A 110,508-nucleotide genomic window follows, 5' to 3' on the forward strand; every position below is an offset into this window, starting at 1 on the left:
TCCCACAGTGAGAAAGAATAAACAAAAATAGTCGATTTCGTTCGATGATCAAATTGCAATACTCCTTGGAGTCTTTTCTGTTGAGCTCGATTTTATTATTCATTGCATTATTACAGACTGTTACAGGCAACTGTTATAGCGCTACAAAACGCAATTCCAGCAAAAAAAAATTGCAGTTACAGGGTGTCTCTATACAATTATCAGATGGCATTCAAATCCATGGGACTTAACAAAATAATCTGTAGTCTATACAAATCGGACAGGTTAGGAATGTTGGTTCCAGTTGGGATGAAGTATATAACGTGTTAATTTAAAAGAATAAATTTCAAAGCTGAAAGGGATAAGGTTTTCATTAGTCTCTACCACAATAGATCGTTAGCAACGAATTAAATCCCGTATTAATTGTTCGTTTTCCTAGCAGAAAACGATGAACTTCGTTTTTTATTTATCACTAAAAATTAGTTCCTTTCGCAGATCAAACGGTAGGCTTGCTGGCGGCTCCATTGTTTCCAATATCCAATCCAAATAAGCATCAGTGTTTGTATAAACTACAGGATAATAAGTACTGAAAGTCCCTGGTTTAATTATAACAAATCCACGCAGAAAGTGTTTTTCACTCGATTCATGCGTCTGCAGTGAGTGAAGCGAGAAGCCGGGCTGTACATCAAACAACTCATCTTCCTCCGTTCGTTTTGGAATCACGCAATGTTTCATGCTATCGATAGTAAATTTCACCTTCAAGCCTTCCCACCGTTCACGACATTCGAGCGGGTTGATGTATCTGTCCTTCACGTCCAGCGTTTTGATGTCAGCAAACGAGGTGCCTATAACATCCATAACCAAGCTTGAAGTATAATAACTTCGAACCGTATCGATGAACGGCAAACAGATGGGCTTTACATTCGGTAATGATGTAACCACAGGAGTTGCAAGCTGAATCAGTGCAATGCCGTTAGCATGATTAGTGCTATTGTACATCGGATGAACGAAAAACTTCTGAACTCGTCTTTTCTGCGAAGGAAGTGAGCATAATGCAAAATCATTAAGCGTAGAACACTCTTTCCAAAGAGCTTGAAAGTTAGGGTATCCAAGCGTCATTTCGTATCTGAAATCAAAATTTTATTTTGTTAAGTTCGATCACATCATATCTAGACGAATCACGCAGCCATACTTACTCTGCACTAACATCATCCACATAATGAGCGGGACCAACAGCGAAACGGTCGCTTATTAGTATTGCGAAACTTTTGGTTACATTATTAGATGAGACAAATCCCATCCATGGCATTGGAAAGCTGCTGGATGATTCCCCACAGGTGCCAAAGTTAAACAAAGCCCCCTTGGAAGCATGCTGAACAGGCCTCAAAGTAATGCGTTCATTCTTCGTAGTGCTGATGGATGAAGTTTGTCGCTCGTTTTCCCGCATACTCTCCACAATCCAGTCAAGATCTCCCCTTTCAATCGTTCCAAACATGTATGGTCCATGGATCAAGTCTTTGAATATATGCTCCACGTTACCATCAGTCCCGTACAGAAAGTAGCGCTTGCGTCCTCCGTACCACACCGCTGACTGTAACGGACTGCCCAGGTGAGAGGATAACGGTGTTTGTCTAAAGTTTTCCGCCTCGATTGCACACGGAAAGTTCTCGGTGAAAGTGACAAAGTGACCTTCGAGTAGTAAATTTTGCTGACAATTCAAGACGTCGATCATTTTTAACTTTTTGCTTTCGATGGCAAACGAATTTTCGCGTGTAGAAGAAATTATCACTTCGGTGGGTTTGTACTGGTGCAGCTGGTCCATGAAGGGCAAACAAATTGGTCTGATGTAGGGAATCTTTAGATTAGCGGGCTCGAGCAGCTCTATCAGTGCAAACATCTGCTGGTTGGCCGGAGGAAGGATAACGTTTTTGATTTCTACCAGCTGGTGTGTTACTTCGCATGTGCCATTGTAGCAGTTGGTATTATTATCTGGATTATACCGACCCAGGAGTAAAAATCGCCTGCAACGATAGACAGAATCATCATTGAATGTGGAACACTCAAACTGCGCAACAAAGGAACTCACCAAGTTACATCGTCATTTATAGTACGATTCGGGATCAATGCATACCATTCACTAATAAGAACAGCTAAACTCTTTATTGAAGACACCTTGTCTGTAACATTTTGTACCGCTCCAAAGAGCCCAACCCATGGCATGCTAAACTCTCCTAAAGACTGATCGTGCGTGCTGGGTAAGCCACAGGTATCCATATCGAAAAGATGCAAATTTTCGTTTCCAGGCTGCCGCTGCAACATGCTCCACTCCGTCTCGAGTGTTTGTTGAGTTGTGTTAACAGTTGAATTATCATCCGCAACTTCCAGAGTACTGTATCTCATGTTGTACAGTATCCAATCGATATATGTTTCAATATTGTTGTAAATTGGCGACGCAAATGCACCACATGCTTGCCCAAGAAGCTCGAATCCACGCAGAAAATATTGTTCCTGACCATGATATATTCTCATCTCTTGGAGCGGCGATCCCGCTATTAGTGTCTGGCAGTTTTGTTTGTCCTTGTTTGCTATTTCTGCACAGAGTCGTTTACCTTCCAGGTTCAACGTAATGTTCTTTTCGGTGTACTCTTTCATACACTCGGCGGGCTCTAGATAGCGGACAGGAGTATTTTTGTAGGAATTGTTTTCCTTTGAAACCGTTGCTACGTGTAAGTTTGTCATTGCTTTCGTTCTAAGCTCGGGCGTTACCGACAGGCAGATAGGCTTCACGTGCGGCTGGCTGGTGTCTGCTGGGCGCTGCAGCTCTATCAGTGCAATGTTGTCTGCAGAATTGTTCGGGCCAAACTTTGGATGCATAATGATTTTTTGAATGTTTCGCTCTTGTGCAGGATGAGTGCATACTGTAGATTCATAAGATCGTAAGCATTGCGATGTCTGATCAACAAGGAAGCCTAGCAAAACGTATGCACTTTAGATGAAAAAAAAAAAACAAAAAATGGTCAATAACGTGTCCATTCGTAATCATACAAAAAACTTACTCAGAACTGTCTCTTTGGAAACAATGAGCTGGTCCTACCGCATACCATTCGCTTATGAGAGTAACAACGCATCTAGATTTAGTTTCATTTGGTGACCTGACAAACCCAATCCAGGGTATCGACGATCTTGATACACCGTCAGTATCAACAATCATTTGTTTTACGCCACAAGTTTTAAAGTTGAACAGCCGTAGCTTTGCCTCGTAATCTATGTCCAGCACATCGCTTTCGTAGGATAGCACTCGATGATCAATGTATTGTTTAATCCATTCTAGGTACTTGGCCACATCGGTATAGGCAGTATACTTAAGCGGATCACACAGACCGGTATTTCCACGCAGGGGAGTGAACGATACCAAGCCTCTCACGAACCATTTGCCACCGACTTCGAAGAACATGCCACCACCGCTATCTCCGTTGCATGCTCCCACACCTGTCCGTCCTTTCCCACAGAACATTTCCGACGTCAGCACTGGTCCAAATGCAGCACGATCACTTTTAATGCACGTCAATGCATCCACCACACCCACCAAGGCTTGTTTGAGCTGATCCGACACAACATCATGCTCGTTCAAACCGAATCCAACTATCGTTCCGTTTTTACCCACGATCATCTCTTGGTTGCTGTCCATGGTCCACAGACAGACTGGTTGGACGTACTTAGTCATTGTGATGTTGGTGCTCAGCTTGAGCAGAGCAATATCGTTGTTGAAGCTGTTACTGTTAAACTCTGGATGAAGTATTATATCCTGGACACCGTGTATCTGCGTGTATTCGCTTGTCTCCTTCAGATGAATTTGTCCCACATGTACTGACACGCGAGCGGCAGAGATCACACTTTTATGTGTATACACGCAATGGGATGCTTGTAAAAAAATTACACAATATCAGTTATCAAGTAGAGTTCGTTACATTACGTCATACCTGTGAGAATGGTATTCTGATCCAGGATTGATCCACCGCATTGATATTCTTCTTGCCGCCCATTTCCATGAAAGATTGCTGCATGCCACGGCCAGTGACCGGCCTTGGCGTCCACACCATTGTGGATAAGGAAAACTGACTGCACCTTACGTCTACCGCACGTTAAATAATTCTCTTCTTGTCCACATGCACGCGACATGAAATACAGAAATCCAAATAATAAGAGAACCCGTTTCAGTGAACAACACATTATTACGCAGCAAACCACATAAATTTGACACAAAAACTGGAGCGTAACGCAAGAAAAGACAGACACTCGAACCGCACTGTACCGTGGCAAGGAAGTTAGTGATCGGCTTTTGCCACGGTTGCTGGAGATGTTGAGAGAATAAAGCATTTGCTCATTCTAATGAACTGCGGATGTTGAATTTTGGATAAACCCAAAACTAGTTTCAACTCGAAACATAAAATTCAGGTTTGTGAATCTTCATCGCGCACAGTAAAATCAATGTTCGGTTATGCAAATATAGAACCTTCCGAATGATTAGCGAACAAAACCGGTTCGGTTGCAAGTGGTTGATAGCGCGTAAGCAATATCGTTGGTTAGACAACATATTAAACCCTTCACACCGTCTCTTCGCTATCAAAAAATGGAACAAAAGTTTGTCACCCTTTATGATTTCTGTTTTCGAGTTAAATTAACACTTTCACTGCCAACCTGTATCTCAGTGTTACGAGTGGGCATGTAGCACGATGTCAAGAGGGTGATGAGCGATGACAATTTCTCGAGCGATTGTTATCATTCTTTAGTTTCATTACAATAAGCGGCGTAGCGCATATCGTTCTCGTTCTTAAATTCCTCGTTCATTTGTTTTAAAGAGAATTATTAAATTACCAGATTCAAAGTCCCTAAACAAATTTCGAAATTTTGATCTAATATTTATTTAATTTCATCTAATAATAATTTTGACGACTTAATAAAACATGCCCATTATGGGTACAAGCTTCCAATGGACCGTGCTCCCATTCGACTATTCTGGTAAACTTAATAAGCCACTCAAAGCTAGGCCCATTAGTGGTAGTACAGAGTCGCATGCCTTTGCCCGACAACGGCTGTAGTATCAAAGAAAAAGGAGCGCTAACCAGATTGGTATATTGATCAGTAGATTTATTCCTGTCCTAAATTCAAATGTCCGCTTGCAAAAAAAACGTTCTCTCTACAGAAGTTATAGCAAGGCACCTTTGGTTTTTGGAAAATAATTGTAATACCAACCATTCATTAACAAAAGCTCAAAGAGACTCATGAGTTCCTGAACGAAACAAAATTTCAAAAAAATGGAACGTAACTCGGCTTAGAATTGATGTATGTGTCTTAAGGCGGGACTAAAACTCAATCTTCATTATGAAATTGTGTTGTCGTTCCTTATCGCTGACGTATCAACAGGCGTCATCCAAACAAAACAGGCAGACATTACATAATTTCGATCCTCCTATCGATTTCACACGGGATTGCATTCCGTCACCCAAGGTAGCGTCATTCTCCAACACACATAGCCATGCGTCGTACTGTTAGTCTGCATCGCTCGCAAAAACGTTGACTAAGTACAGCAGAAAACAGACTGTATGTGAGCTCACAACTGGCATACTCTTACGGGCAGAAATTGTAATGATTATGCGGACGACAGCATTAGCTTATCATCACACCATTCATGCTGAACGATCGTAGAAAACCTTTGACACGAGACTGGTGATAAGAGGCTCGGGCGTCTCCACCAAGTCGCATCATTATCGCGGATGATTCCTGGATCGTAGGGATTTCTAGCTAGATCATTCTTCTCAGCCAGCCAGTCTGCCAGTCTGTTCTTGCGTTCGGTTCGGTTCGGTTCGTGATCTTGCTCCAGCAGTGACCGGTGTCTGTGGTACTTTCCCTACTAGTGATATTAAGTGTTAATGGTGAGTTGAATAGTTACATTTATTGTTAGTGAAGTAGTGCCAATAGCCTTAATGTTCCTTTAACAACCTTTGATGGTGATTAATTGGGGAAGTAATGGAAAATCAGCTCGTAAGTTATACGAAGGCTTTCGAGGAGCTACTGATTGCGTAATGTAACCCACCACGAAACACGTGTTTAATTGGTTACTTTTAAGATTGGTTGAACGTTAGAATGTGGAGAAACATGTTAGAAAGTGATTTTCCGGCACATTGGTGTAGTGCAAAATAGTGAACATGGTAATTAGTGATCAAGGAAAAATGCTTGAAATCTTCGGTGATCATTGGATCCAGCTTCCACGTTGGCACAGTCAATGAAACTTCAACATCCTCTCCCGTTATCAGGAAAGCCAGTGAATCAATGGAGTGTTGAGTTTTAAAAATATGAGTTGGCAGGAAGAAGAATGAGATTAAGCGACACAGTGAAAATAACCCAGCAATCGTTGTGATGTGTGATTTTCGCAGTTCGCCACCATAGTTCAAGTATACATTGATTGTGGCAATCGCTGTCAGTGATTTAGCTGCATTTATTTTGGCCGGATGGGCAGTGAAGGTCCTGCCATCAGGCGGCAGTGTATTCGAATTTGGGACGTGATCGTGGTTTGTTTGTTTTGTATACAAGTGATAAGATTATAGCAAACAAATACATACTTGCCAGCTCTCGGGTATTGTGTTTGTTCACATACGGTTTTGGTGCCGCATCTGAATCGACAGAATTGTTAGGGAGATATAGGAAGTGAAAAGGGTGATTGATAACGCCAGAAAGCATAACTGAAAATCATTTACGTGCAAATGGGGGGTAGCTGATGTGAAATTTGGTGTTTTGTGAATTACCGTAGTGTGGTATTAATTTGAATTTAAAATGTGTTTTTCAGATAATCTGTTCAGAGTAAAAGTTTAACACAGTGCCCGTTGGAAATGATTATTTTGTGAGTGGTCAGATATGTAATTGCAAATCATAGACCGAAATGCGCGAGTCTTAACATGGAGAATCATAAAAGTGTAGCTAATGGATTAGTATTCATTCTCATGGTGGTTCTCGCCGTCGAGGGATATAAGAGAAGTAAGTACATCAATTCTTATATGGAATAATGTTTTTGTTCAATGACGGTAGTGATAGTTTCGATCAAATCGGGTCGCAATGCCTATTCGTTGTTAAGTATTCTAAGTTGTTAAAGTGCTCTTTAATGCTTTAACAAAGTTATCCAAGAAGTATCAGCTTTACAAGCAGGAAATAGATATTTTACAGCGATTGAAAAATAACAAATCGTAGCTCTAGTATTCCTCTAGCTTTAGTATTCAATTGAACTTTATGTTGCTTTCCGATCATCACAGATCCATTGCGAGATCCTCAAATTTGTGGACGGCCTGTTTGTTACAATTCAACTAAGTTCAACTACAATGTCGGCCACTTGTACAAGTACGACCATTCCATGTACGTAAAAACCGCTGTGGTTGGGAGCAGCGATAACACATCCGAGCTGCACATATCGTCCATCGTGGAGGTAGATTTCCATGCGCCCTGCCAAGGTATCTTACGATTGCACTCGATCGAGGTACGGGAACGAGCAGAGCGTCCGGTTGAGGAAGTAGAATTCGAGTATGGAGAGGAACCGGAAGACACTCAGCCTCAAGCTGTGGATGAGCAGAATGGTATGCATCCGAAGAGTGATGTCATCGCAGAGGAGCTGATGCGTTTTGAACTTCGCTTTGACTTTCACGATGGAATGATCGGCGAGCTCTGCCATGAGCACGATGAGCCAGTGTGGACGTTGAACCTGAAGCGTGGAATCTTGTCAGCGCTGCAGAATACTATGCCCCGATTAGACATCGATTACGATACGACGGAAACAGATGTGTCCGGTATATGCGATGTGCAGTACAAGACAAATGGTCGTAACGGTACCGGGCTGTTGTTCCGCAAGACGAAGGATCTAGCTTCGTGTAGACGCCGGCATAAAACCAAATCGTTCATTCAAACAGTTCCGTATGATTTCCGAACGGTAAGCATGTTGTGTTAATGCTACGATAATTACAGAAATTCTTATTGATAGAGTACTTCATTTTTAGAATAACGTGGTCTGGCCAATACTCAAATCTGAAAGCTATTGTGATGTAAGTATTTAAAACATCCTTTGACATATTTTTAATGCAACAAGTATGTATGTTCTTTTTTTATTATTCCAGATAATGATCGATAATTCGATCTACAAAAGTGTTGCCTGCTATGAACGCCATCAGCTTGTGCCGTTTTCAAATGGGCTAGCCGGTGCTGTAACTGAAACTTACAATAGGCTGGAGCTCACAGATGAAGAAACGTACAGTCAGGAAAGCAATAACGAGATTGATATCCAGCGCCGTTCCTCGTTACTGTACGATCACACGCCTTCTGTGCACGAAACTCATGATGAGATCAAAGCATCCCGAGAATTGCTGATAGAGCTTTGCGTTCATGGATTCCCAAACATAAAGCGTGAATTTCCGACTGTATTTCTTAAATTTCTGACCACGGCACGAGCACTATCTTCTAATGCACTGAAACAATTGCTAATGCGCTCTAGATCCATTTGTGATAATGGACAAAAACATATTCTAGAAAGCTTACCCTATATTGGCTCGGCCGCCTCAGTTACGCTCATGAAGGATAAAATTGTCGAAAACAATGTAGAACCAGCGCTTGCAAACAAATGGATGGAATCATTTGCTTTCCTAACCCGCCCGAACGAAGAGGTGTTGGAGGCAATGCTGGAGCTGATGAAGCATGGCAAGGAATCCGGTGATCAAACGTACCTTTTGTCGGCCACAACTGTAGTGAACACCTTCTGTAAAATACACTTCGATTGTGACGAAAGTGAGGAAGTACAGGCGATCGTACAATATCTAGAAGAGGAGCTACTCGACACTATTGAGGGTGTTGAAATAATGGCCGAGAATGATCGTCAAAAGCGTCAACGCGTCATTGTGCTTTTAATGTCCTTAGGTAACATGGGTGTGATAAACAAGCGCTTAAATTTTGAGCTACGTGGCATCATTGAGAGTGAGCGATACCCGATCGAAATTCGAGTAGAGGCGGTGAACGTGTTTCGCCGTAGTGATTGTACCCGCACGAAGGATTACTTCTTGAAGCTGTACTCCACGTTCCTACTAGACGTGGAGATACGTATTGCCGCATACTTGCAAGCAATGCGATGTCCGGATCATTTGTCGGTAAGACTGATCAAGAATGTGCTGAAAACGGAAGAAGTGAAACAGGTCGGATCTTTCGTTTGGTCTCATCTGACGAATCTCGCCAAAAGTGCATCTCCCGTGCGAGTTCAGGCACAGGGTCTACTCGCAGAGAACGATCTGGACAGCAAGTTCAATCTTGACATACGCAAGTTTTCTCGCAACTACGAACAGACGCTGTTTTTCGATGAGTACAACTTCGGTATGACGGTAGATAGCAATGTGATCTTCAGCACTGAGTCGTATGTACCGCGATCGGTACGACTGAACTTGACGACGGATTTGTTCGGAGAGTCAATAAACTTCCTGGAGCTAAATGTACGTCTTGAGGGCTTGGAGCAGTCGGTACATCATTTGTTCGGTCCAAATGGTACGTACAGCGCCAAGCAGGTTGGAGAGCGAGTCGACACTTACATGAAGTTCCTTCGTCAGTACGTTCCTTCGAAGGTGTTGGAGTTGTTTGATGGTGAGTCTTCATGGCGTGATTACTTGCAAGATCCTGATGAAAGTGGTCGACAAAAACGAGCTGCTGTAGAACGATTGCCACAGGTAATTGCACGTCAAATACAAGAGGACGTGGATCGTCTCGGATTCCAGCTGAAGGGTAACTTCGACAAACCTCAGGTCACGATTGGTGTTAAGATTTTTGGCAACGATCTGCACTACTACTCAAACGGATTGGAGCTGTTCAAAATATCGGATGAGCGCAAAAAACTGGCGAATTTATTCAGTGGAAAAGAGTCGTCGTACACGAAATCGTCCGTATTTTTGGACACATCATACGATGTTCCTCTTAGTTCTGGGACGCCCTTGGCTTTGGGTCTTGTAGGTGCATCGTCTCTTGATCTTCACTCAATGGGTAATATTAAAGCATTCGATTTTGCCCGCTGGTTGATTGATATTGAGGGAAAACTGAAGCCAAGTATCACGATGGATATAACGGCGTCAATGAGGAGTGATCTAATGCATGCCAGCACGGCTATAATAGTAAAGACCAACCTTTACTCTAGCTCAACCTTGGCGGCTCATCTCAAGCTGCGTGGAACCGATCAAGCATTATTGCAGGTCAGCTTGCCCCAGGAACGGAACGATATCTTCAGCATTCGTTCGGAGATGTTTGTACTGACGGAAAGACGCGAACTACAGCAAGCCGGCATCGAGCGTCGCTACTCTAACTCGACCTGCACTTGGCCATACATTAATCAGGCGATTGGGTTGAAAATGTGTACCAACTATAGCTTACCGGATGTGAGTAACACCGGCAAAGATGTGAAGGTACCGAGCCTTATCCTCAGCGGACCGGTCAATTTTGATGTCAGCCTGGAGAAAGCAGATCCAACGGCCAAGATGTTTGTGCTCAAGTACAGCTGGGCTGAACGGCAGAATCAAACGATCGTGGGTGTAGTGTTTGAAACGCCAAACTCTCAAATCCCGCGTATATTCCGTGCGAATATCACGAACGAAGTGCAACGTAAAACGGCAAGCATGTCGTTCGTCAACGGCAACATATCCCATAAGGCGATCGGGCTGTACATCAATAATCCAAACCAACTGCAGGTGGAAATGTCGCTGAACGTGAATGATCGTAAATATCTGGCATTTGAACTGCATCTTAATAAGACCGACACACGGAATGGGCGCATGTACTATCCGTCCTTTTATCTTTCGGTAAATCACGAACGAATCGCGGGTTTGGGTGGTCAAATAAAGTACACAGAAAGGAAAAACATCTCGCAGTGGGAGTACATCGTCATGATTGAAACGCGACGAGTTCGTGCAACGGCTACCGGATTTGTATCTGTTTCGCACAACATGACGTACATGATTCATAACACAGTGGAGTATCGGGTACGTTGATGGGTATTGATTTAGCAGGTATCTCATATATTTGCCAAAACTTAAATTTTCAAATGTTGTACCCAGTTTTCAGGAAGTAATCCAGAACAATTAGTGATCAATGCATTAGCAGAAATAGTGCAGCAGGAGGCTCTTACATATAGGGCTAACTTTGACCTGCGATCAAGCGCCTATCCACACTTTGACGTCGCACTGAATGCATCTTTGTTGGATAGAATGGGTCTCCTAGACTTCACACTGCTGCACAACAATGCACCAGATTTAAGAGACGAGAAGTTCCGGACAACATTGAATGTGATATTTGCTCGAGAAGGCCCCTACCAAGGTCAGCAGTTAATCGGTGGATCGACGGTACAGACCGACCAGACAGAGCGGGCTACCGTGTCGGTCGAGCTTACTAGACCTCGCGCAAATATCGATGTGAAGGCAATGGTTGTGTGAGTTAAAAGGATGCATACGTCGATAATCCTGTAGAACAACTTACAACGACTATTTTATTATTTTAGTTACGACAATATGCCCCGAAAGGGAGTGTATCGCACAGTACGCATGCTCCTACGTTATGCGGCTGCAAAAGAGATAGTTGGAATTTTTTCAATTGTCATGCCCCGATCACAACGGTTTTGGCTGGAGAGCGTGTTTAATATGACCGTACCAGGCGTTCATCCATGTATGGCAACTATAAGATTAATAGAAACATCTACTAAAGAGCATCGTGTAAGTTGTAGTTTTAATTGGTGGTATAAAAAATGCTATGCTATGCTAAAATTGTTCGTTTCTGTTTTTATGTGTGCATTTTGAATAGTTTGATTTCCAAGGCATATGGTTTACGGAGCATGCGGCAAATATTACCGGTTTGTACAAGGATCGTAGCTCTAGCGCTAAATTCCACCATCATGCGAAATTGGCGGCACAATTTGGACGCCCCAACAGCATCCGAGAGTTTTTTGGTGATATGAAGTACGTCCAAGATGAGTTTGATCATCGTTTAAGCATCAACGCGATGTTCGAGAAGAAACCGTACAGCATTATCCTACAACATACGCAGCAGATAGCGAACGGTACTAAGAGCTACGCAATGGTGCAATGGAAAGATGAACGGTACTGGTTTTCGGCACTCATGAAATCGGCTCCGATTAAGCAGCTGGATCTGGAGCTACACATTGATAAGTGAGTGTAAATAAAAGAGGTTTAAAATGGTTGGAACTGCATTAATCATTCAATGTTTTATAGGATTCGTGATATCAGCGCCACACTGCGAGGCTATAAGACGCCGTTGAAACGTGAAGTCGGTGTAGAGTTCAAGTGGGATGCGAATCGTGACCCGACGCAACGAATTGCGTTGACGGGAGAATTAAACACTCCTACGGATCATATCTACGATGGACTGTTCTTACTGTCGTATCCCAATCGTACGTTCAGCGGGACGTTCGATTTGAAGGCAATCCATCCAAGATACTTGGCGAACGCGCGCATTTCATGGAACACTACGGAAGCGATCGTGATACATTTTGATGCCGGTACGCACGAGGAGATGTTAAGCAAGATGTGGTTACTACTTCACTTGAACACAACTTTCCCCGGCTGGCGTCGAAATGCGCTGAACGGAGCGTTTTCCTTCAAGGATAACGTGCTGTATACAGACCTTATTGCAAATTGGGCCGAGGATCAGCGTCTGGGAGTTGAGTTGAATGGGACGTACCGGTCAAATAAGGAGATATTTAACTGTGAGCTAGGCGCACAGTTGAAAAGCTCCCTCCGGAATATACCTGCAGTAACGATGTACTTTAACCAGACATTAGTAACCGATCGGGTCGAGACGACTGTCCTCCTAAACTACGAAACTACCGATCAGCCTGTGCAAGAGTTTTCGGTTCGCTCCAACTGGCAGCACAAAGCGGATAAGCGGCACAGCAATATAACAGGATCACTTCGATTGATAAGCCCATATGAGAACTATCGAATGGGGGCGCTTGTCGCGAAGGTATCCGTGAGCGAAAATCGTACCATCACAGGAGCCGCCGATCTGCAGCTGGATGATAATACGTACGATTTACTGCTCGAGGGACACATACGCAATCTGGTGGACTGTATGTTGACGGCAAACATAACCTCGTCGAACATCAACTATCGCAGCATAAATGGACGGTTCGGAATTAGTGAGAAGAATCGTCACCTGGTAGCAGAAATAATTACACCGAAGACGGAACTCGGTATAGAGCTGCTGTATGCGGTCGTGTCTCCACAAAACTTTGACGTAAAGTTCCACCTCGCCACACCATTGAAAGAGCTGGATAAAGTGATTCTACGTGCAAAGCTGCAAAAAGACAACGTAGATTTCCGAGCCGGTATGAACAATATGGTTTTGGGTTGTACTGGCGTGTGGAGGAAGGCTCACCTGAAGGACTTTGAGTATTCTTATCGCATCTACACTCCACTGCAAAAGTTTGAAGAGAGTGCGCTGATAGTGAAGGTGGTGATCAACAGTGAGCGAGCGCAATATGTTGATGTGGAGCTTTCGGGTAAGTTCTCAGAATACAAACTGGGAGTGAAAGCGATGTCGAAGCCGAAACCGGACATCAAGCGTGTGATGCTGCCACAAACAGCGTCCACATTGGTTGAGGAAAACCTGTGGAATAACGAAGTTGACGATGAGCAAGATGATGAGGACTACGATGAAGAAGAGGATGAGGAGAACTTATTGAATTTTATTGGGGAAATTGAGCTGTACACGATCGTTATGCCTACGATCGAGGGCACGCTCGAGTTGACGGAACAAAACTCCCAATATCGAGCGATCGGTAAGCTGAAAGTACCACAAGGTGACATCGATTTCCGCGATCGATTCTATTTGAGAGATTTGTTGAACATGCATAACAGCTTGCAGTTGAAGACTCCGTTCCCAGTAGCACAGCAAATCACATCGGAGTTTGTGATGAAATTCTCTCACGATATTACCGTTGGCATGAATGTAAAATTCAACAACCGTTCGGAGTGGGTCAATACTGGATTTCATGTGAACTATAAGAAGAGCGTGGATGAGGCTGAAGTGCACAAACATCAGGCGCTGGTTGATCTGATGACTCCGATGAAGAATTTGCAAAAAGTATTCCTGAACGGAACGTTAGAGCTGGAAGATCATAGCTACAAGGGTAACTTGACGGCAAAAACGATGACCACGGATGCATCTTTGGCATTGTCTTTTGAGGTAAGAAGATCGCATGTAAATGTGTTGGTGTGAGTGTTTGTTATATCAATTCCTTCTGTGCAGGCTGAGGATCAATTCATTGATACGTTTATGAGTGTTTGGGTACGGGCGCCCCTGATGCCCTACTATGCGTGTCGTGTGTTCTACAAGCAGGACTTCTCCAGAACGGAAAACTCGATGGACTTGGGTTTCACAGTAAACGATGGTGATTTGTATAGCAATGTAAGTTGGAAGCTGATGAAGGTGTTGGTTGCGTTCTTTTATCTAAATCGATGTTTCCTGTTCATGTTACAGTTCCGCATGGACGGTGCCTGGTCCTTTGCTAAGCCTCACTACATTAAGGGCGCCGGGAAATACCAATCAAACTTCCTGCCGATCAATTTAATCAACACCGACTTTTTGATCACTCGATCGCCCCTACCCAGAGCTCACTGCAATGTGAAATTCCACGACAAGAACGGTGTGGTGGAGGAGATCAAGGCCAGGGCGGAGCGGAACCGCGAATTGTTCATGGTAGATCTGAGCGTACCGATGGAGGATTACAGAAACTTTTCCATCCACGGACGTCTGCAGCATCGGCAGGGCAGTGAGTACGCCGTGTCTGGACAGCTGTATCGCAATGAACACATATTCCAGGTGGAGGGTAGCGCAACGATCGCAGAAGACATTCCATACCGAGCCGAGCTGGCATTCCAACCGCTTACGCCGGAAGGGTCGATAGGATCGATTCGATATGATTGTAGAAACTCATCCACATCGACTGAGTTTAACCTGGAGGTAGAAAGTGGTAACAAGGTAGCCAAGCTGGACGGTAGCTTCAAGTTGTTGGCAATGTCCGATTGGTTCTTGAAGTTGGGACTGGAGTCATCCGAGCCCGGTCTGAAAAGCGTTGACTTTTATATGGGTATAAACCCAGAAGCGAATGGAAAAGCTCTTGGCAAGTTTAATCTCCATTCGCCCTGGGTCCAGTATGGTATTGATCAGGCGGATGTTGAGATGATGTTCGATGTGCAGCCAATTTCGGGATCTGTAATGGCTCGATACGGCATCAGAGATGTATCGGGCAATGCCAGTTGTCTGTGGAACTGGGCGTTGAAGTCGAATACGCAGTTTGCGTTGGAGAATCGGGTGCTAAGAAACTCGGTTGAACGTTACTTCCGTACGGGTGTGCGGTATGTGAGTCCAGATTTGGAAAACAACCACAATCTTACTTTTGGTGGTGACTTGAACTTGAATAACATTTGGATGTAAGTATGATGATCGATGTGCTGGGATGTTTGTCTCGTAGAAGCCATGAGGAGGTAGAGTGAATGATTCTGATCCTGTTTCTTGTACGTATAGATTCAGTGCGAATTCGTCGGTAGACTTTATTTCCATACGTGATATGTCGGCCGTGCTGAAGGTACTGCTACCGAAGCCGGTCGGAGATGTGCACACCTTAGCTCTTGCTATGAACGGAAATCTTCCGTTCCTGGAACCAGTAAAATTGTTCAACATGGAAACATCGTATGAAACAGACGAAAGTCGTAAAAGATACGCCTATCATTCGGAGTACAGCGGCATCGGAGATATTCGTGCATTGGTACGGTTCGATTGGGGCCCCGATGTACGTAAGGAAAGGATTCAGTCGATCCTGAACGTGTTCCGAATCGGTGATCGCCAAGAGTTGATGGTGACGTTGCGGGGACCATGGTATTTGGAAGATGCTTTTGTAACCCACGGAACGTACGATACAATAGAAAATTTGTATCTCGTGAGGTAAGTGCAAAGTATAGTTAAATTGATACAAAGAGGAGAGAACAGTAGTTTTCATCATATTTTCTTCTCACCCTTTGTGAAGTGGAAACATTTCCATGCCGGCCTCAACTAAAGTGATGAGCGCTAACGTTGAGTTCAACAATCTCTCAAACATGAAGGCCGACGTCAACTGTACGACACCATTCCTAAACGTATCTTGGATCCATGGACAGCTTGAGTTTATTGAGTCTCCGATCGAATCTATACGATATGTGAAGGGATCATGGCCTGAGTCGAGTGCGATATTCGATGCAAAGGCAACCTATCGCAATAACAATCAGGATCGAGAACAGCAAGGAACGGTAAAGATGGAAGTTCCACTGCAAACGAGACACTTTGCGGAGATCAAGTATGGCTTATCGGAGAGACCAGCGATTACGACGGGCTATGCAGAGGTAGAGTACAATAGTAAGAACGTGCTTAGCGGACAGTATACCTCCAAGGAGGAATCAAGGTAAGATACTAAGGCATTGTGTTGCCCAACTGTGAGTACTGCAATTGTGACTGATTATCTGGAGTTGTGGTTTACAGACCTGGCTTTGACAAGGAAACGATAGAAGTGATGTTGAAGAATGAATACAAGCCGATTGGAGTACATTACGTACACTCAGTGAACAAGCAAGATCCTACAGTGGAATCGCTGGTAAGTTATCGCTAGGAAGTCAATTAAAATTTGACAAAATGTGTGGTAATTGATATACATTTATCGTATAGGATTTCAAGCGGGCAGAGATATTCGAGTTGGACAACAAGGAGGACAACAAGTTCAATGTTACCGGAGAGCTGCATGTGCTGAGCAAGGAAAAGGGGCGTGAATATATTGTGCGGGCTATTCAAACGAACCGAACGGTGGAGCTAACGGCCAACATTGAGGAGGATAATATTGTAAGCAAGAAGCAATCTAGACTGCAGCTAGCACCCACCGTATGGATTGCATATGACTTTGAGCGAACCAATCGTTCGCGGGACGATGTAGAGGCACAGAACTTTACGCTAAAGATATCGTACCCGAATCGTAACATATCGGCCGATGGATGGTACTCGTACACATCGAGTGCATTTGATTCTGACATCACACTCTCGTACAGTCCAAACCGTACCAACGCAGAGGACGAAAGCGAAATGCCAAAGCAACGCACTGTTCGAGGTGGTGTTGAATGGCGCGATCTTGCCAACAGCAGCACTGATGGACAGCAGATTCGCGTGTTCTTAGGACATCCAAGTTTCCAAAGAGATGTGACGGTAGACGCACGATACTTTACGGATCCGAAGCATTGGTTCAGCTCGAAGGCGGAACTGCGGTACAATGACGACAATGAGCATCTGTTGGCGATGGGTCTCGACCTAAACGACATGCAACCGATCGTTGGGTTCTGGAACTATTCGTACCATCTGTTTAGCACACACGAGGCATCCGATCTGGATCTGGATTCGATTGGATCGATCGGGTTGAGACCAGGACTGTGGGGTGTGAGCTCAAATTCGCATTACAAACGAGCTTATTTGTCGCAGATGCATGGACATGTGTTGGGATGGATGAACCTACACCAGCAGGAGATGCACTATGAGGTTAGTTGTAAAAATTATCATTTGTGTAAGAAAGCATGATCATGGATCGTTGTACCATTAACTTTCTTGCAGCGAATAACTTCCCAGAGCAAGTACCGGATTTGGACAAAAGCAACCGGAGCGTATCCAGTGTACCTTATCAACGGAACCCTTTTGGATGGTCCAGAGCTGGATGCTACTGGATTCTTTTATCTGAACATCGACGACAAAATGGTGCAAATGAAGATCAACATGACACCAGACGGTTCGGAGAATGTGTACATGTACGGTATCATCCCAGACTCGCGCAGTGCTTATTTCGATTTATGGCGAGATTATGATAAGGCACGTGAAGTGGATGTAACGTACTATTTGAAGATGAACCATTCTCGGCTGATTACGGGTCATCTGCTATGGCGCCCGGAAATCAAATCGGATGTACAGAAGTTGGTACGCGATTACGTGAATCAAATGCATCAATCGTTTATGGAGTCCATCGAGTTTTGGATAAAACAAGTGTATCTGGAGACAAAGGACTCCACAATGAGTATTTACGAGGCAGCAGTACCGTACATAGAAGAATTTTTAGAAGATGCTAACGGATTGAGTATATTGCAGCATGATTTGGAAGAATTGCTTCAATTCTTTAACGCGTCGTATTACGTAGATGATTTTTACATTCGTTCCATTGCTAACATTACCATGACGATGTTGAACGAGCTGGCATTAAAAAATAAGGAAACATCATATCCAAACATACTGGCGGAGCTTTTACAGGTGATGGGAGAATCTGGAAAATCATTGGGAAAATCGGTCATATTGGCGCTGGAGCAGGTGAAGCAATCGTATCAGAAGTTTATGCATATGATTTTTAGTAGTTTTGACGGTAGCGCCGTGCAGTACTTGTCATATTTAGTAGAAGACTCGATCAAACAGTTTGATAAATTCGTGAAGGAAGCACATGTTGAGTTTGTAAAGGTAAATTTTAGGCAACAAACCTATCGTTATCTGTTTGAGTTGATTTGTTAACGTTATTATCATCCCTCGTCTATAGCAAACAGATAGTCTTTGGGAAAGGACCGTTATAATGACGAAAACATTGTGGAAAGGTTTGCTACAGAACATAGAACCCACAATTGTTCAACTCTTAAACTATGGTGAATCACTAGACTGGTTTGCTGGAAATGAACTATTGAGTAAGTAACTATTTGACAGCTGTATTATGAGCAAGGATTATCGATTCTAATTATTTTACTCTACTCGGTAGCATTTTTGCATAACACAACACAGGAAATAGCCGAATCACCACACTTCAACACCATAATTAACTTCACCAATGACGTCGAGCTACTGTACAGGGATCTGACAACGAACGATTTGTGGACGAATTTGCAGAAATACTCTTCGGTCTTGTGGGAATTCCTGCACCAGAAGTACTTCCAATTGATACCATTCGCAGAGGATCTACATCTGACATGGATCAAGCTGCTGGAAGAGGTGAAACAACTGCGCAAGATTGACTTTGTACACTACTTCATACAACGCTACGAAGAGGTGCAAGCGTATGCTATACGATTAGCCGAGGAGTTCGAGCACAGGTATCATTTGACGCAAGTTTTTAGATTGATAGGTCGAAAGCTACTATACCTCGAACAGACAGCATTGGAGGCAGAAGATCACTACCGCAAGGCAAAGACAAAGTTCATATTCGATCCCGATCGTGGCGTGATCGAGTTGGAACAGAAGCTTCCCATGTCGTGGCATGCGTTTAACGAAACGCCCAAGTTTGAGGAGATACCGGAGTTTAAGTACATCAGCAAAATACAGGACCTCTTTGCCGGTAGCAATACAACGATCTGGACAGTGTACAACGATATCTGTCCGTACGTGGATCTGGAGGTGTGGCTTCCGCCCTTTAAGAGCACCGCACTACTGATCGGCTCGAGGCACTACATGTCGTTTGATAAACGATTTATTTCGTTGGATCTGAGTGATTTGAACCGCTGCCAGTATCTGTTGGCGCATGATTACTACAATCGAACGATAACGCTGTTGTTGGAATCATCGGTAAGATTAGTAGATCTTTGGAGGTACTGGAACTCATCAAATTATTGTCTATTTTCGAACCTTTTCAGGATCTGAAGTACGGCCAAACTTCCAGACAAATTACACTCATTATCGATGACAATACGCTTGCGATCGACGTGTTCAACATTGTACGTATATAACTAGATACATGATCGTGTCAACTTGATATTAATTTGAATTTCGTTGCTCCTCCTCCTGCATAGTCTGTGAAAATCAACAACAAGGCGACTGCACTGCCCGCAATGATCGGTACGCAGACGGTGGTTTTCCAGCAATCGGATCAACTGTGGATACAATCGCAACGTGGCTTTCTGGTTGGTTGCAGCTTGCGCTACCATATCTGCTGGCTGGAACTGAGTGGATGGTACTTTGGCAAGATGGCGGGACTGCTTGGAACGATGAACAACGAAATGTTTGACGATCGTATCACTTCCACCAATCGATATAACGAAACAGAAGAACAGTTCCTCAACAGTTGGGCGTTGCCGGGCTGTAGCTCGACGGTTCCTGCGACGAACCATACCAGCAACTTTTACAGTGCCTCGAACGAGCTAAGTCAGTTGTGTGACAGTTTCTTCCACCAGAAGCTGTCGTATCTGGCAACATGTTTCTCCGTAGTGGATGTAACTCCGTTCTACGAGATGTGTATGGACCTGGGGCATAATCTAATGCCGGATCGGGGCGCATGTACGGCTGCGATTGCATACATTCAGGCATGTGGCCTGGAGCGAACACCTTTGCGAGTTCCGAATAATTGCATCAGGTTGGTACTGAATATGAGCCAAAAAGTGTCATTATCTAATCGGGTTTTCGCTTTTCGACTTTCAGCTGTTTGTTAATGAACGGAAGCTACGTTCCGGAGGGTAGCTTTGTGCCGCTGCGTAATGAAGAAGTTCCGAAGGCGGCCGATGTGGTGTTTATCATTGAAGCAAAGCCCTGCAACGAACGGTTTGTGGAGACGAAGAGCATCAACCTGCTAGTGAGCGGAATCGCCCGGGAGCTGCAAGACTTGGGCATCGATGACACGCTGTTCGGTGTGGTGACATTCGGTGGCTCGGCTCCGTTTGATCGTGCTCACAGTGTGGTGGTTGGAAACTCCGTATTCGAAATGCACAATGGAACGCAACCGTTCTTCGATCACGTCAAGATCGGCAACGGTACGAACGAAGACATCTTCGACGCCATCACAATGGCCTCAAACCTGGTGTTCCGACCGGGTGCATCGAAAACGTTCGTACTGCTGCCGTGTTCACGGTGTGTCGCGTCCAAGATGAAGCTTGACTTTTCGTCGATCGTACAGCTGCTCGTCGAGAATGACATTAAGCTGCACATTCTGGCGGACCAGGAGCTATCATTCCAGAAGTCACGCGTGTCCCGCCTGTTCTACGGAATGGATAGCCAGATGGTTTACACGAAGAAGGACGTGAAGGAGCTAATCGGCGATGCTGAACTGCGGCGCCAAATTCAACTGCCCAAGGCAACGCTCGGCGAGTGTATTGCACTGGCGATGGAAACGAACGGATCGATATTTGGTGGGCACAAGCTGCGCCAGGATCGTTCGAATACAGCAAATACGAAGAAGTTTATCAAGGTGTTTGCAAAGCGTATCGCAGCGTCAGCGCTTCCGAACAGCTGCCAAACGTGCGAGTGCACCGGACACAATACCGGAGTGGCGTATATGCAATGTACGCCGTGCAACTATCCTTCACCATTCTCGATGGAAGACGGCAGCATGACGGACGATATGCTCCTATCCGTCATGCAGCCGGATGGTGAATGGGACGACGGATTTTGATGACAAAAAATTATTATTAGTTTGTACGATTTGCCCGGAACATTGACCGAAGTTGTTGTTTAGCTTAGGACAAATAAAAACACTTTGCACGTAGGAAAGATTATCTCATTTTTATTACTATCAGTTTTGGTTACATGTAATTGGTTTCATCCACTTGCACCTTACCTTACCTTTTTCTTTTGCTTCGTTTTGTATGTAATGTTTGTTTTTCTCATCTTAAAACCTATTAGAATCAAATTTTAAAGTTTTGTTTTCTAGTTTTGCATTCATTTTCTTTTTCTGCTTCTTCTACTGCTGCTGCTGCTGTCACTACGGCCTTCTCAACCATCTTCACCAACCAATAGCCCAGGAACACGCCCAAGGATACTAATGTACTATACGTCTGTTTCCAGAGCACTTTGTTTATGCGTTCATATTAAAGTTTGTTTTCTCCAAATTGTGAAAAGTTTTATTTCCCTTCCGCACGTAACGTTCCTATCTTTCTCTCTCTAGCACAGTGAACGGTTCTATTCATTTCTATCCTCGCTTATCGCTATAGGGAACATGAGAATCGTTGGAAAGTGTGATACTATACTTTCACCAAAGCCTGTGTACTTAGTGTTGGATGTGCTTGGCCGTATGCTTTGCAGCACGTTGCACGTTACAGTGACCCATCAATTGGGCCTGATTTGATGTATACAGGAAATGATCTTTATGTGATGTGTTGCAAGAAATCATTCTACCATAGAAAGCTTATGGTAGGGAAAATATTACTAAATGATCATGATTTAGAAATAAGAAATTACTATGAATGGTTTTATTTGGGAGTATTATCGGCAAGTTACACGCAAGATGGAATAAGACTAGCGTGTGCACTAAATTAATGCTATAAGAAAACAACTGGAAACCAAGAAGAAATCATGATACTCAAAAAAGCGACAGCTTACTATGCCCGGGCTAGCGTACAGAACCTGACTAATGTTGTGGTTGCATTACACATTCCTTTCTATAAAGCATCAAACCGGGAGAGTTTAGGAACTCGGTGATCACTTCATCCAGATCGCAATGTTGCTAGCTGTATCAGTATGTGTTTAGTTTTCCTTTTTGTAGCTTTTAAATATTTTCTAAGTCTATTTTCTCCATTCTGATATGTTCTACTGCTGCTGCTGCTGCTAGTACTACTACGGTTTGCATAAATCCAGCTAGTCGGTGGCATCTTGTGGGGTGTGTTTTCAAAGCAACTCAAAAGCAAAAATGTTCAAAACGAAACGATAATGATTGTCACTAGTTGGGGGTTGGGTTTTATGTTTTGTTCGTGATCGTGTTTCCGTGTTCAAAAATCGATCTTCTAAGCAACAAATACCGTAATTTATCATAAAATAACAAGCGAATCGCTATGTAAACAAGATAACTATAACCATTTTTTTCAATATAAAACGTAAACTAATGATCATACAGGTGAGTTTCAAAAGCCGTTGGAGCCGTACCGTTTCTGACATCCTTCCACGCATCGTTCAATTGGAAAATGTAATGGACGTATCGCTGATAAATTGCGCTTTCTTGTTACTTGTTCAGTTTGCCACACTGCAGTGCATTCTTTCTGTTACCATTTTCGGTAGTGAGGCTTTGTCTCGCTAATTACGCGCACAAATTACCCTAGCTAAAGAGTTTACTGAAATTGCTTTTAAAACTGCAGCTATTCGAGTTGCGAGGCACCTCGCTCGACAATGCATCGCACCCTTTTGTTTGTGTGTGTGTGTGCGATGTAGCAAATAAGGCAAGCAATTTGTTGTTTTCGTGTTTCTGTGGTGTGTCCTTTTTGTGAGCTTGTGTGTATTATTAAAATGCAGTTCGCTACAAGATCCCGACACTCGATCATGCTATCCTTCAACAAATTGTATCTCTCTTTCTTCCTTACTCTACCAATTTTAAACCGTATTTTGTCCCTTTTTAAGTAAGGGTTTTTTTATTGCTCCTGCTTGTGTCCCCTTGTTTGTGTTACGCCCTTTTCCGGAAAGCATTTGGCTTGCCTATAAAGGCGAAAAACAAACCAAACCACAAAAAATGGAGACATACAGCGTTAAAGCAGGAGCTCGTTCCGATGGAAACATTTCGCTTCATCCGTTCTAATAATTAATTTCTATTGCAAGATCGTTCGCCGTTCTACCAAGCAATAGCAATTGTTAGATTTAAACAGATCTTATCTTATCGCCTCTTGGCCTCTTGTGTTTTCGCGTTCCTTATCTCTCGCACATGCTGCCTGCTGTACCATTTAGAATCGCTGCAGAAGCATCATTATCTGAACTATCCTACATTTCTACACAACTTGTTGTGTGGCTAATACTTGTTTGTTTAATCCCAATTTACCAGAAGCATTAATTGTTCTTCAATGCTATTTTCATTTCTAGAAGCATCATATCGCAAAGTTGAATTTATCAATCTTATATTCTTCTCTTTTATATTTCTACAATCATAAGCGAACCTTATCTCTGTCTCATTTTCTTTCGATCGCTAGTAATTCACTTCACTAAGGAGAAGGTAACTTTCAGCCCACTGCGATCAGTTGATCGAAGTGATGGTTTATAGATCATATATAATCTTGTCTTTTAATCCATTTCACGCTTAGGTATTAGTTGATCAGTTTTGTTTTCTTTTTTTTACCATTATCGTTTTGTATTTTTATCTTTTTAAGTGTAATGGTTACTCTTTTGTTTCGTGTTTAAGTATTTGGCGATTTTCTTGCTCGTCTTCCTGTTATTTGGTTTCTTCAACTACAATCTCTTTGCTTTCTTCAACTACAATTTGCCTTTCCTAATGAATCTATCATCTTTTGTTTGTCGTACAGCTTTGCAAAAGCTAGATAAAATTGTTACTTCGTTTCGCAATACCATTTCGAGTCCTTTCCTTGTTCGCAAAAATCAGCTTGTCCCACACAAATCGTAAGTTAGATTTGTTAGTTTATATCGTTCTGGCGTTCCCATTCTTTCTACGCTAATCGCTTACAGGGATGAACTCATTTATCAGCCATGCTTGCCGTCACAAATCAAAAGCGGTCCCTCTTTACACGCGCGTCAAACAACAGGAATGGTGGTCCCAGAAACATAGAGGTACGATTGATCAAAGGTAGAGAGTGCGTCGCTTGTTTAACGCAGTACTAAGCTGAAGAAAAACAACTACAGAAAACGCTAAAGCTGCAACCGTGTTTGACCGTGCTGCATTGCTAAATACTTTCAGTTTGTTTTTCTTTCTTCTTTTGGCAAAAAGCGTGTGTTGTAGCACAAAATTTAACATAGTTTCTATACACAAAAAAAGAATGTGTTATGCGGTACGTTAAAAAAGAAAACTTCTGCCCTAAGACAAACAAATACTGCTGCTTTATACTACTGCGGTATAAGATAACAAGGTACAATACAATTGCACATTAGTTATAGCTGTGCGGTTGGTTAAAACTGAGGCTGCACTCTCCTCCCTTACTAAAGTCTAATACTGCAGCTGCTGTAACAGAAGTTACGCGACAAAGAGAGTAATACGAGACGGACTGGAGTCGGTTGGTTCGTTGTTGACAAATTTCAATTGTTTTTTGTTGTTGTTTTAGAATTGTTTTTTGTTTTGTTAATACCGTCCTTTGTTTTTGGTGGAATACTTTGACGGTTTGCTAATAATACAAAGCAGCTAAAAAGCTCCCCTAATCCCCTTAAAAAGCTTCTACCCCGTTAACGGAATACTGTGGCTGTGCCTGTTGCGCAATAGAAAAGCGGCAAAGCGGTGCACGACAACTGAAACATTGACGATCGATTGATCTTGTCGTTTTTTTAGAGGTAACGAATACTGTTAATATGATACAAAGTACTAAACAGTTTTAACATATTTAAACTAATTTTGCATTTCTTCCTCTCTCTCTCTCCGTCTCCCCTAAATGCTACAATCCAGCACCTTACATGGCCCTTGCCGTGGGCAGGGTAAGTGTGAGTGAGATGGGCGTCTCATTGCTGCTACCCCCGGTATCGCGCTCCCGAAAGTACTCCGGCGGCTGGTAGTAGCTGGACCAGCCGTCCACGGTCCGGCCACAACCAGTCCGCCCGCCATCCCCGGCACACGAAGTGGAAGCGTCCGTGCGTCCGGTCAGAATGAATCAAAATATGGCACCGAACTTTTTCGCCAGAAACTCCTTCAGCGGCTGGTAGTACTGGTAGCGCAGGCAGATCATCTCCGGCCAGTTGCGCAGCGGGGCGAACAGCTCGGTGTCCGTCTCGAGGATGTAGATCGCGGACACGATCAGCACGACCACCACGAACAGGAACGACGGGACGAACGCTTGCAGTAGCGAGAACTTTTTCGCATTCTTCGCACTGTTGCTGGCGTTCTGCTGCTGGATGATGCTGGCCGCATGGTTGGTGACGCTGTGGTGCATCGCCAGCGCCGGGATGTTGTCCGTCGTGTACGCCTGCCGGTGGTGATGGTGCAGATGGTGCGGATGGTGCGTGCGATGGTGCGGATGGTGATGGTGGTCGCCGAGCGGGTTCGCCGCACTGTTCGCCGCCGCCGTGAAGCCGGACTCGGACGACGAGTGGTCGAACGAGTCGCGGAAGTAGTAGTCGGACAGGTGGTCGTTGCTTTCGCCGTTCGTTTTGCGCGCCTCCTCCGAGACCGTCTCGAGCGTGGGCAGTGGATTGTCGGTGCAGTACACGGACGAGGCCAGATGGTCGCCGCAGCCACCGAGCGGCTCCGACATGGTCGATCGTGGAAGGCTACTGTATCCTGCAGGTGGAAAAGTAAATGGGGCACAGGGGCAAGTGGAAAGCCGGGTTGTGATACACGGTAAGCGACAATTGACAATGTAAGCATGCAAACACACAAACACAAACGCATATGATAGTGGAAATGCAAAGGGAGGGAAGCATGGAAGCAACCGGGAGAGGGAGCGAATAAAACGGGGAAACACATTAGTGAACTAGCCGGACGCGGCCGTGACTTACGGGACTTACGGATTTCTGCCAGATCGCCCTGCGGGCTCGACGGTGTCGCCGGAACGCTCTGCGCTTTCCTCTTGCTCGGGCTGGTGTTGTTGAGCTTCTGCTGGCGCAGCGCCTGCAGCGCCTCGGACATCAGCTCGCGCTCGGTCCGGCCCGAGTAGCGGAATTTGGTACCCCAGGAGAAAAATCCACCCCCGGAAACAACGGAAGCGTGTTGGCTGGTTGGAAGACTGCGAAAGAGCTTTCATTATTTGCCATTGCCTTCCGAGAGTGTCACACCGCTCACAACACTTACGTAAAGAACAGCATCTGCTCGATGGAACATCGCCACACGTACCGGCAGGCCGCACCCGACGGACACTTGAATCCTACGGTGTGCTTTTTCTGCAAGACAGAGACATCCATTAGACGGTTGCAGATATGATCTTCCGCAACGCAATGCAACGCAACGTACCACTTCCCTCCGATCCTCCGAGTACGCCAGATGGATGATGAACATCTTGCCCTCGAAGTTGATCTTGTGCACCTCGGGCCAGCGGAAGTGTTGCGTACGGCGGCCCGCCGCAAACGTGCTGATGCCGGAGAAGTTAATGCCCAGGTAAAGCTGTGTACCGCGGTGATCCTTCACCGGATGCGGGTCGATCCCGTACGTTTCGAGGCTGCGCGCGATCCCGACGAACTCGTCGTACACGGCGACCGCTTCCTGGCCCGGGTCGCGCTTCTGGTGCAGCTCCATCGCCTTCTTCTCCAGCTGGTCCGACTGGCGCAGGGCGATCTTGAGCGACGACACGTACTCGCCGGTGTGCGCTTCCGCATCGTAATCGCCGAGCTCGTCTGGGCCAGTGACAGATAAGGATCGCATTCATTAGTCGTGTAATTTAATTAAGCGCGAGTTTAATGTTTTGGTAAATTTATATTTTTGTTGCGAAGTTTTTGTGATGGAAACGCTTAAAACCCGCCAGCGGAGTGAGGGAATTTTCCAGTAAAGAGAAACGATTTGGAACATGCAGAACAAACTGTTCTCCGTTTCGGTGATCGCACTGGGCTTGCTGGGTTGGTATGTGACCGTATCCAGCCAGGCGCAGACGTTCAAGTACTTCAAGATGGATCGCATCGCAAACTGTGAGCCGATGGATCAATTCCCCGTCGTAATGCTGCCGAACTTCACGGTCAGTGTTAATCCCAATGAGAACTATTTCACCTGCACGCTTCACATCAAGGAAGAAATCGAGGGTCCTCTGCAGGTAAGCCTTTCCACACAATTTAAGGAAATATTTTTTACATAACTTGCTTCTAAATTTCCACACACACACAGTACAAGGCTAGCATTAAGCGCTGTGAGATGGACCTGTCCAAGTGTGAATACTTCAACACGATTGAGACGAACGAACTGTGCGATCAGTTTGAGGATGAAGGATTTAAGGACCGATTTCTGAACAGCATCTCGCAGCCCCTGTCATGCCCGACCAAGCCGGGATATTATCAGTTCACCAACACAAAGTGGGACCTCTCGCCGGTCGTGAATCTGCCGGGCACTGCGTACCGCTGGAATATTGCCACGCACGTGACGCAGCTAGCGACGGGACGCCTTATTTACTGCCAGGAAATTATGGCACGCATTGTGGTGATTCGTAAGAAGAGCAACAGAGTTAAGCAGTAGAGTGTTTTGATTTGTATCATTTTTGTATCAGTAGTTATTATGCACACAAATAAACAAAAAACGGGAATTACTAATCGCAATCATTTGAAAAGATCCTATTGGATCCCTAGAGGTAATATAGATAGTATAGTAGAGGTTTTTAAGATCACTACAATACATTGTGAAGAATGTGTGATCTATTATGATTTATCCACCAAATTATGTTTTATAAGGCTGAACTGAACACAAGAAAACCTGTAAACAGTGGGATTCTATGTGTGTTGGGGAAGTCTCCAATCTAGGTCATATTGAGTGACTCGAACGTACGACGTAATGATGCACCAGGTACTGAGCTTCTACACGACACCACAGGATTGCTGTTGAACATCACTGCCATAGATCAATTTAAAGAATAACATGTCTGAGGCTTGATATCATTGCTACATGTTTGTATCTCTTTCTGAAATTCGCTCCATATTCCCTTTTTCCAAACATGTTTGTGATTGCAACCCTCACGCCATCAATGTTAAAAAGTACCATACCTCAAAAATATTCGTTTTGACCTCGGATTCCATAACTTTGCAGCAGATTTGCTTGTTTACTGGCTATCACACAACGAATGCTCCTGTTCTAGAAATTTGGCTTATCAGAATCGTTCTATCATACCCGAATTTGCGTGCAATTAATTACGCACTGAATCGTGATGCAGCACGATAGTTTGTTTATTTTACCGACACAGCTCACTGGAGCATGTAATTGAATATCAGTGCCATGGTAATATAAATAGCATGATACAGATATCAATTCGCTCATTGTGCTACCACAGTGCGGTTTGGATATTGTTTTGAACGCTTCTTCCAGGTGTCGCAATGGGTCACCTATACGGATTCGGTTTAGTAGTATCTGTGGTGCTTGTACAGATGCTAGTCTTTCCCTCGGCAACGATGGCTAAGGTAATGGATTTGCTAGAATTGTGCAGAACATGGCAGCGTTATTAGTTTGCAATTTTTCACCACCAGTACTACAATGTCGTCACGTACGACAATTGCAAACACATGGACAATCCGGCCGCCACGCTAAGCAACGTGAAAGTGGCCGGCAAGCCGAACGCGATCGAGCTGAGCGCTACCCTGGACGTGACGCGGGAAATCGAGCCACCCGTTCACATGCAGCTGTCCGTGAAGCGGTGCAATCTGCAGAAGGAGGGCTGCGAAACGTACGAACACATCTCGATGGAGGACATCTGCTCGAAGATCGAGAGCAATCCGATACTGCACAAGTACATGGATGTGTTTAATCCACCGCTTAGCTGTCCGTTGAAAAAGGTACATTCTGTAGTGTCCTTTACATTATGAAACATTGTTTTAAAAAATGCGTCACCGTAGGGTCGTTACGTGGCGGAAAAATCCGAGCTGAAGCTGCACATGCTGGAGATGTTCCCGATCGAGAACGCGTTCTGGCAGATGGAGTTCCGCTTCATGAACAAACACAACCAAACGATGCAGTGCGATTTCGTTGAGATTGCTGTGACGGATAAGGAATGATCGCCCGGGTGGGGAGGCCAACTCCACTTACCTTGCACTATTAGCGCTCCCAGGGCTGCTGCCTCACCGGCGGAACAATACAGCCGACCATGCCGAAGATCACGTTTTAATTGCTGGTATAGCATCAGCTTCCCATTGTTCGTTAGCCGTAGGGGATCGGCTGGGTAAAATTTGACACGAAACGAAAGCACGAGTGGATCCACATCTGGTTGGAATGAGAACAAAAATGCAATTAAGTACAACCAAGTATTTGTTGATGTAATCTGAAAATAATGTAACATGCTACATTACTAAAAATCGTACAAAAAATTAAGCAAAACAGAATAAAATGCACTCGAACAATTGTAACAGAACAATAGCAAACAATTGTAAAAATATGTAATAATATTGGAAATGGTATTAACTGAGCTATAATTAAGTTGCATTTAATTTATTTAAAAACGTCAAAATGCCCCAAACTATATCAATTATATGGGGTTCTTTTTGAGTTTAAAAGGTATGTATTTAATTGATCTGCAAGCATGTTAACAAGGATTCATTATTCTCCCATTATAGGGTTGCTCAACTCAACTCAATCTTGGTAAGGCTAATCCATAAATATAAACTCATTTAAACTTAGTAAAAGGTGAGCATTTTAACTGAGTGTAATCCAAAAAATCTTGGTTAGATCATGTTGTTTCCTTTGAAAAAATTAAAATGCATTGACTGGTTTAAGATTGTGAACTCGAGAATGAGCTGGCTTGAGAAACACTGAACGAATTTCATATCATTCTAGTCCTAAAACCATAAGAAATTGTTTAAAATTAATTGCAATTATGTATGATCGTATGAATGTTTACGAATATATACAATGTAACCCAAATACATAAAGCAATGGTACATCATAATACAAAAAATATCATCGAATAATATAAACCGTGAACAAACAAATAAAGAATGTCTAAAAAGAACTCAAATAATCAATTATTAAAAACAGATATCACACGCTACCTTTGACTTGCTTGATTATAGTTTTTGCCAGATCCAGCCAGTGCTGTTTGAATTCGGAGTATGCATTGGGAATAATTTACAAAACAGTTATTATAAGTGTGCTAAAAATGCGATCTGTACGAGGATCTGCTGCTCTTTTTTTCACAATTCTTGTTAATGTCTCCTACCAAAAATGAGTACAGACTTATTGGAATATTTAATCTAAACTATTAAATTGAATGCAGAGATTGGTGTAGAGATTGGAATTAAGCAGTTGCGATTTATAAACTCCAAATTACTAGCAACGAGTTTTAAAACAAGTTACTGTTTAGTTTTAAAAATGACAAATTCCTCTGTACGATACAGCTGCGGTGATGTGATCGGTCTTGTACCACATTTGTTATTCGTGTACTGCATTGCCTCACACTAGTAAATAGATTAGCCAAGTACCCCAAACATACTTGATCAAATAGTTCCCCCTTTCTCCCCACTCTCCCCGTTTTCTAGTTCGCTTACCCTCTGCTTGGCGGAGTCGACAAATCGGAGCCCAAAATAATCCTTTTCGGTGATTTCCAGCTGCTCGCAGACGTAGTCCAGGAGAAAACAACCCTTATGGTGTGGCTAAAAATAGAGGACATTCAACATTAAAAAAAAACAGAGCGGTTATGTCCGTACGTTGTTGCGGGAGTGTGGAAAGGAAGCGTAAAAGGAACCGGTACATTTGCTGACCGAACGTGTGTGTGTGTGTGTGTATGTACGTATTTTGGAACATGCCGGCTAAATCGTACGATAGAATAGAAGAGGCTAGGCAGGAAGGCGACATGAGTGCGTCAGATCGTGTTTGTGTGGGTTGTGGTTAGAAATCAGTGGGTGATGCCGGGGGAATGGAATTAATATAACTAATGTATAATTAATGTAAAGTTTACGATAGCCGCCCGACGTAGGGGGTATTTTTAGACATCCCAGTCACTTTTATCGACACCGGTGGACCGGGTCGTTCTGTGCGTCTATCGTTCATCGACCAGCACACCGCGGAAGTAATACGGCGTACGGGAAAAGGTAAGGATCGGCGGCACCCACGAATGACACCCATGTATGTGTGTGTGTGTGTGTGTGTGTGTGTGTGTGTGTGTGTGTGTGTGTAAAAGAAGGGGCTTCTTGCTTGCTTGGTATATAAAACCTCCAACCATCACTCAGGGGAATAGTGCCGTATCCTCAAAAGTCATAAGTCATGCCACTGCCGCTTACTTTGCCATGCCATGACTTCTACATCCTCGAGACCACACACCGCAGGTGCAAGACACACACACACACATGCGGAACACGCCAGGACGAGTAGCGACAACAAAAAAGGCAACCATCCAACACATGCAATCAGATATACAGCGACACTGTACGGGAATGTTGCCGGCATACAAAATTGGCACACTTGACTAGATGCGCTTCGTGACCGACACTGTATGTGACGTCCCGCGGGGTTGGGAGCGGATTTTTCTAAACGCCTGGAGACGGAGTACCAAGGGGAGAAGGGGGGGGGGGGAGAGCTCAGATTGCACACGATGATACACACACACACACCGCAGCTTTTGTTGCATTGGCCATATCCTAGCTGTTAGGCACGAACTCCCCGCATCTATGCAAAACCATTAGCTCCACCGAGTGAGTGAGTGTGCTACTGTATACTGCAGGGGATTGGGTGGACCTGGTGTTGGTGGTCAAGAAGCGACCGTTTAGTCCTTGAACCAGTTGAAATAGATGTGAATAGTAGTCCTTGACATTTTTGGCTCAGCTCAGAGGGGAAAGAGATTAAGAGAGGGAGAGAGTGCTTAAAAGGCAAGATAAAAGGGAAGTAGATTCAGGGGCTTTTGTTTGTTCCGTGTGCAACCGAGCAAAGCCTTGCCTTCCGGAATCTTACCTGAAATTCGCACTCCAGGACATCGAGATCTTCCAGCAGCCGTACGGTACACTTGTAAACAACATTGCCCTCGCTTCGGCTCTTGAACATAGTAGCCCGCTCTTGCCCGGAACCGGAATCAAGCGCTGAGTGTGGTGCTGCTGGATGGATTCGCCCCTGCTGATGCTGTTGTTGTTGGGAGTCGCCCTTCCTTCGCTACACGCAATCAGCCGGTATGGGCCCGCGGGCATACGCCAAGCACTGTGTCTACCGTCGAACGCACGCACACACCATCCGTGGGGAGGTGGATGGATTTCTTCTTTCTCTTACGAGCTTCTCATTCACCTTTTTTTTAATCGTGCCGAACGCACACGGAAGTGGCTCTCGGAATCCCGTTGGCTGGGAAACGAAGCTAATTGACACAATAGGAGGAATGGTGGGGTTTGTGGGGGAAAGGTATATTCTATTACAGGAACAGCTCCGTACGTAGAACTGTGCCAGCAATCCTTCCAGCAGCAATTGAATGACTCTTTTCTAACCTATCCGGACACTCTGTGACACTGTGACACTGGCTACTGCGAGGTTGTTGATTCAGTGAACGAGACAACTGTGGCACAGAATTTGTTGAGGTCGTCGTTTGCTGGTTGATAATACATTCACGGTATACGAACAGACAGGATCTTCAGGAACACTAGTGCAACACACTTTGGAGCAAAACTCCTTTTTTTGCACGAACAAAGTTACCACAGTTTCTGCTCCGTGCCAAGTTGCTCTGTTGGAGAAGTAAAGGGGGAAGAATTCTGCTTACACTTGCATTAGGGCGTTTGCAACACACGCAGCAATCCTTCACAACATCCCTTGGCCAAACCACCGTGGAACTTTTGCACGACGGCACAATTCTGTAATCCCTCTCGGGTCGGGGGACGTATTTTTCGCTGCTCGCCTGTGTACGGAGCTTGTGTGTGTGTGCGCGCGTTCACGTCCGTGGTGTGCGTACGGGGTTCCGTTCTAGGTGCGTTTGTGGGCCAGTGCAAGCGACTGCTCGAGAGAGAAGCTGTCAAATGTCCAACGGCACGTGGATGTGTGCGTGCAAGGACGAGGCGCGTGTTGATATCCTGACGTAAGGATTCGCTGTCCCTATCGGGGAGGTAGCGCCATGTTGGACGTTTGTTTGGTGAAGTTTTCTCGCGAATATCCTTGTAGTTGTAATGTATTTGATAGCTTTCAAAACTAATGTCGATTTACTTCTTACTTCAGCAGCCTCTTTTTCATTCTCGTTTACAACATATATTGTTTGTAAATAGAACTAGCTATCCTCATAACAATGGTAAACAAAACGTCTGAAACGTTAATGTAATTTCTTTTGTACACCCTGTGGTTTTGTGTACCCGTGTCCTTCGTCCTGTTAAACATTTCAGTTTGCCGTGAAATATTTCATCCTGTTGCGCATAGGTGAGCTACAAATTGAGCTACTGTTTAAACAATTCAGCGCAACGTTTTCAATAAACGTATTTCCTGCATTTTCAAATACATAGCCTTGTACTACATATTACGTGACGTTTTACCTTTTAATTAATAGTAATTGATTATTGGTTGTTTAATTTAAACATAATAGAATAATATTATAAAATATCTTACAGTGTTTAGGGTTAGCTTAGCCCCCGAACGTTTAGGGAATTATGTGGGCAAATATTCTTCTTTTCCATGTGTCGAACCTTTTGCTGAGTATTAGTATAATTTATTATTTTTCATCATCCACCTCACGTTTCGCCAATTCTAAAATTAATTTTAACACATGACCCACCCTCGTGATACTTTTTTCATATGAATTTACTTCCTTTTTTTGCTACTAAGTAACCGCAAACTTACACCGCTTTTGCCATTCCTGCCGAACGGTTGAGAAATATGATTATGGTTTCGACAGTAAAAATACTTTCACTTTGATTACAGTGCTAATCCGATCTTGACATAAATTATACCATCCGATTGCAACAAACAAAAAGGCTGAAGAATGTATCCTTCTAGCTTGAGAGCGCACATGAAATCTGATAATCTGGTCCCATGACACACACACACACGCACACAGACACACAGAAGGTCGTTATCAAATGCCTCTAATCTTGAGTCTTTCGATGGTTGGTGCGTAAAAAGAACTAGGCGCATGGTAGGAGATGCATTGAAAATAGCGAAAACTCACCCCGGCGGTAGAAGACGCACCGCAAAGCAAGCAAAGCGCTTAGTTTATCAACAACAGTCGCTACAGTTTATATCTGCAGTTTTGTCGCAAAGCAAACGCTCAAGAGAGTACGAAGAAATGAGAAAATAAATAATGAAAAAAAAAAAAAAACAAACGATAGCATCTAGAAAGCAAGGACGTTGACCTGCGGGTGCGTGAATTTAGAAACATTCACAAGACTAGGCGTACGTATTTTGTTTTGTGTTCGTCCCCGAAGGGGATTGTGTTGTGCATTTTTCACATCACTTTTGCATTTTGTTGGTCGGTTTTGTTCAAGCCACTAGCAAAATAATGTTTTCCATTGATAAATGGGTCAAAATTCAAACCGTCAATTTTATTCACATGTTAACAAAGGTATTTGAGTTTGGTTTGTTAGTTTGTAGCCTGATGATTTGTAGAAAAAAAAATCTGTGTTCTTCCATTGTGTTATTATTTTTATATTGATGGTAATATTTTTAAAACAAAAAAAAAATATTACAAAAAGTAAAGCACCCCCCGGCAAGAAACACGATTGGACAAGTGGCAGTGCCAAAGACAAAAAAAAAACAAGTAGGAAGAACATTGTAATGAAGTGTGCTGCGGGAAAGTTCGCACTCGCATCGAATAAATTGCACGATCGTTCTAAAACACCCACCAAGTAACCCCACCCGAAAAACGGGTGCGGGTGTTTCGATTCTTTCCTACAACACATAAATCTTTTACCCTTGCAAACACACTCATACACTCACAGACACACATATACATACACAAAAAAACATATGAGTACGCATGCATTCAGTTTAGTTTGAGGATCGCTTCCGATCTTCAACCATCAGGGGTTTATTCATAAATTACGTAACGCAGCATCCTTCCTCATTTGAATAAAAACAGATTGAAAATTCCTTTTTCTCTTGATCTAATAAGCTCTGGATTTCATAGGTTTCATTGGTTATTTTTGTTTTTCAATTAGAAATTAGTTTTGAGATTAAAATTAAACTAAATTCTATCTATCATTTCATTATTCGGACCCCAAAATGCCAAGTAACAGTCAGGATTTTTTAAAGCATATATCCATATCTTCTTTTTGTTCTTCCTCTTCATCCGCTTCTTTATTGCAATAATGATCTCAGCCTTCTTGCCAGCCAACACAGGCTTTAGAGACTTATTAAGTACCACGTGACCGGACGGTCAGTCATGTAATGTAATGTAATGTAATCAATAACGGTCGATATGAGGCTTGAACCCACGACGTAGGTAATTTATTTTAAATTCCTGTGATATATGAAAAATGTCACCATCATCACGTGTTTCACACGAGATTGATAAAATGGTATACGCTATATGTAATTTTAAAAGGTTTTCGTTTTAATTTAATGTGATGTAACGTAATCTAACGATACTACCCTCTCCGAGTGGTTGGTTTTTCCTAGTCTTCTTTTGCGCGATTTAGTTACATTTCGGTGGCGGTCTAGAAGCGAGAATCATCAATTAATTGCACGCGGTGCGCGTTCGCGCAAAAAAACGCTTTTTCTGTTTTACGGTGCTAGAGGTGAGGGTAAGAAAAAAAGAAGGAAGAGTGAAATAGATTGGCTAGCGTATGTTTTTTTCTCGTTTTTTGTGAGTTTTTTTTTCAGTTCAGTTGAAACGGAAGATAATTTTCATCCACCGAAGGTCATCAAATAGCTCCATCTCTAGTCAGCCGGACGGTGGCGTGCGTTCGTGCGGCCCGTTGAACGACCTGCTTGGATAATAAATATATGTTTCACCCGAGTGAAGGAGAGGCAAACCCATCCACAACCGCCAACCACAAGCGGGGCGCGAAGCGGTGTAAAGAAGGCGGAAGATAGAGGAAGGATGCACGCACGCAGAATGCGCGACAGCATCCATTTCGCGCATCGTGTTGCGCACCGTCGATTGCAAAGGTGTCCAACACATGGCACAACTAAACGTGGGCAGACAGTCTAACTGGTGTACACCAGCGATCATCGCGAGCAGGTGGTCGGGCATGGCGAGGGGAGTTTTGGGTGGTAACGGCGCAGACTTGGATGCGCAAACGCAAAACACGGTGCGCCAGTTTGACTGCTTAGACGCACGATGCGCGTAGGAGCAGAAGGGCAGTAGGCAATAAAAGAAAAACAACGAATCCTGCACCTTTTCATTGGCGAGGGTTGTAGTGGTGGTGTACGTTCGAGTAAACTGAAAACAGTGGACCGAAGTTTTCACTTTCGCAACTAATACACCAAACAGCGGCACCGAACTGCGTTCGTTTGCGTGTGGCGGCGATTTCGGTAGCAAAGTTTTCCAACTGGCCAAAAATATCACACTCGTCACACCCCGCCGCAGTCGCAGAAGGCACACGAAGCACCAACAAAAAAAAAAGGTTTTCCTTTATACTCCTTTCACCCTTCCGCTTCACACACTCGGGAGGGCTGCTACAAAACCGTTCTCCGTGAGCGTATCTGAATCTGGTTCTAAAATAGGATCAATGCCAAAAAACTGAACCATACCACCGTACCCAGCCGTGCGCGATCGTGTGCGGCGTCCGCGGATCGTCATGGTGAGCTTTTCCTCTGGGCGCTTCCTTCCCCGATCCTATCCGCCCAAACTACGCACTACGCGAAGGGTGTTGGGCCTGTGTCAATGTACGGCTGTAGCAAAGGGACAAACACGATGCTACACGGTGCCAAGCAAAGGTCGGTCGAATGGGACGGTTTTGAGGGGAAAACCTTCACCCGATGTACCGGGAAAGGGGTGGGATGTAGGGGCTGGGAGGAGTGGACATGTTAACCGTTGACAAGGGGCCCATCCTTTGCGGCAGCCGGAGCATTGCGAGCGCCGCAAGGTGATGTGTAAAATTGGGAAAACACCCAAACCCATGTAACGCAGAATCGTAGTGTTAGTGTAGCAGCAGAGCAGTTAGTAGTAGTAGTATACTGTGGCCAAGAACGAGCCGAACGCGGAGGAGACCGGAGCAGCACGGACCGAAAAGGGAAAACCCACGATTTCCGAGCGCCGATCGACGGTCGCGCACTCGGGAAAACTGGCCAGTGTGAGTTGGACGATGGAACGCGTAACGTCTAAGCTCTGTGACTGATAGAACGACCCCTTTGGTACTTAGTAGCTCACTCTCTAGAAGCTCCGTCGCTCTTCTAAGTAGGCGCTTAAGTACTCCGAATAAAGTTCCCAGAAAAAGTGAGCAGGAACTGCTAACGGGAAGCAAGTTATTTTCAGATAGTTTCGTGATTGTGTGTGTGTGTCGGTGGGGGCACGGTGTATTATAATTTATTCTCATTTAAACTAAGTGTTTGCTACCGCTTAGGTTTGACGGCTCTCTTAGAGTAGCGTTGTAAATTAATTGTGCAATAGTAGTGAGGCTTTTAGAGTGATCGATGACATCACAAGGAAGGAGATAGAGGGAAGGAAGCTACCCTAAGATCAGAAGAGCATCAGGATCCATCTCATCCGAACGGCAAGAGTAAGCAACATCTATTAGCTTAAGTAACAGTTACTAAGTCGAAAAGTCGAAATCGAAACGTAATTAGCTACCTGTGTGGAAATCGAAGTTGACGCCGGCACCGAAGTAAGAAAAAGAGTGATTACACTGTGAACGTGCGCGGGTTGGTTGAAGAATACCCGGCTACTTTGATCAGATCGTTAGTAACTACGGTTAGTTAAATTGGATGGTGCAACTGGATGATCACTGACAGTGCTGTGTGTTTGTGTGTGCCTGTGTCTATGAGTGTATATAAGGGAGAAGGTGCGTGAGTGTTTGTGTGTTTAAGTCAACGGCTAGTACGTGTGTCCTTTGAGAAGGATCTCAACTAGAAGTAGCTGTAGAAGCGAACTCCTGTCAGCAGCAGCGGATACATCAACGACAACAGCACCATGGACAGATCAAGGTTTGTAGGAATACTATTGAGATTGAATGGCTAGGTTAGATAAGTGAGAGCGTTTAAACGCATGCACGGCCTCAAATGTCGCAACATCATCCTTCGTGTCCAACTTCCTCCCAACGGGTACGCCTTTGGCACGAAGCCTTTTAATGCCAAGGTTGACACAGCCGGTACTGCACTGCACCGGTGTTCGTTCGCACGGTTCTACCTACCTTCGTGCTGTTTTGGCCCAATATATCGAACCATTCAATCCACATCGGTGTTGTGCGTACCGGTAAAGATTGACCATCATTTTTGGGTTTGGTTTTCGGCGAAAAGATCTGCGTCTTCTTCAACAATGTGTGGTGTAGAACACTTACATCGCACCTTAGCATGCACGATAGAACAGTGGTTGATTTTCTTGCATTTCGGACAAAAAAGCCAAAATGTCAGGCCTGAAAAAAAGCCGAGCACGGGTGTTGGATATGGCAAAACATGCGATTATCATGAACACACTATACCCACACACAGGCAAACGCCCCATCAGTGGTGTTCTAGTGAGGGGAATAGTAGTCAAGCAGACAAGTGTCGAAGTGTTTGTCGGGGTGCGCTATATTTAGCACTTTCCTTCGTGGATCACAAGATGTCTTCTACACAGAGCGGATTCGAAGCGCGCGTACGAATCTTGCCATGTCTCTTTTTTTATTTGTCAACCGGGCCGCGATCGCTTGGGGGGGTTTTTGTGCGCCCCGGTTGATTTAGTTGGCCGTAAAAAAATATACGAAAGCTAGAGGAAACCATGAGAAAATAATAAAATTAATAATTTGTAAAGGAAAATCCATTAATCCTTTAGCTAAGCAAACGCGAGATTGGTCGGTATTCTTGTTGAGAAGGAATGGAAAAGTTAACTTCCGGACATGATGGATGTAGGTAAAATCTTATGAAAAGCAAAAGAAATGACTCAATATTTGTGTATTCTGGAGACTTCTCGAACGAAGTGTTTATTTTGAAACAGTCGAGACAGCCTTGCCAAAGAAAGCAAAGAAAAGTTTTGTCTTGATGTAGTATAATCAATATTTACCCAAAGTTCAAGGGTATGTAGGAAACTTAACGACAAAACGGACGATACATTTTGTCTGTATGTATGTTGTTCTAAACAGTTTGTACCGTGTCTGAAATCGATAGAATCAAAGATTTTGAATTGATCAAATCTTCTTCAAAGATCAAAATTTCATGAAGTGACAAAACCCTTGTAAGATCATAACTGTGTTCCTCTAAACGATCTTACACTGGACTACAGAATTTATGTGTAACCAATACTCTGGATAGTATAGTCAAATCCTTGCTCTAGGTGAGAACTGATCGAGATCTAGAAGTTTAATATTCAATAGATTGGTCCAACATTAAACAAGATCGCAGTTATAAAATGATCTTCAAATGAAATGAACTCCACATGAAACAACCCACATGAAATAATCAAATGATTCAAAATTAGTTTGCATATAACCAACCATAAAAGTTTACAACTTCAGTGCTCTTACCTAAGCTACAGAAATCACCTTTCACGATAAGAACTCACTATTATCTTACCTCCAACACCTCATCAACAGCCTCTCCCTATTTAGCAGAGATGCCTCAGTATGCATAAGGCGATAGTTTCGTTTGTTCCTTTCCTTAGATAAGTGTGATCTTGTTTGTTATGAAAGGTGATCTGGCATATGTGTAACGTGTGGGACAGGCAGATAGTACACACAAGAAACGGACAGACAGCTGGTATTTACTGTTCTTCCTGGGCCCCAACAGACCATGCATTCTGCGTCGCAACTGCGAGCTGACTTGCGCGGAATGTTTTCGATAGTTTCAGGTGGTCTGCTGTCCGACTCAAACGATTGTCACGCATAGCTAACAAGGGAGACGAAAGGAAAAAAAGACGGTCAGTGGCCCTTTCATTGTTAGATTCTGCCCGGTCCCGTGTGTATTATGGCGTAGTGCATTCCACCAGATAATTCATTCTGACCTCGCGCACCGTGTGTTTACTCTATTTGTCATCTTCAAACAACAAGCACCGAAAAGGAGCACCACACGTTCCAAAGCAGTTGATTCAGCCAGTTGACAGTAAAATTTATTCCTCACATGTAAAATGTTTCTTTGTGCGCTATAAATGCATCGATGAATCAGTGCGCTTTTAATAACCGAATCCAACCGAATCCGATCCAATTTTATCCACCAGAGAACAAAGTGCAAAATGCGTTGGTGACGATGATGTGTGTTGCCTTTTGGACATATGTTCGTTAATAGGCACAAACGTGTGTACTGGTGCCGTCACCGCAGCAGCGGCATACTAGATTTCGCCTTAAGTAGTCTTTCGCCCACCTGTGCGTGTTGCGAGATGGAACGCACGTGGTAGGAAACGGTGCGATCACCGTGTGACATATGCAATTAGGTGCACAAATTGAACGGTTACAGGGCGCTTGCTGGCAACGGATAGATGTTATTAGGCGCAATGTAGCTGGTGCACGCAAACGGATATGATTTATTTCCGAGTGCAAATGAGTGGGCAGGAAGTGTTGGAATTACAGTAACGTCTTTCTAAGATAAATGCTCACTTTAAACATTTCTCTCTCAGATAAGGTGAATTTCTTTAAATAGTTTATGAGATGTGGGCTTTAGAGCTTAATCATAAAATATCAGTTCACGGAAAGGTTGTGGATTGATTAAACATAAGAATTATTGGATACTCCATGGCCACACGATCAGTTAGTTTTCTCCCCCTGGATAGATATTTCTTGAAGGTGTACATAGATCCTTTCAACCTTCACCGTGAAGAGACTTCACTGTACTTAAAGTGCGTTGTGTCCCGTGATTAGAACATGAAGCTCTTATTCAGCAAAAGTTTCGTAGTTCAGTACAACTCAACCTAAACACACAACAACAAACGCTCATTCAAACAAGATCCAACGCTGTAAACATCAAGAAATCACGAGATCAGTGACATCTTCCTAACGCACTTCCTTCCCTAACTTCTTCCCTACCGTACATCGACTGTAGGGCCTCGACCATGGCAAGGTGGCGTTTTTGATGTGGCAACGCACTCGGTAGGGATTAAAAATAAGCACCATCTTTCTTTCTACACCCCTCTAAAAAAACACGCACTGTCCACACACATACAGAACGCCAGCTAACTTGCGTTCGGCTAGGCGTTCGATGTCCAATTCGGAAGATTGATGGTACCAACAGGTTTTGGCAGATTTTCTCAAGCTATACTTTTTTTGTTAAATGTGCTCTCTCACCGTGCGTCTGGTTTGACTATCATCTACGCGGCTGTGCGACCGCGAGTTCGGAAAATTTTGGTTAGATCTGACTTTTAATACTACCGCGCCACGATCCGGCAAGATTTACCGCACGGACAGCCGTGCAGATCATTCTGATGATGTGTGTGAGTGTGTGCAATGCTCAAAGGCAGCTCTTTCTTTTTACTCAAATCTTAACATCTGCGAGGGGTTGTCTTTTTGTTGATAACTTTCATCACTCCTCAAAAGTGTGCATGATCGAAAATAGCCATGATTCAATCGCGTCATCTTCCGCCTTCCATCTGTGCCGGGTGCTAGCGTACTCGGCGCTAACATGCTGGCCGCACGGCCCTGCCAAAACCAGCTGACACTTTCGATTTTCCCGGAAGTTGTTGGGACAACTGTGGCGAAGACTGTGACCGTTTCGGCACGGTAAAGCTTGAGCTTGAGCAATAAACAATATTCGCCCGTCCCGTCCGTGACCGCCAAGCCCAAGGGTGAGCGCTGTTACGCGCACGTAACCGTTTTCCGCTAGCTTACAAACCGGTGTCACCGTCGGTGTTCCGAAGGTGTCGAAGATCTTGGGAAGATGTCGTTAAGCAGTGCTTACACCATCCGTCTATCCACCACTAGCAACCTTTTCCGCTTGGGGTGGGTTCGTGCGCGCTTAGGCGAAGGTGTGGTCACGAGTCGTTCCGAAGAGGTGGTGGGAAGGGTTACGAAGAAGAGTTTTCCTCACCCATGTTGTTTTCTTTCGCACATATAAAAAAAAACCTGGCGAATTCATGCGCAAAACAGGCTCTCGGACGTACGCACGCACGCACGGACGGACGGACGGGACAGATAGGGACTGAAAGCTGACTTGTGGATAGATTTTCCATACGCACGCAGGTGCTGCGCCTGTTGTTGAGTGCCCGGTTGGGCAGGTTTTATGGTGTTTTAGTCGTCTGGTCGGTCGTGATCGTGCTTTTTGCTATGTGCATTACGGTCAGTTCCGGTGTACGACTGGGTATTGCTGAATCAGGAAGTTCCACATCAACCTGATCCTCTCGCAAAACGCCTTATGGGAAACACCAGGAACGGTTCCCTGCGGGCGTTTCGTAGTCAGAGAGCTTTCTTTTCAGGGTGGAAATTAATGGATTTCAAATTATATGATAACTTCAATTTATGATTGTTGATTAATCGGCATAACGTCGTAGGTCTTGGGATGATAGACTCTTTCATAACGATTTGCTGTTAACATTGCTTTGCCAGATTGTGAAGATGAATGCTATTATATGCATTTTTTAACGACGAAAACAAGCTATAAGCTGTCAATTGAACATGAAAGAGTCTATAAATGGAAAGTCTGTCTATGCTGTATGAACATTGGTCCCGATGGAAATCAAAATCTAGTGTTGAGCGACTCTTGCTCTAACAAAAGTTGGCAAATCTGAATAAGATATTTTAGATATTTATCTTTTAAGACGTTCCATAGTAAGTTAAATTTACTATTTTAAGTAACATGACCATTATTTATAGAATTGAAAATGCTTCTCATATATTGTTGCATTTTTTATGTTATATATGAATTTAAGGCAATTCAATTACCATTACATTTGTCACTAAAAGCAATGAGAATACTGAAACGTTGTATTGCATCCTAAAAGAAAAAATATTGAATTCGTCAACTATTTAAACGAATGTAGTATGAGTATTAATAGTACCAACATTAAAATTATCTTTTCATTCGATCCACCGCATTTGGCAACATAAGCTTTAAGCAATTTTGAAAGACGACAATCTAAAATTTATCATTTACCATTTATAGTATTTTATTTTGTAGAAAAGCGTTGAAAACGAGTTGGAGGGTAGAATATCCTTTCATTTCGTATCAAAGCTTAATATTTTGATAAGTATATTGTATAAAAAAATCAAGAGTAAACGAAAAGCTATACATAAGCCTCCAATCGATCAACAATTGGATCAATGGATCATTTGATTCTTATCTGGAGATTTTAAGCTTTATTTTAAGATTTTTTTCTAAGACAAGTAACTTTATTGTCCAAAACTCATTTAAATTTGTGTGAATTCTAACATATTCTTTTAACATCACGTGGTATATTGACTTCTACAGCACCGTATATGGCTCAATTTCCATCCGAACTGAGTTGCAGAAATGAGTGGTCTTCCACAACTAAATATTACTCACATAAAGTCTTCAGCCCTTTCTAAAGGGTTTGGTTAACTTTCGAACCAATTACGGTTGATGTACGAAAAGCAGAAGAAGTAGTGTAACTCAATTGTTTATGTTTCTTAAGCAATATAATTTACGATCAGTTCTTTATTGCTGTTACCTTTCTTGATTTCCTTTCGCTTGCGCGTACAAAACACTACTCCCGCTTGCTACAAGTGAACGTTACTGCGTCGTGTGTTAGATAAGTAGAAGATCGGCGTTTTAAATAACATTTATTTCTAACGATGCCTAATCAAACGACAGCAGCAAGCAGCGACGAGCTGCTCTTTCGTAACGTGTCGACTCTATGGGCCAGTGTTATACTCACCTTACGAGACACACTTTATGGTGGACGAGCATCCCATCTTTAGCGTTTTGTAACACGCACTGCACTTGGCTTGCAGGTACCGGTATACCATTTTGCCTGGCCCATCTGCCACCCCGGGTTTCCGTATCGGCGGTGGAGCCTAACATGACCCGAGCGATCTCCTTTTACTTGACCACTCCACCCCACGCATGCAGCTTCAATTGCATCTCGGCCGCCAGACCCCCGGGTCCGGTTTATGACTCTCGGGCGCACTTAACGTTTATCACTTTCTTCGGTGTTTCGGTGTTTGTGGCTGCATTTCCCCGCCAGCCCCCGTCAGCGAGCTCTGTAAGAGGGCAGGGAAAGAGGGTTTGCTGGTGAAACAACCGTTTACGAGGTCTACAGTGGGGATGGTAGAAATTAATCGATCTCGCCCAGTTCTCCCTTGCGTGCCCAGTGGGTGCAGAAGGCTTCGGTAGCCCGCTGCCTTGCGTTACATCTTAAGGTCAGGCACCAGCGAGAGAGCGAGCCTTTGCAAACCAGTTCTCAAGAGAGAGAAAGAGAGAGAGAGAGTGGGAGCTTGACTTCGGAAGAAGCCGGCAAAACGGAGATCAACTAACAACGGGCAGCAGCAACAGCAGCGAAAACAAAAATGCATCTCAGCAAATGTCTTCCCTTCCAGTGTGCAGCACAACGACGCACAGCCCTATTCGGTGTCTCAGGACAGATCGCAACTCACAGTCGTCCGGAACGAGTCGTCCCAGGCAGACGTCAAGCACGGAGAGGTTTTTTTTTACTTCGTATCGCACGCAAAGCTTAGGTCCTGCAGTCAGTTGAAGTTGTCAAACGGCAGAGATTGTGTTCTCCCTAATTTGTTTGCTAACGACAGTGTGACGCAAATTATCAGCGTGTTATGCGTGAAAGTGCTGCCAGACATTCGGAGCGTTCCTGGTGTGTTCTGCAACGCGTTTCTTGAACTCTCCCCTACACGAGGGTGGGTTCGGGGTCATTAGTTGCCGTGTGCATGTTCCTATATGTGTGCTTGTGTGCGTGTGTGTGTTCTTCTGTGTCCTGATGTCATTCACCACGATTCGATCCCTTTCGCCGCACGATATCAATCGACAAACGTGTTGACGCAACCACGAACGCCTGGGATCTGCTGAGACTCTGGGACGTTTTGTTGCCCACGCGAAGCTCGGTGCTGTGTGCTGTTTTGTTTGTGTTTGTAAAGGTGTCTGCGCAGAACTAGCCCGTGCGTGCCGTGCTCTGCAGCCAGCCGTAATGGCAACGATTACAACAATTACGAAAAGTGGTCCCGGTCCGGCACCGGCCGTTCCCACGACGCCACAGTTCAAGAGCCATGTGTACTCGAAGTATCGCGAGCTGCTCGGCTCGTACAATGGCAAGGCGAACGAAATACTGCAGACGTATCCGGCGTACCGCGTCCGGGAGGATACGGGATTTGGCCTCGGTGGGGAAAAGTGAGTAATTCGATTTCAGCCTGCCTGGGTCGGGGTTGGTGAGATGACCCTCGGGTGTGGTGTCGTATTTTTATTGTACACTTAAGAAACCATTAAGATCGATGACTGGCTGACGTTTACCGACGATCACGATCGAGCGTTGTGAATGGGAGTTATGGAGTTTCTAGTAGTTAGGTGGTCGAGAGTAAAGTGTGATCATTCAACCTTAAATGTTAAATATTTCAAGATTCTTTGTGGTCAAAAGACTATTAGCATGGTAACCAATGTATCAAGAAGACAATAATTGTGTATAAAAGACAGTTGACCTCTTGCCAATCCAGATGTGTTATGATTCAGTGTCTGTGGAATTTCCTGCATTGCGTCGTTGGCTCCAAAACCAAACCTTGCAAACCATGTTTACATAACGAATTTTGAAGCGAAAAAAAGGAAGAGCTTTAAATCAACAATCTCCCCGAAGGCTACCGGCTGCCACAATTTGTGCGATCGTTCCAGCAGCAAATCATCAACAACAACGATCGTTCATTGTATACACTCCAACACGAATCGAGACGAGACACGATCGAGATAAAACTAACCTCCATAAAACCCACATTTCTCACTTCGCCTGAATCTCCCGGGCAAATGTTTTGAAGCTTTAGATACCATTAGAAGCATCATTTTTTGGAGTCACATTTGAATTTATGTGTTGTTCCGGGTCCCCCGGTTAGGTGTGCGCGCGTGCGCCCGCTGTCGTACGCACGCACGCAGTTTCCGCCATATGTTTTTGAAGGTTCACGCGGGAACCAGTACGAGAATAATCAGCTAAAGGGTGACCACAAATTGCGGCCACGTTTCATTGACAGTTCCATTTACGGCGTCGAGAGCCGTCGAGTGACAGCGGCGATCAAAGGGTACAGGCAGGCGTCTAGGCCTCCGCTGACGCCGTTTGCTAAAAACAGCGTCGGAGCGTCATCGATAGTGGCGCCAGCCGATCTCCGGCACCGACGTGAGCTATATGAGCGTTTTGCCTAAGTGTCGCGCGCGCTCTGGTGTGCTCGTTCCAAGCGTGATGGCGTCAGGGCCACGAGTTTGCTTATGGATTTACTTCCTCCAATGCTGGTCATTGCCAGAGTCGGCTCGGAAGATCGGCAGAGTAGGTGCTGCAGCTGGGGAAGTGGCCGGAGGGGGAGATTATGATGATGAATTACACAAATCACAAGCTGGCAGTAACATTTAGCACAACAGCTGGTGGTGTAAATGTGTGCGCACGAGAGGTTAGTGGTTATTGGTGCAGTTTTGCAAAACGTTGCGTGCAACCATACTGCAACAAAGTCATCTTCACACTTGCTCGCTTTGAGGCACGAGATTGCGGCCCCAGTCTTGGCTTACTTTCACAGCACACACAGCTGGAAGTGGGACGGAAATGTCGTCGGTTCTCCTCGCGAGAGATCGCGCAGTAAGCAGCTTACTTTTCGCTGGATAGGCTTAGGCTGAGAACTTGTTTGAGGTTGGGCCCGGTTTTGGGACCGGTTGAAATTGGCCGCGCTGACTGAGCAGACTGGCCATTTCTTTATCCTGATTTGTGTGAGTGTGTGTGTGTGTCTGTGTTTATGTTTGCCGTATCAAACGGCACGCAAGGAGACGATCACGCGCCTTGAAGCCTACCTCCGTGTTGATCGTGTCTTTCGCGTTCAAAGCGGTCAGAAAACGGCCGGAAGCGTAGGTGTACAACGCTGGTGGACATTGAATTGAAACCTCTGCTCTGGCTTGTAAGGGAACGGTCTAGAGAAAAGTGTGGTTAGAGGAACCACTTTCGGTGATGTATTTTTAAAACTCATGAGTTTTCCCCCCAAACTTTTCCTTAAGGTTGTACATGTACAGCGAGGGCGACACACGCTTCTTGGGGACACCGGACACCGGTCGTCCTGTGAGGGTGTGGAGACGACCCGGTAAATGGCGACCCGCGAATGCTTAGATTTCAAGGTTAATCGCAGATTGTTTATACTACTTTGCGAGAGATTGTCATGTCACTTGCCCTGCTGCTGCTAATGGTACGCGGAAGCCCTGGGGCGGATGGTAGAATAAAGGGAGATGCTATGGGTGCGGATTGTGTTACGGGGCCCAGCGGGGACGAACGTGTTGAACTTGAACGGAACGGGGCCAGGAATTTGCCATCGGATAGCCGGGATCGGGGCGACCCGCTAACAGGGCAACATAAATAGTGTCACACGGGTCTAAACGAGTGTAAACATTGATGATGGACGATGGTTTTGTGCCGTTGCCTTTGAGTATGGATGGTTAGGGGTGTTTTTTATCTCTTGTTTAAACGACCGCGTACAGTTTTGTGTGTATGTGTCATATGAATAATTGGTCACAAATGCATTGCTCTCGATGTTTATTTACAGACAAGTGTGCAGCCGATATGAGTTGAAGGAGTCAATTTAAATGTTTATTTAAAATTTTAGTGTGTTTTTAGGACACTGTTACATATTGTACTCTAGTATGGATTGAAATTCCTCGAGCAGAAGACTTACTTTTCCTGTTATAAGCTACCTCGCGTTCGTGATCGCGACTTTCCCTTAGGACCTGTTTAAGTTGCAATTTAAGGCTTGTTCATCTTTGATCTTGATTTGATCAATCCATTGAAACGTAGTTGATGTAGCGTATTAATGTGTAAGAGCGTTTTTAATTTTTCTCGTCATATTATGCGATTAATCAGTGAAATGACATGACAGTTACGGTTAAAATTTATATGATTTAGCTCTATTTAGATCAATTTGTCTCCTTGTTTTGGTGTTAAAATACTGCAATTAATTATATCAACTGCCCTTTTCCATGTCCATGAATGATTTCTTCTATTTATGATTTTTTCGTTTTGCTTTTTTTTCATTGTTATTATTCTTGTTTTGTCTTTTTCCTATTACATGTGTTATCTTTCTCTTTTTCAATGTTATTTGTGATGTTTTCATTTTATCATTTTTAATTTAATACATTTTTAATTTGCTCTTTGATTTCTTCATTTTCTGGGTTTTCGCAATTTGGCTTAAAACCAAAGAACTTGTTTGACAATTTAATCCGGTTAAATATAATAGAAAATTATTCATTGTTCTAGGAAAACGAGTCAGAATGGAATTGAACCTTGCGCGGCATACGCTGTTGCTTGTTTCAAAAATTATTTAATTTAATTCCTTCTCGCTAAAAAGAAAATATAATTTATGGCCACATTTTTAACGCTCCGCTGTTTCGCAACTGAATCGCATCAACTTCAGAACACCTTTTTCCGAACAATGGGTCCCTTGTTGCAGGCGCTATTCTCACACCTTAAAATTCTTTCACTCGCCACCGCCAGTCTCCCATGCTGCTGCTCCCCGGAACAACAGCAACGCCAACAGCCCCACTCGCCACTTGGGAGCAATCTTTTGGCGAAGAAGAGGAAAGGCATTTAAATCGTCCCAAATTAGTTACACCGGGTCCGTCCGCCGTGACGCTCTTTGCCACACAAACACACACTCTGGGAAACCGACAAGAACGATTGCAACGTATAAGGGAATTAAATGCATTCCCATACTGGGCCCCGCGGCATGAGTCATGGTTTAAATATTGAACCTGTTTTTCTTCGGCCCCGCTAGGGTTTATGTGCTGCCGCCCCCAACCCGGGGTTCGTTCGCGGTTCGGTTTTACACCGTGGTGGTGTGCAGTTGCTCGTTGCAGCTAAACTAATTTGGCCGTTGGACGTTTTTTTTCGGACCAGACAACAGTCGAGGAATGGTGGCCAGGGGCGGAAGTATATTTACACGTATTTGTATATTGCATCCGTGACTAGAATAGTTTGCTTCGTTACCGGACCGACTAGCTTGCTTTAGGCAGCCGCTCATTTTACTGCCCATTAGTCATCCCACGCCGGTTCAAAAGGTCACGGGGCGTATGAAAGCGTTGCTTGCGCTGGATTGGAGCAGTTTCGCTACTTTCTCTAGTGCACACCGGGACGTCAATCATCACCCGGCCAGTTAATGATATCCTTAGGCCGGTCTAACGAGGAAGTAAAAGGGAAGCTTCAAAAGCCGACAGGTCGCTCTGTGTTGGTAGCAATTGATGAGTTTAGAGAAAATTTCACTTTTTCTTAACACTACAACTCCATTGAAAGCAATGGCAAAACGATAAAAGAAAAACAACTCCTAAACCGTACCACTCGATCGCGCCACAAAGTAGTGCAGCCGACGGGCGGACCACACACTCTAAAACGGCCCCCTATAACGTTTGGCGGCTCCGTACGCAGGCGCACAAAGGCGCCCTGTGCACCCCTTTTCCGAAGCACGAGTGAAATGAATTAACGATCGACAGGGCCGCTATTTGACACCGTTTTGGTATGCACCGTCTTCTCCCCGGTTCCCGGTTTTTTGCTCGATCATTTATTTGTTATTTTGCAGTCAGCCAAACCAATCGGGGTGGAATGCAATCGGAGCATTGGCGGGTACGGGAATGAAAAAGGGATCGGTCTATTTATAAACCGGTGGCCCTCACCGTCCTGGCGCGTTACTCATGGTCTAAACATTTCGCACGCCGTTAAGGATCGGGGGGCCGCCACAGTGGGCGGGGGTAGAAAAGGGAAACCCAGTGGCGTGCTGGTTCGTTCAATCGGGAAAAGGGTGCCCGCCGTTCGATTTGCGTGGGGACTTGGGGGTTTGGGAAGGAAGGTATGGGAATGGAAAGTTTTCCATGGAAAATGAACTTGAACTCGTGGAAAGTTCGAAGCGCGCGTTGGGGTGTGTGTTAGTTTTGGTTTGTTTGGTGGATGTTGTTGTTTTGCCCAGCTCGCGGTTACTTAAATAGAACTGTTTTCCTGCTGGCACCTGATGGTGATGATGATGATGATGGTCGACCCACGATCGTTAGAATGCTTGCGCTGTGTTATTTACGCTCCAGTAAATGTGTGGTAAACATGTGTATGTGTGTGTGCAGATATATTTTGAATGTCTGTACCAGTCTGTAGCAAGAGGAAATGATTTGTTTGGTGATTTTTTTTTATATAAATAAATTTCTTCAGTTAAGATAGCACGTTGAATATATATTTTTTTCAAAAATTCCATATAATCTTGCAATAATTTGCGGAGAGGATGATTTAGTTATGGTTGTAGTTAGTTACACATTGATTAGTTTCATTGAAATCAACAGAACTACGGCTTCAGTCTTATTTCATTAAACATCATTTAGTGAGACCTAATAATTGAAGGTTTAGCATACACAACATGCTTTTGCTTTGGGTCTAACGTATACTTTTCATTTTATTGACCAAATGTTGAAAAGACAGTTAATGATACATTTCCAATTGGAATTGGATAGTAATAAATTTATTTATTTTATCATTGTATCCGCAATTGATGGAAGCCATATGTAGCCTGAGCTGTGAGCGTTGTTAAATAATAAAATGAAAGAATGATCACGACTTACTAATTGACATTCCATTTGAATGCGGCCTAGCCGTTCTTTTTGAATAAAAAGAAGGCATGTTTTATTTTTAACATTCGTCGAGAGTTTGTGCAACATAACGACAATCATAATCCAGCTTGGAGTTGTTATAAATATTCATTTTCTTATCAATACGTTGTGTTCAAATTAGTTCAGGAAAGTAATACAAATTTTACCCCTACTTGTTATTTCATATCATATTTTACAAGGATTTAAGAACTAAATAGTATTTAGATGTGAATAAGTAGCCTAGGATGTGTTTGGTAGTACGATAAACACTCCAAAGAACAAGTCGATACCAAGAAAAGCCACATGATGCCTATTCCAACAGAGCAATATTTAGAGATGACTAAGGACCTAGATGGTGATAAAATAGCGATTTTTTGCAAAGTTAGTCACTGACATCTGAAGTATAAAGCATCAATCGATACGTAATGTTACAACAAGCAACAAGTCAAATGAAACATTTAGAATTAACGAGATAGCTATTTTCAAACTATTGTACACTAGTGTCTGAAGAAATGACGTGATTCGAATGTAAATTTACTGAAAAAGCTTCAGTTTGCTATACATTACGGTACACCATTGGGTATTACTTAACATTTATTCTTTTTACACCTTACAATACATAACAAACACGCTTAAAAGTTCAGCTTTACGTGACCTATAATAATTGAATTACTTGCATATCAGGATCAACAACAACAAGCACAACGAATTGTTTTAAAATTGAATCGTAGTTCCTTCGGTGGCGTTTTCTAATCATGTCATTTTACATTTCTTATTTTTACACTATTAAACTTAACATTAAAACCGCAAAGTGCATTTTTATGAGATCATTTAACACTCCATGCAAATTACTGTCCTAATAAAAAGGCTTAATGACAAATGGCGCCCACTTTTTATCTCGCCAACACTCCATCGGTACTTGTGGTTTCAATAAAGCTAAGTAATTTCGCTGTTTCAAGAGCGAAAGCCAATTAACCCAATTATACTCGATCCCGCTGGGACATGCTAACTTGATTCTCCCAAGTCTCCAATGCAATTTCATTCAACAAAGTGAAATGCATTAACGTATAATACGTAGAGTACGCAAAAAATAAATAAAAAGACAACTCGGAACAAAACAATCGTTAGCTTAATTTTAGCATGATGCGATAAATTCTCCCCCGCTCCACGACAACGGGACACTTCCCGTCGAGGGGCAGAGATGCAATCAGGAAGATCTTCCCCACGTTAAGCGAATACTTTTCGCCACGTTTTAGTGCATCATAAATTACGAACCAGTTCAAACGGGGCATGTGATCCGCGCTGCATTACCCTTGTCGCGTTCACAAGGTGCCGAGACATACCGTCGCGAAGCTACCAACGATAAAAGCCTATCCTACTTTTGTCACGCTTCTTCCGAGTTTTCCTAACATTTCCTGACGTCGGGAGGTGGTGTGACGTGCTAAAGTGACAAGAAACAAACAAAAAAAATGCATAATTAGAAACCAAAATTATCGCACCATACGCAGATGCACTCGAGCGGCCGACCCAATCGGTTCCTGAAGCAACTCGGAAATGGTTGATCGGGTCAGGCGCAAAATTGCACTACAAGAAAATGGCTATTTTTGTGTTGCTTTCATCCCGAGCGGCAGACTAATGGCGCCCCGGTGTGAATGTCGGTTCAGTAATTTGAGTAGGAAAGGCGCCCTCTCCTAGCACGTGTTGAGTGGTGTTCCGCTAGTGTCAGGCAGGTTCCGCTCAGAAGGAAGATCCGGCGGCAAGTTGACAGCGATGCAGTGTCATACAGTGTCAGAATGACCTACCAACATTCTGGTCGAGAGGACATTTGAGTAGGTTTGTGTTCCTTTGCGTAAAACACAAAAACGTAAACCATCCTCGCCCGCCCGACACCCAAAATCCCAGATGGACGTGCAAATGTCGGATGTTTTTTTTTGTTCGTTTTCGCACCGATGATGATGTACGCAACACCGATGACCGATATTTCTGTTCGGTCACGCACCGCACGCGCATCGCGGAACCACTTAACCTAATTGTTGCGATCGAGTCGATGATAGCTACAAGGTAACGCCGATCCGCACCCGGGCGAAAGACGGGCCGTGGGTGCTTTGCAACTGGCTATGATGGATGATCGTGGCGGAGGGTTTTTTTGTTGGTTTTTTGTCCCAAACGGAGATCTGTTCAAATCCTGGGTGACAAAAATTAATGCAATCTTCAACAACACCAGAAAAAACATGTCAGCGGGTCGATTTGAGGGAGCGACTAAACTTTACGCCTACCACAAAACAGCAGCAGGGCCGTACGAAAACGGGCGGTAGAACACTGTTACTGTGTGGTCTGAAAGCATGAAAATTGGGTCAAATTTTAATGTACACCAGATGGTTTGGGGTCCAGATTTGAATGAACATAAATTAGGGTAATTTTAAATTGATTTTGTATGTGTTGTTAGATTTTAACGTTAATTATTCAACACAGTGAAGGCTCTTTAAGGAGAGTCTCGAATGAATCTGTAGCTTGGAGAGATATTCTTAGCTATTGAGGTTCGATATCGAGTCGATTTGATACGAAGATCTCTCTAGGGATTCTAAACGAAATAGCGTTTGGTTTGGCGCTTCAAATATTATTTGCTTTAGATTACATCAAAATAAGTACCCTTATTTTAGTTCTTAATTCATTTCCGAAAAGTTCCTGTGGTTATCATGCGATTTCTGTATCTTCTTCTACTATTTGGCGTAACGTCCTACGCGGACACGCTGACCTATACAGGCTTTCGAAAAATGTGTGGTTAGTAATTGAATTAATCAACAAAAGCGACAAAACTGTATGTAGAATGATGCAATACTTGTTGAAGATACTGTACAAAACAGAGACTTCACTGTGTATTAATCAACAGAGCTCTATTTCTAATGACAAGTGACTCCAAAACGACTCACACACACCGCAATTTCCACACAACTCGTCGCTCGTCTTTGTTAGATTTATAAATAGCTCCCTGTTCCACCAGCGCTGACCAACACGAATGGTTGATTTTCCATTTTTCATCCTTAAATTTCTGGCCAACAGAAAACCCTCCTGGCCGTGCTAAATGGGTCAATGCAAAGTGTCTGTTTTTCCATTCATTTTCTGAGAATTTTCAAAAAACCACACTGCCCGAAAACAGATCGAACGCCGCGATGCCAGGAGGCGTTTTCGCGTTGCTGTGTTGGTTTATGCGTTTGTGGCACAGCGCGCACATGCGGCGTATAAATAAACGAACCGCTGTTTATGTTGATCTCATCTTCCCTTTTTTCAAATGCGTGTGCTTGCCATTTTTTAAAACATTATTTTCTACTGTTTTCTTTATCTTTTTATTTTTTTTTCATTGAAACAGCTACGGTGGACCCCCGCAGTCGACGATCGGCAACTCGGCCCGCCGGATACAGGCACAGCTGCCGGCGGAACCGCCGGCCTGCGTACAGAATGCGATGATGCGGCGGGACAAGCAGCCGTTCACCTACACACCGGGCGGCATCGATCTGTCCCAGATCAAATCGCCCCGCATGGCGAAGCGGATATCGCGCAACGCCAACTCGGAAGGTGTCACCGGTCAGCCCAAAGTGTCGCCATTGGCACAGGTAATGGATGGTCGTCTGCGGAATGTCTGCAGAATAATCATGTAACGCGTCCGCCTTCCCACAGAACAATGGCTCCAGCTACAGCAGCAATGGCACTAGCAGCAGCAACGGCAACACCAGCTCCGTCTCACCGGCGGCAACGCTCGGTGCGGCGGCCATGGGTATGCCGTTCCAGGTATTTCCTACAGGACCACCGGCACCACCGCCACCGCCACCGCCAACCGCGGGCCGCGTACTGCCATCGAACGGTGGCAATCGATCGATCCCGCCACCACCACCGCCGCCCGGTCCGGCCCAGCCCACCGCCAGCAGCTCGGACGCTCGCAAATCCCCCCGACCACAGAGCTTCGAGCCGCCGCCGATGGGCATGCGGCCGGAAATTAAGATCCCCCCGAACCCGATGGCCGCGTTGCGCAAAGCGCCACGACCGCAGCCGAAGAATGACTTCTGGATCGAGGAGTACCGGCGGGAGAAGCAGCAGGACGAGCGGCCGCAACAGATTCCACGGCCCGTTCCGCCCAGCTACAGCTACACCAACCGAGATCTGGACGACGAAGGTAAACGGCACGCGATCCTCGCTCATGATCTTTAACTTTTCCTTCTCCAAGTAGAAAGCATCACTTTGAGTGTTTTTGTTACTAACCGGTTTGTTTTTTGCTGCACCATTCTTTGGTTGCGCCATTTTGTACAATCGCTATCATTCCAGTTGCTAAAAACACATTCAATCGCACCGACGAGCTCACGGTCCGCGGGGACCACCCATTGGCACAGCACCACCACCGCTCACCCAGCCCATCCAATCTAACTGTACCGCACGAGAGCGGGTCGCGCGGCTCATCGTCGATCAAAACGCCGCCCGTGTACGGGCAGAGTCCGGTGCCGGCCAACCTTCCACCACCGATCACCCCGACCAAAGTGTCCGCCCATCCGCCCGCCACCAAAGACTCGCCACCACCACCACCACCACCCGTTCGCCCCAAACCATCCCTTTCGCCTGTGTCCACGAGTAATCAGTACAGTGGCAGTACCACACCAACACCACTACACCAGCCGGGGGGCGGCAGCGCTGGCAAGGAACAGACGGCAGGCGTCAAGGCCGCAGCTGCGCCTCCACCGCCGCCACCACCACCACATGCATCATCCTCATCATCGTCACACAAAGACACAGCTCAGTCGTCCGGTGTGTCCCCATCCGTGTCATCCGCCTCATCCCCCGGCTCCCCTAATCAGTCCCCATCATCGGCCAAACCGACTAGCACGCAGCGGCCGGCGGCACAGGCCCTTGGCTCGCTGTACATACCGCCCATACACGAGGTATTTGCCAATAGTAAGCAAAGTCTCTTAACCCAAGCGAGTCCGCCATGGATGTCGTCCCGGCACAATAGCCTCAAGGAGCAGCCCGAATGGGTGCACAAGGACGAGCAGGACTCGACCACCAACACGAACGCCACACAGTCACCGGAACAGTCGGTCGAACAGGAGCAGTCATCGAAACCACCGGCCTCATCTGCATCCGGGTCGCCGCGAGCGCCCAGTGTCGCGAAGGAGAGTGTCGCCGCCACTAGTAAACCGGTTGATTCTATCGTCACAGCACCGACCGCGGTGTCGGCTAGGCAGGCCGTACCGTCGCAACCGCTCACACCGAACAGCAACCGCTCGGCAGCACCGGCGGCCGATGTGTCCAACCCGGTCCAGCACCAGCAGACTGGTACGGCGTCGGCGCAGCAGCAGCAGCAGTACGGAAGCCAGCAGCAGCAGCAGCAAGCGGGTCGGGCCACCGGGGGCCTCCCAGCAGCGGGTACCGTGTCCAGCACGGTTACCATGCCCGTGAACCGTGGCTATCCACAGCAAGCACCAGTGTACGCGCAGGCACAACCCGTTTACTCCACTCAGTCGCCGGCAGGAACGCAAAAGGTAGGTGAAGATATTCAATTTAGGGAAAATTGCAATAAAGCTGTTAAGGAAAGAGTTACAATATGCACAAGAGCCGTCCGAAACATACGATTTGATCATATTGGACCCCTTTCAAGGATTTTGGATAAATTTTAGTCTTGTCTATCCTTACATACTGCATGGGAATATCTACCCAAATACCAGTTTTATGGAGTCAATGAAAGAGTGGGCAATACCACTTGCTAAAAGAACTGGCTAAGACTTAGTAATAAATTGAATCTTTGTTTAAACCTCCCAATTCAACCTGATTCATGGTTGTGGGACACTTCCTTGACTCTTTCTTATGGGAAGTGAACTTATGATATATGTCATATATCATATGACATATGATGGAAATTGAACTCAATGGCACCCTGCATTAACAGGCTTCTTGGAAATTCCTATTGGATTTGTCCAACAAGTGTGCTGCATAGTACAATTTCCATTTCATTAAGTTCATTTCATGTAAGAAGGAGTCAATAACGTGTCCCACAGCTATGAGAACTCATGTAAAACCCTGTATTCCTGTTTTGAACAAGAATATTCCGCAAATCGGAAACCTGGAGAGATAGACGCAATAAGGGTAGTGATGGGTACAATTGGCAAAAATCCGTACTCAATTCCGATCCGACTCCAACGATTTCGGAACCGACTCCAGAATGTAGGACCGAACTCCATTACCCGGAGCTGTCCGAAGTTGTCCGAGGTCGAAGTTAGAATCGGAGTTGGAGTCATCCAGAGTCGGCGTCGGTCGGAATCGGAGTTCAACTGAGTCGACTGGAATCGGAATCTATACAACTCCGACTCCAGACAGCTCCGACTCCGTCATGCATAGCTAAATTTTTTCGGTCCCATTGTACAGTCGTCAACCCGCACGACTTAATCCCGTAGCAAGAATCGACTCTTCGGCTTTTTGGTAATGCATACAGGCTCGAAAGCCTGTATACACTTACATGACCCCCTAGTACGTTTATGCCAAATAGAAGAAGAAGTTAAATTTCGACTGGATGAATATATAACTATGTGTGTGTCTGTATTACGTTAAATTGAGTAAAACTGTATAGCTCTCAGTGGCAGCATCTTCTATTAGATGTAAGTCAGCATCTGAAGGATGATCTAGATATGATTCGAATTACATTTGGTCTTCAAGAAGTCTACCAAATTACCATTACATCACTAAAACTTTCCTACAAAGTACTTCTAGAACACGATTTATTCTATGAACCTTCATTGTTCTTCTTCCCCGCAGGAACGTATCATACCGATACAGATCGAAAAGTCTCCGGTACAGGCGCCCGTCACTGCTCCGACGTTTGCACCGCCGCCCTACTACAGCCCCAGCGCTCAGTACGGTCCGGCCAGCGCGCAGAGCAGCATGCAGTCCCCGATCGCGGTCGGATTTGCGACCCCGCACAGTGGTAACGACAGTGACGATTGATTCGCCTTCTCGCTCTCCTACTCGTACGCTAACTCGACCCCTTTTGATTCCGATTTTCACGCAGGATTCACAACACCAACCGCCATGTTTACCAATCCGAACCATTTCGTGAACCAAGGCTACAACAACATCAGCTACCCGCCGACGCCGACCGGGCAGCCTCATCCGCACTACCAGCACCATCAGCACTATGCGCCACCACAAACGCCACCGATGCATCATCCGATGCATCCGCAGGCCCAGCAGCAGCGCATGCAGCAGTCCACACCGACCCAGCAGGGCCAGCAGGTGACAAATGTGCGCATCGTACCGATCAAGGTGGAGAGCGGTAGCGACCATACCACTGTCCGGGGACCACTGTCTAACACGCCGGCCATCATTCAAAGGTAATTAGCCGGTACACTTCCTCCTAGTAGCGGTCGTGTTGCAGGGAACATACTGGCAAATTCTAAATAACCAACGGCAAGCGTGTTTTATGCAAATTACTCTCTATCTCTCTCGCTCTCTTCTACTACTAAAATAAGTCTTTTGATTCCTCTTCTTCTTTGTCTTTCTATTCCTTTTGTTTTTTTCTACGGCGTGTGCAAATTTCTATTCCCCAAAATGTGATTATTTCTTGCGTGTGTATTTGCGTATGATTTTGTAACCTACCGTATGCCGTACGCATAAACTTCTGCTCACTGCACCGGCAAATGCGCAACAACAACGACCACAACAACCACCACCACCACCACCAAAAACCTCTCAATAAAACGACCCCTAATCCGAGTGCTGCCCTTCGTCTACCAAAAACCGCCCTCCGCTCTCCCCCTCTTCCCCTCCGCGTGCTGTTCGGGCGTGATGCTGCTCAATGGTGCAATGCAGTGGCGATCGTAGCTACGTCATTCACGATATCCCGCTAGAGGCTAAGCTTCGCTTTCTTAAAAATAGACTCAGGTACAGGAGCACGGCACGCACCAGCGTGATTCGAATGCATGGCAAAGAAGCGCGCCCGCCAATGTTGGCCGTCATAAAGCGTGTGTGTTTGCAATTTTCGCAATTTTACGTGACGGTGTGGCAGCGGCTGCGGCACCGGCTGCATACGCGGCGCAAACGTTTTGCAAAGCGAGTGTGAAACATCGTTACTTGTTTCTAAATCCGTTTTGCAGAAAAAAAACACACCTTTTTCACAGTTCTGCAAAACTGTTTCCCCCTTCATCTTTGCTATGCTGGTTTGGTTTATTGTTTTCGTTTTAAACATTGTTCCATTTTTGTTTTCGCTCGATTGTGTTTCCTGTTGTGTGTTTTGTAATATTTCGGATTTACTTGTTGCATGCGCTAAGAAGCATGGCTCAAACAGTTCCAGTTGGCATGGAGGAATTGTTACATTGAATGTGTTACGTTTGGCCTTAGTCCTTGGACTAATACAAGGCTTTTCACTGTTTATCACAAAAGCAGGATTAAAAAAACGGTGTAATCACATTGAGTCCTTATTTATTTGACCAATTTCATTCGTCTGACCCTCATCGTAATAACATCTCACAGTCAATGTTGTCTCCCAGCTGCTCAACCATTATATAATTGAAGGCAGCGCTAAAACCACTGGGAAATACAGATGAAAAATGACGGAAAACCCCGCCAACCATATCAAATGACGGCACATGGTGGTTACTCAGAAAGGATGGGAAATAGACGCCATTAAACCTGTTACCTAACCTCTCGCCCGTGGGGAAGTGTTTTATTTATATGTAAATGTGCATTATGTGTTTTGTTTTTACTGTTTCGTCGGTTATTTAATGATTTTAATTTGACCAGACACTTCGTCTCCGTACTGAGCTGTTTACAATCGACGATTGTTTCGATGTAGGTCTTTGTGATTATTTTGAGAATATTCTTTATGTGTCATCGGAGAATCATTACAAATGATAAGTCCAATAATGCACATTTTTCAGTTTTTTAATATTTGTGGTTCTTTGAACAGTTTTGAATCACAATAGATGTCATATTAAACGATGTAGAGGAGTCATGATCATCGTATTCTAATATCAGAAGACTAATTGTAAGGATTCGTTCCATAAGTGATACAACTAGGTCCATTAACCAGGCTCGTTGTGACGTGATGTCTTAATTTGTAGTTCATAAAGTTCAAGACAGAAAATTAAAATAGTATGTCAATTGTATTCCTTGTCTAGGAGATAATCCCTGAAGGCTTTAAGAACACATTAATCGTCGTTAAACGTTCTTAGTTGTTTGTTTTGCTCTCGTTTTTCACAATCAATGTTGAAACGGTTTTGTTCATTATATTTCTGTTTTTGCGTTATACTATCACTCGTTTGCGCCTGACAAATTACTTCAATTACGTTTGCTTATCGTTCATTTTACATACTATTTTTAAATGTGTTCGTCTCTAACACCATCACTCTTTGCTCTCCTTCCAGCGATCCTCGAAGCAGCAGCAACGCTCAGTCATGGAATGGCAACAATGCACCGAACCAGTCGCGTTCGTTCCGGGTGCTGCAGCAAATCACGGACACGCTGGACGAAGCCGAGGCCGAAAAGAATGCCAAGGAACAGTCTAATAATCAGAGCGATCAAGCCGACGGTGCCAAGCAGCAGTACAGTCGCTCGACCGCTCAACAGCAAGATGCAGCCGAAGGACAGCTGCGTCGATTACAGCTCAGCTACGAAGATAAAGCGTTGATGAATAGAGTAAAAAATCAAGGTAAGTACAGCTGCGGGAGCACACGCGTCCCGCGGTGCCGTCGATGCTAACCACCACGTTGTGGCGATGTTATAACATTTCGTGTACTTTCATTTATGATTTCGTCGTGTCGTGTATGGCTGTGTGTTGCACTTTCCTGTGTCTTGCTCGCTCTACCTCTCTCCACCAGTCGACGGAGAGGTGTATCTCCATAACGAAGAAGATCCACGCTATCGCGGTGCCGCCATACCGTCCAAAGCGTTCAGGTATCTGCAGAACATGACCGACAGTGGTCAGGCTGCGAACCAAAGCAACAACGGTACGGATGAGATGTGTCCTCCTTGTTTTTGTTTGTTTGTTTGTACATTGTAGTTTATTTGATGCGCATTGGCGAATGTTTTGTTTAGCTTTTGTGCAAGTGCGCTTAAGTAGAGCTGGTTTATGTTGTTTAGTTTTCTGTGTTTCCTTTTTTGTTTTGTTTACCGTTTATTGTAGGTTTATGTTTGTAGATATTTTATTGTTATTCCTTTTTATTTATATTTTGTAAATATTTTATTGGTTATTGGAGTTTTAAATTTAAATTACGCTATTTTATTTACTCTTATTTACTCATCTGCTCGTGTTATTTGGTATCCATGCTAATTGAAATCCGTTTGTCTGCAGGCTCTGGAAATCGTGCGCAACAGATGTTCAACAAAGCAAACTATAGCGATTCAGGTAAGATTAACTGAAACAACAGCATATGTGTCTCTCTTGTAACACTATCTCACTTGCAATGAATTTCTACAGATGGAGATACGCAACAATCGCAGCAGTACGTGCCGCCGAGCGAACAGAAGGTGGAGGAACCAAAGAAGTACACCGGCGGTTCCATCCCGAGCCGCTCGTTCAAGATGCTCCAGGCAATGACGGACGCACCAGGTAAGTGATACCAGTTCTTGCGATACTTTTACTACTATTTCATATACTGAGTAAAATATGAGGCTTTGGAACGCAAGTGTGTGTGTGTGTGTCCCTGCCAAACTCCAAAATGGTCCAATCTCGTGCCCGGTTCCGGTCTACATCAAGGGATCACACGCGCACGACACACACTGCATAGCCATCTTCAATAGGAATAATCCCATCTCCACGGAACTTTAATCTGACATAACTGTTTTTTTTTCTTTAATTCAACTTCATTAACTTGGTGTGGCCTCTTTTTTCTCTATAAACAAAACAAACACCTCCCAGACCCATCTTTCTATTCGGTGTTGTTTGATCATTAAATTGCAAAGAACCCCGCCATGCTCTTCTCAACCAATTCTCAAAACTTACACACAGTAACCAAGCGCACGTCCTTCCGGGAGTGTGCATTTTCGTTCTTCATCTTGCTCGTGGTTAGGTCTTGACTGAGACATTTCGGCATGTTGCAAGAGACGATTCCTTTGCCCCCTTTTTTTTCTTTATTTCGATCTCTGATCTTCCGTACCAAGTTCGATCCTCTTCCACCCTTCCCTGATCCACCCCATCGATGATGATTGATCAATTTAGCATTTAGGCTTGTGTTGAAACTAGTGACGATTGCGACTGTTGTTGTGCTTGGCGGCCGTCCCAGATGCCGAAGATCTCGAAATTTACATTGGAGATAAACCGCATTTTGAATGATCTACTCAAAACTGTACCCATGAACGAGATCGTTTGGGCTTGATGGAATGTCGAGTCACCGCAGGCACCAACAAGTCGTCCTGCTCGGGGAAGTAGTCTGATGTGATGTGTTTGAATTTCTGAAGAAGAGATCTACAGTGAAGTTGTGTGTTGGGTCGTGATCACAGTGCAAGGTATAGACTATTCTATTCCTGGATTGGATTCAGACCGAAAAAAGTCCCGAAGCGCATTGCTCAATGCATTCACAATTCATTCATCATAATGTTCTGTCTCTCTTTCTCTCTCTCTTCTCTCTCTCTCTTTTCTTTCTTTCATTTTGCCAATTTTTCCAACAGCCGATCCAAATTCCTCCGACAGTGAGGGCTGCCCTAGTGTAAAGCTGCCGCACGGCAGTGGCACAGACATTCGATACTCTCCCTATCCCTATCCTCCGCAACCCTACTACTGCTGTCCTAATCCCAATTGGCATTACTACGATCCCACCACTAACCCCCAGTACTATCCCCCGCATCATCCACCACCACATCCACCCCCGCATGCCCCCGGGTACTACTACCCCCCTTTACCACCGCCCCCGCCCGGTCATTACGATCGGGGCGGCGGCTTTTACGGTGGATACATGTCACCGCACCACTTTTACTACGCACCGGAGCCCTGTTCTCCGTGCACACCGCCCCCGTACTATCAGCTTGGCCAGCCGCAGACCGCGTACTGTGAGCCACTGCCAAGCGAGGCGATCCACACGTACGTGATCACGACGCCACCGCCGCGTATCGTTGTCACGCCAACGCCGGACGACTCCTGTTCGGACAGCGAGCTCCAGGCGATCAAGGAGCAGCTGGGCGAGCTGCGCGATGTACCGAGCGAGTTCGGCGAAGTCGAACCGGCCGATTACGGTGGCCCCATTTCGTTGGTTCGCTCGCAGTCCAGCCTGAAGCGGCTGTCGGAGCGGTTGAACAATTTTAACAACGGCGACGGCCAGGACGGTGGCTCCGCGAAATCTTCTGTGCGCTGTTCGCCCTGTAGCCCGTTGAATGAGCGGTACCGTACGTACGAGGAGAGCACCTCCTCGGTGCCTTCGTCTCAGTCTGAGGCTTCAGACTCGGAGGACGAAGGTGCGCCGCGGTCGAAGACGGTGGGCTCAAGGACGCCAGTGCACGGTAGTGGCCGTGTGAAGGACGTGAAGGAGTCAGTTCGCGGGGAGAAAACACCCGAAAAGAAGGGACAGGAAGAGAAGGAAGAAGAGAAAGAGGAGGATGATGAAGAAGAGGAAGATGATGAGGAGGATGAAGAAGAAAGTGAAGACGAAGAAACGGTTGGGTACGAGCGGCAGAACGGTGATCCACAACCGGTCGAGGAACACTTGCCACATCAGCTGAGCGTGATCTTCGAGGAGGAAAGTGTATACGGTCAGTCAACGGTAGCGAGCCGCCGAACGAGCGTTTGTAGCAACAGCTCCACTCTCAGTGATTGTTCCTCCACACTGGCTAACGAGTTGGATGATGATAGGGACGAAAACGGACAGCCGAGTGGTAATCGTACGGACGACGATATTGATCGGCTCGACGACACGGACATGGTGGACAAGTCGCTAGTTTCAGTACGTCTACCGCTGAAGCTGTCATTTAGCAAGTCACCCAACAATGAGGATATTGCAACGCTAGTCGTTGGGGAAAGCGAAATTACCGACACGAAGGAGAAACTTGGAGGAAGTAAACGATCGGAACAAGCGCAGGAGGAAGATAGTGGCGAAGAGAGCGATACGGAGGAGGAGGAAGACTCCGAAGAAGAGAGTGAAGAAAGCTCGGAAGAAGAAACGGAAACGGATGGCGAAGAGAAGGCAAACGATGAGAAGAAGGAAATTCAGGTTAGTGCATCAACTGAGGAGCAGTCGAATGAGGCAGATACCGATGTGACCGTAACCATAACGATACCGTCACTTTCGAGCAAGGGGAAATTAAACGAGCGAGACAGCTCGAGTCGTCCAGATGCGGCAAAGGATCAGGTGCCCGTGAAAACGCCATTTAAAATTGATTATGAAGAAGATTCTGAGGTGTCAGTGTCAGTCTCGTTACCACTAAAACCTAAGGGTAGCTCATCGAGCGATATTGCGAAACAATCTGAACAGGAATCGTCAGTGAAAGAGGAGACGGAAACAGCTGACGCTGCTGAAGAAGAGGAAGAAGTAGACTTTTGGAGTCAGATTGGAGATGAAGATGACTATCAGCGACCGGTACGATCGTACTCGAGAGATATGTGGAGTAGTCGCGAGTTTAGCGTCGATCGGCAGAGTGTCTGGAGCCAAGATGCAGAAGAGGATGGTGAAGGGGCAAGCACTGACTTCTGGAGTGCTGAGAACGGCCCGACTGAGGCATCGGATATGTGGAACTTTGGAAAACGTGAACCGTCACTGCCGTCAGCAGTGCAAGAGAACAGCGGTGATGTTGGTAAGGTTGAGAAGGAGGAAGATAATAGTAAGGACTCGCTGGACTACTGGCAGAAGGAGAACGAACGACTGGTTAAAGATCTGTACGAACGTCGAGCGAGTGAGGTAGTGGTAGGTAGTGAACGAGGAGTTGCATCCAGCGGCGGTATTGCAAAGGATGAGAATAATAATAAGGCGTGCGTGGCACAACAGAACAACAAAACGGCGCAAAGCGATCGTAAGACTGAAGATCACAGTGCGGAAGAAGAGGATGGTTCCGATTCCGAGAGTGATAATGATAGTGAAGAGTACGAAACGTCCAACACATCGAAGGAAGACTCGGAAGCGGAGCAAGATGTTGGGGAAGCTGTGCCAAAACAGGGCGAAGCTACAAAGCAGCTCAAAGAGGAAGTGACACAGGGTATGGGCGGTAGCACTGCTACCGTCAGCAATGATGCCACAAAGGATGATACGTCGGCAGGTATGATCGACAAGATGGAACGGGACAAGAAGCTGTCTGTGAAGGAGCGGATATCACTGTTCGAGACGCAGGCAGTGCCCTCGCTGGAGGTCGTAACGCCGAACGGGCGCGGTACAGCTAGCACTCCGACGATCGGTAGCCGACTGCGACCACTGTCCCGACAGCGGCAGTTCTGCGAAGAGTCCGAAGCGGAGGACGACTCCGGCGTAACGTCGGACATGAGCAAACACATCTCGGAGGTGGAGACAGACTCCGAGTGCTTCCCGGAGATGCGCAAGATGACACGGTATCAACGTGCGGCCACACATTCCAGGTTATTTAAGCTTTTGCAGGACGAAAGTAACAACGGTGATAGCGACGAAGAGGAGGAGGAAGAGCAGGAGCAGGAGAAGGAAACTTGTAAAGATAAGGGCAATAAGCGGGAGCAGAAGCATGGCAAGCACGCAACGGACGTGGCGCCTACGCACGAACCCACCGGTCCTAAGCCGGTCCAATCCGTCACGAATGGTCGTAAGGTAGCGTCGGAAGAGAACGGCAGCATTCAGAACGGCATCGCAGTGGAAGGAAGGCGCGATCGCCTAACGCTCCCGATCAGCCACCAATCCTCGTCCGGCAACGATAGCCTGTCCTCGTCTACCTCGTCGGCGTCTCCTGTATCAGGAACGCTGCACAACGAAAAGCTTGCCGAAGAGCTAGTACAAAGTTTGCTGATGAAGAAGAAGGGACGCTTGTTCCGCAATCTGCCGCTGGAAAAGCTGCACGCCGCTGCCCTGAAGATACTGCAGGAGGATCTGGAATCGAACGGTACGATCAGCTCGACCGAGGACAACATGGTGACGGTCGACTCGACGCCCGCATTAACGCCGCAGGAGTTCAAGAGCGAGTACCCGACCTCGTACGCCGACTACTACGACACGTGGTGCAGTGATTCGATGCAGCCGAACGGGTGCCACTCGGACACTGGGTCCGACTGCGGGATGGTGAAGATGTTCCGCACCGTGCCGGAGCATCAGCTGGCACTTGGCAAGAAGGATTCGCGCATGGGCAGCAATGGGCATTGGTCGCCGCGTTGTCCACGGGTATTTAGCAACAAGAGCGTACCACGCCTGATGGGTGTGCGGGAGGGTGCGGAGCTGGTGGAACAGTCGCGCGGCTCTCGGCCACCGTCCCGCGCGTCCAGCAATCGCTCGCCGTTCACCGTAATGATGCCGGGCGCTGGCCAACCGTATGGAACCGCAAGTCCGATGGACGAGTGTCCTAGTCGAAGTGCTGCCAACCGACAGTTTAAACTGCAATAGTTATTGTAGAGTGTATTGTGGAGTCGCCGCTAACACTGCCAACTACTGACAATAATTGCCGCCCACTGCCCCGCACAAACGGTGCCTACTGCGATCGAAACGATGGTGTGTGATGAGCGAAACGAAACGGAATGTGAACTGAATTGGAATCCGAGCTGAACCGGGCACTTAGTGTACTGTTTCGACGTCTAGTGTCTGCTGACGGACCGTACTGGAGGACGCATTTAGTAGCGGCCACGCACTTGGTGTACATATGTTTCTATGTGTATATATATAGGAGTATATCTATGAGATGAAATGCTACTCTCGCGCAGGGGTTGCCTCGTAGAAACAGGCACACAAAACACACGCACACACCACTCACCAGAATTAGGACGTGGTAGCTGACATTGGTCGCCTACTGCAGCTCTTACAGTCTCATATCCCGTCACTCTCCTGCCATCATAATTAGACGATCCCTCGAACCTTCCTTCCCTATTTAACGCCACTCTCCCAATCCAGGCATGTGTACCCTGTTGCTCTATGTTTGTGCTAGTAGGTCTCATGTTTGCCCCATTTCTGGACGCGTTCGCCACGACCATTGGCTTCATTGGCTACGACCGCGCGGAAGCAGAACGCCCATTTGAAAAGAAAAAAAAACATACAAACCAATCTGTTGTTCATCCCGCTCAGTACCAAGTACCATCTGCTGCTCCACATCGCCCCCAAAAAAAAACAAGAAACGAAAAGCCCAAAAGCACTGCAAAATTGTTCGAAAATGCGAAAATCAAACACCCCAAAATCTATCCCATCAAGATTTGCGAGAAACAGGTATCTGAAATGTTTTGCAAAATCAAATTTTGTCATGCATCGCGACCGCATCCCTCATTTAACTCACCCTTTTTTCGTTTTGTTTTTGTTTGTCCTCTTCTTCTCTTGCTCCTCTTTTCTTTAGTTTTTTTTTGCATTCTCAATAATTTGATTTTATTAATGTTTGTTTCCTTTTATTCCCTTCCGATTGCATTGCCTTTTCGATTGGTTGAATTGATTTGGTTTCCATCTGACCGACCGAATTACGATTTTTTCTTGTGTGTTTGCGTGTTGTCGTTATGTACCTGTACCGGTTTGTTCTGTCCTCCCTCGCTGAAACTGTGCAGCATAGCTTCAGTGTACAATGGGTAGTATATTTAATGTAAAATTGCCAAGTATGTCGACCGATATGGGTGTGTAATTTGACACATCGATTGTTTTTAGATGTTGTTGTTTTTCATGTTGATCTTGACTCTTCGTTCCCTTGTTTTGTTTCTTCTTCATCTTCTTCTGGTTCGTCTTCTCATGTCTTTGTAGAAACTTATTGTCTATTTCATTTTCATTTTGCTCTATTGTTCTTTCATACTTAATGGTCTGTTCTTTGCAGACAGTTTCCCTTCATAGATTCAAAAAAAAAAATCAGTTAAAAAGAGAATTTGTTGTATATCGGTCGTGCTGATAATTATTACATTAAATACTACTTCCTTTTGCCATTGTACAACGCTTCCGAAGCACTTCGATATGATTTGCAAATTAAAAGCAAAAACATGTGCGACTTGTGAAAAGATAACTTTAGACCAAACCATTCCATCGACGAAACGATCGTCTAAAATTATCTTCTGTCAATGTAACGATCATTAGCTCTTACGGGTATCGTTCATCTATGTATTTATGTATACATAGTTGTTTTATAGCTGTAGTTATGTTTATCTTCATGCTGTTTGTACTGTATTACAATTTACGCGTTAAGATCTTATTCATTATTCAGTTTTGAAAACTGTTATACACTTAGAATAGTATAGTCAGTCTGTTATATTTCAATCTAAAAGTAAAATTAATCGATTGGAGTGCAGATCCTATGTCTCTTTGTCTATTTATCGTTATCAATGACACTTTTGTATTACATTAGCAGTTGTATATTGTGAGTCCTTGCTGAAGTGTTATCGTATCTAAATTAGTAATTAAAAATTAGTACATTGTCACTGTTATCCCTTATTCAATCCATTCTGTTTTGTGTTAGTACTGCAATAATTAGCATCTTTTGCACAATGCAATCCTTTAAATGATTGTTTCCATTCTGAGTGCAAACATTACATCCCGCCAGCAAACGCCAGTGATGTGCACCCAAGTGCTTTGAGTATTGTGTTCCGTTTTGATTTTTGTTTATGTTTCTTTTTGTTTTGTTTTTGTTTGCAATTTTTGCCGTCCGCACAGTGAATGCCCCAAGCTCTATTCAGCCTACAAAAATACATATATACAGTACAAAATCACCACAACAGAGGAAAAACAAAAAACAAAACGGCACAAAACGCTATCACTACACGCCATCGTGTCACGCGTTCTGGTGCGCGTCGTACACAGTCGCCCTGTTCTTCTAAAACACCTTACCTGTTTGGCTGCATCGAAAATAGAATTGAAAAGAAGAGGAGTGAGAAGAAGATGTGATGAAACATCAGAACGTAGAGTGTGGAGTGTGACCATGAAAAACTAAGGCGTTAGTATCCACCACCGTACCGTTTAACAGAGACAACATTTTCTGCCGTGCAACGTACAGAGTGGTAAACGGGTTCTGAATGTATGTTTCGCATTGCATTAAAAAAGGGAAAGCAAGCGCTACTTTTCAACACAAGTATGGTACGAACCGTAAAAGCAGAATGTTAAATTGATTAAATCACATTTCCCCACCACCACCACCACCACCACCACTGCCCTGATCCGACAGTTTCGACCTTTCTACGTCTCAATCTATTTGTTCCTATAACAGTTCGTTCCGACTTTGAATCTACGCTTATGTATTTTTATTTGATTTACATTAAATAATATATATTTTACGGTCACTTAAAATGACTCACTGATCCATCCTCTCATTTACTGATCGGTTTGATAACGTTTTATTTTTACTTTACCTCTACTAAAGACTTGTTTTCTATTCAAAACTACATAAACTGTTATATTTTCAAAACTGTTATACTGTAGTGTTGTTGATAGTTTAAACATGTTTAAAAAATAAAAAAATTCAATAACGCTTCAATTAAACACTGGAACAAACCCAATGCAGATCGGTTCAATTCTATTTTCCTTGTAGTGAAAACGATAAAGGTGAAGTGTTATACTCGCTCAGCCATGGCAGCCTTGCTGCTCATTCCAAAATCCACATTTTCAATTGCTAATTTGAAACTAACAGAAACATCTAATACAAACACGCTAACAGATAACATTGCTTTTGAAAAAAATACAGTTCATCAAAGCAAAAGTTCACCCAAACAAGGAAAGCAATCCCACTTTTCAGCTTGAACACTTCCCTCCTCCAATGACAACTACGCCCTTACGGTTGTGCTCGTTTTAGTACTCTTTCGCTAGTGCAAAATTGTTGGCATTCTTTGACCTGTGTGTGTGTGTGTGTGTCTGTACGTTTTTTCTACTGGTTTTTCTTCTTTAATTTTCCACTTGCAGACCAGCGTAGCGACGCGAAGAGAAAACAATAATCAATCTGTGTGTGTTTGTGTGTCTGTGTGTATATCTTTCGAAATTTACACAAAACTTCAGCAGCGCTAACGTTTCCTTTTGATCATCGAGGAAAAAGTCCTTTTGATCGGAGGCAAAGCGTTCTGTGCGTTGTACATACGGTGTCTTAGTGATGCTTGTTTGTTAATTTCATTTTCTTCGTCCTGTACAAAAATCCATCACCAACAATTTCGCAATGTTTCTTTCCACAAACACACACGCGCACATAATCCCGAGCCAAGATCGTTTCGACACTGAATGTGTGTAGTAGCGACCAAATGTATAGGCGAGTCTGCGTGTCTGAAAAGTAATAGTGAGTAGTGAAGTAAGAATTACAAGATGTGTGGCAGCTTTGCAAACTTTGTATGCAGTTTTCGAAGCTTAAACAAAATAAAGAGACAAAAAACGTATTGGTAGCAACTTTTAGCAACTTTAAACGCTATTTAATCAAACAATTAGACGAGTAAAGTAAACTGTTAAAGCTAATGTGATTAACCGAACGTATTACAAATAATTCAATTATTGCAACCATATAATGCTTAGCCTAAAGAATCAAAAGAAAAAAATACTTTAGCACTCTAAATTAGTGTGATTTCACTGACAATGCCTAGTTTTGCAAAATAAATGCATACAAAAGAATTCAAAATGAATGCACTCGGTAACATCAACGTAATAGCTTAAGGTGTATAGATGCATCGATGGAGCAAGCGAGAAACAATTCTAAACTCATCTACTGCTGTCTATTCACCTTGACACGTAGGAAACACTGCGAAAAAAGACGCATTATCTATTTCGTTGAACTTTTTATCCATTTCATTTCCATCTTTAATTGCATTTCTGTGTTGTTTCTGTTGTGAGATGTGTGTTTGTTTGATTGTTTTTTATCTACTATTGTGTGTTTGTATGTGTTTTGTTTTCAACCTTTTTTACGTGATAAATAACGTTACTTAAACATGTTTATAAACCGTTTATATTAATTCACTCTTTCTCACTCTCATTACAGGTCCCGGTGAAACTGATTTCTGATCCACCATAACGCAACGCACAGGACAGCTTACAACAAAAGCAAAAGTGTTTAGATTGTTTTAGTTAGAATAGTATGATAGCCATTGTCTCTCCTTTTTAGTTGAGTGAGCTTTCGTTTTTAGTGTTTGTTTGTTTCGGCAATTGTAAAGCAATGATAATGGTTTTTTTTCTTCGTTTTGCATCCACTATTACAGTTTTCGTACATTCGTAGCCCTTTTTCCGCTGGTTTTGAGTTGCAATCATCCTAGAGAATGTGTGCTAGCTTCTCGCCTCATCCTATTCTCAGTTCTCGATGAAAAACTGTCAAAGTTTTTGATATCCTATGTTACTGTTATGTTACTGTTCTTTCTTTTTTTACCAAAAAAAAAAAACGACAGCAAAAGCTCGAATGTACTCATAGCATTTTCTTATTGTATGTCCTACCAACATGATGATGTATACATGATGGTAGGCATACATGATGTAGTTAAACAAAATGAATGTTCGAAGTCAATGAAAGTTTATACAAGAATAGTAACAAAAGTATAAGGAAGGAAAATAATGAAGAGCTTCCACTCTTTTTAAATTTTTGTTTGCGCAACTTGAAGGCTACATTTTAAGCTTTTTTAGCTACATTAAAAAAGTTTTTCTTAAATAACATTTTACTGGTGCCAACCGTGCCAAGTTAGTGTAGGAGAAAGTACTAACAACGCAGCAGTGGAAGGTGAAGAATCATACTTATAATCCCGTTTTGTTGTGAATTAGTTTGTAACCGTAATCCTGTTTCTCGCGTTATCTTGAATTTTGATATGGTTTGTGATTGATTGATTTATGGAGTGATTGAACTGCTCCTTCTGTGGAGCGACTGAGTCAGGCGTGTGTCAGGTGTGCTTTTATATGTTTTCGTTTACTTGTGGTGCAGCTATATAAGAAAGTGTTAATTGAAACAACAGATGGAGCCATATGGAGTATCTCTACAGGCTATCGAACAGACTGGATGTGACGAAGGTGAACGAGGATTGGTAGAGATCAAGCGTATAACACTTTCAAGCTCCAGAACTCCATCCGCCTTAAAATAGGCAATCAATGGGCACGAATGGGCAAACAGGATCGAACCACACAGCTTACTGTGCTAATTATTTTCAAAACGAATGAACAAAAAAAGAGAAAAAAAAGTAGAAGAATTTAAGAAATGAAATCAATAACGATATTTGTTGCATCGAGATATTAGCATTCGCTTGAAGAATGAGGAACTCTTAACGAGCCATGGTTTTGTTTCTTAACGCGTGCACACTATAAGTAAGATTGTATTGCCTATGATCTGTAAACAAGCACTTATAATATTGTTTTATTTTCGCTATTGAACAATAAAGAAGAAATATGTTACGAACGATGTGTGTTTCATTTGCTGGGCTTTCAATTTATCCGAAAACGTGAAACTATTTATCGTAATTGAACAAATTCGTTAGATTTTTTGATTATTATCATATTGAAATAATTCGAACAATAAAAGCAAATCACAAAAGAAAAAAGTCAAGTCGGGTTTGAAACGATTTAGAACGTATAAGTCCCCAAATATACGACGCACGTATAACAACCCAACCATAGAAATGAAATATCATTCGAATGCGCTACCGCAAAAACGCAGAGATGCTCATGCTGGATATCTCTGCGGAACTGTTATACGCGTTTGGACACGCCCTCGGAATCGCGCTTCGTGTATTTTCGGCCTAAGTGCCTCACCGGGTTGTCGGTGGGTATAATATCTGTAAATTGCTAGGTAAGTAATGGTCAGAGAATCGCGGTATACGATTTTACCGAGTTTTCTCAATTTTCTACCTATTTGAGGTATTATCGAGAGATATTGTTGTTTCTCTATAATAATTATTTGATGTGCTTTTTCACATTTGACATTTGATATAAAATCGCAACGGCTGTCATTAATCCTATTAAATTCCATACCAAAGCGTGCGGCATACGACGAGGTTCTGACCATTCCCTAAAGCTCACTCACCACTGTCACGCTTCCCAAGAACGTTCACCAAACGATGGTGAAAACTTGCGCCAAAATGTATGCAATTCTCTTGCAATCAGCGATGTTAAAATATTCTGTTCTCTACGACGAACCTTTTAGCCTAGGAATTGGTCAAATGTTGTTGCTGGTAAAATATATGGATTTTACAGCAAACGCATCTTTGCGTCGACCTAATAACAAACTATTTGATTTTTAGTACGCAACGTTTTCTATTTACCTTGGTCTTAGGTTATGATCTAAGGCCGCTGCCAGACTGATTCGGTGACTGATTGTCGACTGACCAAGGTAAATAGAAAATGTTTGCTGGACAAAAATCGCACAGCAACATTAGACTACTACCTTATGCAGATTAAAAAAGCAATTCCCACCTTACCAAAACATTTGTTACACTTTTTTTTGTTAAACGATGACCAAATACTTGGATGGGAGTTTTATTTTTCGGTAGCTTAACAGTAAATTACATTGGACGTGATTGAATTAACTGATTCGATGGCGTAACACTACACTTCTTTCGTCAACTATGTACACTTACCCTTTACTGACTTACTGACAATGTAGCGCACAGCGGTATAAAGTTTGTATAAAAATAAACACGCATCTTTTTTTTCATGTAAGCTATGCTCCTTTCTTTCGTATGAGGGTTGGAGTTTTGTGTTCATAGGCTAATTTCTTAAGTATTAAGTTTTTCAACGTTAAAGTGTGGCCAGGTTTCAGGTTGCCCGGAGAGCGCAAATCGAATGCAAGACTAAAAATGGACCACCGCCAGGAAGGATGATTTGCCTTACAAAATGGCTAACCGTACTTGCAGTACTATCACTAACACCGCTTCTCATCCACCATACTGAGCGCAATGTAGCCCGGATTGCTGATCGCTTCCTGGCTCAGCTCGTCGTCACACAGCGGTGCTCGTCCAACACCGCCAACCTTACTTCCTTTCACGTTTATATACTCCGGCTCCGGGTTGTGCTTGCTTGTGCGTTCGCGCGGTTTCGGACTGACCGGTTCCGTTTCGGAATCGGAGTTAAACCCGTTCGCCGTGGACGATAACCGGTTCCCATCGAGCATGGGAATTTCCTCCGGCAGGCCCCGCTTCTTGTGCCGTTTGCTGCCGTTGGGCGGACTAGTGTCGAGATTGTTGCGTATCGTGGGCGAATGACGATCGCTGTTGAACGAGGCAAAGTCAAAGTTGCTCTCCTCCGAATCGGACTTTGTGCGGGACATCTTCAGGTAGTCCTTGTCGTTACGAATCTCCGAAACTGAAGAGAGGCGCATATTAGTTCTGTTATTGCAGAAACGTTCAATTTCCAAATACTTACTCGGTGGCAGAGGTAAAATGATGCCATTGACATAGTTTGGTGCCGCTGGTGCTGGTTCTTCTGGAGGGCCGAGATTAGCCAGGTAATCGGTATCACCTCGTTCCATCTTTTCGGCATTCATTTGTAGGTATGGCTCATTCAGTTCGAGATAGTGCTGCAAAAAAGAGATGCAATACGGTAAGGTTAAGAAGAAGAGTTTCCTCCCTAAAGCATTAACTAAAGACATTCTTCACTTACATCTCGCATATCATCTGGAAGCATTGCATTGAACCTGCTCTTCAGGTCCTTAAACGATGGTCGCGAATCAGGCTTCACGTTCCAGCAGTTCAGCATAATATCGTAAATGTCTTGGTTCGAGTACTGTGGCTTATCCATCCGGTAGCCATCGCGCAGCTTATTGTACAGCTCCTGGTTCGCCTCCATCCCTGGGTAAGGCACTTTGCCGAGTGAAAACAGCTCCCACAGCACTATACCGTAAGCCCACACGTCCGAGTACGTGCTGAACACATTGTCGCCAATGCATTCCAGTGCAAGCCACTTGAATGGTAGCGGCGCTTCACCCTTCTTCTTGTAATTATCGCTCTTGTACATCGACCGAGCCAACCCGAAGTCACAGATCTTCACCACATTGTCGTCGCACAGCAGTATGTTACGGGCGGCCAGATCACCGTGCAGTACCTTGCGCGATGCCAGATACTCCATGCCGCAGGCAATCTGTGACGCCCAGCAGACCAGATCGGTCGTGTTAACGGTGCGTGCCGGCCCCTTGTAGTCCATGCCGTAGTTGGAGCGCCATAGCGGCTCATTCGAATTGACCGAGTTCAAATCTTCCACTGTTGCGGGACATAACGAAGGCAATCAGATAAGTGTTTACAGAGGATCTTTACAAACAATCACCAACACGGTGACCAACACTCACCTTCAACCGATGTCATGGCGGTCACTTCCGTGTTGCAACTATCGACCATGCCCATGTTTTGCAGCCCGGAGTGGCGCACATAGCCTTTTGAGTTTAGGTGCTTCTTCGGATCAACGTACTGCGTCGAGCCGCTGTCGATGTGATTATTATGGTAGAAAGCAGTCGGATGTTGAAGTGGATGATGGTTGACGTTGTTGGTGGAAAAGGAAAGATTGACATATTTCAAGCCCTGGCTACGTTACGGTACCGCGCAAAACCACACAAAATCAAACCAAGCCGAGTTAACACCATTCACCAGAAGTAGCATGTTATACCGAGAGATTCACACAAACACACACACACACAGTTACACAGAAAGATGCAGATCCAACCATTTCCATTACCCCGCGAGGATCATGTTAGATAATTCAGTTTGCAGTAGGTGCGGTAGCATTAAAGGTATGAGGCACACACATGATGAGATAAGAAAGAAATGGATAACAGAGTAAGGAAGAGAGAAAGAGAGTAGAGAAATAGAATGAATACTGCCGTGTTATTTACTTTATGATGTACCCCCGTGTAATTAGAAGAGAATTTGGATTAAGTCTTTCAATTGAAACGTCTTTCATGAGGAACTCTTTTCGATTGGCTAGTGGGTTATTTTTTGTTAGTAGGCTCCAAATAAGGGATGCTTTCATGATTAGTACTCCCAGTTTAAGTCTCATTGATCATGGTACTGACTAAACTGTCTCTATTCTTGATATCACTTAGGAGTTCAGTATTTTGATTTCTACGGGTAGCTGTCTATAATCCTCTGAAATCTAAGGTTGAAAGCTGAAGAATTGTTTTCAGATCACATTATGAATTCTAAGTATATTTAATTTTGCAATTGGATCACTAGCTTCGGCAACTATTGTCATAAGTACTACTTTATAATACTATGAGATGCTCAGAAGGAAGATTACAAAAAAGTCGTAATGACTTTGATCTCATCTTGGCATCTTAAGCGTAGACGTTATTTCAAGACTTTAGCACTTTTGTTCGATTAATTTTGACATCGGTACTGCTTCTTTGGCACGACAACTATTGTTAGTCGAGGTCTGCCTGTACCAAACATGGGATTGGCTATCAGTGCCTTTTTAATTATGCATACCAGGATAGTCAGTCCTACGTATGGATGGCATGGGTTAGACGAGAATAAACTAACGACTAACGATCAACATGTACTAAATTTGTCAAGAATAGGATTAATATGTTGTTAAATTAGAAATATTTAGTTACAAAAATTGAATACTAGGCATCTATTTAGCATTAAGTAGTATTTTTAGCCATTATTCTGACAAAAATCTTGTGTTAATTGTAGCTTTTGAAAGCCCTGCATCTATTTAGCTGAAAAGAACTATTGATTAATAGTAGTTTTAGTATACACGTTAGTACTACATTCTAGAATGCAACCCACACTAATACAAAACCAACTAAAGTTCCAAAATAAAAACATTACGGACGTTTGTTAGTTAGTTATTCCACCTTTGGTTAGCGTTCAGTGCTAGACATGCGTACATACCTATTATACTGGTATCCACACTTGGACCACCGTAGCTGATTCTTGTCGATCGACGAATCGATCTCACCCGTCTCCTGGTTAATCTGGTCGATAAAGTGTGGCCGATGTTTGAGCAGGAAGTTTTGTACATTTCCAAACCTGCAGTACTCAACAATCACCATTAATTCACCTAAACATTCCAAAAAAGAAGTACATTATAGCATTGTGCTCCCTCGAGTGTGTCGCTTGGTACATACGTTTGGCAATGTTTTTCGTAACCGCGCCAAGCAGATTCACCACATTCAAGTGCTGCCCGAGATGGACCATGATCTTTAGCTCCGAAACGAGCGCCCGCATCACCTCATTGTCCGTTTGCTTTTTCACCATCTTCACGGCGACCGTCGTCTCGTCCTCGTTCACCATGATGCGTTGGGCGGTGGCCTTCATCACCACACCGAACGCACCAGTGCCGAGCTGCTTGCCCAGCTTGAGCCGCTCCTTGGGGAATTCGTACTCGGAATTGTACGGCAGCAGGTCGGCCTGTTCGTCCAGCGCCAGTTCGGGATTGTAGACGCCCAGATTACCTTCCTCAAAGTTGACAATGCCCGCTTCCTTCATCGCTTTCACTTCCTTCTTCTTCCGGCAGTAGAACATCGACACTAGCACGATACCGACGATTAGCACCAGCAGGAGGGACAAAATGATGTAGATGACCGATTTCCTCACAACAGCAGCTACGGAAAAGGTGATTTAAAAGGTGCAATTAAAATCACAGACAAAAATAACTAACTCTCTACGTACTTCGCACATCCACCTTCCAGTACTTCTCGATCGTGCCCATCTTGTTCTCCGCCCGGCACTCGAACATTCCCAGATCGTCCGTCTTCAGGTACTCGAAGATGAGTGTCGTTTTGGTGAGCTGCACCCGATTGCTGTTCTCGTCCGGCCGCACCGGTTCGCCGTCCTTTAGCCAAACGATCTTGGGATCGGGCGTACCGACGATGTCACACTCCAGTTTCAGTGGATCGTGCAAATCAACCGACAGGCTCTCATTGCTCTTGCCCGAAACAAGCATCGGTGCGACCGGTTCCAGCACCTCCACGTGGAAGGCACGACTTTCTACCGCACCGGTCATGGTTTTCGCTCGACAGTATATTGGGCCTTCGTGTTCGGTCGCCACGTGTGCGATGTCAAGCCGTGCCTGCCAGGCGTACAGCTCCGCTGAGTAGTCATGCCGTACACCGTCCGACTCTTGCAGCTCTTTATCGTTGTGCACGAACGTTATTTCTTTGGTGTAGTTGTACACTAGCGCTGAGCAGACGATCGTGACATGATCGCCGACGGTGATCGCTTCCTTCGGTTGCTCCTTTTCCAACATTACCGAGTCGGACAGATCGCTGACGAGCAGATCGGCTTCCGTTATTTCGCTGCCCTCCAGGTTGGTAGCGCGACAGTACACCACACCCGGCTGTTTGGGCGTAAGAGTGTAGACCCGTGACTTTGCGATTGGGGTTTCGCCTTTACCACCGGGGGTCTGTAATGCAGGTGAAAACAATATTAAAATAACGCTTATTGTACCTATCATTTACTGGTATTCAATAAAAATATGATGGAAAAGCTGGTAAGTTCTACTAATATTAGGACGCATAGTAGCACACAGACATACAGAGAGAGGGACAGAGAGAGATGATCTCATTTGAGGTTTTGCCTTACCAGTCTTGCGGACGACTCCGAACTGATAGCCGGGCTCGAGGACTAGAGCGAAACGAGTGGAAAGGGGTTGTGTTTGTTAGCGACCAAGCACGACACAAGCATAATTGTAGCATTATTTAGAACACAGAAACACACATATAAAAACGTTTGACACTTCGACAAGAACTTCCAAATCGGGTTGTATTTAAACGTGCAGTTAAATGGACTGGTTTTGTGACGGTCAATATCTTACCTTGCCTTCAGTATGTTCGGAAATCAGTCAGAATACATATCTAACTATTTGTTAATACATTTCAACTTTGTAAGAGTTGTTGTTAATCACGTGATGCAAATTAGTGTTTTAAGTAACGGAAAAAACAACTTCTCTTATAAGCATCGGCATATGCGCTCACTGAGACACACAAGACATTTACAGTATCCCAGGTGCACGATTTGGAAGTCTTGCAAATGAAAAGCAACAAAACCGGCGATGCTACTTACGTCCCATTTGTCCTTATTGGTCCTTGATGCGGAACAATTCCTCCAGGGCACCTCCAGACAGGGAAGAAACATAAACGAAATTTCCGGCCTTGGATAGCCGATGCTTCGGCACGTGAACGAGACCTCTTCGTTCGGTTTTACAAACTTGCTCTCCATGTGAACGATCGGTTTGGCTGCAATATTAAATTATGATTAGAACTTGTTCATAGCCCTCACACACTCCCGGCCAGTCTTACCGTAAACGTACACCCCTATGCGGTGTGACTTTTCCGCATTGCCAGCCAGCACGAACAACGTGTAGTTGCCGGTATCGGTCACCGACGGATCGTTGATGCGCAGCTTCACGACCGTCTCACTGTGCGTCAGCTCGTACTTGCCGTGATGGCCAGCCATCACCTCGATATCGTCATCCTTCAACCAGTAGTAGGTAATGTTAGCCGGGTACGATCGGTACTCGATCACGATGTCGATCGGTGCCGTTTTGCCGTTCGCATTGCGCCGCACGTTAATGTCGTCAAGATTGTTCTCCTCGCGCAGCATCACATAGTCGTCGCCGGAATCGTGCACGTGCAGCTTGAAGCTGTGATAGTTCCGGTGACCGTTCACATCCATCACCTCGCACCGGTACGTGCCATCGTCGGCCATCGTTGCCCGCTCGATGATGAGCTCCCGGGAGGCGATCTCCCGGTGAGCGGCGTCTTTCACCGGATTCAGCTTCAACGATCCTAACCTTACTCTTGCGTCCTGTAGAAAGCAGATAAAGCACAGCTCATGGGTTATGTTGTGGACACTCCACACTCCAAGAAGCGATCCTACTTACCCTGACGGCTGGATTGAGATTCGGCGGAACCTTCCAAATCATGTCCAGGTTAACGCCGGCCCGGATGTTCACCTTGCAGACGAGCCGGATTCGCTGACCGAGCGGTACGTGATCTTTCGTATCGCTATGGATCGACGGTTTCGTTAAGTACTCGGTTAATGCTGAAGTGTGGATGGGTTCAGTAGGGAAGGTGACATATATTAGCGAAAATGGAAAATCATCATAAAAAACGTTGTAATAAGAAGCACAAAACAAACACACACACACACACATACGCGTGTTAGAAAAAATCACACAAGGGATAAAATAATTAAAGTCAAAAAGTGGGCGGGAAACCGTAATGGATGTGAAAATGTCAAGAAGGAACAAAAGCAGTTAAGGGTAAATAATTAACAATAAGAAGCGTGCTACTGTGCAAGCGTTAGTGTAAATATAGACGGTCATTACTCTTAACATTACTAATCGTCATGCTTTTTTTTCACGGACGTGCAGCTATTAAACTAATCATGCAAAAATAAAACCATGCAATAAAGGACTGTTGGACTTGGTCAGCGATATACAACGGGGAAACGCGTTTCAATGATCCTCCATTGCTTTGGGAGCGAGAACAGCAAATCCTTCAAACGCACCAGGTCACACCAATTCAAACTACACAGATCCGCCGAGCCACAACTAAGAAAATGTCTACACAATCGGACAACAGAAGGTGGTATCGGAAGCACCTAAAGTGGTGGGAAATAATTGGATCGTAATTACGCACAAACATAAACCGTGTGCCGGTTTTACGATGCTACCGTAACCGATTACACACAAACAGATATAAAAGGACATAAAGACGATAATAAAGAAACGATATAGCGAGGAAAATTACGGTTCACTATCGCCTGTTGAGTTTTCTGCGAGCATTGCAATCGATTGGTGTGCATTGGGTATGGTCCCGCTCTAGAAACAGGGCAGAAAACGGTATGAAATAATCCCTAGAGTGCAAATGATGGGTTAATACTCATCATTTTTGGTTATTATCCAGATAAGCTTCATATCGTGGTTATTACTAAATTTTGGACAGCTAGATACTAGATTTTCACTAGTATAAATACTTCATAGTGGTAGCTTAAGGTAGAATATGTCAAGGGAGAATGTTTCTCTCAGTTCTTTTTAGTCGATGGAAACTCATGTACGTTATCAATCAATCATAAAAACAAATGAAAAGCTTAAGGATAGGGGTTATTTTTGCACAACCATCGACGATATGTAAACCTGTCAAATTTTAAAAGCACATCATTTGAATAACTTGCAACTACAAAACCTTTAAATGTTCACTCATATAGATTATGTTACATGTGATCGATCAAAATGTATGACATCTTTCTCACTCCAATTGCCTTTACAGTAAAGTCAATTATCTATCTCTAATATACCCATGGAAAGAAGACTAAAGCATTTAACAATATGATTTAAGGACTCACTTGAAAAATCCCAAAAGTTGTACTTTTTGTAATGAAAATATGCATTGCATGTTCTACTGTGATAGGCTCTAGCGTACTACACCATAATGTAAACGTATGTCAGACATTATCCTCGCATGCTTTTATGTTAAAATACCATAATATATATATATATATATATATATATATATATATATATATATATATATATATATATATATATATATATATATATATATATATATATATATATATATATATATATATATATATATATATATATATATATATATATATATATATATATATATGTATATATATATATATATATTATATATTGAAAGCAGGACACAAATGTTGATCTAATACCTTTTGCTGACCTCCTAAAACAAACTGAATACAAAATATGTTGCTAGACGTTATAAGATTTCGATGTGAGCAATACTAAACAGATCCGCCCCATCTAGAGCAAATATTGTGTACTAACATCGAAAATACCTAGGAAATAAACTCGAAATGCTTTCTCCCTCTATCAAATATAAAGTTTTGTTGGACAGAGCGAAATAACATATTGATTTTGTTAAGAAGCTATAAATACAATAAGTATCACACTTGTTACTTGTTTTTTCAGTAGCAGTATCGTGATTCAGAACTGAAGTGATAACAATTAGTTTAAATTAATTGTGTATTAAAAATTGTGTAAAAAAACTCATTCAAAAAAAAACTAGAGGTGAAATTAATTTCCATCTGTTGTATGCACTCTGTTACAGAAATACATTCCTGCTAGATCAATAGAACCACTCGGTGTGCGTGTGTATTAATAATAAAGTATGCGAATTATTGGGAAGATAAAAAAAAAACAGTTAAGAGATTTAGTTCAAACGGGTTTCGAACTGTTCACACCACACTCCAATCACCAAAGCGAAACACCACCACACAAACCCCCAAGATGGATAGAAGCGATCGAGCCGATCGGTTAGCAGCTACGTGGTATGACAGTTCTACCAAGTGTGATATGGGATGCTTATTTGCGTGGAATGGAAAGGGGGGGAGGAGTCGTCATAATTTAGCAAAACCCTCATACCTTCTTCTGAATCGTCTGGACACCCGCGTACGGTAGCAAGCACATTTTAGAGCGATTTGGTTGGGTTTTGTGGCGTGAAGGGTAGCGCAAGGCCAGTTGTAGTAGGTACACGTTATTTTGGTTTTTTGTTTGGTTGTATGAGTTGATGATGAAGTTGGGGATAGAAGTAGAACAAAATATTTTAATATAATGTATTTTTGTTGTCGTGAGAAAATATATCAAATAAACTTCGACCCAGCACCAGTTGAGTGTGGTGTATATGGAAAGGTGAGAACATGAAATGGTGATTTGGTGTGCTGAAGGGGCTTTTTGGAGAAAAGGTTGTCTTGAAAGAACGACGTGAATTACATAAAAAGGCTGTCCTTCGGTGTAGATAGACCATGTCGCTTGGTTGAAAAAATAACGCAATGTTTCTCATTGAAACTTGTTTTCGTTTATGTACACGGATTACATAGGTTTTATCGGATCATGCAATTAATATTGAAAGAAATAGTGCTCTTGAAAGGGAAAGAGGAAGAAATATTTATAAGACAATTAAAAGGGTGCATTTAAGAAAGAACGTGTGAGAAAAGAAAAGAGATACACAACAAGCAATCATATATATTGTGCAACGTTTGCATATCAACACGACAGAGACAGAACAGAAGTGAGAGAGATATGTAATTACGTTTACTGGTAGAAGGCAATGTAACATGTGTTGAATTTTCACCATAGGAAGGTTCATGAGAGTAACGAGGTGTGGTAGTAGTAGTAGTAGTTGCTGTAGTAGTCGAACGATCTTCAGTAGCATTGTCGTAGCCAAAGGAAATTCCGACTACCGTGCCGTTGCCAGCGTCCTCATCGAGATAATCGAAGGTAACGTCGTCGTCAAATGAGGTGCCATTGCTTTCCGTAGTGTTGCCGGTTTGTATTAGATCTTCAAACGTACTATCTTCTCGTGTAGTGTTTGCGGTACCGTTTATAAATTGGTCTAGAATGGATCGTTTAAATTTGTCCAACACTGAGCCATCGTTCGCATCGGAAGACATCGACTGTCGCCGTTCGGCAAACAACAGTTCGGAATGCATAGCACCCACTTGACCGAGCGTCGGCCAGCTGGCGGTTTTATCACTCGACAATGGTTCATTATGATATGAAGAAGTAGAAGTAGAAGTAGTAGAAGAAGAGGGAGAAGACGAAATAGAAGCAGTAACACCATCACCACCAATGTTGTGTACGTTGGAACGTTTCGCTTGCAGATGGTCCCGAGCGCGGAAGATCCTGCTACTTGGGCTACTACTAGTGCCGATAGTGATGATAGATGTGGTGATGGTAGTAGTAGTAGCAGTAGTAGTGGTAGGACGTAGTAGTAATTCGGTAGTAGAAAACTCACAGTGTTCGATGATCGTTACTTCAAAGTCTATGCGTTGGTCGGGTTTATCTTTCACCTGGCAGTAGTAGAAACCACCTTCCTCCAGCCTGTTAAAGCTTAGTTTGTATCCTTGGGTATTACTGTACTCATAGGTTTCAACCAAATTCTGAAGGTATAAAAAGGTAATATTAAGGGAAAAGGGTTTAAATACACTGTAAATCAAAGGTGAACGAGTTCCTTTAAGCGAAAGCACACAGACAGATAGAAGTGGAAGAAACATGAAGTTGGAAAAGAAACTGCTCGATCGGGCCTAGGTTATATTGGGGATACAAGGGGTATTTACACTTACTAGAAAGGATTTATATACAACTTCGTAACAATTGAGTAGTTAATCAAATATGGGGGGTTTGTACATCTTTTACATCTTTTTATACATTACTAGACACCTCACTCTAAGTTACGATCAATCTCTTCAATCATTCTGAGTGTAAAACATGGAGTAAAACACTTTTCCATCATCGCACGGCATCGACATTATATGTTCTGGTGAAGTAATATTTCAACCCGAACCAAAGAAATAAAATGCCGGGGTTGCTGCACAATGCATCACAATCATGTCCGCATGTCTGCATTACCGATTAACGCTGAACCAAACGGCTGAGTACGATCGCGGTAGAACGCAAAACGACATCCAGATGGAGACATTGCACTTTATTTTAAGACTTTCGTTTGCGTGCAGCCAAACCTCCTCCCAACATGTGTGTCTGGCTGTTCTACTCTACTCAAATATGTCTGTATTTATTTCGGTATGTACATCAGCTCATTAGTAAGATCAAGAAGAATGGGGATATTGGGAGAGAGCGAGGTGGTTTAGTTTCTCCTTCTCAATTATTGTAGGCTATTCGGGCGTATAGACATTGGAAGAGGGACTTTACAAGATTGTTAAAGATTACCATGATCGTTAAGTATTGTTTGGAGAAGGGCGAATTAAAAAAGAAAAGAAGATATAACATAAGAACTCAACGTACGATCGATGGTAACGTACAGCGTCTGATTGAAGGTAGAGTTCATGACGCAGCAATCGAATTTTGTAAGACCGGTGTTGAGCCGTTGCGACCGTAAGGTAAAACCATTGGCCGAATCGTACGTAGTGTTATAGGACTCAGGCTAGAAGAAGGTAGAAGAAGCAATGAATGTGTTTTTTTTTTATAGAGAGACATTCCAAAACGAATATAAAGAAAGATAGCGAGATGGAAAGACACAGATTGCACAGATGAAATATAGAGCCTTGCTATCAGAAGAACCAAGTCTTGCAGAACTCGCCCAGAACGCATCAACTCACCCCTTCGAGATCGTTGTACAGCTCCACCTCCACTTCCGGGTGCGTAGGTTTGCACGGGATGACAAAGTCATCGTACTGCTGGACGCGAAACACTGGCGACGATACCGGCACGAGCGGATGCTCCGGATCGTTCACATACACGTACACGGTGGAGGCCAGATATTCGGCCACCATATCGTCCAGCTCATCCTCGCGCTCCTCGTCGTACGAAGCAACGTTGATGCAGTAGTACCGGCCGACCTGTTTGGCTGACGCGTCCGTTAGCATCAGCACGCTTCCGTACGGTTTGTCGGGATCGTCCGTTTCAAAGTCCACAGGGTGCACGTTAGGTGGTTCCTAAAAAAAAAGAGAATGATAGCGACGACAGCGGCGGCGACAACACAATGGATTAATAAAAGAAATCGATCATCTTCGAATGGGAATTGTTTCCGGCTTACCCAGTGGAACGATGCGGCATAGCTTTTCCACAAGATCGGCTGGGCGGATTTACAGGTAAAGTTCCAGCTAGCACCCTTCGGTAGTACGATCTCCTCCTCGACGGTGTCGATTTCCGGTGCACCGTGTGCATTGGCGGCGTCCTGCTCACGCACAATATGACCCTCGTCGAGCGCTGTGGAAAGAAGAAAGTCAGTTAGTTTTTGGGGGGGAAATAAAGAGTGATAGTTCCATTCAGTGCGTGACACAAGTATGCAGGAAGGTAAGTGAAATAATCGCTACGCCGTGTGTGTCGTTCAGAACCGAATTCCTCGTTGCTCAGGAATGTGTGCCAGCCGCTTTACCCTGCCCACGATAAGACTCTTTTTTGTTTGTAAACATTCTTGCAATGACCTCCCGAGACTCTTTTCGGTGTGCGGAGCGTACGCAGCGGAATGTTATCGTTCATTCGTTTGTTCCTTTTTTTATCAATCTGTTCTGTTTCCGTTTTCCTTCGCAATTGTACGCATGGGTCTTTTTCTTTCAACGCTGCAGTTTGGTTGCTTTCCTCACTGGGACAACACAAGAGAATGAAATGCAGACGGATGGATGGATGGCTGGTGGTTTGATTGTTGGATCGCACCAAATTACAGTAACTGAAGCTGATCAGCCATCCAGCGTGGTGTGCCGTTGCAGGATGGCACCAGAGACAGTTTCGCAAGCAACCCTACACTAGAGAGCATTGCTTGAGCTTCACGTGCTCGTTTGCCACAAAACCCCAAACCACGAACGGCAAACACTAAATCTTGGGTGGATTGCGGCGGCGGCGTCCGTTCACGGGCCACGGCTCTCATGGGCCGCGGGTTGTTTATGGCCGGCCGGATAGTTCAGGTGATGTAATTAGGGCAGCTAGTGATGCCTTACTTGCCGGTAATAGGAGATTAATGAATGTGGTGTGTGTGGCGTCTGGCGTTTGATGCCCCTTTTGGCGGGACTGGCATGGTTGGATGCGTGAAATTTAAGAACGTTCTCTGTTGCGTTTTTCCATCTTTATTATGGTGCGGTCCATGGCAAACCAACCGTGCCCATGAGTTGGGTTTTGCGGGGAAAACCACGATCGTATACGCGTGAGAGAGAACAGTAAATGATCGGTCTTTGCGAAAGGAGTAAAATCAATATTTACTCAAGCATATAACAATATATTGTGTAATTAGCAATTGTAAGTTTTGCAATAAATGGAGTAATATTTAGATATAAATGAAACGGCAACCTTAAAATCCTTGCTTGAAGATACTTATATAAGTAGTAGTATTAGCCGGTCTCGTAGTACAGTCGTCAACTCGTACGACTTAACAACATGCTCGTCGTGGGTTCAATCCCCAAATAGACCGCGCCGTCATACGTAGGACTGACTATCCTGCTATGGGGGGGAATCAATTAGTCACTGAAAGCCAAGCCCACAAGTGGGTACAGGCAGGCCTTGACCGACATCGGTTGTTGAGCCAAAGAAGAAGAAGAAGAATTAGTTAAAAGTAGTACAATTTATGATCATTGAGAACTTACATAAATTCGCTCCCATTTCAAATTTAAAAACATTCAAAGTTTTCCCCGTGTGTTTCTTTGTGTTTGATGACTCTAATTTATAAGTGTACGTGGACATTTGATATGATGAAAAGAGAAGTTAGATGCACAACTATACTCCTAAGACATCGTTATACCATTACGTACAAATAATACTTAAAATAATGCTTTTGGAAGATTACAATTTCCTTTCGAAGATCATTTCACTGGTTCACTGTGTAAAAGAGTTGTTGTTTTACGTATTAAAAATGCCAAGTAGCAATGCTTCATTGGCCAAAAGCGCGTCGCGCGTGGAGTCAACCTAACAAAGGATTTTTTTAATCATTTCCGCACGTTGATTTGATACAAAGTGGCTGCTATAAACTCTGCCAAAACAGAAACAACACACATGACAAACACATGGTTGCTTGGTTGTTGAATTAAAAAAAAACACACACACACTATCCATCCAGTTTAAACACGGTTTAAAGATCGTTTGGTCAACATTTAGCTTGATTTGAAGGTTGTTAAAACCGTTGTAACATGCAACACGTTTTGCTTCATTGAAGTTATACAACTTTACTGACCTTTAACTAGATAAAGTATTCGAGGGACAGAGTTGAAATAGATTTTAAAATATTATAAAGATACGTTTTATGTTCACGTCCAGAGTTTAAACGAAACAGTAAACATAATGCATAAACATAATGCCGCAGTCTTGCGATACAAATCCGCAGATCCCGGTATCGTCAACGTTTTCAAGTATCGTTCCGCAGCCAGGCGATTGACTCCCGCAGATTCATCAAAGTGTCCCGCGGTCTTGAGTTCTATAGGAAAACCCTGTTATCTAAATGGTTTGAGAGATCGCAGGATCACCAAGAGGTCTTGTTAACATCAAAAACCATTCTTATGGCTAAATTTTACAAAAATAATGTTCTCTTGATGATGAATTCCACATTCTCTTCTTGTTGGAATTCTTGTTTTACTACAATAAACGACATAAACTATGACTTCATTTAAAATGATTTAAACATTCGATATACAACGTTTGTATGAAGATGATACAGAAGTGTTGTTTCACCTTCGAAACAATAACAAATGACGCCCAACAACAAATTGTCACCCTGATCACCCCCTCCACTAATACTCACCACTAACGAATGTCGCCGAATGCTGGAACACACTGCAGACAGCGAGGAGCGTAACGCTTAATATCACAGTCGCTGGTTGGCCAACCATCTTGGTGCTAATCAAATTCGCTAATTCGCTGCTAAACACTGCTAGACACCGTGCGTGTCCTTCCACTCGGCACTGGAGAATTCTAGCTTGCACACTGTTTCCACTGCAAACGCACAACACTTCATAGTTTCGTCACTCGGCAGAGGACGCAACGCGTCAAACACTTCATTCCTGTGGCACCAATAAACCAATAAAGAGAGAAACAGAGAGAGTGTGAAAAATCTATTTTTTTAAGCGTATAAAAGAAGCACTGCAACACATCTTTCGGAAGATGAGTAGAAGATGAGTTCTTCAAGCGCACAGAACACTTCGAGAGGTATCGATAAGTGTTTCATAAAGTGATTTTTGAAGTTTACTACACAATGAATCACTTCACTGTTGTTATTACCACATTAAGTATTTCAAATGGAATGTAACTAAAATTAGAATAAGCAAACGATTAATGATCCGTAAACACTAACACGCCGCGGGTTCAATGAACGGCATGCACTAGAGGTTTGCGATCTTCAATTCCGTCGCGACTGCAAACATCGGCAAATACGTCGGACCAGCTGGCACCATAACGCAAACACGCATACACAAACACTGTTTCCCTTTCGGTGTTTCTAGTCCAGGACCGAGCACTACAAACGCTGCTTGGCAATCACAGCACGGCCAAATGATGGGTTGCACTTTTCTCACCGATCGACACCGATATCACGCACGCAAAACGGCACCCAAAGCCGTCCCCACGTTGTCCTTGTACGTTGTACTTATTTGTCGCCGTTTTGCGTCTCGCAGGCCGTGACACCGTTGAGCGCCACTGAATGGAGGAACGAACGGATGAACGAACGGGTGGCAAATAGGAAGCGCCAGGAACGCTCTCCAAAAAGGGATGTCGTCTCACAGATGTCGCCAGACCCGTTTGCGTGTCGATAAATTAAATCCAATGTATACGCAGAACGTGCAGTGTCCGGTTTTGTCACTGCAGTCAATATTTGTTTCCAATTGGCCAGGAATTGGTTACATTGTTCTTGCCGGGATTACTTGTACGGTAAAAGAAAATTAAATCACTCCATCACGTGTAAAGGTAAAGATATAATTGTTCAACAACCCAACACCCGAGCCGAAGCGTTAATGGTTGGCATCACTAACCGGAAGCCGGCCAGCAATTAATTACAGTACCGGTACCGTAAAGAGTGCCACGCACACACACCTTTGGACACAACGGAGCTTAGTGACATCAGGAACTTCGGGTTAGTCTTCCCTTAGTACGATACCTGCCACTGCAGTGTACCATTTAATCAACTGGTATGAAAGTCTTCCCATGGGAGAATGATTGTACCAACCGCAAATCATTCCGCATGGATGTCACCCCTTCGGAGAAAGCAAACGCACTAGGAGCGGCTAGGAGTGGCTAGCCACTTCCGCAAGGTAATTAAACACATTGGAAATAGGAGGATCGAGATATAGTAGTTGTTTTACAGTTGGAAGGCGATGGAAATTATGGTGCAGTTTAGTCGGGGCTATTATAAGAAGCATTTAAAACTGTGCATTAAGGAGGATACAAAACCAAAGTTTTCCGAAATTCAAGATCCATTTTTCTAGAAGCTCAAGATCACAATAACAGCAGGTATCACTTTCTTGAAGCTCACGCTCACAATACTTCTGGCCAGATGGTAATCCCATTTTAAAATGTGTCTAGAAGTTTTTCATGGACACGAGACTGATGTTTTGCATTTTATTCACATGGTTTAATATCCATTTATTTATCAATCACCCATCGATGCTAGGAACGAAGCAACGATCAAACGAACCGAATGAACCGCAACAAATAAGCGGACGAACCATAGAAGGGTCTAATGAAATAAAGATGAACTGATTAGGCTTAGGGAACTATAGATACCAACTTGAACAAGAATACGACTTACGAGTCTTAAAGTTACAGACTTTGTTGAAGTCTTTAAGAAACTATAACTGTATTCGTTACAGTGCGATGAAGAAATGGTAGAGGACGTGTCATCTTTCAATCTAAGAGGCGAATGATGCCAATCGGCTCAAAGTCTCTATAAAAATAAAGAAAAAAATCTTTTAATCTAATTTTAAAATATGTTTAAACTTTTTGTAATACATTAGTATAAATTCTTGTCAAATTATCAGTCAAATATTGGCAGCAGGTTTTGTCGTTGAAACATCACAAAAAAACTGGAAGTATTGTTTTAATATAAATTGACTCTATCTAATCCTTAATAAGCTATGTTTTAAGCCTTAAACTTATCAAACATAATAAAATTGCCTTTTCTTTATGTTTTTTTACTGATTTCTGAACATTTTTTCCGAACCTTTGAAGTAATCATTAAATCATGGCACGAATTTCACAAAACACTGGAAAACAGTCCAACAATCTTGTCAAATTCTGCATTCACACATCTAATGGGACTTTAATTTTGTTAATGAAATTCTTCCCCAACCCTTTCCAGTTGAGTCACGCACGGTGACTCGCGAGTGTTGCAAACGTTTAGCCCGCTCGTGTGTCCAAACAAAAGCGTTAGCGTTTCATCTCGCGGGACAGCTGCTCATCATCAATGGTAATAAAAATAAATGAGACAATTAGCACTGGTTTAGCCATGGTCCCGGACCCGGCTTCTCGTGTGGGGAATTTCATATGGAAATTCGCTACCAACCTAGGAGTTTCTAAAATAATACAGTTCTCTACTCATAGAGTAGAGCAAGTAGTCTATTCTCTCGGCAAACGCAGTGTACCATGCCACTTGGAAGCCATCACACAACATTGTTTGTTTTTTCTTTTTCGGCAACACTTTTTCGGCAACATCCCCAGCATCTGGTCGAATGACCCCAAAGCAACATCCATTCGGCGCCAACGGTAAATTCGCGTCCGGGTGAAATGTTTTACCGGCCCGCTTTATTTGCATGCTCCGTTGCATGTCCCGTTCGTGGCCGCTGGGCGAGAAGCTCGCTTTTTGCGTACAAAATAACGCGAAACGAAACAACGGCCTGGAACGGCGGGATTGCGACTTTCGTAAAAGTTTACTCAGAACCGTATGGGGTGTGGGCAACAAATAAGTCAAGGCCTCACAAATCATTGTGCGTGTGCGTGTACAGTGACTGTCCTTCAGGGAGGGTAAAGAGATTGGTTCCAACCCTTGTTCTTGCTCTGCTTGGCGAACGTGACGAGATGGCACACATTTGCATGTGCGTTTCACCGATCAATAAGGAGAGCCGTTGCTGCGAATTTCTGCAGTTATTGTGGCTAATTGAATTTATATCAAGGTTTCACAGCATTATTTGAAGAAATAGGGTATTTTAATAATTAACTGCTAATTTAATTGCAAAGCTTAATTATAAAAACATCAATTTTAATGAAGACAAATCCTTTTTGCGTCCAATCAAGCACTGATTGGATCAGCGACCGTTGCTTTGCATTACAGAGCTATTGCCCGTTTGACAACCGGAACTGCATTCCTGTGCTGATCGGCTTTTGGTCCCGTTTTTCCATGTTCGCATTCCGCATCCAGGCTTTCCCATACCGAGCCAACCAATCGTTTGACCTTTTTTTGCCTTTACAGACCTTGGTATGCACGCGGCTCGGCAAATGACTTGCTGACCTGGCCGAAAGGCACACACAGGATGAGGCGTAGAAGGGATTTATCGATTTTTAGTTTATCCGCATGTGTCGAATAGTAGTTCCGATGTGGGGAGTAAGTGTGGGCAAACGTCGCGAAGGTAAAAGGTTGGCAAAATTAAGTAACATAAAAAACACACACATTCAACCACTCAATAAAGTGGAACAGAAAATGGACTTCCCGTGTACAACGCAGAACGGCATGACGGTACGATGACGATTGGCGGCCGTAATTAGAAATGCGAGGAAATTTCCATTTCTGTTGACGGTTTTCCTACGCGTTGATGGTGCCGTTTTGCTACTGAACTGAACTGAGAGAAGCAACGAGAAAAAGAGAGAAAGAGATTGAGAAAGTGCGAAAAACACACTTGAACTGTGTTTGATCAACACAGCGCGACGAAGCTCAACTGTTGCATGTTGACCGCACAATCGGTCTAATTTCATCATGCGCGTTATTAATCCATTTATCCTTTTGAGAGAGGATGGCTGTTTGATTAATGGATTTAGGGTGTCACGCTGAGAACGCATTTGCGAGGGTGCGTTTAGGATAGCATCTACTGATGTAATTTTTCAATATATATTTTTTTATTATCTGTATCATTGAAAAGATGTACAAAATATTGAGATTAATTTATTTAAAAAGTCACACAAAGCAGTAAGTTTCTTTTTACAAATAATTAGTAACAATAGGAATGAGGCCAAAATTAAAGTACCTATAAAAGTACCTCATGAAATCATCTTTACAGTAAACTTTAAACCAACGTTGCTTCGTAGTTAAGGGATCATCCATATATTACTCAACGCACACAGGAGTTATACTACAAAATATTTAATAATGGTATTATCCAGATACTAATTACACCTGTTCTCACTTTCCTCTGAATCGTTATCCGGTTGCTATGGATCGCAATCCATGAGAATGGATCGCAATCAACTACGTCTGAATCGTTTTCAGCTACGTTTGGATCGTTTTCAGCTACGTTTGGATCGCTCTCAGCTACCTTTGGATTTTGCGGTAGCTCGCGCAAATTTCCTTGCAGCGCAAAGTTTATTTGGTGACCGCGGGACACATTTGCACCCCAAGAACTAAACAATTAATGCATTCAATTGTAAAATCTTATCGTATTTTTCTTATCGTGTGAAGCTGCTTACATCACCATTCATACGTTTTTGATTATTAGACGAAGTTTTCCAAACTAACCAGTACAATCTTCTTCTTTTTAGCGTAACGACCTACGTGGTCATTCAGTTCTGTTTATGCATTCGAGATTTAGCCGGATATTCCTTCTTTGATATGGAGGGACGGTCTGGTTGGGAATTTATTCTTGATGTCCTGAGACAAATCTGTCAAATGTTATTCATTGCTTAAAAATGAGTTTTCAGAATTCAAGTTCTCAATTGGGTTCAAACATAGAACAATATGAAATTGTTGCTTTTTGAATCATTTGTTATGAGGAGAATCGTGAGGTACGCCGAGTGGTCACGAAATAAACTATGCGCCGCAACAAAATTTGCGCGAGCTAACGTAAAATCCAAAGGTAGCTGAGAGCGATCCAAACGTAGCTGAAAACGATCCAAACGTAGCTGAAAACGATTCAGACGTAGTTGATTGCGATCCATTCTCATGGATTGCGATCCATAGCAACCGGATAACGATTCAGAGGAAAGTGAGAACAGGTGTATATTCAAGAAAATGGCCATGAGTCTTTTTTAATAATTTAACAATAAATCGTTTTTATAATAATTTTATAGTTTTATTGTTCAAATCGAAAGAATGCCTGCACGCCCTGCGTTTTTTTTTGCTGTACATCAGAAAAAATTTCCACACTATTCAATATTAAATATTTGTTTCTGTAGAATATTTATAGCATATTGCTAAAATAAAAATAAACGGAAAAACTAAGTGAGGAGGGAGTCAAGTTTCATTTTCTATGTAACATAATTTATGGATGATCTTTAAACATTTTCGGTAGCTGAAATTAATGATCACAAAGAACTGATAACTGATCCCTATGTACAATTAAGGAACAAAGCTGAGGCTAAAAGTAACCATCACCGTCGGCCTTAATTACCAGGAATAATCATCATCAAACGAGCTGAATGATTAAATCCTATCAAAATGACACAATAGAAATTTAAAACTGTTTTTGATCCTTATTTCAGTGATACATTAAACAACATTTTCTTGTTAGTTGTTTGAAAATTACATCCAAGGTAATCAAAAACCATGGTCAAATGCTACTTATTATTTCTCTTTCGTTTAAAATGCATTTTAAACCCCACGACAGTAGAAGCGCCCCTTATCCGCAGTGGTCAACACATCTCCTCCCTCCACTGCCTACAGCTGGCAGAACCAATTTCAAGTGATTTAACAACACACGCGCATTCGTACCGGGCTTCGGAGCTGAAGCACCATCTCCCAAGTGGTCTATATCAGTGGTTTGCCTTCCCATCTCCCTCCCAGTGGCGTTAAACTAGTGTGTCGTGACCTCTCTTGTCTACCATTCTCCCCTAGCGACTGTGCCGGACCTGGCCAGATCGCTACCAATCCTTGTTTTCCTTTCCTTTCTCGTGTGGCGAGACGTCCTTAAGATGACCGCATCCAGCCGTAGGGTTTGGTTGAATGGGCGCTTAAAATGGGAAGCAAAATGCCCCTTTGGCCACTTGGGCAGTGATGATAATGATGACATCATCATCACCACCATCACACTTGTGTGTTTGTGTGCTACGGGAGTAAATGAACGCCACAAACTCACAACATATGGGTGTCCATGGGGAAGGCAACAGCAGCAGCGGCAGGAGCGCTACCTCGGCGTACCGTCCTATAGAGACCACGCCGAAGCAAAAGTATGCGCGCGAATCATCGTTTGGCGGCAGTGGTTGTTGTTTGCATGATCGTTAACAACCGGGCACATGTGGTGCAAATATGCGGCCAGAATCGTGCTCGTTTCCGAATGTGTGTTTTGTCAGCACACACTCACATACACACACAGTTGTGCGTGTTTTCTTGTCACCTTCCGGAATTTTTCATGTGTGATGGGTTTTTAGTACCGCGAAAACCTCCACTAGTCACCACCCCACGAACACTTCTCACTAGATAGCAATGGTGGGGAGAGGGTCTGTAGCCCTGTAACCTAGTTCTAACGAAGCGTTAATGAAACAAATTGTTGTAGCGCACCCATTCCGAGCGTCTAGGGGTGGTTTCTAAGAATATTTGATCCATTGAGCGGGAAGGTTAAAGTTCAACTGAGGCGCATTAAGGCACGTTACACTTGCAGCTTGCTTTCACACCAACGCGTACAAAAAACCATCAACCGGTGCCGGTGCGTCAACTGAACTGAACTCATCCGTTGCTGGACTCGACCGGGAGAATTTGGAGTCCGTAAGTCAAACCACCATGGTGATTCATGAAGACCCAATTGTCTCGTTCGGAAGAAGCACGGTGAAATGTTTTTAAAAGTTTTAGCACGTCTCACTGATTACAGTCCTAGTCGCGAGCCTGCTGAATGGGTATAGCCCGAAATGCCAACTAGTGAGATTAATGCTTCAACCGGAGGGGTCTGAGTTACAGCACGAAGGATGCCAGCAATAAATGGGAGCTGAAATAAAACCGTAAAAGAAAGCAATAAGACACGAATGGCGAATGAAGCCATAGCGCAGGTTTTTCTGTGCGGTGTTACATTTGTGGAATATATTAGTGGAATTCCATGCAGATTTTTTCGATGCATTCAATTGAATTCCAGAGCCGTTGTTGCGGAGGTTTGCTGGAGAAGTGTGTGGCACATGCAAATTGAGAGTTGCTTTTGAGGGATTTTTTTCATTTGATTGTGCATTTTTCGTTAGTTCTGCTTCACTTTCTTTATAGGATAAGTGAATTTTGCGATGTTTATGGATACATACATATTATTTGACTAACAAGAAACCTAATAGAACATAATTTGCCCATTTTATTGCACTATTTTGAATCCATATTTGCATCAACAGTGCACTCTTGAACGTGCACTTCCAGTGTTGGAAATGGCAAAACTGTTTGGATGGAAATGTTCACACATTAATAATGCATTACAGTTGGGGATTTATTTTTAGATCTTCCAGCTCCATCTGCCAACCCGACCAACCAGAGCGAATCAATGGCAATGGCCATTGTTTTGAAAGCAACCCGTCAGACCGGGTTCGATTTCTATCAATGAACGTTATCGCCAACGGTTATCACTTGTCCCACATTGCAATCCAGCTGTGCAAAACGAAAAGGAACAATAGTTCATCGTCATGTAAACATAAAACTTATTTATTAGCAATTTTATTGGTTTATTACCATTGAATTGTACATGTAGCTGTTTATGAGTGTAAAAAAATATAAATAATAAAAACAATTACAAGCATCGGATTATTTTTCTTCCTCAACCTTGTGCAGAAATGAGTACAGTTTGATTAGCAATATAATTCTCCCTTGTAGAAGAATTAATTATAATGTTTTTATAACATAAAACCTCATGTCAGAACAGTAGATGCTTAGACGAAAATATCACACTACATAGCGGAATGCGCCTAAATTTAGACAATTCTATACCTATTGATCATTTTTAACTATCTTAATATCATAAATATTAGACGCCCAGTGTATCTTAAAAGTCAACATTTATAATTTTCTTTATTTAATTTATATAAAAAGAAGCATACGATAAAGGTGACAATTCAGCACCAAATACTAATGTAAAATTAATGACTGCGCCTAAAGTTAGGCAAATTTATAGCATTTGATCTTTAATATATAAACCGTAATTTATTCTTCCAGTTAAGCCATGTTGACGTCACGATAAATATTTTTGTGATGAGTGGTATGGAAAATTAAACTGTGAAATAAGTTTTCTTGATTCGAATTGAAATGGAAATAGAACAAAGTTTTGTATCATGTTACAATATTAGCGGGTTTTTTTGCTTTCATCTCCCCTAAAACCGCAAAATTCCATTAGCACAATATTAATAACGCAACACGTTGTCGCCAGCCAGATATGGTTCGCGTATTAACGCAACCGTAATCGGTGTTTGCCTATTTCTTATCAGTTTGGGCAACACATGTAAACCGTCTAAGGTAACATTGCCTAATAAAGTTCCCAGTAGACACTCACACACACACACACATCATCGCCGGCTAGTGTGCTGAATAAGCAACAGCAAGTGTTATTCACTGCACGGAAAAGGTAAATAAAAAAACCCTCCTCTTCTGAGGTACTTCCTTCCTGATCCACTTTAGAGTAAAAAAACACACACCTTGAATTGTGAGTATTTGTCCAGTAAAGTAAATAAAAATAGCCTGCTTCGTAGTAGTAGTAGAGAGCTTTTGCACTGCAAGCACTTTTGCACTTAAACCAACCACCCTGCCTTAAGCGCAGCACGTTGCACCTTTACGATGCGCGCGCACTCTGCATCCGCCCAACCGCCACCAGCCAAGTGGCTTAACAAAATAAACCACAGTTGTCGCAGAGAAGGGAAAGAGACGGAGGAGACGGAGAGATAAAGCGAACTTAAGAGCCGCTTTGCCGTTTGGGACCAATGGACAGTGCCGATACGATAAGCCTGCATGGCTCTGCCCGTGGTACGTTTCGGTCCTTACGCACGTATCCACCGTCTAGCAAGTGTCGCTGTGTTTGGGCAGAGCGCGTCACTTGATGCACAAATACGATCCAACAAACCGTGATGACAGTAGCCCACCCTTGTCCATCCTCTGTATATCTCACACACACACACACATCTGCGTGGGTTGCATTTTTGCATGGCTTTTACATTTAAAGCCTGGGTGGGTTTTCTGGCTGGAGTAGCCTACGCGCTCGCAAGAAAAGGGCAGAGTCACCTGTTTCGCTGACGATGGCACCCGAAACGAGGGCCCGAAACGGAAACCTAAACCCACCCGGTAACTTTGTTATTGTCGCTTTCGTGTTTGTGGTTTCCGGTTCTGCAAGCATGGCCACCATTGAAACACAATACTTGGGTGAAGTGATCGTGCCTGTTTGCCAGTGCTGCTGCTGATGCACTTTCCATGCCGCGATTTTACCTGCCAACCTTTGCTAACTGGAATGTGGAACTGTCTGGGCACTGTATCTGTGGTGCGTCAGCCGTGCGCAAGTGTGCATCGAGTCAGAGTGTCTTATGACACATAGGGCCACAATTCGTACCAATGGAGAGAGAAAAGATGACGAAGATGGTGATGATGATCATGCAGTGAGTTGTTGATTCTTTGAGTTGGCTTGACTTCACTTACGCGTATGATCTCGCTGGAAAACCGTTCCAAAATCCCCTAATTTCCAATTTCAGGCCAGTGGGTTCTGGTTAATGTCATCCCGAACCACACCCAACTCAACAATGTCTATCAATGCGTTCATTCCTTCACACGTTCGGTTGTACAAGCAATGTGCGCTGCCTGCATTCCGACCAAGAGGTAATAAGAACAAAAACCATACATTTATAAACAAAAACACTAATGGCGCTCGTTGTGCTCGGTTTTGGTAAACAACACTCTCAAGCTCGTTTGGTGAAATGGAGTTCTTATTCGCTTTTCCGAAGTTATACGCAACTGCAACGCTTGTATGCAGCTCTCACACCCTTGTTGGAGCAGCAGCGGACTGTTGCGCCGGAAATTAATCGATGGGATCGACGGGACGATCAATTGAACGCTATTGAACTCTCCCGCCAAAACGAGGGCACCATCCGTGCAATGGTGCACTATTGACGTCACGGTTCAATGAGTGTGCTCCGGGCGGAATGTGTGGTGCGACATTACCAGAGCAGCGGGAAACTAACGATCATTTTCGATTCTTGGAACCCACACGGCTCTAATGTCAAACAATATTTGTGGGGCTTTCCCACTTTGGTGACAGTTTTTTATTCCACTTTTTCGTCAATTTACTCTCAACATACTGAAACATTGGTTGCTGGAGATTTCATGGGAACTGGAGAAGTCGCAGTTGCGTCGTCGCAGTCTAGTGGCGCTGTAAAGGTGCGCCCCACTCCCCATCGTAATTCCAGCAAGCGAGAGAAGGGGAAGTTGTTACACTCATTCTGATTGCGCTTACTGGGTATGTGTGTTCGTGAACACTTTTACAACGCATTACAATGCATGAAGTTTGAATGTTTGTACAACTCGCAGAGACCCAGGTGTGTAGTATCGCCTATCCCTGCGCCCAAAGTACGATCGAAGCTGCGCGAGAGCCGGGTCTGGACAGTTGGCTGAGTTGACGACGTGCGAGAGTAGTTGTGATCGCAGACCAGTTGCGGGCTCACCTTTTTTATTTTGCCCCGTTGTGGTTCGATGATTCATCCGCACGCTGCACGCATGACGTGTGTGTGATTTCCGAAACCGCGACCAGTGGACTTTGCGACGTGCAAAGCGGATCTCTTCCGGCCAAGGGTAGGGGATGTGATCAGACAAAAACCCCTGTGGCAAGGTGGAGTGAGCTGGTGTGTTTGGAAGTTTGACGGTAGTAAAGACGTACTATGCTAAAAGCGTGTTTGGATGGCTTGGTGGCATTGAGCATTCAAGGTATGAGTCGTGCTGACCATGCAGACCATATGGTTCTACCAAACATAGAGCAATTGAGTCAGATGTGTTAACATGAGGAACATTTTGTCCTTACTTGGGATTATGAAAATATTTTGGATTTGGTTATCATACTACATTAACAAAAAATAATTATTTATAATTATATCTATTTTGTATGTTATAATTGCAAGTGACAACAGTCTTTGCCCGAGTTGAGTGAATTTTTAATTTTGACAATTTATATGTTACACCAGTAAAATTTTCTCCAAAATAAATTGTATTTTCGTCAAAAGTTTGCTTTCGAAATTAACCGAATATTCCACATGAATTGTATTAAATGAGTAATTGATTCCAAAAGAGAACAATTATTAATAAAAAAATCACTATTTATCAACTATATTTTGACAGAAAAACGTGGTATTCGACTTGTCTGATCCAGAGAGCTCAAAATGAATTATGCAAAAACAAGCACAAAATGGAGAATTTCTCTGTCCAGTTCAGAATTGGATGTTTAAATTCTGATTCGTAAAATCTTATTTCAAGATTGTCAATTGTTTGTTAAACGTAGCTCCAAGTAGCCACCGTCAAGGAACATTGAATTTAGCATTAGCGTCCTGTAATGTAGTTTACAAAATTGCAATATCTTCTTATGGTGTTGGAATCATTAGAGAAACCCTGTTATATGTAGAATATCAGAAATTAACAAAATCAAACCACAGTCTATGAGAAAAAGCTAAAGTTGATCTTTAGCGAGGATCGCAGGATAGAGTAAATAAAATAAAGCATAAAATAGTATGTTACACAATGGTTTAATTCAAAAATGAACAAAACAAATAAAAGATAACAAATATCTATATTTCCAAATGTAAGTATAAAAATCATGGTTTACACGAAATCTTGAAATAAATTAGCAAAACTTTTGCCAATACATTACTAAAAGATATAAATAATCAAACTTCACTGAAACATCAAGATCATATGAAAACAAGCAAAACAAAAAAAAAACACATGTAAAAAGAATCCGTTCCAACAAGCATACAATTTCCGTGCTTTATCATATCTCAATTCGTTAGGGACCGTTAGTCCGCAGCGGCACAACACTTGGTTTGGTGCTTGGTTCATTTACTTTCCCTGCCCATAATATGCCATATGTGTTAAAACTTTTATATTGCTGTGTTATCGTTTACATTCTTTTCCCGCTGCTTTCGTTTGCTCTTCCAATCGCGCTGTGTACGATTTATCATCAAGTTCTACACACTCTGGCGAACGGTTTATCTCGCACGATACACAACCCGGCTACGTTACGTACGATAGGCACGAGTTTCCCGTTGTCCGAAAGGGTTGTCGCACTTCTGGCTGGAAGTTCACGGGTAAGATGCAAACGACACAGACAAACGTTGGAAGAAAGAAACAGAGAGAAAAGCGAAACTTCTTAGAACAGAACGAAGAACAGTAGAATTGATAATCTGTGCAACTGGCCATGGCTGGGTGTTGGGGACACATAGCGTGGGTCTATTCAAAAGTTAGAAAGCTAGAAAGTGGACAGTTGAGAAAGAGAAAAAAAGTATAAAACACACATACGTTCCTTTCCTCTGCCAGCAGCAGGGTCCATGTGTCGATGGCTGAGCTTATAGCTTCACAAAACGACACGCGTAAAGTTCAATAGTTGTGCTGCATTTCGAGCTCGTATTCTTCAACTCGTCAACCGGACGTTTTTCTATCAGCCGGTACGTGGCTGGTTGGTTGTGCTTGTTTAAATATTGACCGTGCCGTGTTTTGTTGCATTTGCTCACACAGTCCCAGCGTGTCGACGCGGTGCGGTTTGTCTTCAATCGTATGTTTTTTCTTCCGCCAAAGTCCCGATAGGCCAATTGGGGAAGTTGGGTACGCTTTTTATTTATTGTTTGAAGAAGAAAAAATGAGGGTACTACAACAATAAACAGGGGTTTGGAGCACAATGAAAACTTACACACGTTGAAGTGACCGAACAAGCTCCGCGCCAAAGTGTCAAACAAAGTTACGCGCATGATTTACAAAACTAGCGCGAACAAAAACTTCAACACGTACACGTTCGCTCGGCTTTCCGTCGCTTAGAGCGTTTTGTTGTGCAAACTCGTTCGTTTTGGGAGTTTTGTGGATTGGAAAATTCCACCTGTCGCCAGCATAAAACCATCCAACGAATGTGTGAGTGTGTGTAAACATAAAAAAATTACTCCCACTGGGTGTGAAAAACCACCTTCGCACCATTCTATAAGTGGCCACACACCGAACCGATCGTTCACTCCACTCCACGCGCTACTGTTTCCTTTTTTCTTTTAGATTTTTTTTCAAATAACAGAACCTCAAAGGAGATCATTTGAGTGTTTCAACAGCACAGAGAAGTTGTCGTAAAAGCAAACATTCGCCCAAAAATAACTAAAGATCACGATGGAAGGCGATCAACACCTCCACACGATCGAGCGATCGCGAATTCCTGGCACACTCTCGTCTCCATAGAGTGGTGGCAGGAAACATTTTGCCCCATTTTTCTTCAGTTCTTTCTCGTTCTCTCTTTCATTTTTTTTTTCGGGAATAATCTTTTTCGAACATTGCCCTTCCCGAAAAAATAATAATAAAAAAACAGGAACTACCGGCAGCATCCACCAGAACGTGATTCAAAAACCGGTTCATCAAACCTGATGCTCTGGAAACGTTTTTTTAATGTGTTTGTGTGTTTGTGTGGGTTTTTTTTTAGGGAGGGTAAGGATGGAAGATGAAGCATAGAACATAACCATTGCGTCACTATTCCGAAACAATGATGATGGGGACGGTAGTGCCAGAGTTGTTGATCTTCTGGAAGATGATCGACAGCACGCAGCAAGATCCATTATCGGATAGTTTTCTCCACCTCTTTACCAAACTGATCTTTAGCTACTTTACCACTTTAGCACCGTTTGCTTCGCACTTCGATCTTTGCAAACTCTTTGCAGCGAGGTTCACAAACTTGATCGCAGCTCCACGATCACACTCACACACCGTTCTCGGGCGCGCACACTTACGGATCACACACGTTCGCCACAAAAACCGCACCAACGTACTAAACGTGGGGTTGCTTTTACTGCCATCTACCGGCAAACAGTAACGCAAAGAGCACACACACGCAACAACAAAAAAAAAACAGAAGAAGCGGCACGACACGACGACGATAAATTTGGCGAAATAAACAATTTATCTTTCACTGTGCATCATATTCTGTGGCCCAAAAGGAAAAGGCGAAAACAGAAACCTCATCCCGATCAGCACATTCTTCCAACGCGCGCGCACACACACACACTCTACACGCAAGGGTTGGCCGGTAAGGGTGGACGCATGGTCGTCCACGGTGGGTTTTGCGTTTCGTTTCGGCGCACAACTTCACCACGTTGCGTTTGTGCTGCTAACGCAGCAAACAAGCAACGGCAGCAGCAGCGGCACCAACAACAACCATGACAACAACCAAGAAGGCCGTGGCGGCGTCGTTGTAACGATGCGACTGAGGCGACGATCGAGTTTAAAGGCGGCCCCATCGCCGATCACACACATATTCACGATAGCGATATTCGCGCCAACCCTGCACCCTTGCTGGTTGTTGTTGTGCATACACTCAAAACTCCCACTTGCGCCCGTCCGGCGTAGCACTGGCTTTCCGTGGCCGCTTCCCTGTCCCTGAGCTGATGATGCGTAGTTATAGCGCAAGGGAGGGGGTAAGGTTTCGGGCAGAGGGAAAATGTGGCTGTCAACCACCTCCATCCCCTTTGCCAGCGATCCAGCACAGTTGGAGATCCGCACGCTCTAACATAGTACGCAAACCGTTTATTTCGGGGGGGTGACATTTGTACTTAGAATACGCATTCACTATGCACTGGTTAGTGCACGGTTAAGTAGTCGGGTACCTTCTCTTACGTCGCACCCGTTGTTAAGATGCTTCACTTATGGACACGTGAGCACAGTTAATCTGTGCTGCAAGCTGCGCCAAGCCGAGTAACGCAAGGCGCGCCCTGTGTGACTTGGCGCACAATCGAGGGAAGCAATATCGCTTCAAATCAAACACAAAACAAACACTTTGCCTCACACACACTTACAATCACAAATAATGCACTGTTGATAATGCAGCGCAAAGCGCAACACGAGGGAGTAGTAGTAGTTTCTTGAAGACACAGAAATAGCTACCGGCCCGGTATTAGTTCTGTCGGGACGGTGAAACGTGCGACTTACTGCTTCGGCGGTCGGTGCACAAATGAACTGGTCGAAGGTTGGCGTACTTCGGGCTGCCGAGGGCGAACGGTCGATGAACGAATGAACTTGCGCCGCATGATTGCAGGGTGCGTTGGATGGTTTGGAAGCATAGTTTCTGCATAGGATATAGATTCTTAATATATACAGAAATTAACGCTGGTAACGTAACTTCTTTTATTTTATCAAATAATTGGTAATTACCTTTCTTACATCCGAAATGTCGCATATGATTTTAAATAATGCTCCCAAGCTGCTTTTTTTGTAATCTTATATTCAAACTTTTTTTGTACTCAATTGCGATAAAGCCAAGCGAGCGTATTGTTTTGTTTTATTGAATATGTTTGAAGCTTAAAGGTGTCCTAATTCGACAAATTAATAAGCACATAAACTTAAGCACTTATACTGTGGAAAGATAAAACGTATACGGCGTTAGAATCCTTTCTGTTCACGCCTAGAGTGTGGCCTAAGTATGTACATACTAGTGTTAGTGATAGCATTAGGATGAAATAGGATAGTGTTCCGTGGGGTGGTCCCGTGGTACAGTCGTCAACTCGAACGACTCAATAACATGCCCGTGATGGGTTTAAGACCAGAATGGACCGTCCCACCATAGCAAGGATTGACTCTCCGGCTACGTGGTAATGAATTAAGTCTCGAATGTTTGTATAGACCGGCATGTCCGTGTAGGACGTTACGCCAAATAGAAGAAGGATAGTGTAAGAATAATTATAAAATAAAGTTTAGTCTAACATTCGAGCAACATCGTTTATTTGAGCTATTTGAACACCCTCGTATCTGAAACCTTTACGCAAGGTGGAGCGAATTTAAAACACTCATAAAGATATTCAGTGTAACTTTCGAATAAATTTTTAATTCTGTTCAAATCATCACGCTCACTCGTGGAGTTAAATGATAGTAGCCGTTCAAGCAATAATACCTGTTCAAGCTATAGACATGTCCCAAGTGCCACAAATCCACTAAACGGGTTCTAAACGGCGCAAGATCTCAACCTAAAAAGAATCTAAAAAGACTGCGTTTAGCAGACGCCAAACGAATAATGCACTGTAAAAATAGCAAAAAAGCTGGTGGGGCCCATCTGATACCCAGCCAGTTGGAGCTTTCTTCGCTTTGGTAGCTTTCTCCTTCCCTCTGTACTGCATCTCATTGACAAGTTATGCGTTCATTAAACTCTAATGTGCACCATCAGAACTCAAGCAAGTGAGATTTGAATAATGGTCGTTGGTGTTGCGCCAAAACCAACTATATCTAAACGTACACAGTCTGTTATACGATTCTCGAGTTATACGGTTCTCGAGGTACGCGGATTCGGAGATACGCGATTTTAGTATAGTGCGATAGTGCGTGACACACTGTCGTCCCCTGGACGTTGACCAGTGGTAGCGCAACTACCACGGCAAATCCAGGGGTCGGCACGGCTGTCCACAACAATAACAATCCTTGGGAAACTGAGCGCAGCACCGCTACTCAACCCTGTCACCACGTGACAAGGGCTTGACCTACGCGTTCGGCTAAGTTCGGCGCTGCTCGTGAACGAAGGGCCTGGAATCGGCCTCTTCATCTTTTATCCACTGACCTAGACGGACGCAGCGTGTGCTCGTCCCGTTTTGTTTCATACGGTACGCGTCTTGTAATAGCGTAAGTAATATGTACTTTTAATTTACAAATAATTTACAATAACTCTTAACATTAATGTTTGCAAATCATAAAACAAACACTAAACAGTAGTGTAAAAGAATGCGAAACACGATTGATGGTCGAAAGCATATCATGTGTGGGCTCCACATGTCCGTCCGTTTTGCCACCTTCAAAACAACACTACCTTGTCAGTCGTATCGAGACAAAATTGCGCTGTATTGCTCCATTTCCATCCTAATCACGAAACAGATACCACAGATAGACAGATAGATGGGGTTTAGACTCCGTTTAAGGCATTTTTTGCCGTTTTGGAAGCGTGTTCCAAAGCATTAGTTGAAGTAATATAAGTTTTTACAAGCATAAAGCATTCCAACTAAAATTTTACCTGCAATTGGTTTTCATTTGTGTTGCTAACGCCAACAAAACAAAAATCCAGCTTCCATCTTTGTTAAATCATATGATCTTGATTGCATTTATTTATTGATTTCATTTTATTTGTCTTTTCTCATTCATTGAGGCTTCAAACTAAACTAAGCTACGAAAATATTACTTCCAAAGTGATGTATCATTTCGTTGCTAAACTGTTCTAAGGAAGGAACTTCGATTCTATCTACTTTGGGGACTCGTTTTGCAACATCGACCGGCAAAACCGGCTGTCCTCTCGGTAGAGTGTCGTATACAACGAGCCGGGTGAGCTTTTCTAATGGTACCATTTCTTGGAGGTAATCCAATTCTACAACGGTTTGTAGTACAAGCGTTTCCAGCTCAGGAAGCTTACTGAGCGCTGCGAATATTTCTCGGTACCACTGGCGGATATTTAAACCAATTTCAAACTGCAACCATAAAAATTTTAGCTGACGCACATGTCGAACAAAAAGATCACATATTTGATTCACGTTAGAGGGTTCGAGTTTTATCATAAGCGACTTAATCGATTGAAGTCTCGCTAACGATGGCCAGTCAATGTTACAGTTGATAATAAGTCTATTCAGATAGGGCAAGCAAAAGCAATCGAATAATACACCGCAATTAGACCCTGATAATACCAACTGTCGCAGGTTAACTAGATTCGATAAAGACCGCAATAATTCCGGATTGGAACTGAGCAGGTGCGCGACCGACAGGTTCTCCAGTTGGACGCATGATTCGCCGATGGCCTGCAGCACCTCATCTGGTAGCGTGAAAAAGAAAATATGCAATTTCTTAAGCTGTGTTAAGTGCCGATAAAACATACTCCTATAGGCCACTGTTTGTTTCCGGGAGTTACCGGAAACAGTTTCATGTTCGACAAATTGTGAATGAATGACAAACTCTTTCAGATGCTTCAACTTCCAGTACGGTTCCTCGTTACCATGCAGTGCATACTGCTTGCCTAAAATGGTTTCTACATCTATTTTCGCCACTACTTCCAGGGATCGCAAATTGGGACAATTAATCGTGCCGGGCCAAATATAGACCAACGTCAGCTTATGTAGCGAACGGTTGACAAGGTACAGCTGACAGACAGCGGATGGATTGTTACTTTTCCCTTCACGTATGACTAGCTCCTTCAGGCTGTCCATCTTAGTCACCGTGTGCGTCAACTGTACTGCCATATTCTCTGATACCGATGATAAGTCAAGCTTCAGTTCTACCAGATCCTGCATCAAGCGCACTGCTAGAATCTTGTCGAGTACGGCTTGCATATGATCGATGCTACCAGTCTTAGGATCATACTGCACATCGAGATGAACTCGGCGATAGCGACGTTTTGTACTCTCTAGCAAAATGGTTGCCTCTTCCACCTTTTTGGCAATTACTCTCAAGGATGGATGGGCTATAAAGCGTGTTCTTTTATCACGGATGCTCAGCACCAGCCGACGAGCACAGTAGTCAGAAAACATTTCCCCCAGTCTATGGCATGTTAGTGAAACTGCTTTCAACGACCAGAGATCAAGATATTCGAAAATGGAATAAATTAGCTGAAACAACAAGTTTTGTAAGAAAAAGTTTTGAAAATATGCAAGATTGATGTAAAAGAAGAAAGTTACTTACCTCTGGGGGCAGCTCAGTTAAAGGAGAAGCAGCATCGGATCGATCCATTTCACTTTTACTTTTTTCACGCTTGGATTGTAAATCGTGGCAAATCTGAACAGTTTCATCCAATAACAAGAGTTACGAATCTCTAGCGCTAGGTTCTGCTGGTGTCAATGCGCAATTTGCCGGTAGAGGCTCTTCCACAAATGATTCGGTGGAACACTTCTTGTTGTGAATGTGTTGCTCTGGAGAACTACAGGTGTGTTTACACGACAGCGCATTTGCGCGCGAAGTGGGAGCAAGATGTATTAATATTATAACCCGGCGCTCTAGCACCAATCGATCACGACATCGAACACAAGGTGGATTTAAAAATATCAGGTGGTGGACTCTAGCAAGGTGTATGGATATTAGGAGGTGAAGCACCGACAAACCGACGTGAAACTGGCGTTACAAAAGTGTCCCACACGAAAGTACAGGCGGTCCCCGAGATACACGGTTATTGGGGACCGAAAACGGCCGCAAAATACCGCGTATCTCGAATTTCCGCGTAAGTCGAATCTCGTGATTTCCAGCCAAAATATCACTAATTTTCGTGCAATTTTGCAAGTAGGGGGTGGTTTTAGCCACCAAATTAATTATTTGATATGTTTCTAATGAATTGAACAGTTTTAAACCTTTTTAAATGGCATTTTACATTCGATCAACACGGAAATTATTTAGTATTTCACAATGGATGTGTCAAATCAGTACAATTTGCTCCAAGAACTGTCAAATTTTGAAAACCGCGTATCTCCGAATCCGCGTATAAGAGGTACCGTGTATCTCGGGGACCGCCTGTACTGTCATATACCAGTGAGGCGATCACTTCTGTCAAAGTAAGCTCTGTTCACTGCTGCTTCGATGTAAACAACTTTTCTAAATACAAATTGCGAAGAAAGTGTGACGCCAGGACTCCACACTAGTGATGGGTAAAGTTGGCAAAAATCCGGAGTCGACTCCGATCCGACTCCGATAAATTCGGAATCGACTCCGGAAGGTAGGTCCGCGCTGCAATATCCGGAGTCATTCGGAATCGTCCGTAGCCGTACGGAGTCGCCCGGAGTCGCCCGGAATCGGAGTCTTTCGCAGTCATTCGGAGTCGTTTGCAGTCGTTCGGAGTCGTTCGAAGTCGCCCGGAGTCGCCCGGAGTCGGAACCGACCGGAGTCGTTCGGAGTCGTTCGGAGTCGTTCGGAGTCGTTCGGAGTCGTTCGACTCCGGACGACTCCGAACGACTCCGACTCCGGGTGAACCTAGTGGTTCCATTTTGCCGGAGTCGGAATCGAACTAACAATAGTCGGAGTCGGATCGGAGTCGTGGGTGTGCTCCATACAGCACATCACTACTCCACACAGCATAACATGGAGCGCAACATAACAACTGACAGCTGCTAAACGCTTCAGAAAACGCTTTATTGCTGGTATCATATTTTGAATATCCTTAGTAGGCCGCTCATTACTCGTAGAAAAACTACCAGCCTACTGCGATGACCGAAAGTTAATGAAACGCTTTACCTCCTTTCCCAAGCGTTTTGGGAAGCGTTTGGCAGCTGTCAGTTGTTATGTTGCGCTCCGTGTTATGCTGTGTGGAGTCCTGGGGTGAGGCAAGATTTTGTGAGAATTATTGGACAAAACACCCAGGAAAATCATTTTTTAAGTTTCCAAATCAATGCAAAAGATGTGAGAAATACATGAAACAATACGCATTGGCATTTGCGAAGAAAAACAAAAAGGGGATTTAGCAGTTCCTTCTCTGTGTCAGTGTAGTAAGCGAATCATTATAGAGATGGCGCTAGTGTTTAACGTATTTTCATTTGAAATAAGGAGACAACTTTTGAAGCTCATTTTGTTCGAAGAGTCACATCGGTGTGTCGGTGGGTGAAGTGCTTCAGAGCAAATTGACATTTCTCGACTTGACATAACAATACTGGGGGCACCGGTATTAAAATCAGGAGGAACTGGAGGGGGGTATAGAAAATTGTATGCGATTTGACATAACAATACTCAATGATGGCGCCTGGAAAACGCGCTAATAATTCACCTTCTTAATAAACACACCTTGGGCTTTAGTGCATTTTGAGAATTCGTCACTTGACGTAAGGTCCCCAGGATTCAAACTTTGTTTACATTTATTAAATTTGTTCATATAATTTATCAACCCCATTTTTTCGAATAAATATTCTTTAAAAATATATTTTGGACTTTTCGAGTTCTTATTTAACATTAAAACATGGATTAAAGTGTGTTATTTTGTGTTATTCCGTGAATTTATTCTACAGTTCTTTGTGTTTTCGACATTTTTGATGATAAAAATGAAGAAATCATTTTTTTTTCAATTTTCACAATAATTCCTCATTATCTACGAGCCGCATGGACAATTTATTTGAGATTAGAACTCATGCTAACATGATTTTAAATTTCGTACGTGAACAAATCATCAAATCTTTTGTAAATATATCTCATTTTTTCGATAAAATCCTAGACACACAAAAATGCACATGATAACAAAGAAATCTGTTCTATTTGCTAAGCTTTGTGTGCGGAAACCAATGGTTAACGGTTCTAAAATGACGTAAAGTCCCTCAACTATGGCGACCCCCCAAAGGCCCTAATCCACCACCAGATATTTTTAATCCACCTTGATCGAACATGAAAAATGTATGGGATTTGACATGTTTGTCTTGTTTGTTTGTTTGTGTCTGACAGTGCACCTCCATATGATTATATGGGTTTGTTTGTGTTCGATTGCTGCTAGAGCGCCGCCTAACCCGGCGCTCTAGCACCAATCGAACACGAAATCGAACATGAAAAATGTATGG

The 110,508-nt window shown here is 43.7% G+C and overlaps 6 protein-coding genes and 1 long non-coding RNA gene across 25 annotated transcripts; 3 read left to right on the forward strand and 4 right to left on the reverse strand.

Annotated features, from left to right (window-relative positions):
• Positions 1 to 385: 385 nt before the first annotated feature.
• LOC1275666 (uncharacterized) lies at positions 386 to 4,430 on the reverse strand. Its single transcript, XM_557970.4, has 5 exons — positions 3,960 to 4,430; positions 3,036 to 3,900; positions 2,066 to 2,965; positions 1,176 to 2,000; positions 386 to 1,105 (listed from the first exon to the last, which is right to left on the reverse strand). The coding sequence occupies exons 1-5, from the start codon at positions 4,354 to 4,356 to the stop codon at positions 442 to 444; spliced, it is 3,651 nt and encodes a 1,216-aa protein (XP_557970.4). The 5' UTR covers positions 4,357 to 4,430; the 3' UTR covers positions 386 to 441.
• Positions 4,431 to 5,786: 1,356 nt separating this feature from the next.
• On the forward strand, positions 5,787 to 21,564 carry LOC4577968 (uncharacterized). The gene is made up of 21 exons (XM_001237624.3): positions 5,787 to 5,912; positions 6,824 to 7,011; positions 7,284 to 7,951; positions 8,019 to 8,063; positions 8,136 to 11,021; positions 11,097 to 11,467; positions 11,537 to 11,747; positions 11,836 to 12,200; positions 12,264 to 14,238; positions 14,302 to 14,460; positions 14,533 to 15,485; positions 15,580 to 15,996; positions 16,079 to 16,489; positions 16,567 to 16,678; positions 16,750 to 17,604; positions 17,677 to 18,561; positions 18,638 to 18,779; positions 18,851 to 19,650; positions 19,719 to 19,799; positions 19,875 to 20,434; positions 20,500 to 21,564. The coding sequence occupies exons 2-21, from the start codon at positions 6,933 to 6,935 to the stop codon at positions 21,464 to 21,466; spliced, it is 12,942 nt and encodes a 4,313-aa protein (XP_001237625.3). The 5' UTR covers positions 5,787 to 5,912; positions 6,824 to 6,932; the 3' UTR covers positions 21,467 to 21,564.
• Positions 21,558 to 33,529, reverse strand: LOC1275668 (FERM domain-containing protein 5). 2 transcript variants are annotated; one of them, XM_061660212.1, is made up of 9 exons: positions 33,004 to 33,529; positions 32,486 to 32,876; positions 31,087 to 31,191; positions 30,592 to 30,634; positions 29,633 to 29,806; positions 26,873 to 27,252; positions 26,714 to 26,802; positions 26,422 to 26,648; positions 21,558 to 26,203 (listed from the first exon to the last, which is right to left on the reverse strand). In XM_061660212.1, the coding sequence occupies exons 2-9, from the start codon at positions 32,573 to 32,575 to the stop codon at positions 25,578 to 25,580; spliced, it is 1,734 nt and encodes a 577-aa protein (XP_061516196.1). In that variant the 5' UTR covers positions 32,576 to 32,876; positions 33,004 to 33,529; the 3' UTR covers positions 21,558 to 25,577. The 2 variants fall into 2 exon arrangements, with proteins under 2 accessions (XP_061516196.1, XP_314937.5); XM_314937.5 differs by having other exon boundaries at positions 26,431 to 26,648; positions 32,486 to 33,528.
• On the forward strand, positions 28,922 to 29,601 carry LOC133393778 (uncharacterized). The gene is made up of 3 exons (XM_061660217.1): positions 28,922 to 29,010; positions 29,077 to 29,382; positions 29,443 to 29,601. The coding sequence occupies exons 1-3, from the start codon at positions 28,927 to 28,929 to the stop codon at positions 29,599 to 29,601; spliced, it is 549 nt and encodes a 182-aa protein (XP_061516201.1). The 5' UTR covers positions 28,922 to 28,926.
• A 4,161-nt stretch (positions 33,530 to 37,690) lies between the features above and the next one.
• LOC1275671 (uncharacterized) lies at positions 37,691 to 67,529 on the forward strand. 7 transcript variants are annotated; one of them, XM_061662302.1, is made up of 12 exons: positions 37,691 to 38,578; positions 54,666 to 54,909; positions 54,974 to 55,466; positions 56,261 to 56,823; positions 58,091 to 58,259; positions 58,344 to 58,665; positions 59,144 to 59,215; positions 60,697 to 60,980; positions 61,150 to 61,278; positions 61,623 to 61,676; positions 61,749 to 61,880; positions 62,939 to 67,529. In XM_061662302.1, the coding sequence occupies exons 1-12, from the start codon at positions 38,565 to 38,567 to the stop codon at positions 66,805 to 66,807; spliced, it is 6,345 nt and encodes a 2,114-aa protein (XP_061518286.1). In that variant the 5' UTR covers positions 37,691 to 38,564; the 3' UTR covers positions 66,808 to 67,529. The 7 variants fall into 7 exon arrangements, with proteins under 7 accessions (XP_061518286.1, XP_061518282.1, XP_061518284.1 ...); XM_061662298.1 differs by having other exon boundaries at positions 37,692 to 38,578; positions 55,616 to 56,823; XM_061662300.1 differs by lacking the exon at positions 37,691 to 38,578 and adding an exon at positions 40,375 to 40,484 and having other exon boundaries at positions 55,616 to 56,823.
• A 4,162-nt stretch (positions 67,530 to 71,691) lies between these two features.
• Positions 71,692 to 103,982, reverse strand: LOC1275672 (vascular endothelial growth factor receptor 1). 12 transcript variants are annotated; one of them, XM_061662314.1, is made up of 17 exons: positions 103,825 to 103,982; positions 88,478 to 88,736; positions 85,790 to 85,962; positions 85,353 to 85,688; positions 84,032 to 84,176; positions 82,660 to 82,674; positions 80,131 to 80,291; positions 79,547 to 80,054; positions 79,311 to 79,483; positions 78,831 to 78,872; positions 77,919 to 78,651; positions 77,375 to 77,851; positions 77,139 to 77,307; positions 75,596 to 75,726; positions 74,914 to 75,509; positions 74,677 to 74,830; positions 71,692 to 74,616 (listed from the first exon to the last, which is right to left on the reverse strand). In XM_061662314.1, exons 2-17 carry the CDS (start codon positions 88,563 to 88,565, stop codon positions 74,177 to 74,179), a joined length of 4,341 nt encoding a protein of 1,446 aa, XP_061518298.1. In that variant the 5' UTR covers positions 88,566 to 88,736; positions 103,825 to 103,982; the 3' UTR covers positions 71,692 to 74,176. The 12 variants fall into 12 exon arrangements, with proteins under 12 accessions (XP_061518298.1, XP_061518287.1, XP_061518288.1 ...); XM_061662303.1 differs by having other exon boundaries at positions 75,596 to 75,828; XM_061662304.1 differs by having other exon boundaries at positions 75,596 to 75,828; positions 103,636 to 103,982.
• A 2,096-nt stretch (positions 103,983 to 106,078) lies between these two features.
• On the reverse strand, positions 106,079 to 108,043 carry LOC133393369 (uncharacterized). Its single transcript, XR_009766131.1, has 2 exons — positions 107,669 to 108,043; positions 106,079 to 107,595 (listed from the first exon to the last, which is right to left on the reverse strand). It is a non-coding gene; the product is annotated as an uncharacterized LOC133393369 (long non-coding RNA).
• Between the last annotated feature and the right edge of the window lie 2,465 nt (positions 108,044 to 110,508).

Source organism: Anopheles gambiae, chromosome 3 (assembly GCF_943734735.2).
Source record: "Anopheles gambiae chromosome 3, idAnoGambNW_F1_1, whole genome shotgun sequence".
NCBI classification, from domain to species: domain Eukaryota; kingdom Metazoa; phylum Arthropoda; class Insecta; order Diptera; family Culicidae; genus Anopheles; species Anopheles gambiae.

Coding starts and splice junctions, on each gene's coding strand:
- LOC1275666 (XM_557970.4), bottom strand. CDS start 4,356: ATGCTTTATTCTCTCAACATCTCCAGCAACCGTGGCAAAAGCCGATCA. Junction 3,901..3,959: donor TCAGAATACCATTCTCACAG/GTATGACGTAAT, acceptor TTTTTTTACAAG/CATCCCATTGCGTGTATACA. Junction 2,001..2,065: donor ATAAATGACGATGTAACTTG/GTGAGTTCCTTT, acceptor CTATCGTTGCAG/GCGATTTTTACTCCTGGGTC.
- LOC4577968 (XM_001237624.3), top strand. CDS start 6,933: ATGGAGAATCATAAAAGTGTAGCTAATGGATTAGTATTCATTCTCATG. Junction 17,605..17,676: donor AGCAGGAGATGCACTATGAG/GTTAGTTGTAAA, acceptor ACTTTCTTGCAG/CGAATAACTTCCCAGAGCAA. Junction 18,780..18,850: donor TGCTGGAAATGAACTATTGA/GTAAGTAACTAT, acceptor TCTACTCGGTAG/CATTTTTGCATAACACAACA.
- LOC133393778 (XM_061660217.1), top strand. CDS start 28,927: ATGGGTCACCTATACGGATTCGGTTTAGTAGTATCTGTGGTGCTTGTA. Junction 29,011..29,076: donor CCTCGGCAACGATGGCTAAG/GTAATGGATTTG, acceptor TTTCACCACCAG/TACTACAATGTCGTCACGTA. Junction 29,383..29,442: donor TTAGCTGTCCGTTGAAAAAG/GTACATTCTGTA, acceptor GCGTCACCGTAG/GGTCGTTACGTGGCGGAAAA.
- LOC1275668 (XM_061660212.1), bottom strand. CDS start 32,575: ATGTTCAAGAGCCGAAGCGAGGGCAATGTTGTTTACAAGTGTACCGTA. Junction 26,803..26,872: donor CGGAGGATCGGAGGGAAGTG/GTACGTTGCGTT, acceptor TCTGTCTTGCAG/AAAAAGCACACCGTAGGATT. Junction 26,649..26,713: donor GAGCAGATGCTGTTCTTTAC/GTAAGTGTTGTG, acceptor GCTCTTTCGCAG/TCTTCCAACCAGCCAACACG.
- LOC1275671 (XM_061662295.1), top strand. CDS start 45,645: ATGGCAACGATTACAACAATTACGAAAAGTGGTCCCGGTCCGGCACCG. Junction 45,845..54,665: donor TTTGGCCTCGGTGGGGAAAA/GTGAGTAATTCG, acceptor TCATTGAAACAG/CTACGGTGGACCCCCGCAGT. Junction 56,824..58,090: donor CGCCGGCAGGAACGCAAAAG/GTAGGTGAAGAT, acceptor TCTTCCCCGCAG/GAACGTATCATACCGATACA.
- LOC1275672 (XM_061662303.1), bottom strand. CDS start 88,565: ATGGTTGGCCAACCAGCGACTGTGATATTAAGCGTTACGCTCCTCGCT. Junction 85,963..88,477: donor TTCGGCGACATTCGTTAGTG/GTGAGTATTAGT, acceptor TTCTTTCCACAG/CGCTCGACGAGGGTCATATT. Junction 79,484..79,546: donor CATAGGGGTGTACGTTTACG/GTAAGACTGGCC, acceptor TTAATATTGCAG/CCAAACCGATCGTTCACATG.